Source organism: Natrix helvetica (assembly GCF_964273705.1).
Source record: "Natrix helvetica genome assembly, chromosome: 2".
Classification (NCBI taxonomy): Eukaryota; Metazoa; Chordata; class Lepidosauria; order Squamata; family Natricidae; genus Natrix; species Natrix helvetica.
The window spans coordinates 139474451-139617902 of record NC_138552.1 but is presented as its reverse complement, the minus strand read 5'-3'; the positions used below and the strand labels follow the sequence as shown (position 1 = coordinate 139617902).

Sequence of the window (143452 nt, the reverse complement as noted above, 5' to 3'; positions counted from 1 at the left end):
TTAAATCAATCCAATATTAACACAAATTTCATATAAGGGTACATCCAGTACATTTGAACTCGGCTTATTAGCAGCCAATGATATGGCCTCAAAATCAGTGTTATTCTACTGTGTCAGACACTACATTCTGTATCTCCTGTTGCTTCTGTGTTGTCTTCAAAGGTAGATAGTTCTTCAGATAGGGCTGAAAATTTGCACCAGCCAAAACTGGTTAAAGCCTCTTTTTTCCATTGACTCCCCTTAGTGTTGAAGCTAGAGCTGCCAGTCAAAGAGACCATGTCTTTAAATTTCCTGTAAGTAATTTACTTGGATTTTGTGACTGCAGGATCAGGACTGGAATTTTAGGATAAACACAGAAATATATTTTGATGACTACTTTTTGGAGAGTATTTTTTACCAAGTTGTTTCAAATTTTCATTGGTGCACATGCTACTTTAAAATCAGAAAACAAGAGTTGTGCCTTTTCTTTTGTATGCAAAGTTGAAATAGAAAATGGCATTCTTGGTTGAGAAAGAATGAAAGAACCACAGTATTACAGCAATCTGTTCTATGTCTTCTATAGGAATTGTTGAATGTATGGCAGCTGGCACAATTATTCTTGCTCACAATTCTGGAGGCCCAAAATTAGATATTGTGGTACCGTATGAAAGAAATATAACTGGATTTCTAGCAGAAGATGAAGATGGCTATGCAGACTCTATGGCTCACATCTTTTCATTATCTCCTGCAAAAAAGCTGCAGATCAGACAAAGTGCTCGTGAATCTGTGAAGAGGTTTGCTGATCAAGAATTTGAGGAAACATTCTTATTATCTGTAGAGCGGCTATTTAAATAAAATATTTTGCTTATAAATATAATGACATACTTGAGTTATTATGGAACTACAAATACATGTTCTACATTTCTATTTATAGTGCAACAAAGATTTTACTCTTTAAATGCTAAAGATATCTTGATAAAGCATATTTGACAGATTTTTATTTTATGTCAAGTAGTATTTAAGGTCCTACTTCCAAAAATTATCACAAAATTATCCAGCATTCAATAATGATTATCTAATTCTTGTCATAATAGCATTGAGCATATATTTTAATGATTTAATTGTATTAGGGCTTAAATCTATTCCATTGTTTTAATTCTTCCCATATCTATTCTTTAGTTAACTAAAAGCTATAGAATTTATCCAAGATTGAATGCCTAGAACTTTACATTACAGACCAATAAAATGTTTACTGGAAAATGTCATCTGTTTTCATCCAAAAACTGAGACATGGTAATGAGTAGTGAAGCTCTATATTTATTGTGGTTATAAATTTGAGTTGAGGTGCATCTGTGAAAGTATCACTACATTAACTGTTTTTTAATGGCAAAGAGGTATACGCAATCCAAGAGAGAGAAGAATTCCAGATTTTTACTTTGCTATACTAGACAACTGTAAAATTTACAATGAAAAGATGAAGCACTCACAACTCAGGTCTTAACATGCATACAATTTATTATTAATTCTTAAGTATTTATTACCCAAGAATGTGTTAACTGATTGCATTTTGTTTTTCTCCAGTCAAGCAATTATTATCTTCCAAGCTGTCATTAGATTTGCTAAGTTTGCTATTGGCCATAGATTGTTTTTGTTGTTCTGTGTTTGCTGATTCAATTGGACTTTTTGAAATCTCCTCCTGTAGAGATGTTACCACATTTTTCAAAGATTCCACTAGCTCATCTCTTAGTTCATCTTCAGATTCTTCAAAGTTTCTGTACAAGAACAAAAAATGGTGTTATGTTTTTACTAAATTATCAAAATGCTATGTTTACAAAAAGGGTAACACTTCTGAGCACTAGATGGTAGCAGTGGTGATATGTACTGTATTTTTCAGAGTATAAGACGAACCAAGATTTTGAAGAGGCAAATTAAAAAAAAGTTTTTGCACTCTGCAGACCCCCCAAAATGGCCCATTTTTTGTCAAAAAAGGCATGCATAGCCTTTAGGAGGCTTATAGAGTGCTCCTGGGTGCTGAGGGGGGGGGGGCAAAAAGTGACATGTTTTTTGCACATTTCTGTCCTCCCGAGCCCCCAGGAGCACTCTGGAAGCCTCCTAAATGCTCTGCACAGCCATTTTTACAAAGTGGGCAGGGTTTCAGGAGGCCAAACATGCTGTATTCAGTGTATAAGACATATTTTCAGCCTCTTTTTTGAGGGAAAAGGGTGCGTCTTATACTCCGAAAAATACGGTACATAACATCTATATAACAGGCTTGGTTGAATGCAGAATCTGAATCAGGATTATGATTTGGGCAGAACTGTCAAAATGATATTTATAGAAAGACATGCTCTTATAGATCCATTAAATAAACAATATCACATCTCTAGCAATCTCCATACTATTGGTGTAGTATATATTTGAATCCATTATAAATAGAAAACTAGAGTGATACAGTATCATCATGAGGGCCTTTGGTTACACAAATTCACAGCTCCACACAATTCCAGCCAGCTAAAAAACTCAACAAGGCATGTAAGCTCCTTGTTATCTCAGTGGATTTTATTATATAGATACAATTAACTTTAAATGCAATTGGGAATTGATCAGATAACTGCAAAATTTAACTCATCACAACAATTTTGCTGATCTTATAATGACTCATATTCAATCAATTTATATGTCATCAGTTAAACTTATGTTAGAACATGAGTTCAGTTGTGTATGGTCTGATGGACCTTTCCATTACTTTTGAGACATGCAGAGCAAAATGGTTTCTGATTGGCAGTATTTAATTTATTGTTTTGTTGCAATGCATGTATTTGATGTGGTTGTCATTCTCAGCTTTGCATACTTGTACATATATTAAAATCTAGACTATTATAAATTTAAAAAGTGTGCTGAAGAAAGTTTGTATGAACCAGCTTTTCAAAGGGCCAAGTTACGCATCCAGCAGTTGTAATGACTTACGTATCATCATCATCAGATCTTGGATCAAGTTTACTTTCATCTTGGTTAGCAGCTAAATTAATTTCTGGAGCATCTTTAATAGATTCTGGAATCTGGTGATTTATTGTTTCTTCTGAAAGAATAGTATTTTCATTTCATGGTGATTTAATATACCAAGTTTCACGTACCATTTGATGAAATGAACTAAGATAGCTTGAAGTAATACCAACAATATATTATTTACAAATAAAAGTTCTATAGATGGAGGATGGAGGACTTCTTTCATATTCACAACAGGTCTATACTAATTTTGCATAAATATATTCCTTACTTGATCTGATTTTGCATTGCATGAAAGTATGTGCTTAAATCTGATTTGTTGAATATCCCACAACCGACTAAACAATAAATCGTGGCTTATATGATTTACAAGTTACAGTGGCAGGGATCACACTAGACTTAAGTCAAAGCCAAACATGGCTTAAGTTGACAATTTATGTGTAAGTTAATAATAATAATAATAATATATTTATTTCTTAGCCGCACCCTCTCCCGAAGGACTCGGGGCGGCGTACAATGAAACATATGAAATAAATATGTGGACAAAACAAACATATAACAGAGACATATACTGAGACACACACAAGGAGGAGGTCGGCTGATCAATAAAAACAATTAAAATACAGTATTTAAAAACCCCTAGAAATTAAATATAATTAAGATACCCAGTTAAAAACCCGTCAGGAGCGATATGGTTAGATCAAAGTTGAGCCAGGCCAGCTGCTTGGAATAGGTGGGTCTTAAGCTTAATACGAAAGGAGCGGAGGTCAGAGGTATTCCTAATATCCGGAGGGAGGTCATTCCACAGGGCTGGGCCCGCCACAGAGAAGGCTCTACTCCTAGGCGCCGCCCCACGACACTGTCTAGTGGACGGCACCTGGAGGAGGCCCTCTCTGCGAGCGAATTGGTCGCAGGGATGTATGGGGCAGAATACGATCCCGCAAGTAACTAGGCCCTAAGCCATGGAGCGCTTTAAAGATAGTTATCAAAACCTTGAAACGAAAGTTGGGGATTTTATCTTTAATGTTGAATGTAATATTTTCATTGCTGACCTTTCAGGACTGACTGCTCAATCTTAATTAAAACTTGTTTTTTTCTAAGCAAAAGGCCTTAGTTTTTAACTTTTGAGAAAATATTTGTTATATGGACTCAAAATATTCATATCTTAATGTTTCAACATCTCTCCAAGTTGTATTTAGTAAGCTATTAGAATTGTTTGTCAAAATATTATACACATTAGGTTCTGTTTTGTGTCATTTGGTATCACCCAAAAATTGTGAAAGTGATTGTGTTGCTCATTGGGGAATATCTTCAGGACAAAATCGATCAGATCCGGAGCGGGTGGACCTCCGTCAGTGGACCAGACGAGCCGCCAACAGCGAGTCTTGAGAGACCATTCTGGGAGGAGTTTGACTCTGTTGCCCCCGAGGATTTGGACAGGTTGCGTGGACGGCTGCGACCCTCCACATGTTTAATGGACCCGTGCCCCTCCTGGCTGGTACTGGCAGCCTGGGAGGTGACACGAGGCTGGCTCCTGGGCCTGGTGAACGCCTCACTGGGTGAGGGATACTTACCAACCACCTTGAAAGAGGCGGTGGTGAGACCCTTGCTCAAGAGGCCTTCACTCGACCCAATGGAGCTAGCTAATTATCGTCCAGTCTCCAACCTCCCCTTCTTGGCGAAGGTTGTTGAGAATGTGGTGGCGCAGCAATTTCCACGACACCTGGACGAATCCGACTATCTAGACCCACGCCAGTCCGGCTTCCGACCCGGGCACAGCACTGAGACAGCCTTGGTCGCGTTGGTTGATGATCTCTGGAGGGCCAGAGATAGGGGTTGTTCCTCTATCCTGGTCCTATTAGACCTCTCGGCGGCTTTTGATACCATCGACCATGGTATCCTATTGCGCCGTTGGAGGGGATGGGAGTCGGAGGCACCGTTTTGCGGTGGTTCGGCTCCTACCTCTCCGACCGGAAGCAATGTGTGTTGACGGGGGCAGAGGTCGTCCCTGAGGCCACTCACTTGTGGGGTGCCACAGGGGTCGGTCCTCTCGCCTCTCCTGTTCAACGCATATGTGAAGCCGCTGGGTGAGATCATCCGTGGTTTGGGGGTTGAGTACCACCTGTACGCTGATGATACTCAGCTGTACATTTCAACCCCAAACCACTCCAATGAGGCTGTTGAAGTGATGTCCCGGTGTTTGGAAGCCGTCGGGGTCTGGATGGGGGACAACAGACTCAAACTCAACCCCTCCAAGACCGAGTGGCTGTGGGTACCGGCATCTCGGTTCAGCCAGCTGACTCCATCGCTGGCCATAGGGGGCGAACAACTGTCCCCTGTGGAGCGGGCGCGCAATTTGGGCGTCCTCCTTGATGCCCGGCTGTCAATGGAGGACCATGTGGCAGCCGTGGCAAGGGGGGCGTTCCACCAGGTTCGCCTGGTGCGCCAATTGCACCCCCTACTGGAGCGGAGTGCCCTGCGCACGGTCACTCATGCGCTGGTGACGTCTCGCCTGGACTACTGCAATGCCCTCTACATGGGGCTTCTCTTGGGACGCAACCGGAGACTGCAGCTAGTTCAGAACGCAGCCGCGCGGGTTATTATGGGGAGTACACGTTACTCCCACGTAACACCTCTCCTGCGCGAGCTGCACTGGCTACCTGTGGCCTTTCGGGTGCGTTTCAAGGTATTGATCACCATCTTTAAAGCGCTCCATGGCATAGGACCTAGTTATCTGCAGGATCGCATCCTACCACACACGTCCCTCCGACCTATCCGCTCACACAGGGAGGGGCTCCTCCTGGTGCCGTCCGCTAGGCAATGCCAGCGGGCGACACCTAGGAGTAGGTCCTTCTCTGTGATGGGCCCAACCCTCTGGAATGACCTCCCCCCTGACATTCGAACTACCACCGACCTCCGTTCCTTCCGTCAAAAGTTAAAGACTCACCTATTTCAATCAGCTGGCCTGGCACTTTCTTAGTTTTACCTCCCGGGGATTTATTTTAATTGGGTTTGGGGTTTTAATTGGGATGTTTTTAGGTATTTATTTCTTGTACAGTCTATCTCCCCCTCTAAATGTATTTTAAATGTATTTTATTGTTATGACGGTATTTTATTTGCATTGACTGTACACCGCCCCGAGTCCCTTTTTGGGAGAGGGGGCGGTCTAAAAATCTAAGAAATAAAATAAAATAAATTAGTTATGTAAGAATCTGAAATTCCTAACCAGTTTTAATTATTCATCCATTTATTCGTAATATGACTATCTATTTACTTAGAAACTAGAATCAGTAGCTTCCATGGAACTTAACTCCAGAAAAAGTGAGATGAAAAATTAAAAAGATGTTATGAATAAAATATCTTTTCACTAAAAAGTAAATGTTTTAAGTAAATTAATTATATGGCTTAATGATTAGAGGATCACTCTCTTGCATATATAAAAAATTCCCATTATGAAAAATTGATCATTCTAATAGAACTGCAAAAATATATTTAAAAAATCAGGCTGCCTCATGTAAAAACCCAAGTAAATATTGCTGCTTTAAAGTTACGTCATCTTTGTAATTAATATAATTGTACATATATGTATGACTTGTGGGGTATGTTGTTGTGAAACTTTGCAACATTATCATTTGTTGCTTACAAGCAAGCAAATGATTTTGATTTCATTTTTCTAAGGTGACTTTTATATTCTTTCCATGCATATGACATTCAGAAATTACGTTTACAAAATGTAGATACCTTCCTGTCATATTTTTAATTAATTTAATTTTTCAAATTTATTCCTCTTATCCTGGTAGAATAACCTCTCTTAGGATGAGGGTTAAGCACACTTACTTCCTTGTGCACAATTTTCCCCTTTCCTTCATGGAGCATTCCAAATATATTCTACCCCAGGGGTATCAAACACAAAGTCAACCACAGTCTTGATGCCGCCCTCAGTGAAATTGAGTTTGACATCCCTTTTCTACACAATCCCCTACTCTAGGACACTGCAGCAGAAATTGGGTGAATGAGGAAATGATGGAAGAAGTATCTATCCCACTCTTCTACCTGTACGCGGACACCAGCGGATACAAACCTTAGATGCTATTCTAGTTCTACTCAAGTTCAACCTGTTATGTAGAGATATCCTTAACTTCAAATAATAAAAAATGCAAAAGAACAACTTACTAGGTTCTTCAGTTTGGCATAATGTGTCACTGGTGCATTCTGCTTCTGCTAACATATTCATTAGAGTACTTGGTAATTTTGGGCTCCATTTTTTCCTGGTGTCAGGTGACTCGGTATGTATTTCATTTATCTGGCCAGCTGAGGAAAAAATGTTTCATTGTTTATACAGGTAGTCCATGACAGGTAAACCATTTGTTTAGTGACTGTTCAAAATTATGACACTGAAAAAAGTTACTTATGACTGTTTTCACACTTACAATCATTATAATATCTCTGGTACCGTAATAAAAATTCGGACGCTTAGCAATTGGCATATATTTATGATGGTTGCAGTGTTCTGGTGTCACATGAGCGCAAGCAAAGTCAATGAAGTAGCCAGATTGACTTTACAACCATGTTACTAACTTAACTGCAGTGATTTATTTAACAACTGTGAGAAGTAGGGTCACATCATGGGACAGAATTCATTGAACAGCTGGTTTGCCTAGCAATGGAAATTTTGGGCTCAGTTGTCATAGGTCAAGGACTACCTGTATTTTGAAAAAAATTATATAGATTTGATCCTCTTTGTGATACATTTCTATTTTTCTTCATCCCTCCTTTTTCTTTTGCTCCTGAAAATTAACTGAATTATCCTCCAACCAAGATTATATGTCCTAGATTAATGACTGACCGTTTAGTTATGTTATGACAGATTCAAACTTACATATGATCCATCCTTGAAGTTATAACTGTCGTAATCCTCCCTTATGGCCACATGATTGCATTTCGGATGCTTGGCAACCAGCTTGTATTTATAACCGGTTGCAGTGTCCCACAGACATCTGTAATATTTTGCTGGATTTGCTTAATGATCAAGTTCACTTCACCATTTGATTCATTTAAAGGCCACAGTGATTTGCTTTAGGACCATTGTAAAAACAGACAAGAGTCTGGTGACATGATGACCTGCTTAATGACCACAATGATATACAACCAAAATTCTGGACTCAATTGTGGTCATTGATAATTACTAGTAGTAGACATTAATTTGTTGATGAGACAAAATCAATTATCTAGGCTATGGAAAACCACAGCGATAGTTCATGAGATTACCTCAAGAAGCCGTGTGTAATGTATGACAACATGGGAGACAGAAGTACTCCTGAAGTCATCATTTCATGTTATGCAGAATTGTTGGGCCCTGGACCAGATTCAGTGTCTCCTTGCACCAGGAGGAAGACTCTCAATCATAGAAATGTTCTCCCTAGTAGAACAATTTGTAATAACTTTCTCTCATTGGAACTCTTAGTCATCCTTCCCATATTGTTCTATAGAATTCCACAAATCTTTGCAACAGATTTTTGGGAGAGCAAAAATGCCCATGGGAAAACAGGAGGTAGATAAATTGTTTGATTTCTCCTCTTTTGCAAGTGAGAAAAGGATACTTTTATCACTGAGTGACAAATTTCATACTTCTACTCCTGTTCTCCTTGGTACTCTACCACAAATGTTACCAAACTATTTTTCTTAAATTAGTATGTATCATTATTAGACTGTATTAACTGGTTTTGTGCTTCAGTTTGAGGTAAAGTGGACAGAATATGATGTAATAAAATATTGTTTTATACTTCTCTGGATAGTATTTTTGAAGCAAAAGAATTGAAAAAGCAAACATATTGAGTTGGGAATAATTAGGAAAACAATGAACATGTTAATGTTGCCAACATCTTATTTAAAGGATGAATACTTCATAGCAAAAGCACTTAAGACTTCACAGTCCTTTATTTTCTGAGCAGTTTACAGAGTCAGCCTATTGCCCCCAACAATCTGGGTCCTCATCTTATCAAACTCAGAAGGATGGAAGGCTGAGTCAACCTTGAGCCGGTCAGAATCAAACTACTGGCAGAATTAGCCTGCAATGCTGCATTCTAACCACTGCGCCACTATGGCTCTTATATCTTGAAAACTACTGAAATAATAGTTCAGATCAGAACAGAAAGCTAAGGTCTATCGCACTGCATTTCTGAAGATATAATGAACACATTTTATTTAAAACAAAATAAAATATTTCAGAAAGGTCACCTTCATCCATAGTATTCCATACAGATGTGATATCTGCATTTTCTAAGAGATTCAGTAGTGTCTGTGGAGTTGAAATTTGCCAATGTTTTCTTTCGTTTATCACATCTTCATTGTCAACTTCTAAGGAGAAAAATCTTTATTATTTTTTTTCTGAAAGGAGACAATAGTGATGATAACTATAGCTTATTCATGCATTATCTACAGGTAATCCTTAACTTATAACAGTTCATTTAGTATCCATTCAAAGTTGCAATGGCACTAAAAGTGACATGACTTTTTCACATTTATGACTGTTGCAGCATCCCCATGGTCACAAGATCAAAATTCAGACTGTTAGTAACTGACTCATATTTTATAATGGTCATGTGATCATCTTTTGCGACCTTCTGACAACCAAAGCAGAGGTGCTATTCAGCCAGTTCTGACCAGTTCTGGTGAACTGGTAGCAGAAATTTTGAGTAGTTCGGAGAACCAGCAAATACCACCTCTGGCTAGCCCCGCCCCTGATCTATTCGCTGCCTCCCAAGTCCCAGCTGATCGGCTGGATCTTCTTTTGTTGCCCTGCATAGGGGAACGAAGCTGGAAAGCAGGTAAATGGGGTGGGGAGGAAATGGGGATTTTGCAGTATCCTTCACTCAGGAGTGGGGAGGGAATGGGGATTTTGCCGTATCCTTCCCCTGCCATGTCCACCACACCACACCCACAGAACTGGTAGTAAACAAATTTGAATCCCACCACTGCAGCAAAGTCCATGGCAAGGTCACATTCATTTAACAATTGCATTACTAACTTAACAACTGCAGTGATTCTTAGCAACTGTGGCAAGAAAGGTCATAAAATGGAGCAAAACTCACTTAACAAATGTCTCTCTTAGCAACATAAATTTTGCACTCAGTTGGGGTCATAAGTCGAGGACTATCTGTATTTCATCTAGGTTGTGTTTTTTTTTTTTTGAAGAAGTCTTATGATAAAATTTTGTTTAAAAGCTATTACAGTTATGGACTAAATAATTGCCCTAAAAGTAACACACATTTTTCTCAACACATTATGAAGATGATCAAATACAGATTGCAGTTTCTGTATGACCAACCTAGATGTGACATTCTGCAGTAGGAAAGTGAGTCAGTTCTCAAAAATGTATATTTATTAAGAAATAGAAATCTGATATGGAGAAATGCAACTATTTAATAATAAGAACATGATTATTTATTGACAGGTTAATCAACTTTCTATGTCGGTCCATCTGTCCAAAAAACTGGCTAGCAAGCCTAAGAGAAATTACTATTAAAAACACAAACAAAACCTAAGTTGCAGCCCCTGTAAAAATAAGAGTTTCCCCTGTAGCCTACATGCACCAAAGCTTCATTAATTATCATCTGAGCTTGAAGAAAGAGCCAGGCCTTCATAGGCTTTCAAAAGCCAAGTAAGGTTAGGATTGTCCATAGCTCTGGGGTGAGGGGAGCTGTTCCAAAGGACAGGCATCATGGCAGACAAAGCATATTTTCTAAGATCTGTTAGGTGACTTTTTTTTTCACTAAGGGAACCCAGAACATGGGAATGGAGGCAGAAACCATGAGGTACTTGGTAGTCCCACAAGTAACCTGGTTCCATGGCATGCAGGCTTTTAAGGTCACCACCAGGCCAATCACGTTCCCAGCAACTTTCCCCCCAAAACTGTCCAATACTGCTGGGTCAAGCAATGGCTTCTTAAGGAATAGATAGACCACAGCCTCCTTCAAGGCCAGAAGAATCACACCCTCCTGCAAAGAGGTATTTGCCACTGCTTGAAACCAGCTACATATAACTTCCTGGGTAGCTAAGACCTACCAGGAGAGACACGAATCTAACATACAGATGGAAAGATGCAACATCCTCTTCGTCAGAAAATAGAGTGGGGGGGGGGTTATTGAATTTATCTCCCCCCCTTTTTTGTTACTGTTTGTAAGCTGCCTAGAGATGCTATGAGTGAGTAGGAAGCTATATAAATGTTCTAAAATAAATACCAGTACATACATACATACATGCATACGCAAACCAAGCCCAAGTAATCAAAAAAGACTGGGCCGCAGTCATCTACTGAAAATCAACATAGTTGGAGCCTAACTGCGAGTAGATCCCAATGATTTTATCGGACCGATAACAATGTTAATAATTTCAAGCAGCATACCCATCCTCCAATGCCATAATTCCTTCTCCAGTTTTTTCTTAAGGTTTTCTCCATGTTCAAAAGTCAGTGTTTCATTAAGTTCATCATGCGGCTGAAATCAAACATACACAAAAATCTGTTTTGAAAAAATTAACTTACATTCTTGGGGGGGGGGGGGGGGAGATGTTGAAGCAAAAGCACTGAAATAGTATCAGAACCAGACAAATCAAGTTACCAAATAAGGGAAAGGTTCCCCCTGCACATGGTGCTAGTTATTCCTGACTCTAGTGGGCGGTGTTCATCTCTTTCAAAGCTAAAGAGCCAGCGCTGTCCGAAGGCATCTCGGTGGTCATGTGGCCGGCATGACTAAATGCCGAAGGCACATGCGATGCTGTTACCTTCCCACCAAAGGTGGTTCCTAGTTTTCTATTTGCATTTTTACATGCTTTCGAACTGTTAGATTCGCAGAAGCTGGGACAAGTAACGGGAGCTCATTCCATTACGCAGCCCTAGGGATTCGACCTGCCGATCTTTCTGATCAACAAGCTCAGCATCTTAGCCACTGAGCCACCTTATCATGTATTATATATCAATTAAATTATAATATCATCTATTATATGCTTTTCACTGAGACATTAACTGAAATAGCACATAATCTCTCTTCAAATTTTTATGAGAAGAAAGAAATTTCATAGAATGTCATATTTTCTGTCAATCATTTTGAGAATCTCTTTTTGATAGAAATCATAACGACCCAAAAGTTTATATGTGCCAATCTGCACATTTTCTGCACAGAAATCATAATGGAAATATATGGCGTAACTAAAAAAGTCTATGTAGTAATACTTTCTATTTTATTATATGTGGAGTTTTTTAATATTCGGTGAGTGTCGTCCAGGGGATTATAAAGCAACTAATTGGGTTGTGCATCAATCTAGACTCCAAAAGGAAAACGTGATTCATAATGAAATATGACTAGATGGATATAGATGGACTAATAGATCCCCCATCACAACCTGTGCTTCCTTCCCATCCCATCTTTTAATTATAATTATGTATACTTTCAATTATAAAGTTGTATTCTTATTGTTATGGTTTTATGGCTTTTAATGTTGTAAGCTGCCCAGGACTGATAGGCGGAGAAAGAAAGAAAGAAAGAAAGAAAGAGAAAGAATGGAAGGAAGGAAGGAAGGAAGGAAGGAAGGAAGGAAGAGGGAGGGAGGGATGGAGGGAGGAAAATTTTCCTCCTTAAATCACACACGTTTCCTGTAGTCAGAGCAGAGCAATGGTGGGTTTCAATTTATTTTACTACCTGTTCACTCGTGCGCGCTCGCCTGACGCTTCTGCGCATGCAGAGCCTCCTGCCATCACCATTACCGGTTCATCCGATCCAGGGCGAACTGGCAGAAACCCACCCCTAGAGCAGAGCCCTAATAACTCCATAGTTGTTGTTTTTTTACATTTTGTATTGAAATATCAATCGGTTATGCTTGCTTTAACTAAAATTGCTACGGCAGAGATGTTTCAAATGAAAATTAAATACCAGGAGTTCAGTTCTGTCGGCAATTTTGCGCCCGCGTGAGTGAAGCAAGCACAGGTGCTGTCACTCACCTGTGTGCATTTGCACTTAAATAGGTCTGTGCATGCACAACACACTAAAAAAAGAAAATAAATGCAATTTATGCAATGAAAATTGTTCTGCGCATGCGCAGAACCAAAAATCAAGATGGCGTCGTAGGAGAACCGGTTCAGGGGTGTGGCAGGCCATCAAACTACTACCAGTTTGGCAGAACCAGTCCGAACCGGTAGGAACCCATCATTGGCCATGATGAAAGGTTATACAAAGCTATACATAAAGAGCAGAACCAGGAGTCAAGCATAAGTCAGGCCAGAGGGAAATTTCAATAATTAGCCCTTGAAATATACCTTTCCTAAAAGTAAGATGCAACAATAAGAGATTGTGACAGAGGAATATTGATGGTAATATCTTCTCCTATTGGAATATAAAAAATTGGTAGGAAGATTAGAAGATCTGGACCAAGAGAAAAAAAATACTGACAGAGGCACGGCGGCTGATCCTTTGTTATTTTCAGGCTGGCCCCATGGGCCAAATTTAAGCACACACCCCCAGGCCAGATCTAGCCCACGGGCCTTGAGTTTGACACCCCTGCTGTATAACCTCAATTTCTTTAAAAAGAGAACACTGTAATTATCACATAATTTTTACATAGGCAGGAAATCTTCATGCACAGAGTGATCGTCATTAACAATCTTATCATTACATGCAAATACAGGTAAGCCTTGACTTACAACAGTTCATTTAGTAACCACTGAAAATTATAACAGCACCGAAAAATGAGAGTTATGACTGTTTTTCACAGTTACAACCTTTGCATCATCTCCAAGATCATGTGTGATCAAAATTCAGATGCTAGACAACTGGTTCATATTTATGACCGTTGCTGTGTCCCAAGGTCATGAGATCACCTTTTGCGACCTTCTGACAAAGTCAATGGAAAATCCAGATTCACTTAACGACTGGGTTACAAACTTATCAACTACAGTGATTCACTTAACAATTGTGGCAGGAAAGGTTGTAAAAGGAGGCAAAGCTCACTTAAATGTCTCATTTAACTACAAATGTTAAGTGAACTTTGGGCTTAATTGTGGTCGTAAATTGAGGACTACCTGTATAATTATAGGTAATTATAATTATACCTCATTTTCTTCCTGGATGTTTTTCTCATCTGCTGCATCATCTGTTAAATCAACCTGAAACTTTACACCTCCCTGAAAAATAAAATGCAGAAACATATAACTGAGAGAAATGATCATTCCTCTTATACTATTGAGCATAGCAACATAAAAAATGCAGTCATTTTTTCCTCTGGGAAGATGGAAGAAGAAAATTAAGTAAAAAGAACAACAAACAAGGGATTCCTTTACTTTGCTGAGATGTCCATGATAGCAAAATGAAAGAAAAAGATCCCTTGTTCTTCATTCTTTTATGTTTAAAGATTCTGATACTAATATTCCAGTTGAAATGATATACGTAATACAAAGGTGGCATTATTATTATATATAGATATGCAGAGGTGGTATTCAACAGGTTCTGACCAGTTCTGGAGAGCCAGTAGCAGAAATTTTGAGTAGTTCGGAGAACCGGTAAATGCCACCTCTGACTGCCCCTGCCCCCATCTACTCTCTGCCTCCCAAGTTCCAGCTGATCAGGAAGGAATGGGGATTTTTCAGTAACCTTCCCCTGGAGTGGGGACGGAATGGAGATTTTACAGTATCCTTCCCCTGCCACGCCCACCAAGCCACACCCACCAAGCCACCCCACGCCGACAAAACTGGTAGTAAAAATGGTTGAATCCCACTACTGTAGATATGTATAAATTGAACCTTTGCTTTCTGTTGTACTTCTGGGTTGTTCTTCTCCTGCCATCTCTGCAGTCCAATTTGTTTCAAGTTTTGTTCCATGTCCTGGGGAAAAAAAAAGAGGGGAAAAAAGCAAATTGTACACAACTATTTTCACTAAAAAGATACATTAATAGGCAACCAAAAACAATAACAAGACTCATAGATGGGCAGAAGGGATCTTTTCTAATGCTAAACTGTTCTACAGAATCATTTAATAATACTTTAGTACAGGGTGGCAGAGCATAAATCAGGATTTATTATTACAAGAATGGGCAGTGTGATAGATGTGATGACCTAATATTACAGGCATGGCATCAGAAACCTCCCAAACTCAAGACTCAATATTTTTTACTTGTTTCAGCTGATGAGATGTTTAAGGGATAAAACATGTGCCTTTAGCTTTTCCATTGCTTAATCAAATCACAGCAATCCTAAAAACCTGAACTCTTCTCCCCAATTTTGAAAGGTTTAAACAAACAGAGTGGATCTTTTTACAAGGAGCATGAAATTAATTTTACTCTTTAACCTCCAAACTTGAAAGTAGCAAAAAAGAATCCAAGATTCTTAGTCTGCCCAGTCTTGTGATATCATGTCATCTGGCCATGTGCCCAAAGTCCTAAACAGGAGCCAAGGTCACCCCTCCAGAAAGACACAACTCTATCCTAGTAGATTTCTGATTATTTGCTGTAGATGGAAGGGGTTGTTTTCAACCACCAGTTTTTTAACAATTATTTCCGAATCTGTTAGCAGTCTTAATCTGTGTTAATTTTGATGTAAATTTGTATTTTCAAGTTATCCCAGTATATGCCACATGCAATATTTTTATAATAGCTTGGATGGGTGGATGGACAGACAGACAAAAAGGTACAACTAACTTAAATGTACACTTTTCAATTTAAAAAAAATTAAACAAGTATACGTATATCTGGTGGAAATTACAATAAAATCATTTATTTGTACTTTTATTTTATTCAAACAAAAATAGAGCTCGTCCCGTTAATGAAGACACTACAATAAACTGGGGAAAAAAGATTGTACCAAATCCAAAAGTGCTGATACCTGGCCTGGTTCATTTCTTTCTTCATAATTAGTATCAGGAACAGACTGGTCCTCACTCTTTCCCTGTTTCACAATATAGGTTTTTTCCCTTAGGATTTTATTTTCCTTTAAGACAACAGTCATAAACATAACATGTTTTAGGTTCAGCAGATGGATCTTAAGTATAATCATTAAAACTTTCTTCTATATGAAAATACTGCCAATGAAGTTTTACTGTGTCATAACAAAAAATAAATAAATGATTACAGAAAACAGCATTAAAATATGGATTTCCACCCAAATAATATTCAAATATATTTCTAAACTTGTGGAGTATTTGCATTAAAGCAATCTACACTTAGGACTATGTAAAGTAACTTTAACTCTGGAACTTCTAAGGAAGAAATGGTAAACAGAAGATGGTTCCGCTGAGGGCAGAAAGGACTACCCCAGTGGATGAAGAACCAGTGAATGAACTGACTTTTCACAATTTCTTTCTGGAGAAGGAGTGGATTTGGATCACCCATAAGTGCTCCAGACACTTGCTTCTCAGGAGGAGACACAAAATAGTGGTCTCCAGTGGGTTTAAAACTCTGGGAGATGAGGTAATACCATCATAGCTCAAGCCATGGTTTGGAACCTACAAAAGGACACAAGATTTGTATATTTCCTTTCTTAATCACTTTTGGAAATTGGTTGTTTAACTGCTTTTAAGATATTAGGAACTTTAAAAAGGAGGTTTTGTGTGGGGGAGGTTATGAAAAAGAGAATTCTTAGAAGCTGGATAAGTTTACCCATGCAACCCAGAAACAAAGCTTCCATAAATATGATAGGGTAAAAAAGTTGAGATCCCTCCCTCTATATGAATGTAAGATGAAAAATTATTTTGTTTTTTTTCCCCCAAGAAACTTTCAGTCTTTTTCAACTTAAGAAGACAACTTTTTAATTTATTACGTTAAAGATTCTTATGATCACAGAAAAACAAGTATAACAATCGTATACCAGTAGCACCTGTTACTAACCATAATGATACCCAAATCACATAAACACAATGATAAAGCATATAAATGCAATAATATCCAAATATCCTGGCACGAGTAATTAAGTTACAGCATTTATATGAATGACATCATATGCATATTTTGTCATCTGATACGCTTGACCCTTCCTCAGCCAATCATGAGGTACACATTAGCCCTGCATTTGAAAGAAGTGTTTCAAATTATATGTTAGTCTGAATAAATCTTCTTTGGAGCTTTGAAATAGCCACATCTTTTGCAAGGCTTGAACAGTTGCTCCAAGAACTGTTCCTGGCTCTCTCAACAAGGGTATGTGTTCTGACCCCCCCTCTTTCTCCACACCAAAACACTCCGAGCCAAAGATATTTTACAAGATTTATTGACAGACAGACAGGTCCTTGGCAGTAAACCAACACAGATAAGCCTTAATAACAACCTGGCACTGATAAGCAGTAGCAGCAATCCAGCCTGCCACGCTCACAAGACTGTACTCCCACATTAGTTGATGCGTTGACTTCTGCAAAAGGCGTGTGCACAAGCAGTCCTTTTATAGTCTGGAGAGGAGTCTAATTACCATCAGCCGAGTGCAATTACCTCCTGTAACTGCGCAATTGTTCCTGACGCCTATTAGCTCGTCGGTAACGAGCATCCAACAACAACTTACTGCTGACATCTGACTCACTGTCCCTTGTCTCCTCCCCACTGCTCCAAGGCATGACACCAGGAGCACACTCCCTTTGGCTTTCACCACTGCTCCATGCCTCAGGCGCCTCCTGGTGGCCAACCAGCCTCTCTGATCCCTGCTCGGAGTCGGAACCCTGTCCAGGGTCCTCCACATCCTCCAGAGCTGACTCATAGGGACCCTCGCTGTCGGAGTCTGGTGGCAGCTCCAACGGCTCCTGCTGGGCCACAACAGATATGCATACACAGCGACTCTGTTTTGTACAGTCTTATCACAGTTGTTGTTGTCTATGGATGCACACCCATATTCAAAACAGCAGGAACAGCTTTTGAAACATCTATGCTAAGTCTTGCAACTTTTTTTAATGCTTTGAAGAAAAATCTGCTGTTTGGGCTAATATGCTTTGAAAATCATCAGATTCCAATGCTTTCCACAGCCCATCAAGCAACCATTTTGTGTAAAGAATTTCACGGTACCTTAAGTGCTTTAACACGAATTTCATTTACTTCACTCTGGTACTGTTGGCGAATTTCATGCAGCTGCTTCAGATACTCCTGCATAAAGTTATTGGACTTGAACAAAATGTATCTTTAGAAACAATTCTTAATATAAAAGAAAATATGCATTAAAAAGGCTATCTTATGGAAGTTAATTCAAAACTAAGTCCCACAAAGAATTAGCTTCCCAGAAGTGTAAGAATTGAACTACAACTTTATGGAGACATGTAGGAAATGAATATCGGTATTATAGAGGCATACTTGTTTTTTACATTTTCTACTGTGAGCACACTATAATCTGGTTTGTACCATTTTTAAAATCCCTGTAACATTTCAAATTATAAATAGCTGTATAGTTTTTGTACGATTTTCTCATTTAACAATGGAATTGTATTTTGTTATGGATTAAGAGAAGTTGAATATAAATTATATTTTAATGTTTTAAAAATGAGGGAACCATTTTTAATTGATTACAGGAGTTGTACAGTTGCCCATCTCATAAAATATCAGCTAGCTCACAACAATCCATATAAACAAAGTTAAAAAAAATCCTCTTCCCCTAAGAACCAAAGCAAACAGGTTGTTTCTTTATTCCAATAGCCCTTTTAAAGATATTTTGAATTTAATTTGAGATGTATCTTTGTAATGCATGTTTAGTCTAATTCAATCTTCCATCTAAGACTGTAAAAAATACAGACACTATATGTGTATAAAACACTATTACCCTCTTGCCTGTGGGCTAGATCTTGAGAATTTAAAAGCCTATATGCTGTTTTGTTGCCTAACAAAAAATTGCTTTACTATGGATTGTATAATTTTTCTTATGGCGAATTTTTCTTATGGCTAGAACTGGCTGCCCGCAAAGGAACTCCCCAGACTTGTTTTGATGAGCGCAAGGCGACTGACGGTAGTTTGCGCCGGCCGCACCCGCTCAAACTATTGTCAGTCGCCCCGTGTTCAGCAAAGCAAGCCTGGGGAGGTCCTTTGTGGGCAGCCAGTCCTAGCCGCTTGCGCCTGGCGCTGCGCGTGAAGTGAACCCCCAAAGCCCCCGCCGTCACTAGAATAACTGCTGCTGCCGCCTCCTCTTCCTCCTCCAACAGCACCACCACATTTGCTGTCCGGTGCTGTGGTTAAAGTGAACCCCCAAAGCCCCCGCCGCCACTAGAATAACTGCTGCCGCCGCCTCCTCCTCCAACAGCACCAGTACATTTGCTGCTTGACGCTGCGGCGGAGGTGAAGCCACCAAAGCTCCCGCTGGTGCCCCTGCCCATGGCAGCGGCGCCTCCCCCTCCACTCGGAGCACCTGAGCTTGGCCCCGCATTACCCCTGCCACCTCCTCTTCCGCCATGAGACCGCGGGAGCCAGTAGGAAGGCGGGGGAGGGGGCAGGAGCAGGAAAAAAAGGCCTCATGGCTTCTCAAAAGCACGGAAGAGGAAGGGGCGGTGGCAGGGGTAATGCGGAGCCCAGCTCAGGTGCTCCAAGCAGAGGGGGAGGCGCCGCCACCGCTGCCACGGACGGAGGTGTCAGCGGGAGCTTTGGCAGCTTCACCTCAGCCGCAGCGCCGGGCAGCAAATGTGGTGCTGTTGGAGGAGGAGGCGGCAGCAGTTATTCTAGTGGCGGCAGGGGCTTTGGGGGTTCACTTCAGCCACAGCAGCGGGGAGCAAATGTGGTGGTGCTGTTGGAGGAGGAGGAGGCAGCAGTTATTCTGGTGGCGGCCGGGGCTCGTCGCCGCAACATGACTGGAGGAGGAATTCTGGGAGTTGAAGTCCACAAGTCTTAAAGCTGTCAGGTTTGAAGACACCTGGTTTTTTTTTCCCTAAAGGGTTAGGGGTGCAAGGATCTTGTAACTTGACAGCTTTAAGACTTGCACACTTCAACGCCAGAGTTCCTGAGCCAACATTTTGGTTGCTAAGCAGGAGCATTGTTAAGTGATACTGATATTATATAACACTTTTAGTTAAGCGGGTACCTTGAATAAACATAACTGAGTTTCAAATAATACTGATTTAGTTGTTGTCTTAAGTGACACCTGTGAAAAAAATTCAGGTGCTCAGGCATGAAAACGTGCTGCTCAAACACTACACTTTTCTGCTCACACTGAAAAAAAATTAGAGGGAACATTGCTCATGTGATCCCCCTCTTGCAACCTTCTGACAAGCAAAGTCAATGAGGATGACCGTTGTCTTACCTGAACGGTCGTTCTCGGGGCGCTGCGGGAGAGTCCAAGGAAGGGTTAACACAGCCTATCTGCCCAAAGGACTGAGTTGATTTTTTCCCCTGGTCACGCCTCCTTTGCCTCCACAGGTTCAGTTTTAAAAACGAAGTCTTGACCGTCGAGGGAGTTCAATGCTCCTGCAAATTCACGGAAATTGTCACATATTTAGTTAAGAACCCTGGGCGGGTCTTGGACTCTCCCGCAGCGCCCCGAGAATGACCGTTCAGGTAAGACAACGGTCATTCTCCATGGCGCTGCTTGGAGAGTCCAAGGAAGGGACATGCCCAAGCTATTTTGTCCCAGGGAGGGAAATGTCACCACTGGCCGGAGCCTCGACCACTTGTTGCAATACTCTTCTCCCAAATGAGGCTTCGGCGGAGGCAAAGGAGTCCACTTTGTAATTTCTGATGAAGGCCGTTGGAGATGCCCACGTAGCAGCTCTGCAAATGTCCAGGATGGACGCCTGGGTCGCCCATGCTGCAGTCGTGGCCGCGCTTCTCGTGGAGTGGGCCGTCACACGGGCTGGAACTGTCTTGCCTTGGTGTTCATAAGACATTTTAATGCAGGCCCGGAGCCAACGCCCAATAGTTGATGAGGAAACCTTGCGCCCCAACGACCCCGGTTGAAAGGATACAAAGAAGGCCTCAGAACGTCTGAGGTCCTTAGTTCTCTTCAGATAGATTCGAACAGCACGCCTCACATCCAGTTTGTGCCAACCGCGCTCCCTGGGGTGCTGCGGTTTGGGACAGAAGTTCGGGAGTATCACCTCCTGCGCTCTGTGGAAAGGAGAATTTACCTTTGGCAAAAAGGTGGGGTCCAGACGTAAGATGACACGGTCTGGGTGGATGATACAAAGTTCTTCTCTGACAGAGAAGGCCGCAATCTCCGACACCCGTCTGGCCGAGGTGATAGCTATCAGGAAGGCAGTTTTTAAAGACAGGTGCTGAAGGGAAAACTTTCTCAACGGTTCAAAGGGCGCAGAGGTTAAAGCCTGTAAAATAAATGGTAGGTTCCAGGTTGGGTATCTATGCACCACCTGGGGTCGCAAATTGGAGGCCCCCTTTAGGAAGCTCCTGATCTGGGGGTGATGACTCAATGTCTGAGGCTGGTGCCTCGCCAGAATGGTAGACAAAGCCGCGACCTGTCTCCGAAGTGTAGCTGGTGCCAAACCTTTGTCCAGCCCAGCTTGAAGAAAGTCCAGTAACTGAGGCACAGAAGCCTCAGCGCTCACAATGTTCCGCTGTTCGCACCAAGTGGAGAACGCAGACCAAGTTGCTTCGTAAATTCGAGTCGTGGCCGGTCGTCTGGAAGCCTGTATGGTCTGAATGACCTTGTCCGAGAGGTGTAGGTCCCTCAGGAGCTGCCCCTCAAGCGCCAGACGGCTAGCTGGAGCCACTGGGGCTCTGGGTGAGTGATTGCCCCCTGTGTCAGTACCACCTTCTGTGGAGGGATTCTCCATGGTCTCTCCACTGAGAGGTCGGTCAGATCCGCAAACCAGGATCTCCTGGGCCAATATGGAGCTACCAGGATGAGCTCCGCCCTCTCCCTCAGGAGTTTGGAGATTACCTGTGGAATCAGAGGTAGAGGCGGGAATGCATATAACAGTCCGGGAGGCCATTGGGACCTCAGGGCGTCCGTCCCCTCCGCCTGATGAGACCGGTACCGAGAGAAGAATCTCTGCAGGTGAGTGTTCTTTGCCGTGGCGAAGAGGTCGACTTGTGGCAGGCCAAACCGTTGCACAATCTGGTCGAACAGGTCCGGATGCAGCCTCCACTCGGAGCTGTCGAGTGTCTGACGACTCAGCCAATCTGCACTTACGTTGCTGGTGCCTGAGATGTGATCTGCTCTCAGCGACGCTAAGTGAAGCTCTGCCCAACGACCCAGGGCCTCTGCTTCCGCCATGAGTCTCTTGGAATGAGTGCCACCCTGCCTGTTCATGTGTGCTTTTGTGGCAATGTTGTCCGTCAGCAGAAGCACGTGGTGGCCCCGGAGTTGTTTCCAAAACCGTCACAGACCGAGTCTGGCAGCTCTCAGCTCCAGCCAGTTGATGTTTCGAGCCGCTTCCGCGCGAGACCATCTGCCCTGTGCCAGCTGACCTTGGCAATGCGCTCCCCAACCGAAGAGGCTTGCATCTGTAGTGACAACTATCCTGTCGGGCTCTTTGAACAGACAGCCCTTTTCCACTGCCCGTGACTGCCACCATTTCAGGGAGCGGGACACCTTCAATGGGAGTCGAACTTTCCTGGGCGAGTTGCTTGCCTTTGCCCTCTGCATCGGCAGGAGAAACCATTGCAATTCCCTGGCATGAAGACGCGCCCAGGGAACCACATTGATGCAAGATATCATTATTCCCAGTAACTGGGATAGATGGACGATTGGCATTGTGGTAGTCTTGCGACACTGACGGATTTTGGCTCTGAGATTGCATAGTCTGTCTGGAGACAGGAAAACATGGCACGAGGCCGAGTCTATGATGGTGCCCAGGTGCTGTATGCGAGTGGCAGGGACCAGGTGGCTCTTCTCTAAGTTCACAGAGAACCCGTGATCCTGCAAGGTGCGAATGGTGACACTTATGTCCCTTGCTGCTTGTGATTGGCTCCTCGAGTGAATGATGATGTCGTCGAGGTAGCACTCCAGACGGATGGGAAGCTTGCGCAGGTGGGCCGCCACAGCTGCAAGCAGCTTTGTAAACGTTCATGGAGCTGAAGAGAGTCCGAACGGCAGTGCCTTGTATTGATAATGCTTGCCGTTGTAGAACAGCCGAAGGAACTTCCTGTGAGCCGGGTGAATGGGCACATGCAGATACGCCTCCTTGAGATCGATGGAGGTGAGCAGGTCGTCTCGCCGAATGCAGTTGAGAATGGACTGGAGGGACTGCATTTTGAAGCGCTTGTAGGCCAGATGCCGGTTCAGGCGCTTTAGGTCTAATATGGCCCTCCACCCCCCCGAGCTCTTGGGGACCAGGAATAGAATGGAGTAAAATCCCTGCCCTTCCTGCTCTGGGGGAACGGGCTCTATTGCCCTTATCGAGAGAAGATGATCGATCTCTGCTTGCATGAGGGATCTTTTTATGGGATTTCTGGCTACAGGACAACGAATGAATGTCCGGGGCGGGAATGATAGAAATTCTAGAGTCAGCCCCTTCCTGACAGTGTTTAGGATCCACGAATCCGTGGTAATCTCCTCCCACCGATCTGCATAAAGTTGCAGGCGGCCGCCGATGGGAGCAATCCCTTGGTGGTCACTTGCCACGCCTGAACTGACGGTTGTTGCCTCCCCCTCGAAAGGGCTTACGAAAGGAGCCCTGGTTTTGCTGCCTACCCCTGGGGTTAAAACTACCCCTGTCCTGTGCCCTGTCAGTGGACTGGTTGTAGGGCCTCTGATAGGAATAGGAAGAGGTGGAGGCCTGGGCGGAATCCTGATTACGAAAAGGCTGCTTCCTGAAGGATCCAGAACCTTTTCTGTCATTCTTTTTGAAAGTAGACGGAAGGATTTTGCGTTTGTCCTTCGTCTCTATTATGAATTTGTCTAAAGCATCCCCGAAGAGGAACCCCCCCTTGAAGGGAGCTGAGGCCAGCTTCCATTTGGCTTTCATGTCGGCTTGCCAGTGCCGGAGCCATAGCAAGCGACGTGAGGTCACGTTGGAGGCGAGCATCCTGGATGCGAATTTTGCTGCTGTTAGGGAAGCGTCGGCAGAATATTCTACAGCTGTAATTATTTTGTCCAGATCATGACGCCAGCGAGATGCCTCGGAGGGAGGCTTGGATCTCAATTGGCGCAGCCATAACAAGGAAGCCCTCGTGAAGAAGGAAGAGGAGGTGGAGGCCTTGATCGCCCAGGCAGCCGCCTGGTGTGTCTTAAGGCAGGCCTTTTCCGACCTCTTATCCTCTGCCTTCAAGCCCTCCAGCAGGTCAGCTGGGAGGGAAGAAGGGGAGGTCAGAGAGACCACTGGAGCATCCACTTCAGGCATTTTAAGCACATCCTCCAACTTTTGTTCTAGGGGGAACAGAGTTTTGTCTGCGCCACTGGGGTTGGCCAGGGTCCCCGGCTGCACCCATTGACGCTGCACCACGTCCATAAACATGTCAGGAACTGGGATAAGTTCCGGATCTGGAGTGGTCTCACTGAATAGGCCTGCTTTAAGGTCCTGAGGAATGGGGATAGAGGCCTTATCCTTAGGCTTAGTCCCTAGCTCTGTGGATGTTCTAGCCTTGTGCAGAATGGCCTTAAACAGAGAAGGCTTGAACAAACCAGTGAAGGCAGGTTTGTCCGGGGGCATATCCTCGTCCTCCGAAAGCTGGAACTCATCTGCAGTCTCATCTTCCCATGTGGACACCTCTGTGGTGACAGAGGTGCCTGGGGAACCAGATTCACGGCCCCTGCCCGCTGCTAGAGAGGAGGTAGGCCTTGAGGCCTTACCCCTTTTGCTCTCCATGTGGCGCAAGGCCTCAACCACGCCCTGAGAGATGGCCTGAGTAATTATTTCCTGCATTTCTGGCGAAATAGCTGGGCCCTTGTCCTCAACAGGCCTGGGCCTAGAAGAGCCTGAACCCCTTGCATAATGAGTGGGAGCTAAAGGCCCCTCCATGTGGGAACAGCCAGGGAAAGGCCCCAAATCGTCCCTTACCGAGGAACTGGGGGAGTCTGGGTAACCCAGAGATGCAGCAGGAGAAACAGATCTGGAATCCCTACCACTAATGGAAGGAGATTGATCCCCTTGGTTAGAGAGAGAGTCCTCTCTCTCACGTCTGCTCAGGGCAGGGCCAAGCTCAGCCTCACAGGATTGAGGAAGATAAGGGGCCTGGGCCTTGTCAGGCTGCTCTCTGGAGCCCTCAAGTCTCCTATCTCCTAGGTGCTTGGGGCCCTTGTTTCCTGAGGAGTTATGGAGGGTTTTTCCCCCAGCCCCTTTTCCACCCTTTCTCCCTTGGCCCGAGGGATCTGGCCTACTGCGCTTAGCGGATGGCCCAGCCAGCTCGTCCCTCTGCTCCAAACCTTCGTCTGCCATGGCTGCACGGGTGTTGGATCAATTCAAAGTGCAGGAGAAGGGTAAGTGACACTGGCCAGCCGGCTCCAAAGCGTCTGCAGATCTTCAAATTTTCTGGAGGCTGGAAGAAGGCACCAGGACACTCCACAGCCGCTCCTTCAGCCGAAGGGACACTCAAGAGGCTCCGGTACTGCTGGAGACCCAGGCAGGACACTCCAAGCTCTCCGCGGCGATCTGCTGAGAGGCAGAGAGGTGCGGAGAATCCAAGCGCTTTCCCTGCTGCTATCAGTTAAAGTGAGCAGAGAAAATGGCCGCCGCCAGTTTCGCGCGCTTTAAAAGCGCGCCCAGAATGCAGCCAGACGTTTAAAACGGCCGTTGGAAAGCGCGCCAACACGCAGCTTCCAAAATGGCCGCCGCAACCTCCGGAGCCAGCCAGGACGCCGCCGAGGGCGAAATTCAGCTGAAAATCCCCTTAGCAAGCAGCCGGGGGCGAGCCAACTCCAGGATCGTCCCCGCACTCGCCGGCAGACGCTGGACTAGTGGCCACAGCTGAGTACGTTGCTAGGGCAACCGGTGGGCTCCTTCAATGCCTCTGTTTTTAATTTAGTCCATTTTAAGCAAAGCCAATAATAAAAAGGTCGAATTGGAATGGGAAAAAAATCCTGATAAGTATTATGCTATCTAAAAAATAGTTTTCCTTTTTGGGGAACCCAGCCTATTTGTCCAAAGACCGGGAACTCCCCAGAGTACGTCCTATAGGGCGGACTGAGTTTTTAAAACTGAACCTGTGGAGGCAAAGGAGGTGTGACCAGGGGAAAAAATCAACTCAGTCCTTTGGGCAGATAGGCTGTGTTAACCCTTCCTTGGACTCTCCAAGCAGCGCCATGGAGAATGCCAGTTTCATTTAACAACCATGTCGTTAACTTAACAACTGCAGCAATTCACTTAACAACTGTGGCAACAAAGGGCAAATTTCACTTAACAAATGTCCCGCCTAACAAATATTTGGGGCTCAGTTGTGGTCGTAAGTTAAGGACTACCTGTAAAGACAATATGTATATTCTTTACAACCAAGTAATAAAAAAGTAGAAAGGTCTATTATTCCAATTATAGATTCTTCAGCCCATATCCAAATGCTCTGGCCAGGCTCTCCTACCTGTTCTTTCATTTCATTGTTTTGAGGAAGAGCATTATTACAGACTTTGAGCTGTTCTTCCTTCATTTCTTGATTCTGCAGCTGACAAAACTCAGCAGAAGATGGCCGTAGCCCCTATTGAAATGCAAAATAATTTACTATTGCTAAGAGCAGTGTCTAGAAAAAGCTCTTATTTCATTTTTATGAGTTCATTACACTGAACAAATAATAAACTAGCATTTCATGTTAGTACCAGTAAATAAGAATAGGATTTCCAAAGTTCATTTCCTCCCATCTGTTTTTCTTTGATTATAGAAATTGCTCACCAGTTGCTTCTCTACTTTTAACTTATTTTGCCGAGCATTAAATCGTCTCTGAAGATACTCGGAAGGTCTGAAAAACATAACAGTCATGGAAAACTCTAAACAGAAAAGAAAAGGGGCATGTCAAAAATCAATAGATGTTTCTATATATAAGGGAAAAAATACAACCCATGAGGTGGAGGAAGAGGTGGTTCTTGTCCTTTCTGCTTATAATATTGTTCCATTCTCTGGCCAATACAGGGATCGTCATCTTGGACCAAAGCTCTCTTCTGCAAGCTTGCCAGTTTTACGTAATAATGGTCATAATGTCCACACATTCTAATGACTTCTGGCTTCTCACATATTTTAAACGCAGGACCCAAGGGCTGAAAATATTAAATATTTAATTTTATTTAATTAAAATCCAAAATATTGGAATATTGATTAAAGCTGAACTGTTACCTCTTGTGACATTCATTTTATGAAAACAGGTTCATTCTGAGCCCACTGGAAATCAATTTTACATAAAATAGTGTGGCCTGACTATTGTCATGATACAAAGAAACTGAGCTCTTCAATAAAAATGCTGTTTCCTGCTCAGCAAAAGCAGAATGTAACAACAAAACAAGCAAATTGTTTTTCTGTATCCTCCTTTGCTAAGCTTTAAGCATTAATCCTTCAGCTAAATATTTGAGCACTGATCCTTTATAATGATTGCAGCTATTTGGCCAGGACCATACCATCCTTAGGTGAGGACCTCATATTTCCCCTATTTTGCTGCATTCATCCCCACTTCAATCTCCCATCCCCCATCTCTGTCATTTTGGCTACTCTGCACCCCACCCCACCTGTTGTCCACTGCTGCCCCAGCTGATTTTTGCCATCTTCTTTTTCTTGCTGCTTGATGAGGTATGCCAAGCCTCACCCTTCGTAGGAGCAGTGGGAGAAAAAATACATTGAAGTTTACTTGGGCACAGCAGGCAGCACTTGGGGTCAACAGAGCAGTGTTGGGCAGCAGAGAAATAGGGTAGAGAGGCCAAAAGCAAAGAGATGGTGGGAAGAAAAAAAGGTGGAAGGAGTTGAAAAACACCCTGCCACCATAAATGTAGACAGGCTGCCAGGCATTTGAATTGTGATTATGTGAGCATGGGAGCATAGCAGTGGCTGTAATTTTGAGGACCAATCAAATACAATTCATTCAGTGCTGATGTAATTTTAAACCACCACTGACTGAATAGAACTTGAATAGAATACTTTATTGACCAAGTGTGATTAGACCAGGGATGGGTTCTGGCTGCTGCTACTGCCGGTTCGCTCAGGGACGCGTGCATGCGCAGTACTAAAAAAATGCTTCTGTGCATGTGCAGAAGTCAAAAACAAGATGGCAGTGCCTACGGCGCCACCAAGAGAACCAGTTCGGGGGCATGGCAGACCTGGGTTGCTGCCAGTTCCAGAGATGCAGGCCACCAAGTTACTACCTATTCGGCTGAACCAGTCCAAACCTGTAGGAACCCACCTCTGGATTAGACACACAAGGAATTTGTCTCTGGTGCCTAAGCTCTCAGTTTACATGCAAAGCAACGAAGTAATAATCATCATCATAATGATACCAATAAGAGAAAGTAGTGGAACAATTGAGAAGGATAAAAGTAATATATATTAAATATTGGTTTTAATAATGACTGTACACCGCCCCGAGTCCTGCTTAGGAAAGGGTGCGGTGTAGAAATAAAGCTGCTGCTTCTTCTTCTTCTTCTTCTTCTTCTTCTTCTTCTTCTTCTTCTTCTTCTTCTTCTTCTTCTTCTTCTTCTTCTTCTTCTTCTTCTTCTTCTTATTATTATTATTATTATTATTATTATTATTATTATTATTATTAATAATAATAATAATAATAATAATAATAATAATAATATAGCCATACTATATGGCTAAATACATTTAGACATGACAGTATTGTGGGAATTAGGTATTCAGCAGAATGATGTCACGAGGTCTTTGTGTCTAGTTGTTTTTGCATGCAACGCTCTGTAAAGCTCTCCCAAGGGAAGGAGTTGAAACAGTTATGTCCAGAATAGTCATTAAGAAATGACTACCAGAAAAAGATTAGCAATATATAATTCTTATCTTAACAAAAGGTAACTTTTACCTTAATAATTGGATCCTGAATCCTTGAAGGAGAATAGCATTCATTTTTATGCAATAATTTTCTAGGAAGCATTTCCATCTTGATTTTTGGACAGCGATAATCATGGAGTCTTCGTTTCTGACCTTTAGGAGTTTAGGTAACAATAAGCTAAATAATGATTGGCTAATTAATTCTACATTTAATAACTATTAAGAAAGGGACTGATAGACTTGTAGGTTATCTCTATGCTTTGCAATTGAAAAAAGCACCGTTCCCTTGAAAATCAGCAGCATATACTGAGTTGAGAATCACTGGGTTACCATAATGTACCCAGGTTTCTTCTAAATAATTTTTTCCCCATAATATACAAAGTTAGGAAGTTAATATATAGCTATTCTATTCTATTCACCAATTTATCAAATTCCAGTTATGTTCAATGGCTCAGTTTAAAGTTATAAGGAAGTCTTTAGTTATGTGTCAGCACAATATTTATCTGAGCCAAATTCATCTTTAGGCCAAACTTCTACAACAACAAGGGATTTGACTGTATATAAGATGTAAAGTTCCAGGCTGCCAACATCCAACGTAAAAGTTGGTTCAACTGGTTTTCTTCCTGCCACCCCAACTTTGTAGAGCCATTGTCATCAACTGCTTTCTGGAAGGATCCCTGAACAGAAACAAAAGGGATACAACCACCACAACAGATACTGTTGGATACACCAAATCAACTTCTCTGTAGAATGAAAAGAAAAAAAAAACTGCTCAGTGGGATTTTTTCCCTTCTTTCTCTCTAACCTCACTATTATAACCAACTTATTGCAGTAACAACTGCAGATTGGTACTTGCTTGTTTTTAAATAATATTTATTTACTAAGCATGGACCTGGATTTATTTTAATAAAATTTTCTTGAAGAAAGAGTCATCCCTGACTAAAGCAATCCCAAGTTTCTTCAGTGTCCCTCATCTCTCCTATAAATCAGAAGAACCTATTAATTTTACCTTGCACAATGGAACATATCTGGAAAATACAGCTTTGAAGTTATAATCCATATTTGCTCAATTTCTTCTGCCATATTTTCCTTAATGAAAAGAGGCATGCCGTAGTGGTGCAGTGGTTAGAATGCAGCATTGCAGGTTAACTCTGCCCACTGCCAGGAGTTTGATCCTGACTGGCTCAAGGTTGTCTCAGCCTTCCATCCTTTTGAGGTTGGCGAAATTAGAACCCAGATTGTTAGGGGCAATAGATTCTGTAAATTGCTCAGAGAGAACTGTAAAGCATTATGGAGCGGTATATAAGTACTAATGCTATTGCTATTGTTATTTTACAACTTCTTTGTTTCTTGAAAGTGGCCATCTTAAAATCAATCTCAGTGTAAAACAAATTTCATACATATGGTCAAGTATAATGTTCTTATTTTTAATATAAACAATCACTTGCCTGATGATGAAGGTGATAATTTTTTCCTGTGAATAATAGTATGACTAAATTCTGCCTCAATGATCTAGGAAAGAATATAACAGAATGCAATTATTTATTTCTATGCTACCTCAAGTGTGTTTCAAGTAAATGTACCAAAAGTTAATTTATTCTAACTCAATGAAGGGAGAAACAAACATATCTCCTTGCCATTTTTTGTCCTGGGGAAACCTAGCAATACCAACTATTTTTATTTTGTAACTGAATATATGTGGAATTTATCTATGTATTTGGGGGAATTATAATGCCAACTATCTTGCATATATAACCCTGGTCAGCTGGCAATCAACAAAAAAAAGTTATATAGAAAATAAACCTATAATTGTAAAATATAAAATGAAGTTAAAATAACCAGCCAACAATAACCAAGACTCCATAACAGATTTACGTCAAAATTACGTTTATTTTGGGCGCAACTAATATCCTGGCCCAGTGCTTGGAGCAAGTATTACTCTTCACAGTCTTCTGGAAAGTCAGCATGCTTGTAGCCCTCCAAATATCAGGAGGAAGCCTGTTTTATAATGAAAAGAGAAAAAAAACCCAACCCTTCTTCCACAGAAGAATAGATAAAGAACAACACCAACTAGCAGATAAAGGGGTTTTGAGTGGACTAACCAATTTTGTTTTTCTAAGCCACAAAGAGATACTCACCTCAGGTGGCAAATAATTCTTTATCTGCTTCTCCAAAAAGGCTTTTTTAAAAATAGAGTTAATAGAAGGGCGATCTCTTGGAGATGTTCTAAGCAACTGGGATATTAACAATCTCAGATCGGAAGAATACTTCACAGACACAGGAATGAAATGGCCTCTGCAGATCTTCAATATAAGTTGGGGCAAATTGTTGCCTTCAAACTACCACATGAAAATAAAGTCAATATATTACATCGAAACTTGATTTAAACAGAAATACACAAAAGTACTTACATAAAATAAAGGACAAATGAGGGCAGAATAATCTTAGTCTTTTTTGTAATAGCACTGCCCAATTTATTGGAATCATTTCAGATCTACTATTTCTCATTTATGATACCTTTTGTTTCACTTATTTATGAACTACCATCCTGCTTATCAAAAAGAACTATTGTAACAGCAGTCAAAGTATGTTCTTCTCTATTTTATACCCAGAAGGTCCATTAAAACATCTAAAATATTGAGCCCATGTGATTATTTCACAAATGGTCACTGAAAAGGATTTACCCATTCCTATTTATTTAACATGTCATATCATATGGACTAGCAATACATTTAGATTAGTAAAACACAATAAAATATAAATGTTAAAACGATCTATGTTCAAATGTCAATGTCCAGGCCATCTACCATTGAAGAGCAGCATCATTTATATAAAAAAAATCAGATACTGGACCGGTATATGCTCTTAGGTTACAGTCAGTCATGATGTGATCACAGTCACAATAGGTGGGGGAGGATACTATGCCCCATTTATACAGGGATTCCCAGCAGTCGCCATGTGAGGTGTGAATCCTATTCAAAATTATCCATTGCTGACATGATAGTTCAAAGCCTGGCACCTTTTGTGTGGGGCAATTTACTGTATATGTCAGTGACGTGCAGTCAGGTGAGGCAAGTGAGGCACAGCCTCACCACTCTCATGATGAAAAAAAAAGTAAAAGGAAAAAGCTGAGCTAGTTGCTGCCTCACTGTGGATGACTCTGCTTAACCTCACTGGTGCTCTCCCTCCCCAAGTGTAGTGACTTCCTCCCCAGGCCCCCATTCATTTCTCTCTCACACACACACAGCTGGATAAAACTATATAAAAATCTAGCCCAGCTTCACTGATTACAAGTTTGAAAAGGCAACGTGGCTCCACCTGCAATCAAACTACACTTGGGGAGGAAGAGCCCAAGTGAGCACTGAGGAGACCACACGAGGAGGCAGGAAGCCAGGCAAAGAGCTATGCTGTAGTACACCCCAGCCTCTTTCTTTTGGAAGGCTCGGCTCGGCTCCCCTCCGGCTTCTCTGCCTCTCCTCTCACCCCAGCCTGCCAGCAGGAGGTGGTGGGTGGGCTTTATTGTGTTCCAGGCATTTCCCACCCAGACAGCAGGCTGCATTTGCAATGGTGGAGGTGTTTCGGAAAGGCAGCAGGGGAATGGGGGGGGGGGGATGGCAGAGGAGCTGCTTTCAAGCCACTGGAAAAGATATCCAATCCAACTTTTGTATGTGTGGGGGTTTGTTTGAGAGTGAGTGAGAGAGGGAAGGGGTAGGAGATATAGTCCAATCCAACTTGTGTGTGTGTGTGTGTGTGTGTGTGTGTGTGTGTGTGTGTATTTGAGAGAGAGGGAGGAAGGAGGGGAAGGAGAAGAAAAAGAAAGAAGGAGCAAAGGAGAAAAACAAATGCTGTCGCTTTAAATTGGAACTGAGCATGCCTGGCTGTGGAATTCTGGGAGTTGAAGTCCACAAGTCTAAAAATATTTGAAACTCAGCACTGTGTCAGTGCCTCACCAGTCATAAACCTCACCGCACGTCACTGGTATATGTCTACCTATGTCTGGGAGCTCAGCAACCTATTTGGCTTTCCATAGGGAATCAATGTGACAGTTGTTCAGCAAATGTTGGGCAATTGTCTACCATGGACCTCACCCTATTCCTAAAAGGTCTGCAAGGGGGCTGGCATAAGTGTACCAGCGTGCCTACCATCCCTGTCCTACTGTCCCCATTTATTTGTACCCATTTCCTGTGTTCATGTCTATACACAGTGTATACGTGTTTATACTTATACCTGTTATCTCGTACAAGTTTGACAAACTAAATAAATAAATAAAATAAAAGTTGTGCAAGTGCCAGTTGGGGTTTCCTGAATTTGAGTCTTCCAGCTGATAAATGAGAAAGGTTGGCATGCAGCAAGTAGCCAGTAGGAGTATTTCTCCTCGGTAGCAGTAATAAAACAATAATTTACCCAAAGGAAAGCGAAAAAGAATCTTCCCTGCTATCCCTTTTAACTTTCCAAGATGTCCCCTATTATCTCCAATCTATCTTGCCCTGTCAAAATCTTGCTATTTTCTTTTCAATGATGAGGATGATATTTTTATCTTGCCTTTTAAATATATATCATATCAGCTTCCCAATTAATTATACTTATTTTTTTAAAAAAATGAAAAAGTTAAGGGGTAGGTATTTGGCTAACGCACAAACTGTCCCGAGTTTCTTGTCTTTCATTTTTTATACTGCTCATATGCCAGCCTCTGTTTATTGTTTCAATTGCCTCAAGTTCATGCAGAACACTGATAAAATATTATTACCTTGCCTGTCCAGGATTTCATTTGTGCTATCAAAACATAATTTCAACAACATCTGAGTTTTCAAAACCTATTAATTTTCTGATTTTACTGGGAATTAAGGGCAGAGTCATTCATATGGCTTCACAGAGAATCACTTAAATTCATTTTTGCTCTAGAGGTGAACTGTAGGCCAACATCAGCCCCAGCAAGAAAATCTGACCAGATAATGTTCCTTCTCCATCATAGTTTCCCTTTAAGTTTTCTTAATTAATTCTCTAACCTTAACTCAGAAGAATTTGCTATATCGAAAGACTAACACCTCCCAAACAAATTAACATAAAAATGAGTAAGAATATGCCCAGCTTTTTAAACAATGTTTGAAATTACCAGTGGTAAAATGACAGCTAACATTAAAAAAGTCAGAACTGGAAACTAGGAACAGAATATGCACGAAATGCAAGTTGGAATATATTTTTTTAAAAAAAAACCATGAACAATGCTGAAATTTATGTTGTACCCACCTCAAGACCCACCTATTTCAAGTTGCTGGCCTGGCTCTACTCTGATCTAATTTTATCGCTCCTGACGGGTTTTTTATCTGGGATATTTTAATTGCATCCAATTTACTTAGGGGTTTTTAAACATTGTGTTTTTACTTGTTTTTATCTACCAATTCACCTCCTCCTAGTATATGTTTTGTATATGTCTCGGTATATGTTTTTGGTATATGTATGTTTGTCTGTATATTTATTTCCTATGTTTTGTTGTACGCTGCCCCGAGTCCTTCGGGAGAGGGTGCGGCTAAGAAATAAATATTTTATTATTATTATTATTATTATTATTATTATTATTATTATTATTATTATTATTATTATTATTATTATTATTATTTTACCAATGAAATCATAAGACTATACAAGCCATTCTTGATCAGCCCAAATCCCATCTAACTCCACTATTTTATTCTACGGAGCTAACGAAGTGCTAAAAGAATCTTTGAGCAAGATAAAAATATCACAGCACAGTTCTGTTCCTAACATTTTACGTCAAGACACATATTCTTTCAATAAAACCTATGTAGTCAGTATGTCTAATAGAAATTATTGGCCTTATCATTTGTGAATTTGTCTATTTCTCTTCTGAAATTTAGACATTTAAAGAAACTTTTTTGATAGAGTATTCATTTCAAAAGGAAAATTCAAGTCGGTCTTAGTACTATAAAACTGATAATTTTCTACACTGTTCAAAATGTTAAAGGCTGTATTTAAGTTATGGTTCTAATAGCTGTCACTAAATGATCTTGATAAATATTTGGTTATGACAGTATAAACATTTACTTACAGGATGCTTTAAAGTACACAACTCATATAACACACAGCCAAGAGACCATATATCTCTATAAAAGAAAGTAAGATAATTAGAGGAATTGAAACAATATTTAGTAATCCAGCAAAAAAACATCTATCCCAACTATATGGTTATGCAAAAAGTTAATTCTTAGTATTCTCTTTAGTATTGTTTATAATATACTATTTATTATTTTAACACATTGTTATTATAGATCATCCTTGCTTAACAAACAGTTGCTCTGATTTTGAAGTTCTGATGATTGCATCCTCTCCATGATCATGTTGCATTTTGGGTACTTGTCAATTGGCTTGCATTTATAGCCTTTTGCAGCGTGCCACAGTCACCTGACCACAACTTTCAGCAGTTTTTGTTAGTATCCAGTACTTACTTCCAATTTCTGACCCACCAAGTATAATGATTTCATTTAATAACTGCCACAGAAAAGATAGTGAAATAGGGTTCAGACAGGTGATGACCTGCTTAATAACCACCATGACTTACAACCAAAATTTTGGGTTCAAAAATGGATATAAGTCAAAGACTACCTGCTTTTGGTTATGAAAGACTACCTGCTTTTGGTAACTTCTTCAAAGGTTATAATTAAGCCAGTTATGGCTGCAAAGACAATATTATTAAAGCAGCTATTAGGGCCAATAAATAGGGTATTTTAGAGCTGCAAAAAATTAATGTGTGCTTCACAAGAAAACTGACCTTTTAAGAGTAGATTCTATAGAGAATTGTTCAAAGGTCTGAAGGCAAAGACAGCTTGCAATACTATTGCTTATATTTATTGCTATTTTTCATTTCAAGAAGACCTTCAAGAACTACAAGTCAATTGCCACTTGGAAAGCAGTATAATGAATTATCTATCAAAAATGATCCTTGGCTTGTGAGGAGTTATACAGTGAACTGTATGCTCCAAAATAAGGCTTATTAAATAAAGTTGGAAGAAACAAATAATTGCATAAAAACAGGATTATTTATTAAATGTAGAAGATTTTTTAACAATTTCTGAAAAAAGAGTCACCATCAAATTTGCACATTTTTTAAAACTCATTTTTTTCAATTCTACCATCTCTCCACAAAGATAGAGGTATATTCTGAAACTTACGTTTTATTGTTATATGGTTTATTTTCACAGATTTCAGGTGATAGGTAATATGGTGTTCCTACATAGGTATTAGCAAATTCCATCGTGCTAAAGAAAATAGCAAACGAAAGAGGATTTTTTTTCTTTGAAAATAATTTGATTACTGAAGCTATCTAGAGAAATTACAAAAAATTCATAACTCAATCCATCATTTAGAATGCCCTATATGTGGATTCATTCAAGGCTTGGTTGAGATAGCAAGGCCTAAACAATTTACAAGTATCATTTTTTTTAAAAAAAAATCAGATTCAAACCATGATTTCAATTTCTGATTTAGAGCATATTAAAGAGTTTCCTGATTTCAAATATACAAGCATGGGAAAATTATTGTTTGAAAATGCACTGTTTCTACTTCCTTTTCTCATGTACAAAGGGAGCAAAAGGAACTCATAGATGAAATCCCACGTTTTACTGCACTTCTTTTCAATAAGGCTAAGACATTTTGCAAAGTTAAGATCTGACCAATTCTATGCCCTTTTCACTGGAATTTTAAAGCATCTGCAGAATAAACTCATCCATTTTTGACCTAATACTAAGGGAATAACATTGTCCATAAAAATATGCTTACTTGTTCAACATCCTTGCAATTCCAAAATCTCCCAGTTTTGCTGTTATTCCATTACTGCTAAGAAAAATGTTCTGTAAACAAAATACACCGTAATTAAAACTGGATGCGTGTTTTATGTCTCAGTGATGAGGCTAAAATTATCTCCCAAACTTACCTGTGTTTTTATGTCTCTGTGCAAAATCTTTCTGTCATGTATATGCTTCAGGCCTAAGGCAATTTGCACGAACCAACCCACGATCTAAAGATAAAGATAAAATATCAGTATTTCATACAACACATTAAAATTTCTTCAAGAATGCAGTCTTGGGGATGAAAAAACTGTTTATTATTTAAAACAGAAGTATGACAAAATAAGTCACAGAGATGTTCAGATCTCAAGGTTAGAACATATTCTCTCTGTGTGTATGTGTATGTAGAGAAAGAGGGAGAATTTTTATTGTTGAGTTTTTTTGAGATTGCTAAACTTGAATACATCAAAAGATTTTAAGCAAGCTCTCACTCAGTGGTATTGTTCTGTTTTTCCAAGCTAGCCATTTTGAAGTTTGTCCCTAGAGACTAAAATGCTGCTATATTAGTTTGTCCTGGCTTTGAGTCTTGCCTTAAATCCATTAATTCTTTTGCACAAAACATGGTATTATAAATCACATTAGGCAAAGCACCTGTGAAGATACTTCTAATCTTGATACCTCCACATGCTCTTCCTATAATGTGATATTGGCTAATCAGAATTGGTTTCAGATGGAGCTGGTAATCCTACTGGAGAGCATCTGGTTGGGCAAGACTGCCTTACCCTTTCATCAGCATTATTTTATTACAAATGAAACACATGTTGAAAGTATGCAATCTTGGGAGCTGACAAGGTTAGAATTACCCACCATTGCCCAAGATTTTATCTACTGTATTTGTATCATTTTCTTCTATTGATTGTGAATCTAAATTTTGGCTTATCTAAATATATTGTGCCAAATACTAACTTATTAAAACATAATTACATGGTACAATAAATAAATAAAACACAATATAAGCCAGGATCTCCACTTTGAATGCTTTGCTGTGATGAACAGTGAAGGGAATAGAAGTAAAGTGAAAATATTCCTAAAATTACAAACTTACCTTATCCTCATCAAACAGCACTCCATATTGCATATTTATTCTCTTCATTAGGTCCCCTCCATCACAATATTCCATCATAATATACAAGTTATTTTTCTCTAAAAACATAATAGGTTTTGAGTCACTTAAAAAAAGAATACAATATAAAACAAAGGGAGAATCCTGTTGGATTAGATCAAAAGTCCATCTTGTCTAGTATTTTGTGTCCCATCCTGGCTGATATGCAACTGAAAAGCTCACAGGGAGGATATGAAGGCAAAGCCTGCTGCTAATACTAACAGCATATTTTGCATTTGAGGCATGCAACTTTGATTCTGCAATATACATGCTCACAGAGCTATTTAGTATTTCCCCAAGATTTCAAATATATTGATCTAAAAGAAACTCAGATCCTTAAGCTAACCACCATCAAGTGAGAGATCTAGAGAGGTCTTTGGAATGTTACTTAGTCAATAGAACTGCCCTGTGATCTCTAAAGTTCTTCTTGAACTTCTTGACCTCAGCACATCCCTGAGGGAACAGGCAGTAGTGGCAGCCGGAACCCATCCCTGATGCATGCATACATACATAGATACATACATACATACATGAAACATAAAGTAAGAGGGTATTAGAGATCAAAGAAACAATCTCCAAAATCTGTTTTTTAAAAAAGCTTTTGGCAGAAAGTACTTGTGTGCCTTTCAAAAGAGGAAAATTTAGAAGGAGGTTCTTATTGTTCTATTTTAAGAGTTAGCCAAAGTACAGGTAGTCCTTGACTTATGGCTACAATTGAGCCCAAAATTTCTGTTGCTAAGTGAGACATTTGTTAGGTGAATTTTGCCCCATTTTACAATCTTTCTTGTCACATTTGTCACATAAGTTAGGAACGTGGTTGTTAAATGAATCTGGCTTCCTCAATGACTTTGCTTGTCAGAAGGTCACAAAAGATGACCCCGTCATAAATTGCAACTGTCATAAATATGAGAGTTGCTAAGAGTTTGAATTTTGATCACATGATCATGGGAAAAACGGTCATAAGACATTTTTAGTGCCCTTGTAACTTAGAATGGTCACTAAATGAACTGTTGTAAGTAGAGGACTACCTATAACTATAGATCAAAATAATACCTTGAAGGGAAGCATAGAAAGCTACAATATTGGGATGCTTCATCTTGGCTAGAAGAGTTGCTTCTTTTTGAGATGATTCTTTTTCCTTCCTTGGCATCTTTATTTAAAAAGAATGCAACACAAGTTGTTATTATTTATGTGACTTTATAGGAATACCACAAAGATAGTTAAAGGATTCTGAACCCTGCTTAGTGCAATTTTCCCTAAATTGATGACCTCTGAACAAATCTTATATTTCCAATAAAAGTTCTTGTTGCTTGGGAATTAATGTGAACTGTTTTTTTTGTTATATTAACATTGTTTCACAATTAAAAATTACTAAAAGTTACTTTAACACATTTCATCACTTTTTTTCAACATCCTTTAAGAAACAGACTACTTCCCTAAAGGGCTACATATAATATTTTTAGAACTTTAAATTGTCATGGAAACTTAAAAACAGCAATAGCGTTTGGACTAAATAACACACTGAATTCATTATCATAAACACTCACAAACAGTCTGGCAGACATTAAAAATGCTTCTTCAGAACTTAACTTTAATCTATGTCAAATATTTAAACAAATTCTAAGCTGTCTAAAATATTGCTAATGGTACTGTTGCTGCCATTAGAGAGATCTTTCTATCCAATTGCCATCTTCAACTTGGACCAAACATTAACATGCTACATAAAAATATTATAAAAGATATTACCTTAGTTAAATTGATCTCCTTGATAACACATTGTTGATTGTCCTCTTTTTTTCTGGCTAAGAATATTTTGCCAAATGCTCCTTCTCCAATCATTTTAATTATTACATAATTATCCATGATTCTGAGTTTTCCAGAAACATCAAAAATAAAAAGAATATAGTACTTAATATTTAAACACCAAACTTTATTTCAAATTGTAACCTTTAATTTTCCTTTGTAGATTTTTTTCTTTTAAATTTTTTAATAGTATCTATTTTTCTTGGTCAGATACTCACAACCGAAAGAGCAGTATCCCTATCCTTTTAAGTGAAGCAGTCTCAAAACAAGGGCAATTATAATCATTTCAGATGAATTATTATGAAATGTGGCTGCATGAAATAACAGAATTCTTGGACTTAAGAGGATGAAAGTGTGTTATACGTGAAAATCACCCTGTTTGTAGCCTATGGCTTATTCTAAGTCAGCCTTTCCCAATCTTGTATCATAGAGATGTTCTTCTATCATCTTCTCTTCTGGGGAAATGGAAGCTACATTCTAATTAATCTGACAGCACCAGATTGGAAAAGGCCTGCTTAACAGATCCCTGGTTAGTGGCTGGATCCAAATGGAAGAGAGTTTAGGATCTGCATGCAAGTCCCATGACAGAAAAAAAAAAGCTACAGGTGGCAAACATATTGTATAACAGATCATAACAAGACCTTTGACTGGTTATTTAAATTGTCCTTGATTCCTTCCCAAGCAGATTCAGAATATCTTTAGAAAGTGGATCCCTTGATCTATTTTCCCTCGAAGTGAGGATCCTAAGCAATCCGCCCATTCATATAGAATTGCAGATGTGAATTCGAGATGAGTGGCAGTTCTAGCCAACTGATAAATACTAAGCAATTCTCTTACTCTTGAGGCACCTTAAAAATGGATACAGACTCCACAACTTTCCACACACTTTACTCAGGAGTAAGCCCGTTATCTAGTGAGGCTGACTTCTGAGCAAACCTATGTCAGTTTGAATAGACAACCTCATTAAGAGTGAAGCTCATTTTCCTCTGCGGGGAGGCGGGGAATTTCCCCGCCTTTCTCAGCCCTTCTGCTTCTCTGTTGCCAAGGAAACAGAACCGACGCGCGCGCAGATTCTCTGCCTGCTTGGCGCTCCGCAGCGCTATTTTCTCCGTTATTCACCCACCGGCTTTCCTGCGCCATTGAGAAATGGGAAAACGGAACAATCTCCCAGAATCGAAAATATCACTTATTACGCCTAGACTACCTTAAGTTCCGCAGACGGTGGAAGCAGCAGCTTCTTCAGCGCCCGCGGAGGCGTGTTCTCTTTACACCCCGCCCTATTGTCCGGGTCATGAATCGGTTTCCATAGCCTTCGCAATCTGACGCCTTTCAGTGTGTTAAAAGTACAGCTCCCATCATCCCTCTAAAATAATTCTATTATTATAGTAATCGAAAAGAACTACTAGTAGTATCAGGCTGAAGGACACGTAGAAAATAGTATTTCTAGGTTGCACATCAGACTATTACTACACATTACTGTCTATTGTCGACCTCACACCATCCATGAGACATCTGTATAAGGGGCGTGCATAAGTGCACCAATGTGCCTACCGTCCCTGTCCTAATGTTGCTTTTTATTCATATCCATTTCATGTATTTAAAATCATATTTATGCTTATGTTATCCAATACATGCTTGATGAAACAAAATAAAAAAATCACCTCGTTGATTCCTCCCCCCCTTTCCAATTACTTCATAATTTCATACAAGAATTTTAAAAAGCAAAGGGCAGAATGTTGCTTTAGCCAAGCTACGCTGTGAATATCTATTAAAAGTTTGATTGGTTTAATGTGAATTTATTCCCAGATAATTGAAGGTCTTATTTCAAACTGTGTGAACTTCAATTGACAGAATTCTAATCAATGCTCCACTTGCCAAGCAACTTCATGCTTTGGAAGTCACCAAAGCTAGGGAAACACTTTAAAAATTTCATCAGAATATATTTCTTTTAACATCTCAGTAGGGATCCTGGGGGCGGGAGCAGTGCTGAGTTCCTAATCGGTTTACTACCCATTCGTTCGTGCTCATGTGCGCGTGCAAAGCTTCTGCGCATGCGCAGAAGTGTCCAGGCGGGTGGGTGGAGCCTCCCACCACTGCCACTATCAGTTTGGCCGAACCAGAAGCATTCCACCTCTGGGTGGGAGCCTCTTGCACCAAAACATTTTTCAAAAGCTGTAACATTTATTGGAGTACTTTTTACTAGTACAGCCTCTTCAAGTAATATAAAATGAATATAATCCCTAAAGTATAATATTCTGTATGAAAAAGTATGTATTTAAATGTATGTTAAATACATAATGTGGTACCTCCTCCATCTAAGTAACTATTCATGTATTTAAATATTTGAATATCGATTTATTTATGTATTTTTTATGTATTGACTGTACACCGCCCCGAGTCCCTTTTGGGAGAGGGGGCGGTCTATAAATATGAATAAAGTAAAGTAAGTAAGTAAGTACATGAAAGCCCCCCCCCAAAGAGATTTTTAGTTTTGTGTCCTTTTTATTGACATCTTTTTAGCAGATAACAACCAGTACACTTCAGTCGAAAATCTCAATAAACATATGAACTTTCATAGGCAAGATAACGGAGATTCAGATTTTGGGATCACCTGTAAAATAATTTATACTGAATCTTTTATGTGTCGCATGCTTGAGTCTCTCAGAGATTTTTATCAATTAGGTAGCATCTTAACAAAAACAATCCTTCTCCATAACCATCACTAAAATATAAATTAAAACACATAGAGTAGCTTACCAATTGTGTAAAATAATGATTTGAAAGTATTGTTATAACATTTTCAGACTTCACCACACGTTTTTATACTAAGGGACAATGTCTAAGCATGAGCATCTATGGGAGGGGACAAATGATAACATAGGTACAATTACATGAAGCTACTTTTTTATGTACATTAAACAAATAAACAAATTTAGTCACATTCTATTTACCTAACAGACATATGTAATTTTGACATTATGGCTTATAGATCGTTTCTAAAGTTAACACATCTATTCCAATTCTCTTCCATAATTTATACCCAGCATGATCAACTAGGCTGCCTAAGATGGAAAGAAATTTAACACATCTACTGACATCCTGCTCAGGGAAACTGTATTAAGAGTCTGAAAGAGTATGATTTTTACTAGATTAAATTTAGCACATACATTTGACAATCAGCACCAATTGTGGATGTTTTAAGATAACTATATATAGTAAATTAAATAATGTATTATTAAATATATGTAAAACTACATGCTAATTATAGTAAAATTACATACTCATTTTATTATATATTTAATAATTATTTATTTAACAACCGTAAGCTGCTCAGAATTTAGTACAAGATGGGAAGCTATATAAATGTTTGAAATAAACAAAGGCAAAAATCCTGATAGGACACCAGTGTAGTGGCAGGGTTGTTTGTTTGGTGATTATGCTGCCAATATCTATCCTGCTGAGGACCAACTGTTCAAGTCCTTGGGTTTCCTGTTTAGGATAAGTAGGGCTCTCAAAGCACCAGCTCCCTAACTGCATTCAATGAATTAAGTTTATATAACTGAAGAATAAGAAGCAGAAATACTTGAAATACTTGGCTCCTGAAATCATAGTAATGAAAGACAAGTTTCCAGAAGATATCATTTTGGAAATGAGGAAGAATTGAAATGAATAGGTTTATTAACAATTTCAAAACACACAATCAAATAAAAAATGAGATATAATGTTAATATTGATCTAGATTCTGAACTCCAGACTCAATCTTCCCTGAAGCCTAGTCACCGTAAATCCAGCACTCCCAAAGGCCTAGGAATATGAAATGACAGAGAGGGACAACATGAAATATTCTGCTATCTATATCTCAGATTGTGCTAATTCTAGTCTGTCCTCTAATATAGTACACTTCTGATTTTGACATATTTCCAATTTTGACAGAATATGTCTATACTTAGTAAAGAATTCTGTGTTAAAATGCTTATTTTAGTATCTTGAAGAAGAAAGTAATTGCTATACCTTTTTTACATTAAAAATAACTTAAATTAAATTTGCTTTCTCAAAGAAATATATCTGAAACCATTATGTGTCAATTAGTTTGTTACTGCTAGTTTCAGAAATGGTTCAGCAATATTTTTGCACTGATACTGGACTATCTAATGGTACTTCTTTCTTCAGTTCCATGGGTTTGATCATCTTTTGCAATTCAGAAATCCAGTCTGGATCATCATCTGCTTCAAAATCCCTATGAAAATATAAAGAACAATTAAGAAAGGAAAGGGAGATTATCATTTAAAGAAATCCATAACTACTAAATACATATATTTTCTGATTAGAAACCCTCAGGACTCCAAGGAAGTATTTTTACCATTAAAATTATTCTATAAATTCTTTTGTACAATCTATTCTGTTGTCTATAACAGTCAAAATGCATATATAATATGTGCTTGAAAGAGATTATTTTTCTCTGAGGAAAGTTTGGAATGTCTAAAGCAAATATTTATATATTTATGTTCTCTTTAATTTTGCCTATCTGCTTTTTGGAGAACTTTCATTGGTCATACAGCAGCTTTAGGATTCTGTTCTTAATAATTTCAATATTTCTTTTGTACACAAAAACTGCAAGGTATAAATCAAATACTTCTCTGTGCTAGTGGGCTCCTTAAAAATATAGAATAATAAATTTGTAACAACCACTATGTTCTTACATAAAAGGCAGATTGAGTTCAAATGTCATGTTCTGGTGATAACATAATACACGGTATGACAGATCACTCATGAAGACTTCCCATTTTTCATGTTTTAAGAGAGACTATAATTCCATGGGGTTATAATGAAATTCATGTATCATAAAATTTATGATTCAAAATTTGTTCCACATATTACTTGTTATAGTATACCTGCTCCTAAATCAAATTAGGAATTTATCACATTGAGGGACAAGACTTCTGCCGATTGAAACAGAATTGGGGGGGCACAGGGGGAAGAGGTAGAGTTGGGGGGATCTGAATTAAAACTAGATAAATACAACCCACAGTTGAAAAATGGCATGAAGCTACAATTGGATTTTTTATGAGACATGTTTACATTGAAGAAGAATAGAAAAGAATCCCAACAATTAGTTTTTCAAACTGTATTTCAACATACGTGTCCTCTTCATCTGATCTAGGTTCAAGTCTCTCTGCATCCTCCATAAAAGTTTCACCATCTGGTTCATCAGATGCGTTGTTCTCTCCTGTGAGTGGTCCTCTCAGTAGATCATCTGAGGCTTTGATATTTAAAAATCAGTGCAAATATTCATGGTTATTCTATTCCGGTATTTTAAAAATCAGTAAGAAAATCAATAAAACTGTGTCTTGTTCCTTATTTTTTTACATAGCACTTAAGCGCAACTTGCCGATTCCCACTGTCTCCTCATCCACCATCTCTATTCTCATCAGGAGAAATCAATGACCTCATGAAAAGAAACAACCAAACAAGTACTCTATAACTAAGATAACCCTCCCCCACCTGCTCTTTATGTCTTCCATCCAGAGCATCTATGATCCCCATTGCCTGCAAACCATACTAAAACCACCAGCTAACTCTAGCTCCCCCTGAGACTCAGCACCAAGGTTTGATCACATCTTATCCTAAAAACCTCAGAAGGTAGTGAGAGCAAGTAGACCAGTTCATTCTGGAACAGCAGGCAAAAGATTGATCATCGTTGCTGCAGCCAAGAGAGTGGTCTTCTGAAGCTCTGCTATCATTGACACATGATCAACAACAAATCTCTGGGCATTCAGCAATAGCTGATATGTGGCTGTCCTGCTGCTCCACGGTGGGCACATTCACTATTTCCATCACTTTCGCTGCCAACACTATAATCTCTATTTGCCATTTTGGAGAATAGCATCCAGTGCAGTTATAAGGCCAACCACTAGTTCAGCTGAAATGTCAAAAGATGGTTCCACCTTCCCACTGAAAGTGCCATCCAGAAAATTCAAAGCTGGAATTCTTACTATGATGAGAAAAAAAAAGATTTACCTGCTTTGTAGATAGTGTATGTCTTAAAAGCTAAGTTAACATCGGCATTGTGAAGAATATTCATCAAAGTCTGTGAAGGTTCCTTATCCCACTGTTTACGTTTGACATTTTCATCATATTTTCTCACACAGCCACCTAATTAAAAGAACAGAAATATAGTATTACTGGAGAAATTATCCTTTTTCCTATCTCAAACTATAGAACTTAAAATAAACAAATTATTGCTAAAAACCTTCCAGAAAGAATGTTGTAATGTTGTACATACATACCATAAATAAACTTAAGGCCACAAAAAATGAAACTCTTTTATTTAAACCAGTAATTCCCATTTTGGTGGTGGACAAGCAGAAATATATTCAATTTATTTAGCTATTATATGTTTAATGAACCCATGCCAAGGTACAGCTTTGTAGCATGCTCATCTTTTGAAAGAAAGTACACTGAAGCTGACCCATTATGGGTACAATTAATTCACTATCCTAAATTCATTGTTCTAAATCATATGCTTTAGCATCTTTAAAATTAAGTACACATCAGTGTTGTGGCCCAGCAGGAGCCGTTGCAGCTCCCACCAGACTCCGAGAGTGAGGGTCCCTATGAGTCAGCTCTGGAGAATGAGGAGAATCTTGGGCAGGGTTCTGACTCTGAGCAAAGATCGGAGAGTCTGGTTGGCCACCAGGAGGCGCCTGAGGCATGGAGCAGCGGTGAGAGCCAAAGGAGGGGGGCTCCTGATGCTATGCCTTGGAGCAGTGGGGAGGAGTCACGGGACAGTGAATCAGAGATCAGCAGGGAGTTCTTGGACGCTCGTTATCGCCACGCCCACAGACGCAGGGAGCAAGGGCGCAGTTATAAATGTACAACAAAGATGTTGAAACTGCAGTTATAAATGTACAATTACAGTATGTAACAACTTTTTTTCTTACTATTTGCTTTCAATCACAAATGTTTGAAAAGCGTTAATGGGCTCTTGGATAATGTACATTATTCAAGCAGACTCACCTTTTAATGGTTAGTGATGACCCACTAAGAGACTACTTATGGCCGGTGGTGAGATAGTCAATCTAAATAATCATTAAGATCTTGTTTGTAACACATCTCTCAGTGAAGCCAAGTTCAAGATTTTTACACACAGAGAATGACCTGTGTCTGCCCTATCTACTATCCACAGTATATATCGCCAAAAAGGGTAACAACCATCAACCTCAGTTTAGAATGAACCCAATCTTTCTGAACTCTTTGAGAATTACCATCTCTACCCTACTCTTGGTTTCTGCCCTCCCCAAAAGATGCCAAAAGTAGCAGAGAAGTTGGAAACAAATGACACTAAAGCAGGCAAATCATAAACCCACCTAGATTTGAGAAGACAGCATTAATTTAAAACTGACATTGTTTTCTGGAGTCAATTTCTAGTACCATTCCCACCACTCTGATGTCTGGCATCATTCTCCCAGATCAGGGCAAAACCTGTTTCCAGATAAATTAGTGAAATATTATGGATAACCTAAATGCAGAATTATCTAATTAATCAAACAGAACTTTTTTCTCCCTCTGGTTTCCCCTCACACCCTTAAAATAGTATTCTTTTGTCCCAGCTTTTTAAATAATTTGTAGATTTAACAGGTTTGGGGAACCTATTTCTCTTTCCTGCGCACTGACATAAAAATATGCAAGCCAAAAATGGTAATTCCAGTAGCGCTTGGCTGAAGATGTCTGCAATTTTACCTATGGGGGAAACTCACCCACGATTTCATCTGTATTCTCACTCTGTGCTGAAAATGGAGTCCTGAAAGTTTCTCATTCAACATCTGAGTGGTTCTTCTTACACCTCATTGTCTCTTACACAAGCTGAGATTATTGGGGCAGGCGTGGGACAGAATACCATCTTTAAACGTGTCTCTAATGGCAAATAATATAAAATATGCAAATAAAGATGCACATTATCTTACCTGTGTCCTCCATGGTTGCAATACTGGAAGAAAGTAAAGGTGCATTTTCTAAAATTTTGATCACTGTACTGCATCTTCCTTTTTCCCATTTTTGTCTATGATGTTCTGGAAAAAAACAATACAGTCTTTGGAAAAATCTTTTAAAGAAACGCTTTAGGAAAATTTGATAGAATCCTCAAATATTCCCTAACTCTAACAGTATAGTATTTTGTATGGCTGAAATGTGGTTAAACCCTTGAAAAAGAATAATTTTGTAGAAACAACAGTGATTTTTTTTTCATATTAATCTTTATTTCCTACCAATCTGCTTCTAAGGCAGAGGTACCTCCAGCATCCTATTTGTGGACCCCCAGGATCCAGTATCTTGCCATTGACTGGAAACACAAATGACCAAATTTTGTGGTGTAATTTTAGGCATAATGATAATGATAGTGCTGTCTCCCTCTCCTATTTCTGCCTTTAAAATCTAAAATCTAAAAATATGCAAGCCAAAAATGGTAATTCCAGTAGCGCTTGGCTGAAGATGACAATTTGTGATGGCATCCAGGACATCCCTAACCCAACCCTAATATCGTAGAAGTTGTTCTTATCTGTACTAAATGTTTCAGACTTTCAAGAATATATTGGAGAAGCACAAATATCTTCAGGAAGTAGAGAAAAAAATTCCCGTTGAATAATCTTTGGCTCACACAATTCAGATTTTATCTTCTATAACCCTGCCCCATAATTTTAAAAAAAGTTTTAAGCATTAAAATATAAGAAAGTAAAGAAAATTGTAGGATCCAATCAGTGGGACCAGAGTTTTAGTCTTTCGAGCTTTCGGATTAGTGCTCGAGCCTATCCTCAGGGAACTTCTCTCTAGCAGAAGCTGAAGAGTCTGGGTCTGGTCCCAATGACTGACCCAAACTGGATTCTGTAACATCATCCTATGGACACATATATTTGTCTTCATTCATAAACAAAGACTACATTTGGAACTTTAAGGAAAAGGTGTTTGAAAAAAATCTCCACTATGATATACATACCAATCTTCTTTATTGTTTGAAAGTGCAATCCTGTTCAGAAACAAGTCTCACTGAATTGTCAGAAAAGCTTTAATCATCTACATTGGTGGTGTAGGCCACACACTTTTATGAAAACTAATCTCAGACCATGGTCTCCAAACAGATCATTTCTGAATTCAACATATACGGTACCTTTTTGATCCACACTTGTTTTCTTCAATTCCATTTCACTGAAGTTCTTGGAGACGACTTCTGTCACTGAATTCTTGCTTCCTGCACACGTACCAACCTCCTTCTTAAGATTAAGATATCATTATTAACTAAACAACCTAAATAAAGTTGAGAGTCATACTATACTCTATATTATATGAGTAAGCATTCATTTACATAAAAAGACTTTCCTGTGCTCTTATGCTCACTCCACATATGGTCAATATATTTGCTCAGGCTGATCCTTAAAACTCTTTAGCAGATGTAAAAACTGAATATGAGTAAGACAAGGAGGGGGGAAGTATCTACTCTCAGGAGAATCAGGAAAGAAAAATATGTTCTGTGGGAAAAGTCATTTAAATACATCCCTTTTTATCAGGGGAAAAAATTAAACACATTTCTGAATACCAACTATTTAGTAATTAAACGGTATGCTGTCAAAGACAAAAAAGAGTCTTGATCTCAAATGCCAAGTGACATTCACTGTAAAAAAGAATGATTTGGTTTAAGGAAGCGAAGTGCCAGAATAGATTCCTGAAGTACTGTTCGAGAAAGACAAAGCCTGATTGAACATAAAAGTCCATATTCAGGATTATGCTGTGATGATTAGAATGGTAAACAATTATCCACCAGCCCAGTTTAAGATGCTATGATCTTGCTGGAGAGGGATGGGTTACAGAAATATCGGCAGGGACATTGTGAAGAGTGCTCCAATTATCAAGTCTGCTCAGAGTTGAAGTCTGAATGGGCTAGTCCATTTAAAGTGCCTGGGTCATGGTCTTGTGAAATTATCTAGGATGAAATAGTGTGTGACTCTGATGTCATACACTATTTGACATCAAATAGTGATGTGGCAGGATCCTCTAAGCAACGAGGACCGCTACCTGCTTGATAGACCTAGGCCCCTCTTGCACTACTAAAGGTATTTGGGAGGTAACCTATTGCCAAGTTCACACAGTTGTGCAAGCTTCTTTCAGAGAAAAGTGTTTCTTTCAATCTTGTAGATGCTGGTAGTGTACCCCCTCCTCAAAAAGCCATCTTTCGCCTTGGTGATTTGGGATAATTATCAATCCTTTTAAGGAAGTTTTTGAGAAGTGGTTAGAAGGGAGCCAATTATCTAGGTGTATTTCACCCTAGTTTTAGGGTGGATTCAGTATGGAGATGGCATTAGTCACATAGCTGATAGCATCTGATGATGCCAGAATGGTGGTATGTCCATCCTTGTGATTTCTCAGTGGCTTTCAATATGCTCAATCACAGTATCCTGCATCAGCTGCATGGTTTAGGAATTATGGGCAGCATAATTCCTAAACCAAGTTGGTGGTGAATTGGTGGTGAATTCCAGTTGGTGGTGAATTCCAGTCAGTGTAAGCAAGGGGGAGAAGTCTCATAATGAGCCCCTCATCTGTGGGATGCCTCAAAGCTTGATGCACTCTCGCCTCCTATTAACTTCTACAGGAAAACCCTCAATCTTGTGAAAACAAAATGACTGGATTTTTGTCCTCCTCCTCCTCCCAAATCTGGGAATGGAGACTTTTCATTTTTAGATTGGGATTGAGTTGCACTTCCCCATTTAAAACTGCTTCCCAATATGGAGTTATCTCACAGTTCCTGCTCAAAGATCAGGTGGTAGCTGTAGCCAATAGGGCCTCAGCCCAACTACATCCAGTGCATCACATATGCTTGTTTCTAGATTGGGAGGCTTTTCAAATCGTAACCCATACACTAGTCATCTCACAGTTACACCAATGTAATACACTCCATGTGGGACTGTCCTTGGAGACTTCATGGAAACTACAGCTGGTCCAGTTTGCAGTGGAATGGGTAATTTGGGCATGCTTTGATATGCTGATGTGGTACCTTTGGAGAAGAAACTTGGAGAGAGGAACTCATACAAAGACAGCGCTTCCTTAACTCACATTTTTGTGAATGACTGTGGCAACTGTTTCTGCCAAGGAAAAGCTGTAACTTTCTAAAGAGCTGTCACTAGGTACAGCAAGTGTGCCCACATGGGGCATGAAGCACCGTTCCTACCTCTGACCCAAATACAATATTCATTTATATGCTATTACCTCTGGTAATGACGATTGTCCAATACATTTTGACAGGCACTTTCTTGCAAGAATTGTACTAGCTGATGGGCGGTACTTGGGATTCATCTTGAACATCTGCTTTATCAAATAGTGAAGCTCATAGCTATAGTGTGATGGAAGTGGATTGTAGTATCCTTTACATGTCTTAAGTATAAGATGTTTCCAACTCTTAGCCTGAAACTAAATTTAACAAATACAGGAAAAACATACAGTTTAGTAGTACTAACATTTTTAGTTTATTAAAAACTCTACAAAAATTTATTCATATCATTTTTGCACAATTCTAACAGTGCATGATATATTGGAAATAAGAATTATATTGTCAGGAATAAAGGCAGTGCGACAGAAACCAGTGATTCCTAAGCTTGGGAAAACTTGGCAGATATTTTCTGTTATTTGATTTCATTCTTCTCAAAAATAAAAAAATAATCTAGGTGTTTCAGATCAATGAGATTTCTGCTCATAAACATTCTGAATGTGGGATTTAGTCTCTGGGGAGTTAAGATTTGTTTTCGTCTCTGATATGAAACCTGACACTTAAGATATGCTGTATTTTTTGCTTTTCAATCTCACTTATTTCTTTGCATGTTTATTATGTGGCCTACAGGGCTAATTATTAGTGTCATTAGATCAAGCTACATTATGTTGTTCTATACACATTCCAGTATGTATATGTTACAAAATTAAGTGTTGCTCACTGTGGGGAAAACACATAGAAACTGCATATTTTCCTGGAAATAAAACATAAAAAAAGAATACTCACTGGATGTTTTAAGGTACACAGCTCATATAAAACACAGCCCAGAGACCAAATATCACTAGAAAAGCAAGATTTAAATATGTTAGCTTGAGATCACAATTAGTGTGAATAAAAATTCTGCTAAAAGTTTGCTAAAATTTTATTTTATATATTTATTTTGCTAAAAATAAGTTATGAGGTTTTTTTTCTTTTTTCTTTCTAAAGTGCTGCATGAGGAATTAAAAATAGCCATGTCAGATAGAATGTTGGGTACTGCAAAAACATGTATTGTAATGTGAGGCAGTTCTTCCTAATTGTTGTAATCACAAGAGTTTAATATAACAAAATAAAGAATTATAGAAAACAGGGGTTGCTGAACTTTCCCCCCTCTAAACACTAATGAGGAGAAACTAGAAGAGAGAAGCAATAAAGCATTGAAGCAGAAAATAGAAGGAAATCTTAAATAGGCTCTTGAACCCTACCAAAATGTTGTTTTTCTCCCATAGCAAATCAACATGTTAGATGTTGAAATTAAAATGCAACTAGACACGATGACAAATGAGCTCAATTCTGATCCTGCCAATAGAACAAGATTGATGTAATTTAAAGGACAGCATGGAGAAGGTGAAGAGAAAATCTTCTCTTACTCAGTTTCTTACTAGAACATGTTTCCTTTGATTACTATTAATGCTACTATTTTCAATATCAGAATTCTTCCTGAATGAGACTGAGTTTATTTTTTTCAGAAGCAGCATATTCCTACTAAGTTTATTTGGGAGGGATGAGTAAGTATAATTTTAATATCTTCCTGCCAACATTTGAGATAGTAACTTTTGAGTTGTTGTACTGTATTATAGTTTTCTCCTGTGCTATTGATTCTTTTATTGGCAGCCTAGCCTCTTAAATGTAGGAAAGGAAGGTTGCAATTGATTGATTAATTGATTGATTAATTCTCTTATTTAGAGGATCACTTGATTATGATCACTTGGTGGTATCAAATCAAACGTGTTATTATCGTCACCGATTAAAAAATTATACAGTAACGTAACAAAAGTTAATAGATGGAGAGAAAAAGTCAAACTACTAAATGGTTTCTCCAAAGAGGAGTTTCTATTTATGGGCTGTAAACATGCACTTAGTAATTTAAACACCATATTAAAAAATCAGTCCAATAGGATCTGTTTGCTCCACCCAAGAATGTTTTCTTGAGCAGTCAGGCTCCATGTCACATAACCAAGATACTTATATAATTGTTTCTAAATTTGGGGGGGACATTAACTCTAACATGCTATAAGGATCCCCCTCAGATTTGAGGTTATTAAAACTTCCTTATGAAGTTATCTTTTGTATAGAATACATTCCCCCCTACTTACATTATTTAAAAATATTTTAAAGAAAATTCATTTTTTAAGTTCTATCTGTTATTCCTTGCCACAAATGCATAAAAATATTTAATTTGGAATTATGTTTGTAAATTGAGTAATCTTCTCAAATTGTGAGCACTTTATACAATTTTTCCATTAGTTCTCCAATATTAGAGAGTTTTAAAATCAAGAACCTTATAGATTTTGATTAATTCTTACCTTTTATTGTTGTATGGCAAATTCTCCCAAATTTCTGGAGGCACATAATAAGGGGTCCCTACATATGAACAAGCATATGCCATGGGGCTAGTCCAAAAACAAATATAAATGTTAGTGATGAACTGATGAATATTCCAACAGCAACCAGCTATTAGATTTTTTTTAAGTCAAAACAAATTTCTAGGCACAATTTAACATATACTTGCCTTTTAAGAAGAACTGCAGATCCAAAGTCTCCCAGTTTTATTTTTCCATTTTGTGTGAGAAATACATTCTATATTATGAAACAGAAATAAGATGGATTTCATTCTCTGTACAGTGTATTACCATTTGTATTTATAGCATCAGCCCTATTTTATGACCCTATTAATAGTACGGTATATACTGTTTAATTCCATGTTCTAGATTAAGGTTCATTAATAAATATAATTAATGCTTTTCATTATTATGGTTCATCACACAGAATGAATCAATCAGATATTTAGCCTGGATCTCACATTTTTATCCACCCATTGAGTCCTTGGGTAGGCAGTTGATGTTGTTTGATGGTGTTAAAGATATTGTTGCAGAATGGAAGCTGTTCCCAATGAAACTGCCTTTTGCAATTGACTGACTCATTTTGCCAATGCCAATGGCTCCAGATGTTTTGGGATTGAAGTTGAACCCAAGATGCCCTTGCTTTCTTCTTCCTCTTACTACTATTATTTCCAAATATTAATCACGATGTCCCAACTCATCTTAAATTGAAAACTCCCTTAGTAAATCACATTAAAAAGAATTAACTTATTTCAGATGATGAACCTCACACAAATGGACTTCAAATAATCTCTATACTTATCTCATTGGACAAAGCACATACCTCTATTTGACTGTGAACTTGGACTCAAACAAGAGAGACAGGCCATTCTGGAGGCAGGGGACACATTTGGAATTTTGAGACCATGTTCAGGGAGCACGGTCAATGAATAAGTTCCCTATTTTAGAATATCTGTCAAAGTGGATATTACCAGTAATAACTCATTCATTTATCAGAAAGTAACCAGCTCTCTGCATTACGATACCAATTAGAAATTTATGGAGCATGGATCACCCTGATATTAAAGGCTTGTGCCTTGATATGCAGTATGAAAACTATTGATTTATTTCAATTAACATAATATTTTATTTAATTTAAGTCAATAAGGAATCCAGTGAGCATGAACAGAGATGCCTTGGAAAATACTGGTACCCTTTGTTATAGGTATGTGTGTGGTTTGATAAAAAAGGGAATACATATAAATATTTGTACATAATTAAAGCAATAATAAACTGACATTTATAGTAAAGATGGTTTTATAGTTTTCAACTTTCTAAACAGGAAATGCCTGGTAGTAATTTTATAGTAAAACCTACTGAGGAAATTCAAATTACCTTTGATTTGATATCTCTGTGCAATATATGTTTCTCATGAATATAATTTACACCCAAACAAATTTGTGCAAACCATTTAAGTATCTGTGAGAGAGACAAAATACAGCAAATGAAAAGGAACTGAACTATAAAAGCAAGTACTCTACAATGATATTGGTCAGTAGCCATACAATTTGATACAATATGTGAAATCAAGCAACTACTTCAAAATATTCTACTGCTAATCTGCATTGGTACTGTGGATACTACTAATTCAGTCCTTAGTTTATATATGAACCTGGTTAATCTCCAAGAAGTTTTAAATTGGATTCTATGGTGGAACATTGAAACATGTTCCACCATAGAAATGATACTTTACTGCATCTAAAAATGTTTCATTAAACCCTTATTCAAACCTGAAATCAAAAGAAGTGTATATGGATACCATCTACAGTAGGGTGTCCCCGTCCCCCCGTCCCGTCTGTGGACTGGTACAGGGCCACAGCATGCCAGAAACCAGTCTGCGCAACAAGCGAACCTCCATCCGTGGGATACAGGCAGCACATGAAACCATGCCCCTTCCGGTGTATGGAAAAACCTTTCTCCATGGAACCGGTCCCTGGTGCCCAAAAGGTTGAGGGCCACTGATCTACATTTCCAGATTCTAAAAGATGAAAACAGTCCTTTATCTTTTACAAATACAGCCATGCAAAATATGTACAAAAAACAAAATATAATTTTGAAGTGATTTATTCTTTAAAATATTTACTTTTCAAAATGAAAAGTTATAAATTCTGCCTGATCTGCCATGCTGATATAAAAGATTGTGTAATATTGTATAAAGAAACTTTCTACAGGGACACTAAAGTATTAGTGTCCCTGTAGAAAGAGAACTGTGTTTAGCTGCAGAAGCTAAAATGCAGGAGTTTGGAGCATCTTTCCAGACTAACAAATTTTACCTGATTAAGGGACATGTGGCTCTCAAAAATGGATGCCATTTCATAACACTGGTTAATTGGAAAAGCTGATACCAATTTCCTGGTTTTGGGCTGTAAGTGGCATAATCATGAAAATATTATCCCTTTTACTTTGTACTTTATATTCTTTGTATTTAGTTCTACCTTAAAACATTTTTGGTCTACTACTATGATTACAACTATAAATCAAGGGGTGTTAATAAAGGAGAGACTATTTCTCTACAGCCTATGAACACCTACCCCAACATTCATCAAAGTTTCCCATTTCAATTATTTAAAAATTTAAATATATTTGGATTCTTACCATATCTTCAGGAAACAATTTCCCCTTCTGAAATTTAATCTTTTGTAAGAGATCTCCGCCATCACAATATTCCATCACTATATGCAAATGTCCATCGGCTAATTTTTAAATAATTTTAAAATTCATTAGTATTACATCAAGTGAAATGTAACGAAGAGTAAACATCAACAAGATGAAAAGACATTTGCAATTCAGCAAATTGAATCATGCAATTATAACATGTAATATTAATTATTAAAATGCGCATATTTACCTTCAAAAGAGTCTGCATACATTACAATATTTGGATGATTCATTTTAGCCAATATTATAGATTCATTCCAGGACTTTTCTATATGGAAGACAGACTAAAAATATATTACTTGTAAGTTTTAAAAAATCATTATTTTATACTTTCCTTATTGTATTTTTTGCTTTTGCTCATCAAGGTGGCTTTATATTTATGAATATACTAAAATAATATTTTTAAACCAATTTAAAAGCATCCTTCAAAAGAAATTTACAGCAGCGAGAGAAAAAATCACAAAGAACCAACCATTTAGCAAAGGGAATCAGTATATAAAATTAAGCAAAAATTTGATAAAAAGCAAATGAAAAAGGTTATTTAACAAGACATTGCCACCAGAACAAAGAAAGTTAGAGAGCAGAGCAATTTCTTGAGATAACAAGGTCCTCGTTCAGGGCACCAGTAATGCAAAAGTTGTCTTATTATTTATTATCAATCAAATATCTGAAGGCAATGGTAGTTGTTAAATGGGGATCAGCTACGGTAATTATAAATGTTTCATCTCAGATGAAACTGAGAACTCACGAGACAAAAGTTTTAACCATAATCTCTTGGTATCCTGGGCTTGGTTTGGGCACAATCTTATACCAGAAATTATTAAACTAGCTTGCTTCCATGATCCTTGAAGGTAGCATTCTTTAAGCAAAGGTACCTGGATGGAAATTATTCTTGTTGGACAAGCAATATACTCTTAGTAATAGGTGGTTCCACAGATATCTTTCTTGAACCATAAAGAGTTTTAAGGGTAACAACAAACACTTTGAATTGTACATGAAAGCCAATTGACAAGTATTGCAATGCTCTAACTAGTGGGATTATATGGGTAAAAGAGAAGAATTTAGGGAAGGAAGTAGTTACCTTGGGAAGTCTTATCTCTTTCATTGCATACTTCTGTCTTGTGCTTTTATGCTGGACTAAGAGGACTCTACCAAATGATCCTTCCCCAAGTTCCATTAGTACATTGTAATTCTCCATGATAATCAAACTGCTTCAGTTTTTGTCTTCAGAAAGCTCAGCAGGTTCAATGTTTCCTTTCACCAAAATTTCCTAGTAACAAGTATCAAAATAATAAAAGACATGGTTATCAATTCATCTTTATGCTATACTCCATTTCTCTCTCTCCAACTTCAAAACTAAAAGCTTTGCAAATTATTAAAGTATTTATATACCGTATTTTTCAGAGTATAAGACGCACCTTTTTTCCTCAAAAAAGAGGCTGAAAATCTGGGTGCATCTTATACATCGAATATAGCATTTTTTTGCCTCCCGAAGCCCCGTCCCCTTCGCAAAAATCGCAGTGCATACCCTTATGGAGGCTTTCAGAGAGCTCCTGGGGGCTGGGGAGGGCAGAAATGAGCAAAAAATGGTTTTGCCACCCCAGTCTCCCAGCAGTACTCTATAGGTCTTCACAAGGCTATGCATGCAATTTTTTTGACAAAAAACGGGCCTGTTTTCGTGAAAAACGGGCCATTTTTTGCTCGTTTTTGCACCCCCCAGGAGCACTATGCAAGCCCCCCCCCAAGGCTATTCGTGCCTTTTATTTGAAAAAAAAAGGACCCATTTTGGGGAGGTTGTTTTTTAGGTTTTTTTAGTTTAGTTTTTTCCTTTCGGAAAGCTCTTTAGAGTGATTGATGAGAATTAGATTGATTAAGTGCTGTACCGGCAGAAACAAATCTTAGGTGCTGCAGGTTGTCAGCGGTTTTCTTCTCCAGCACACGGATAAATAGACCTGGAAGCATCTACCTACCTACCTACTCTCTCTCTCTACCTACCTACTGTATTTCTCTCTCTCTCTCTCTCTCCCTACTCTCTCTCTCTCTCCCTACCTACCTACTGTATTTCTCTCTCTCTCTATCCCTCTATGTACCTACCTACCTACCTACCTATTCTCTCCCTACCTACTGTATTTCTCTCTCTCTCTCTCTCTCTCTCTCCTTCTACCTACCTACCTACCTACTCTCTCTCTACCTACCTACTGTATTTCTCTCTCTCTCTCTACCTACCTACCTACTCTCTTTCTCTCTCCCTACCTACCTACTGTATTTCTCTCTCTCTCTCTCCCTCTACCTACCTACCTACCTACCTACCTACCTACTCTCTACCTACCTATTTCTCTCTCTCTCCCTCTACCTACCTACCTACCTACTCTCTCTCTACCTACCTACTGTATTTCTCTCTCTCTCTACCTACCTACCTACTCTCTCTCTCTCTCCCTACCTACCTACTGTATTTCTCTTCTCTCTCCCTCCCTCTACCTACCTACCTACCCTCTCTCTACCTACCTACTGTATTTCTCTATCTACCTACCTACCTACTCTCTCTCTCTCACCTACCTTTCTTTCTCTCTCTCTAACCCTCTACCTACCTACCTACCTACCTACCTACCTACCTACTCTCTCTCCCTACCTACCTACCTACTGTATTTCTCTCTCTCCCGCTCTCTTCCTCTATCTACCTACTTTTTTTTTTAATTTGCCTCTTCAAACCCTTGGTGAGTCTTATACTCCTCTGTGTCTTATGCTCTGAAAAATACGGTACTTATATGTATAACCAGTAATTATCCAATTTAGCTATTTTTCCAATCTGCTAACTGAAGACCTCTGGATAATGCAGATCTCTTTATTTAACCCTACACTCTTTGGTTTCCCTTGATGGAAGTGATTTTTCCAAAAATATATAAATGAAATATAATAGGAATAACTCCTACACCACCAAGCAGAATAATCTCAAGACATCAGATTTCCAAGAGATGCATAGACAGCTATTACAAGCTGCAGTGTCATCAAAATCATGAGATTATTATGTAAAAAATACATTATTTTTATCAATCATGTCCCAATATGTGATGCAAATACCTGGTGACATCACGTCACCATTTTCCTGCTTTATACTCTTATCTCTGTAAAGAAATTTAAATATTAGTCAACTTCAATGAGTGAACCCAATTAATCCTTTTCTTGGGCAACATTCAATCTACTTCTAAGTATGTCTCTGTTTCTTCATCCAATTCTGATAGATCAAGGAGATAATTTTGGGGCATTGTGCTTGTGTTCAGCCATAATCGTTAAACTGAAACCCATATCAATCATGTCTATAGGTAGTCCTTGACTTATGACCACAACTGGAACTAGCAAGATGGCTGTTAAGTGAGTTGTGCCCAATTTTACCACTTTTTTGCCATGGTTGTTAAGTGAATCACATGGTCATTAAGCGAATCCAATTCCCCGAATTGACTATGTTGTCAAAAGCTGGCTGGAAAGCTCGTAAATGATGATCCTAGGACAATACAACTGGACAATGTAACTGTCATAAATACTTGCTTGGTGGCCAAGCACCCAAGTTGTGATCAACCCCAAAGGCAGCAGTTACACTACTACACCAAGAAAATGAAGGACAGAGTGTTGACCAACATAGGGCATTTTTTCAGCGCCGCACCCCCCCCCCCCAAATCCACACACACACAGGATTTCGGAAGTAGGTGGAATACAAACCCGAAGTGCAGTAGGCTTTATTTCCTTCGCTTTAGCTCTACAAGAGCAAGAAATGTAGAGACTATCATTAATAGCGTTTTTCACTCTCAGTAAGAGACATGCCGGTTCTGAATGCAGTCGCTGGCTCGGGAGGCAAAGGACACGAACTGTTCCAACCCCTCCTTTCAGGCACGCGAGGGCGGAGGCTGAACGTCGTGAAGAAACCTCAAACTCATCCCTGCATTCAGCTAGTAATTCTCACCCTACATTCCCGTTCAGGGAAGCCAGTTCCGCTGATGGGAGAAAAGGGAGCTTTTTTTCCTCTTTTGACTGAGGCAGCCGTAAAGTAGGGATCCTGTTCTTACTAGTATACTTTACATGCACGCAACCGGCTCGCAATGGCCCTCTCTCTGACGACGCCCGCCCGCTCCCCGGTGGCCTACGAGACGCTGCAAATTCTGATCGAGCGATTCTTTGCACCTCTCGGCCCAGCGAGGTCAGCGGCGTAGACAAAGTACAGAGGGTGGAGGCAATGGTCCCGAGGGCGTGGTTTCGATGGAAAGCACAAAGCTTTGTTTTGCAAGAGGGGTAGAAGGTCGCCGACAGAAGCTAGGTTTCCTCCGAGTAGATTTTCTCCCAAGGATCCCTTTAGAACTGATTTTGATCATGAACTTTTTGGTAAACTCATAAACTACTAGCTTGTTGCTGCTCACGGGGTTGTGTTAATGGAGCCCGTTTCAATCATAGGGAGGTCAAGTGCTGGGAATAAAAGAAGGGGTTCTGTCAGTGGTGGGTTTCAAAAAAATTTAAGACCTCTTCTGTAGGTGTGGCTGCTTTGTGGGAGTGGCTTGCTATCCATGTGACCGGGTGAGCATGGCCAACTTGTAAAATGTGGTGAGATTCATTTAACAACGCTCTTGCTTAGCAACCAAAATGCTGGCTCAGAAACTCTGGCATTTGAAGCACGCAAGTCTTAAAGCTGTCAAGTTACAAGACCCTTGCACCCCTAACCCTTTAGAAAAAAAAAACCTAGGGGTGTTCAAACTTGACAGCTTTAAGACTTATGGACTTCAACTCCCAGAATTCCTCCTCTCGCTCTTCATCTTGATGATGTACAGACGGGCTGTGGGTGGGAGTTGGAACCGGTTCTAAACTTCACTGTAGATTTGTGGAACCTCTTCTATAGAAGAGGTTAGAACTGGCAGAACCCAACCCTGGGTTCTGTGTTTGAACTGCCCCCTCCCCCCAATACACACACCCAAACCCTGCTATGCTGCTTCCCCGGGCTGGTGGTGGGAGTTTCCTGAGTCTATGCGAAGACAGTATGGGTCCCATGAAGTCACCCAAGGCATGGTCATCTCCAGCTGCCCACTTGCATTGGGCAGTCATATGGGAAGGAGCTGGAGGCAGAGGGTCACAATGGCAAAATCCCACTTTGCAGAAGCAGTGATTTCTACCCAAAACAAATATGGACAATATGAAGTGACTGAGGAAGAGCTGAAGAACTTTTGGAGCATTATGATAATGAGGCTAACTAATGGCATGAAGAGATTAAAACCCTGAAGATGTCTGCTTGTTGATGTTGCCATACATTAAAAGACCATCAAAGCTGTAAAGGCAAAATTACAATGAGAACATGGGAAAGCTCAACACAATGAATAAAATGAATTGATTACACATTGAATCTTAAGCATCAATAAACTGAAATGGTCTGGAATCAGGTAGTTTCAATTAAGAGGATAGTTTTACTATTCAGGACATGAAAAACAAAGGAATGTCATTGCTTTCATAGTCAAGGCAGTTAATGGACAAATAATACCAATTAACCTTTAATATGAAGGTTACCCTAGTTTATGATGGAAAGGAATGCAATGAATTTTGCGAGTTCAGATGTACTGCTTGTGGATAGAAGCTAGTATGCCAAGATTGAAAATATTGAGGAAAATGTGTGGTCTAAGAAACTGAAATGATACAGGATTATTTACCAATTTACGTCAATCTAACTATTTCAGTGTTAATACAATCTTCAAAAAACCAGACACCTATGCAAAAGGAATGCCACTAGATAGAGGATACAGAAACCAAATTGACTGCTGATACACTTATCCACTTTGACATCAATAGTGATAAGAGCTACTGGTAGAACCCATCCTGCTGAAGTTGTTGGGCAGTTTGGCAAGGGCAAATTGGCAGTGGTTAGAAATCTTTTCTACTTCTAGATGATCTTCCAGGAAGTGCAATTACTGACATCCAATTGTTTTGCAAATATTTAAAATTCATTCCCAGCCTCATTTGCATATATAACCTCTCTGAAAACCTGTTTTGATTTGGCATGGTCAGAAACCTCACTTCAACAGCGAAGAGCAAATAAAACTAAATGGACATGGACTAGAAATGTAGAGAGGATGTGTTATATGTTCCCTTTATAAATATTGTTGATATAAAGAACAAATATTTGCTGAAATATATTTAAAGTAAAACACTGTGCTTGCTTTTTTACATGAGCATCTTTTGTTAAATGCCTGGACTCGTTTCAGTTTGATAAATCTCAAGTAATTGTCAATGTGTAAACTGTTTGGGGCCATAAACATCTGTTCATTTTAAAGTACTCTTGAACCAAACTTCCAGACTATATTGTAGTTGAATATATGAAAGAAGATTGTCATTGCCACCTCCATGGATTTCAGCTGACAAATTGTTACTCCTAATATCCTTAATAGTCACTCAAATGTTTATATAAAATCATTATTAGCATGCCACTTCCAGCCACTGATCAAATCTTTCAAAACAGCATTTATAAAACTGGCAATTTTATTTCCCCAAACTTCTCAAGAGTTGTTAAATGTTCTATTTCAATCTCTTTGCCTACCCAAACATATGTAATAAACATACATATATACACCAACATACATATAATACATATGTATATTATATAATATACATATATATACACACCAAGAGAATATGACAGACAGGTTTTGAAAAAAGGTAAATTTAAAAAGTTTACATCAGCAGTAAAAGTGAATTAACATTCAACACACATTGAAAATTATCAAAAAGGTTAGTGACTATTGTCAATATTTTTAAAGGTTATCTTCAGGTCTACAAATTAGACACAATGTTCTTGTATTCCTTGCCCACAAAGTTCAACTTCATTAAACACTATCATCTCATTATAGAATTACCGTATTTTTCAGAGTATAAGATGCACCAAGGTTTTGAAGAGGCAAATTAAAAAAAAAGTAGGTAGGTAGATAGATAGACTGAGAAAGAGAAATACAGTAGGTAGGTAGGTTGAGAGTGAGTAGTTAGGTAGGTAGGTAGGTAGGTAAAGGGCTAGAGAGAGAAATAGAGTGTAGGTAAGTAGAGGGCTAGAGAGAGACAAATAGAGAGAAAAATGCTGTATTGTATAATATGCACCGATTTTGAGCCTCTTTTTTGAGGAAAAAAGGTGTGTCTTATAATCCGAAAAATACGGTAGTTTAGTGTCATTAATGATAAGATTGTTATAAATTTATCTCTTTTACATGTTAAAGCATAGCAATCCTTCCCATATTAGATATGTTTTGTTTGTTTATTTAGTAACAGTAAAGCTAAATAAAAAGTTAGCTAAACCATGGGTATTTAACACCTGCACTGAGTTAACTTCAGCTTAAATTAAAAACATATGCTTTCATTCTTTGCTTTGCTCCTGTTGACTGATAGTTGCAGTGTTGACAGTTTGCAGTGCATTATTTGGTCTGTAGATGAAACCTGTGCTTTCATCTCCCAATTCTCCAAGCTGTTCAAGCGAAGACACACAAGGACTATGTTCTTTCAGCATACTTGGTAATTTATTTCCTTTTTCCTGAATGCGGCAGGACCGTCTCACAGGTGTTAGGAATTTCAGATTTTTAATTGTAGAATCACCACACTGCAGCCTTTTTTTTGTGCTTGGGGTCAAAAAGAGAAACAATTTATGTATTTACAGGATTAAAATGCAATAATTCAATGTGGCTTGGCAACAGAACAACCTTAGTAAGTGAATAACAGTAATTCAAATATTAATTTGGCTTTGAATATTATTAAAAATACATTGCTTCTCTATGGATAATGCATATACTTCTTATTTCAGCCATGTATGATTTTATGAAGATAAAACCATGCCAGTTTAAAAGACTGATAATTTTGACTTCCAAAGCTGTTTAGAAACTATTTCAGGATTTGGTTTTTGGGCCAAAGTTGCAAGTCTTAGTCATTGTTGCGATATACCTTTTTATAATGATATAAGATCCAGATGGCTTGTTTTATTACTTCTAAAAAGTAAATGGAAACTCCTAAAGAATTGATTCAGTGCTTTTAACTTTATGGAGATCTGATTTATGGAGTTTACATTATAATTTGCAACTCCTAATTTATGACATAGTATCATATGTGAACTCAATCTTTTTGTATTACTGAAATTGAAATACTTTGAAATTCTAAATATGTTATATCAGTACTAAATATAATATTACCGCTGTTACTATTTAAAATATTTATACATGGCTTCTAGACATCTAGTAGCAAGATATTATTTTCCCTGAATGTACTCTATTATTCAGCAAGCCTAAAGGGAGGACAGATATGGTCAATATAATTGAGACACTGGTAGAAATCTTTTTAAAAGTATATCATGTTAAAATCAAATAGATTATTCCCCATGAAATATGTACAATTGTCTTTTTTCCAAGCTCTCCAGATGAATTAGACCCAGTGACTTTCCTGGCTAAAATTGATTGTCCTATTGGTCTTAAAGGAATTTAAGGAGTCCCAGGTAGAGTTTATAGGGTGCCATAGAAGTGGGGCGAGAGCCATGAACTAGTTGAGGTAAGGGATTGCTGCAGTGTGATGCAAACTCAGGAAGGCCAGGGAAAGAGGGTGTGTGGTTTGTGAGCAAAGGGGAGGAGAGGAAGGCAGGCTGTGTGAAAGCAAAACTATAGCTGGAAATGAAGGAGATTTGCCTGAATGACTTGCAACCTTCCCTGCTGGCTTTCCCATTGGCTTTGCTTGTGGGAAGTCAACTGGGATGGTTAAAAATGGTGATCATATGACTGTAGAACATGAAGCTAATGATAAGTGAATCAGTTGCCATGTGTTTGAAATTTGATGAATTTGTGCTTGAAATTTGCTTGGAATTTGTACACATGAATGCTTGTTCAGCACCATGGTAAATTCAATCAGTTGAACAAATACTTGTAACCAGTGGTGGGTTGCTAACCGGTTTACTACCGGTTCGCTCATGTGCGCATGCACAGAAGTGCCTGGGCGGAGCCTCCCGCTGCAGCCACTACCGGTTCAGTCGAACCGGGCCGAACTGGCCGCAATCCACCTCTGCTTGTAACTCAAGGACTACATACAGTGGTATTTAGTTTAAAACACAATACTTCTTTTGAAGATAGGCTATAATTGAGAGCCTGATTCCAATAGGTAAATCTCAACAAGGGATTTTACCTGCCAATTTTCATTAATCAGCACTATAATGCAGGGGGTCCCCAACCCTTGGGCCACGGACTGGTACTGATCCATAGCCTATTAGGAACTGGGCTGCACAGGCAAGCAAAGCTTCATCTGCATATAAGCAGGATCTAGGTAGTGCACAAAACAATCCCCCCTCCCCAAGTCCGTGGAAAAACTGTTTTCCCTGAAATCAATCCCTGGTACAAAAAAGGTTGGGAGCCACCTCTATAATGGTTTCCAGCTATTAACTTTCTTCTCAATCATAACCTTGAAAGTGGAGATTCCCCCTCCCCCCCCAAACAAACTCAAATTGGTCAGGTTCACTTTTCCTACCCAAATTGAGCATGATACCATCCTTTTAAGATTAAGGACAAAATCATATTAAGACTCACCTTTCTAAATGGGAAGTTGTTGACAAATTATATTTTATTAAATATGAGCCTTTTTCATTTTCAGGAGTTTGAATCTCTAGGATTCTATCATTCTCAGCATTCGTAGCAGTTTCTTCATTTTTTAAGTCTTTCTGCATTTGTTCTTTACTTTTGTTCTTTTTTTCCTTAGGAGAGTCTTCTTTGATTTTTGAGCAAATTTCTGTTGATTCTTGAAAAGCTTCATTACTATGCTCTACCTCATTAGTCAAACCGACTTCCTTGAAAGCCTCTTCAATCTCTCTTTCAGCTGGTCCCACAGGATTTCCAGTGTTTTCTTCCTTCACACATTCTGAAAAAATATATTCTGTCACGATATAAGGCAACTCAATATTTAAGACTCTTAAAAAGAAATTCAATGGGTACTAAAAATGGAGGCAAATAAAAATATCTATGTCGCTTATAACAAGTAAAATGCAGAGTGAAGCATCACTCTGCATCATATAGGGTCATGTTTACCAAAACAAAATTGAAGATTTGAGAAACTAATCAATAATATTAAATCTTACCATCAGTTTTTGGCAGATCTCGTCTAGCCTTTATAACATCTGCAAATGTATGACGCAGCTCATCCTTAGGCTGAAAAAACAATTATTAATTTCCAGTTAGATTAGGTAATTATTCTGGAAAATTTATGACTGCCCATCTCACTAACTGTGACTATAGGTGACTTACAAAAGTAAAACCCTAAATACAAAGCCCAATACCCCTTACCCCACACCAGGGGTCTGCAACCTTAAACACTCAAAGAGTCATTTGGACCTGTTTCCCACAGAAAAGAAAATACCAGGAGCTACAAAACCTGGTGGGCATGACCAACCCGACACTCATTCCCACCCAGTCATATGACCCCCTAGCCACAGCGACCCAGCTAGTCATTAGGACAGATAACCTACACCGGGAACCATAAAACCTTTTTGACATCAGCCCCAGCCGCTTCTCCATCACCCGCCATCACCCTTACTTGTCAGGCCAGGCAAGCAGTGACTGGGAGGGTAGGGCGAGGACAGCCAGTGGTGGCATTACGCAACAGAGAGCCACAGCAGAAGACCCAAAGAGCCGAATGCAGTTCCGGAGCTGCGGGTTGCCGAAACCCGCCCCACACACATGACAACAAACAAATCACTTGCTCTTTATCACCCTAAAGTCCTCGGGCTGCTGGCAAAACCATGCCTTGTAATTACTCACAATGTTATGAAAGATCAAATAAAACTGGAGATCCAGGTTCAAATTTCCTCAGATATTTATTTTATTAATCAGATTTATATGTCAACCCACCACACAGAGGGTAACACTGGACAGTGTAAAATAATACACTTAGTGTAATCTTAGACTCGTCACTCCCACATAAAATTGTTGTAACAGAAGAGAATTGGACAACTCACTATACCAGTAATGGCTAACCTTTTTGCCATTGTGTGCCAAAAGTGGGGGGAGAAGGGCAGGGGGGATCGTGTGCGGGCATGCCCACCCATAATTCTATACACGACTCCTTGTGCATGCACAACACCCCCTGCACATGCATGTGCAACCCCCGCCCTCACCCCTGCTTTTGGCACGGGATGGCACAGTGGACCAATTTTTCACCCTCCCCAGGCTCCAGAGGCTTTCTAGAAGCCTGGGGAGGGCAAAAATAGCCTCCCATGCCCCCCACGAGATACAGGCAAATCCAAAGTTTGGGAACGGACTTCCAACTTGCGCGATGGATTGTTTTTCGCCCTCCGGAGGGCAGAAAATGAAGGCCGAAGTTGCACTGGAGCTGACGGCAACGCCTCGGGTGCCCTAACAAATGGTTCCGCGTTCCACTTGTAGTTCGTCATCACAGAACTATACCAACCTGATCTCTTTAAATAAATGGTAGAACGTTTTTAACTTTTTAAAAATTGTAACTTTAAAAACTATTTTAACTAAACAGTTAAAATATTAGAAAATATATAAATATATACATCTCCCATTGGCCAAGCAATTGAAAAGAAATTTAGTGAAACACTGTTAAGGGTATTTACCTGCGCTCCTGCAAGAATTGCGTTTTCATAAATAGTTATTACTTTTTCTGTGGAGCGAAACTGTTCAAGACGCATCTGACACACCCAATACTTCGCAAACTTTTTTGCTTCTGGTATTTTCACTATCAGGTTTTCCAAAATGGAATATACTGTTTCACCTACAAAGCCCTGAAGAGAAATAGCAAGGGGAAAAAATGTACCAAATGTCTTTAAACTGTATAAATTCTAGAGAAATGTTACATTAATATGTTGCATAAGCACAGATTGCAGTTGATGTAACAACTAATTTGAAAAAAAAGTGACTGATGACCTATTTGCCATCTCATCATCCCCACTCATGTGATAGCAATTCAGGTGCTTAGTAACAGGTGTGCATTTGTCGGCAGTATCTTGCAGTCATATGATCCCAATTTGTTATTTTTCCAGGCTGCCTGACAAAGTCTATTGGGAAATTACTTGGTCACTTAATGACCAAGTGATTCACTTAACTGTGTGGTTCGCATGACTGCTATAAAAATTATCATAAAATTGGCTCTGGTCATATAACTCACTTTACAAGTGCACCACCATACATCAGAAATGCCAGTCTCAATTGTGGTTTTAAGCCAAGGACTACCTATAATGCATAAACTTCTGTGAATTAGTTTTATATTTTTATAATCCGGAGAAGAATGACTAGCCTTTCATTCAACACAAAACTTCACAAAGAATCTTCTGTATTGTAGTAATAAACATCTCTGTTATTCTGTACTGGGAAGGAACAGCTTAAGAATGGAAGCGAGATGGAATCATAAGGCTCTTTTATTTCTAACAAATGGTTGCCAACGGGGCAGCTAACAGTGCCCGTTCAGCTGACAGCAACAGCTGACGCCCTATCTGACAGCTCCTTTTATACTCAGCTGTCAGACAGGCAGCCAATCAGGTTTGAGCACAGCGCTCTTTAGGAAGCGGACCAGAGAGACGACTTCGAACACAGCATCTGTGTTCCACAATTCAGTCTTTTTTCCCTATTCAGGACAGATCCGATTGCTAGTTACAATAGAAAATGACATACAAGATTTTGTTATGATGTAGCCTACCAACTCTCTTCACATTGATCCATTATAAGACCAGTTGTCTTGAAAGTCCAGTATGCTTAGTACCTTCAGAATTTATAGCACTGAATAAAGTACAAAAATGTTATAAAAGTTAATTCAACAGTATGGTAGTTTATTTGAACATACCTTTTCAATGAGATTCAAACATTCTGCAAGTGTCTTATTGATCTTATCACTAAGCAGTCTTTGTTCGTCTTCTTCAGCAATGGTAGCCCAAAAGGATTCAGCTGGCTCTTTTATAGTTTGCTGGCCTGTTGTTTTAGGCTGGCTTTTTGCAGGTATGGTGTTATGTACCTTCTTTATCCCTTTTGAAGCCTGCCATTCAGCTAGCTGAACTCTAAAAGATAAACATTTAAGTTGATTAGTACAGCATTTTGCTTTTTAGCTAGAAATAATCATGTAACAGCTACCCAGTTATCTAGCCAGTTAAATGAGAATGTCCTTTAATTCACAGATCCTCATATCTATCTCAAAGAACGTTTACATTACAAGAGATAAAAATCAACTATTAAGCAGTTAATATTCAAAATTGCAATTACAAGTCATGATTGTCAGAAAAATAAGGCAAAGATAGTTGCTGTTTTGCAGCTATCAGAGCTAAGCTGAAAAACCCACAGCTGCCTGTATTTTTGTGCCATCCAGCGGTCAACTGGCAATTGCAGTTCAGATCCGATGGCCTACCAAAACAAAACACTACTTCCAGTGAAAGCACAGAAATAAGCCTGTAAACCTAAATGGCGTCTAAGATTTCGCATGCATAATTATGTTGGATCACAATTATCAGGTATATACATTAGAGCATAAGAAGTATAATTTATCAGACTGGAGGGAGCACACAATTAAGCATTTATCTTCTGTAATAAAATGTGAAAGCATCCTATTTTCAAAACTCAGTATGTGCAATTGCTTTAAACTTGACTATTCAAGGCCAATTTAAGACAAAGTGAATAAAACATTCGAGTCATAAATATGACTATGTGATGGTGAGGCTACAAAGGTTTATTTTCTCTTGTACAATCTGCGTTTTCATAATACGTTTAGTCATAAAGCAGTTTGCTCAATTTTGGTGTATCATATTGATCAAATCCAGCTAAATGAGATTTATTCCATAAAAACTAGCAAGCAAGCCATAGCTTGATATATTATATAAATAGTCTGAAAAATTCCAACTCTTTTTTGATGTTGTATTGTCCCAACACAATTTGATATAAAAAATGTAGGCATTTACATTACCTTCTCACATCTAGAGATGTCTGAGCTTTTGATTTTGAAGCTGACATAGCTTCAGAATGTGGCACTTTTAGGCTTCCACTGACAGTTTTAGATGAAGCAAGTTTCTTTGTCCTCGGGACAGGATCATTAGCATTGATTGGAGCAGTCTTTAATAGTGATTTCCGATTGCTGAAACAGTTCCTTTGGGTTGTCCCAGGATTCTCTGGGCCACCACTAATAGATTGTTTCTCTTGATTCAGAATCGTTTTGGGCTGATAAACAGAAACTCTCACAGTACTGGTCTGAAAAGGGGTGGAATTTAGGACCTTAGGAGCACAAGCGTTGCCAGTGACTTTAGCATCCCTTATGCTTGTATTAGTTGTGGCTGATTTTACTCTTGATTTAGGCAGAGCAGGAGGAGAATTTCTAGGCTCATTTGCTGGAACTTTTCTGAAGGAGTTTACCTTAGAAGAAACTATTTTGCCCCGATATGAGCCAAGTATACGTTTATCTGAAATGCATGGAACAGAATCAGAGACATCTGCTTTTATCTGTTTCTTTATGTTTGCTTTCTGTAGAAAGGTCTGAGTAAATGACACAACCTTGGATTTTATTGCTACAGATTCAGGATCTGCTACTGTCTTCTTGTTTGGAGAATTACTATTTGTATCTGTCTTAATTTGTTTCAATACATGGGAATTTAAGTTTTTAGGGGAAACAAAGGTGTTTTCAAGTATATTGTCTCCTTCGTTCCATATGCTGGTAGATATGCTGGCATTTTCTTTGTCTTCCTGAAAAAAAAATAACATAGCATCAATTAAACACAAACATTTTGTTCTAAAATACTCTTTAGAGTGGTGTGAGGCACATGGTATCTTTACATACATACATGTAGTATTTTTTCACTTTTCATCCATTATAACATACTAGAAAGCTATGCTTGACTTATCACAATTGGGCCAAAATTTATGTTGTTAAGTGAAAAATTTAAGTGATTTTACAACCTTTTTTGCCACAGTTGTTAAGTGAATCACTGCAGTTATTAATACTAAATGAATCTGGCTTCCCCCATTGTTTTTGCTTGTCAGAAGGTTGCAAAAGGTGGTCCCATGACCCCAGAACACTGCAAGGGTCGCCAACTGTGAAAAATGGTCATAAGTCACTTTTTTCAATGCCATTGTAACTTCAAACGGTCACTAAAGGAACTGTTGTAAATCAAAGACTACAAAGATATTCAAAGATTCATTGCATATCCAGAATTTTAAAAACTTTAATGTACAAGAATCCTGCCTGGCTTATACAGTACCCCAAAATCCTTCCTTACATTTCATATATATTTTGATATAGCAGTTATTTTAAAAGGCAGACATTCCCATATCCCATCTTCTCATTATTATATAAATCTGACTTCAGCTCCAGTCTAAAATATCAATGATAGCTTTTAGGACTTACCATTTTTGTTGTTGACAAGAATTCAGTTTTTGAACTTTCCTGGATTTTCTAAAAAGAAAAAACAAAACCATTTCAACTTTTAATATAAAGCCTCACTTACACAATAAAAAAGGTTTTAAACATAGCAATTCTATACATTTTGCTTTCTGGGGTTTTTTCTGAAAAGGCTGCAAAATATGCAAGAAACGGTTGAACCAGAATAAACCCATTCAAGTTGCACTACAGGACGTCACAGGCTGTTTTGTGCTTGAATGAAAGACTGATGCTTAAATCTTAAATCATAACCAACCAAGCCCAAACACTGCCCCATTCCCCAAAAGGAAGAGCTCCTTTTCCCCGCTTCACTTGTTCAGTTAGAATCGAAGACTATTCCATCCAACAAAGTGGAAAACTTGTCCTTCCACTAAATCCAAATTAAACTTGCTTTTGCTCAGGTTTTCTTAACAGCTGCACCCCATCCTACCCCACCTTACGGCGCTTACCCACCCGCTTGTCTTTGCAAAGGAAAGATTCACCCGCAGAAGCGACACAACCGACTCACCGATGTCCCGCACGGCCGTTTGAATTTAATCTCGCGCCTCCCCTTCACGTGGGCGACACGGCCCCTGCCGATTGGTGCAGACGGGGGCTTGAAATTAGCCAACCAGGGAACAAGAAGATGTCATTCGGCTCACTCTTCACTCCAGCGCTCGGCAGCCTGTGTGGTTCTTTTGAAAAATGCATGCCGGCTGTTACCATCCTCCCCCCCCACCCCACCCAACCGTCCACATTGGCTCTTTTATGCATACAAAGTTTTGCGTTTGCCTATACCTCGTCCTACTCGCCTTTTTTCTTCTGTAATTTGTGAGTTCCTTTTTTGGAACGAATGCATGCTGTAACACAACTTTGTGCAATTCGTTTTTCGTCTTTTCATTTTGGGAGAAAGGAAGGAAAAATGGGGTGGGGGGTGGAATTGTTTCACCAGCTTGGAAGGAATTGTTTCCTTTATACGTACAGATTTACAATCCCATTAAAACTTCATGGCTTTTACTTTTAAACATGCTTATTATGTTCAAAGGTTACTCCACACTGGGCAGGTGGGAATAGGGGGAAATATTCTTGAGATATTTTAGAAAAACCCAAAGGGTGTGAGTGGGCAGCAAATAAGAATTTAAATAAGCACACATGCTTACTCAGAGCTATATCCAAATGTACTTCTCAGATTTCGTTTTGGTAGAGATTAATTGAAAATTTGCCACTATATTCCCATCTCTGAAATTTGAAACATCACAGCTGTAGATCATTAATTGAAGGTCTAGGGCAGTGATGGCGAACCTTTTTTGGCTCGCGTGCCAAAAAGGGGGGGAGTGCAGCGGGGGGTTGCGCGCTGGCATGTCACACCCATAATGCAATGCATGATCCCCAGTGCGCATGTGCGCATGACCAGCACTCCCCCTCATTTTTTGTATGCTTTTTTCACCCTCCCCAGGCTCCAAGGCTTTATAGGAGCCTGGGAAAAGCGAAAACAGCCTACCCACCCACCCACCCCGGAGGGCCTCCGGAGGCTTCAGGAGCTTCCCTGAAGCCTTTGGAGCACAAAAAACTGGCCCTATGGGCAAACCAAAAGTTAGCACCAGGACTTGCTCGTAGGGTCAGTTTTAGCCCTCATGGGCCTTCCAGAGGCTTCCCTGAAGGCTCTGGAGGGCAAAAAACACAACCCTATGAGCAAACTGGAGTCACTTCCAGTTTGTCTGTATGGCTGGTTTTTGTCCTCCAGAACCTTCAGGGAAGCCTCCTGAAGGTCCCTGAAGGCTCCAGAGGGCTAAAACCAGCCCTTCGAGCAAACCAGAATCCATTCCCGAATATCTGGTTTGCCCATAGGGCTGGTTTTTTTGCACTCCGGAGACCTCCGGGGGGGGGTGTGACTGTTTTCGCCCCCTCTCCATGCTCCTATTAAAGCCTCTGGAGCCTGGGGAGGGCGAAAAATTGCCTCAAAAAAGGCTGAAGTCAGCTGACCAGCCCGCGCATTAACACTGGCCAGCTGACAGGGCAATGCCACTCGTGCCCTGACAAATGGCTCCGCGTGCCACCTGTGGCACACATGCCAAAGGTTCGCCATTTTGCCAAACCCTAGACCTCAATTCTCAATTCCAGATCATTTATAATTATAATAAAAAGCATTGGTGCTAGGGAAAAAAACCATGGGAGACCTCACTGGTTATAATCCTCCATTGTGATAGATTTTCATTAACTCCTACTCATTTTATGTGGCCTGTTCTGTGGTGGATTTTATGGTCTGGAAATGCTTCTACTTCATGGTACCCAAGAGGCATTTTTGACGAAATCTAATCTTTTCACCCAGGATACATTTGTATGGTATTTTGTTGTTAAATAGACAATAATTGTCCAATACAATATAGCTGCGTCCACCTCCACCTTGAGGAGGTCTCTGCTCATCTCTTCGAGGACAAGGGTATTTCCGTTTCTTGCAGTGGGACATTCATAAAAAGTTAGAACCATCTTCTCACACTTTTCTTTGGAACCAATACATTTGCATCCTTTGAGTTGAGCTGGATTCCTTGTGACTTAAAGGCCCTTTCCAAATAGTTTATTTGCCAAGAATAAGAAAAAGGTTTGTCATTGCCTTTGAGGTATTTTTTTAGTTTCTCAATCTTGTCTCTTGTTTGAAAATTTATTTGTGATTCATTTAGTAACTACATCTATATAACTAGGTTTTTGAGATTAGCCAAATTCCTAATCTAGATACTGAGGAACTAATTTAATAGGACACACTGGTGAGGGGTGATAAACAATGTGATGCAATGGCATTTCATCCCAAATACATATAGCAATGTTTCCTGGAAGTGGAAGGTTTTTAAAAATAAATAGAATACAAGTTTCCACATTTTGTATACCAACACTTCTGTCAAACGAATGGGTTTTTTGAATGTTAACTGAATGTCTACGTAAATTCAGTATAAATGTGCCATCCGTTCTTGTGATTTATTGATGCCATTTGAAAATGCAAAGTCCAATCTGATCTATACAATTCATTTGAAAAAAAAATCCACAGACTGAGTTTAGGGTGGATATCAATCAAATTTGCCCCTTAATTTTCAGGAAAGCCTATTTTCTTCAGCCTCATCTCCTCTTCTTGAACGGGAGAATAACATTTTTCCCGTTCACAATTAAAAAGCCAGACTGATTGCCACAGACTAGAAGTCTTAGAATAACTTTATTGACACTTTGAATATACCTCAATTGGCATACATTAGAATGAAATTTCATTCCATACAGCTCTAAAGTGTCTCCACCTCCAATATACACTACATAAACAAAATGAAATAAATATATATACAAAAGTATGCATATATCCACATATATGACACAGAGAAACAACACAGTCTAAGAATTATCACGGAACAAGTCTGAAGGGAACATCTGCCGGGGTGGTGCATTGCTTAAAAAAAGGGAGTCAAGTTATTCTCCAAAACTCCTGAAAGCAGAAGCAGCAATGATGGAAACTAATGAACGAGAGAAGCAACCTAGAACTAAGAAGAAATTCCCTGACAATTAGAAAATTAATCAGTGGATCGAATTGTCTCCAGAAATTGTGAATGCTCAACACTGGAGATTTTAAAGAAGAGATTGGACAACCATTTGTCTGAAATGGTATAGGGCTTCCTGTCAGAGTAGGGGCTGGACTAGAACAGGGGTCACCAACCTTTCGGACCTCAGGGACCACTAAATTCATAATTTTAAATCCTGCAGACCACTAATATGAATCCAGCGTGCCATCTGCTGAAGCACTTGGACTCCCAGTGAAGAGTAGGGTCCTTCGGGCACTTAGCTTGGCTACCTGTTTCTGCAACCTTAAACACTCAGAGCCATTTGGACCAGTTTCCCACAGACAACAAAACACCAGGATCTCTCACCTCTCTCTCTCCTCCTCCTCTCTTTTCTATCTCTCTCTCCTCTCTTTTCTGACTTTTCTCTCTCCTCTCTTACTCTCTCATCTCTTTCTCTCCTCTTTCCATCTCACTTTTCTGTCTCCTCTCTCTTCTCCTGTCTCCCTCCCTCTTTTCTCTCCTCTCTTACTCTCTCATCTCTTTCTCTCTCCTGACTCTCTTCTCTCTTTTCTGTTCTCCTCTCCCTCCTCTCTCTTCTCCTGTCTCTTTCTCATATCTCTTTCTCTCTCCTGACTCTCTTCTCTCTTTTCTGTTCTCCTCTGTCTCCCTCTCTTTTCTCTCTTCACTCTCTTCTGTCTCTTTTCTCTCTCCCCTCTGTCTCTCATCTTTCTCTTCCTCCTGTCTCTCCTCTCTCTCATCTTTCGTCCTGAGGGAAAGCGTGGACGTGCAGTTGTCGTAGCCGAAGGCGTCGCGCAGCAAAGCTGAGGAGGGAAAGCCGGCTTGTAGCGCTGCTCATACTCATCGTCACCACCACTGCGAAGGGACCAAGAGGAAGAAGCAGCGGCGGGGCTCCCCCCCGCCTCCCCCTCCTCCGTTATTGCCTCCGGTATCGCCTCCCCATGCTCGTCCCTGGAAAGAGGTCCAGTGAGTGAGGGTCTTTGAGGCACAGCGAGCTAGAGGACTCTCCTTTCTTGGCCGGGCTTCCGCAGGAATAGGCGCGGATGCGCTGCTGATAGAAGCCGAAGCAGGAGGGACTGCCCGGCCAGTCTCAGGGCCAGCAGCGCCAACACACACGACTGTCATTGCATGGTCGGAGCAGCCTCAGCACTCTCCTCTCACGCCCATACTTCTCGCGGAAGTTGTGCTCAGAACGCTCCTCCGCCCCTGGGGAAGCGTGGGCGGGGCCCCGGAAGGGAAGCTCCGGAATAGAGCTCTTCAAACTTGGCAACTTTAAGACTTGTGAACTTCAACTCCCAGAATTCTCCAGCTGGAGAATTCTGGGAGTTGAAGTCCACAAGTCTTAAAGTTGCCAAGTTTGGGGACCCTTGCTCTGGAATATGGAGCGAATCTCCATTCACCCGGGTGCGCCGCGGACCACCAAAATTTTCTCGCGGACCACCGGTCGGTGACCTAGGGGCTAGAAGACCTCCATGGTCCCTTCCAATTGTCGTCCTGCCCTGTTAAACGACGCCTATAAGGCCTGCCTCCGGTGATGACATTCTGCCGTCATTCTCGTCACCACGAGGACTCACCCGAAGGGGGAGGCGCCATGGGCGGGGCGAGCCGTCTGTATTGCCGGGAAAGGGAAGCGTTCGTGCGCGGCGGAGGTTCCATGGATCGCTTCGCCTGGGCTACTGGCCTCTTGGAGATCCACGAGAACCTCGTCACGCAGCAGCGCGGGGTCCGCCTGTACGATGGGGAGGAAAAGGTCAGGGCGGCTGGTGGAAGCTGCGCCAGGAGGGAGGGAAGCCGGCGGGGAGGGCGGAGGGGCCCCGGCCTCTCCTAAAGGCAGCTAGCAAAGAGGGGAATGGGGATTGAGGAGCCCACCAGGTCGTTCTTCGACCGGAGAAAGCCGCGGGTGCGCTACTGAGAGACGGGGAGTCGCCTAAACAGGAATCCACTTCCATCCTGGATTTCAGGCCCCAGCGAATCATGCGTATGGTAGATCCGGTTCCTCGAATGTCCTTTTCCTTTTGTTTTAATTAGCTTTGCCTTCTTTATTCGTTACTCAAAAGTGGCAGTTATACTCAAGTCCAATTCTCCATGTCCTTTTGCACTAATGTCAGTGGTCCCATGTTTATTTTTATACATATGGAAAGCTGTTATAGTGCCCAATCTGTTAGGAAATTTGTGCATCTTGTTTGCGCTGCTGTGTTGCCTCTTAGATCATATGTGAAGTTGTTTAAGTATTATAGTCCATCTCTTGGGCATAGACATCTTAAAACGGTGTGCAAATACAATGAAAACATAATAAAATTACAGTGTTAAAATATGGGAATGAAAATGTCTCCAAATCTATCTTACAGGGCAGTTGCTATTGTTTCCTATTTGAACTGAACTGATTACTTTATTTGGCCAGGTGTAATTAGACATAGGAGTTTGCCTCTGGTGTAGAAGCTCAGAGTGTACATACAAAATAATAGAATCATATTCATAATCCCAATAAGATGGGGTAGTAAAGAAGATGAAGGATTAATAATATTGCAGCCATACTACATGAGTAAATATACATAGACATTAGACAACACTGAAAATTAGGAGTTCATCAGTGTGAAAGCACAAAAGAAGAAACTGGCCTGTGTCTAGTTGTTTGGGCATGCAATGCCCTATAATGCCTCCCAAGGGGAGGATTTGAAACCGTTTATATCCAGGTTGTGAAGAGTCTGTAGATAACTTCTCAGTCCTCTTTCTCACCCATCCAACATTCAGATCCTCTCTGGTAAGCAGGCTGTTGCAATTGTTCTTTCTGCAGCCTAGCTAAGATTCCTGTCTGTAATCTGTAGTGGAGTCTGTAATTGTAATTTCTCATGTGTTTTCCATACATTCCTTCACCATTTACCAGCAAAAAGGAGAAAAAATCCAAACCCTTAAAGATAAAAGGCTTGGTTGAGAAACTTTAAATACTCAGCTTGCCTACCAATTTTTCATGGGTAGAATTAATAGTTTTGAAACAAGAGACATATAACTTTGTTCTTGGATGATACACGATAAAGCATTAAAGCATTCTCTATTTAAAAGAAATATTCCCTCCTTCACTTTGTCTTCTGTGAACCCAACGACTATATTTTACAATCAATGGTCTATGAACACAAACTTGTGGTTTATTAATAAATCATAATGAAACAGAATATTGCTTATCACAATATGTGAATCAATTCAGTAGCAGTGTCTTCACATCTGCTGCTTAATTATTTTCCTTACCGTTAACGGTGAACATGTCTTAAAAGGGAAGTAAAAAAAATATTGTTTGTAGCAGTTATTGCTCAGAGTTCTTTTCTGTACATATCTACATTGCCTTGGTGATGGGCATCCTTAGAAGAGATTCATGTATTCTCGGATTAAACTTTCACTTCAGCAATGCTTGGCTTAGTTCATGGAGTTTCATTGGAATACAGTTGTCATGGACTTTCATTCTAGCCACTTACATTTTTCAAGTCTTTTTCAAGTTCCTGGAAGGAAGGAAAGTTAAATAGTGGGTTTGAATGCTCCTACTGGGCCATTCAATTAAAAAACTCTACAATTGGGATCATATATAATACATTAATAAGGCAGAGTAATTGGGTTCATGCTAGCCAAATTAAATAAATAAAGGAATCATAAAACAGGCTAGTGTACTGTGTGAACTCATATATTTTTACTAAGGGGGTCCCATAGATAGGTAGATAGAAGTAGTTAAGAAAATACCTTGAGGAAGACATACAACATTAATTAAAATGACTTAGTTTTGGTGACAAGCAAATATTTCTCTTGCGTAAGTCTGCTGCAAAACATAAAAGGCTTAGCTATCATTTGTTATTAGCTCTTTACATCTTGAATTCTTGCATGACGTTTTCTTTTGATTTATTTTTCAATTTGTCACCTTGTACTTTATTGTTTTTCCTATGAAAGTGGATGCACATCTTTAAATTACAGTCTAATTTTGAAATTTTTATTAAACACAATATGTTCACAAAATATTTTCCTAATGCAACATGTATGATTCTACAAAAAATAGCATATTGAAGGAAGCAAAGTTTCTTAATATCTTAAAATCTACTCTTTTTTTCTCTAGTTGAAGTTTGAAACTGGAGTATTGCTCCTTAGTACACACAGACTGATCTGGAGAGATCAGAAAAATCATGTAAGTAGATTTATTCTAGCATATTTAACTTTCTTGTAATATATGATAAAGTTTGATTGATAATTATATGTCTTTATGTTCAACTTCATATTCTTCATTTTGTTAAATTAAAAAAAAAACAGTTTTATGGCAAGCAGAGAAAACTCAAAATTTAGTGACTGTGATTTATTTGGACCATTCAACAAGTTCTCCAAACAGCTGTGAGTTATCCTACATACAAGCTCTTGTCTGAGGGATTAGGACTAGAAAACCAAAAACATTTCTAGCAAAGAAAGACCAGCCTACCGCCAGGCATTCTCCAAAAGACCAATAGTTTTTACTATTGGTTTACATCAGATTCTATTGGGAGATTCTGCTTCAATTACCTGGTAGGTACAGAAGCCATTGAGAGGAGAGTTAGGTCTTGGTCCTTCATAGCTCAAAGACTAAAGAATACAAAAGCCTCCAAAAGGCCATATTTGCTTATCCCCAAGAAGATTGTATAGATCAATATTGCTAAGGATTATTAGCTCAGGAATTCCATGCAAAATTTGGAGAAGCCATATTATTGTATAACTTCTGTGACATAAGTCATCTATTTCTGTGAATTGGTTTCTATTTATGGAATGAAGGGGAGTAATTCCTTTCTTACAGTTCCTGTGCATTCTCTTGTTTTTTAATAAAATTTTTATTTTCAAACAAACACAAACACACAAGACCTCTAACATAAAAACCTCTTCAACTGCATACAGTGTGTCGATTGTTTACAAGGTCTTTCTGCATCCTTTCCATAGTCATCACTTGAGCTTTATCAAAATTCACATATTGTCAATCAAATATCTTTGTATACATTATTATTATACTTCATTTGTTTGCTTATCACTATTGTTTCTCCATTTTAAACTAGGTATTCTAAATATGTATCCATTTATATTATAATGATTCATTATATCATCTTCAATATATCCAATAATAAAGAATTTTTTACATCCTATTCTAAATCATTCTATTATTTTAGCATTGATAACATTCTCTAATAATTTTCAATTCCATGTTTTTTCCATTATTAGTATCATCAATTCAATATACATGTATACAAATTGTTATAATTGTTAAACATCCATTAAGCATAGCTATTATTATATCCTTTTCATATGAAACATGTTAAATTTGAAGTAAATTTATATTATGGCATTTCATTACATCATCCTGAAATCATCCAATGATATTACATCTTTATATTCTATTCTATATACAATTATTTATCTTTTATAAAAATGTTTTTCAACATCATCTCCATCATCCTCACTTACAGTTTGTATAAAATTTCATATTATCAATCTAGTATATGTAAATGCTTTATTATCATTATTAATCATTTATTTGGCTATAGCTATTATTACTTTGTCTTATACATAGTACTCAAAATTTAAATAAATTTTAAATATTGTGACATTTCATTTCAATATCTTGTATCCTTCCAGAAATAGTGCAGTCCAATATCTCTTGTCCTTTGTAGAATGCTTCAATAGTGGCCTTCAGCTCTTCTGCATTGTTCGGTCTCATCTCTTTCATCTTTCTCTTGGCAATGCCCCATAGATTCTTTAAGGGGTTCAGGTCAGGCGAGTTTGCTGGCCAATCAAGCACAGTAATCCCACAGTCATTGAACCAGGTTTTGGTGCTTTTGGCAGTGTGGGCAGCTGGAAAATGAAGTCAGCATCCCCATAAAGCTCGTCTGCGGAAGGAAGCATGAAGTGCTCCAAAATCTCCTGGTAGACGGCTGCGTTGACCCTGGTCTTAATGAAGCACAGTGGTCCAAAGTCCTGTTGCTAAGTGATTCAAAGTCCTTTTTTCTGATGAGAGCAACTTTTGCATCTCATTTGGAAACCAAGGACCCAGAGTATGATGGAGTATGATGGAAGAATGGAGAGGCCAATCAAGCACAGTAATCCCACGGTCATTGAACCAGTTTTTGGTGCTTTTGGCAAAAGCGGTATGCCATAATCATCACAATGGTGACACATCACGGCTTGAACTATCTTGCTTTGCATGTAATGAGTCTTATCTCCTATATTAGTTTCACCTTTTAAGTTGCATTACTGAAATAAATGAACTTTTGCACGATATTCTAATTTTTCGAGTTTCACCTGTATTCTCTCCCATGCTCTAGACCAGTCAGCAAGTGCTCCTCTATTATTTAAGCTGCTATCCTTCTTTCCATGTTATTGGATAATGATTACATTTATAAATTTATTGCTGCCTATTGTCCTCTTCAACAAATAGATAAATGGAAATCAGAAATCAAATGTTTTTTTTCTTCTGTGTATGCTATTGCTATTATCATATCCCAGATGTTTGCCATATAATTTGTCGTTCCATCTTATTCAGGACTACTCAGTTGTAAGCCCAATGAGTTCAAGGGTCTTATTCTGCATTGCAGCAGGTAGTAGCAACAATAAGCATATTCTCTTATAATTTATTTATTGAAGGGCCTTTTAACTTCAATTAACAGATTATATATTTACTACATTTATATCTTCACTGTCCTTTTAAGATCACCCTTTAATCTGTGAAGAACATTTCAGGATGTCTATAAGTATGGATTGTCCTTGACTTATGACCAGAATTGAGCACAAAATTTCTGTTGCTAAGTGAAACATTTGTTAAGTGAATTTTGCTCCATTTTACATCCTTGCCCAAGTTGTTAAGTGAATCACTTAGTAATATGGTTGTTAAGTGAATCTGGCTTCGCCATTGACTTTGCTTGTCAGAAAGTCACAAAAAGTGATCATATGACACTGGGACACTGCAACCATAAATATGAGTCAGTTGCCAAGTGCCTCAATTTTGATCACCTGACCATAGAGAAATTGCAACGATTATCAGTGTGAAAAACCATCATAAGTCACTTTTTTCAATGCTGTGTAACTTTGAACGATTACTAAATGAACTTTTGTAAGTCGAGGATTACCTGTAAAATATGTCAGTATTGCTACTGAATATCACAAGGCATCAGATGAACAAATAAAAGGAGGAGGGATCTGCTAGAGTATGTTTTCCCCAATGTATTGCTTTCTAGATCTGCTGAGATCCACACTCCCCAATTTCTCAGGCAACATGGAAGAAAATGAGAAGATAGAGCTTGCAGATGTTCTTTGGGTTGACAAATGGGCTCTTATAAGCTTTCTTTAAAAATGCCAAGGAAAAAATAATAGATTTTATTGGATATTAGTCTTATGCTATTGATTAATATTTTTTGCATAATGATACCATGTAATTTAATATATATTTGATGACAGACCCTGTTGTGGGATCAGTGTTAGCTATTTACAGTTTATTAGAAGAAATACTGTGCTCCACCAGATACATCTTCACTTTACCTTTGTGTCTTATTGCAGGACTGCTGTATGGCTATTCCTCTTTCCCAAATTATCTTCATTGAAGAGCAAGCAGCGGGGATAGGAAAAAGGTAAAATATCATCAACAAAAATCTTCAAAGGGCATTAAAGATTTTTTGGGCATTGTTGTATCTTCCAATGCTAATAGCTATTCAGCCATTTTCCCCACCAGAACAGGAATATTGTAGGGAAAAGTGGAAAGAATATGTCACCTTGACCTTTGAACTCAAGACAGGATGTAAATTAAATATCAACCTTATAACTATTTTACAGGAACTTTATACTTGATACCATCTGATAATTGGCATAATTTCAGAAGTTCATTTGTGCCTTATTTTGACCAAGAATTATATATCTGTCCCAAATGTTCCAGTAAATATATTCAAAGTGTAGAATGTTTAATTGATGTTTAAAATGCAAAATGATTTAAAGCTTATGGAAACTTTGTTTCCCCACTTATTTTTTTGACTTGTTTTAAATGAAAGATAATCTGAATGAAAATTTTAAAATAATGCTTCTTGATTTTAGGAATTTATTCTTTAATAACAAAAATACATTTTCTCCCTTTCTCCTTTTTTTGTTTTTTGTTCTGTTTTGTATCTTTAGTGCCAAAATAGTTGTACATCTTCATCCAGTAGGTTCCAATAAGGATCCTGGTCCATTCCAGACTAGTAAATACTCATATATCAAGCTTTCTTTCAAAGAACATGGTCAGATTGAGGTAGGCATGCTTTCTAAATGACTGTTATATAAAAATAATAGAAATAATTTTTAGTGTAATTGAAATACTCTTTTAAGGAGAGAAAAGGAAATTTATCATACAGAATTCCAAGATTATTATTATAATCGTTTGTTGTGCAGTAAGCCAGATTGTTCAGACTGGATTTGACATTTTTATTCACCTATCAAGTTTTTTTCCAAAGTCCTGAGATAGGCAGGTGTTGATGTTTGATGGTGTTAGAAGTATCATTAAAGAATGTAAGCTTTCTGAGTAAAGCTGCCTTTTGTGATTGTTCATTTTTGGAAATTATTGCCACATAGTTCTTCAGGAGGCTTACGGAAGAAATGTCTCAGCGCAGATGGGAGAACATGCCAGCTTCTCAAACCATAGACGTTGATAAGTCTTCACAGGTATGTATGCAGTTTCTAATGTTTGGATACCTGATTTCTAAGTAAGAATGATATTTAACACATGATGATAGAGAAAACATCAAAGTGGAGGAGGCTGCCTGGGATCGTAGGATTTGATGTGTTGTCAAGCAACTATCTTAGATTAATACAATATAATTGCAAGTGAACCTCTTTCAAAATAGTATCAAATATATAACTGGATCTTTGTTTCATAAAGAGGTACACATTGCATAGGTGATAACTTTTATTAGATGAAAGGGAAAATATAATAATTTAGAATGCCAGTATAATTTGGTATGCTGAAAAAGATTTTAGGAAATGATACCCTGACTTTATTTAGTGAATTATGATTACCATGAAACTTGGTTTAGCAGGCTTTGAATGCAACCGACAGATCTCCACTGTACTTCTGCCACTTTGCAAAATTGCATAATGGATCACACTAATAACCATTTTAATGTAACAAACAATCAGGAATGATGGACATCCATTTTGCCCAGGTGTTCTGTTAAATCAAGGTTTCACGTGTACCTGTGACATGTGAACCTTAACCTCACCAGTTCCTCTTTCTTTCTCTAGCACAGCCACAAGGAAACAGGGAAATATGGCTCCCCTTTTTAACTACCAAGAATTTACCTTTATCTCTGAACACTGCAATTTGTGCTTTTTCTTAACAGTGATTTCCTGAACTTTAGAATATAGTTTATGCAGTTTATATCAATAATGTACACATGCAATTAACCCCCTTTGACATTAAAGGGAAGACGTCTAATCTGCATTGGATAATGAATGGGAGGTGACAAGTCCACAGCCTGTACACATTCACTGTATTCATTTATTGCTCAAAGAGCCAGTATAATCGAGTCTAGTGGATAAGGCATCAGGCTAGAAAGCAGGAGACCATGAGTTCAAGTCCCCCCTTGGCGATGGAAGCTAGTTACATGACCTTGGGCCATTCCCTCTCTCTTAGCCAACTCACCTCAGAATGTGAAAAAAAAGCCATGTTTTGCCCTAGAGCAGAACTGTCGAACTCATAGCCCACGGGGCAAATGCATCACGCGCTGGCCATGCCCAGTTTAGTGAAGGGGAAAAAGGTCCCGATATGTCATGACGATGCGAGTTTGACACCCTTGCCCTAGAGCAAAAACAATTGTATTGATTTAATTATTTATTTATAAGTAACAAATCACCATGTAGCAAACCTGATTTGTTGGTTTATTTTCTCTAATATTACTGGTGTGAGCACTTTTCTTTTCCTATATTTTTGCACCCTACCTAGTTCACAGATACAAGATAAAGAAGGCAGAAAGAAGGCAAAACAAACTAGGGAACTGTTAATATTATTTTCTTACGTGTCAGCAAAAGACTGTTAGTTTTTTTTTCTGTCTTCTTCAAAGCAGCTTTTTGTTGGATACAAAAGCAAGTCACTGTGTAATACTGCTTCTGAATGCAGCTATCAGTGTTTGTTGCATCTTTCCTTGTATTGCTTTTCCATCATAATTTGTTTATCGTATGTTATTCAGGGTGGAAGAATAAGAGCTGCTGGAATTGTTGGCATTGAGAGGAAACTAGAAGAAAGAAGAAAAGAGATGGATAAAAATATTTCTGAGGCAAGTAATTTTCTTCAGACCTAATATAACTGTAATCATTTATACTTTATGATTTTAAGTGGACCAAATTGCATTCATGTTTTGGAGAGGGGGACCTTTCCCAATACCAAATGTTTTGTCAAGGTTAGGGAAACCAAGGGCTATCCCTATTTGGGGCACACAAAAAGAACAGAAATAGAGAATTCTATAAACCTGAGGATTTCCTATTGTGAAAAGCTTTTTTTTCTTTTTTTAATGTGTACCTTATGTAACTACGTCTTTTTTCTTCTGTACTTTTGGTTATCTTATTTTGGGATGTTCAATTTGGGGATAATAAATCTTTTGTGGAAAATAGTTATCGCTGGAAAATCTTTATTGGATATATTTCTAGTCATGATTCAGGATTATGTACATGTTTTGTGGATTATGTTCTTTACTCAGTTAAAATGCAGATGTTCCCTTTAGTGTAGGCCAAACTGGCTGAACACATAAACAAAAATCACAACTAGCCCCTTGCTCACACTTGCTCATTCAAGAGGGGAAACTGTTTATTGTTGCTTTTGTTAAACCATAGCCTCTTCTTTTGTCTGAACTAAGGATCCTAGTTCAGCACTTCCCTGGTCATTTCTAATATAAGCCAACTTTTAATCATATGTTTTGACACTATAGGGATGTGATGGCTCAGTGGTTAAGATGCTGAACTTGTCAATCAGAAGGTCGGCAGTTCAGTGGTTCAAATCCCTAGCGCCGCATAACGGAGTGAGCTCCCGTTACTTGTCCCAGCTTCTGCCAAGTCTCTGATTCAGGTGATAAAATGAAAGCAAATACAATTGAAATTCATTTCCTGGCCATTCAGAGATGAAGGCAAACAAAGGGCTTTCTGTAGCTGGTAGATGCCAAGTTGAATTAACTTAAGCATCCTGCAGCTCTATTCATGTGTGTGTGTCTCTCTGGCTAATTTTCTGTTCAGCTTGTGAACTGCCAGCGCAAAGGAGGCTCATTTAGCAGATTTACAAAAATATACCAATATTGCATTTTTCATATGACCATGAGCCACATGTAACTCTGCTGCCTCTTTCCTCCTCTGTTTATTGGAGGATACAAGGAATGGATGTTAGCTGAGGGAAACCATTGTGAAGTAATGCTAATTTCAGATCATTTAGTTTTAAAACTGGTTCCCTGAATTTTAGAATAGACTTCCTGCGTCTGCTAGTTATTCTTATTTTTTTAAGTGATTCTGTTAGTTATTTGTCTCAGGAAGTTCCTTTCAGGTGTGTATACATTTTTCTTTGTACAGCCTGAGTCACTTGGTAGAAAGATTATTTAAAACACACTGTCTGTTGACCTAGATTTTTTTTCTTTTATTGTTGCGTAAGAAATTTGTTTATGTTGCTGAAAGCAAGGCTAAATATGAAATTTTAATTAGAATGGTGAGTTTTGCAAATATATATGTAAAAAAAACCCTGCATAGCATCGTGCCCTATTAAATTCTTCCAGATTTTCCTAGTGTTAATTTACTTTCAGGTTGTAAAATTATGTATAATTACAGGTCAGATGAGAATATTTAGAGTAACTATTTACTTTCAAACCATGTTGAAAATGAGTTGCTAGAAAATAGGCTTTTTAAAGCTAAGTCTCTAGTATGCTCTTCTAGTCAGAAATAAATCTATTTAGATTACAAAGCAGAATCATGTATATAATTATTTATGTATTAGAATTATTGATACTTGAACTCCAAAAATGGCAACAGATTGTTTTTTTTAATTTGGAAGGAAGGTTAATGGTTTAAGTTACAGGTGTGATGCAATTGCATTTTTTTGCAATAGGAAGAAATTATGTATTACTAAATCAATTTATTATTTCAGGCTTTTGAAGACCTCAGCAAGCTGATGGAAAAGGTAATACCTCCACTTTATTAATAAGCATGCTGATTAACTGGAGACTGGAGAAACTAGTTTTATTCAATAGAATAAAATAGGGGAGGGAGGTTCTGGGACTTGATTCTACAGAAGTATAACTTGTATCATTCTATATCTTTACATATATCTATACATACATGCACAGATTATAAATATACTGTGCATTATTTCAATTGTCATAACTTAATGATTACTTGTGAAGTTATTATCATATAAACTAAATAAATAAAGTGAGAAATTATTGACAGTATGTCTAGATGGTAGATGTTTGTCTATACAGTGAGCCACAGTTGACTCCAACTCAATGACACCTAACTGGATTGTGAAGGAAGGGAAATGCCAGCCAAACCTAATCTAAGAATTCTCTTTTCTAGCTTTGACCTGCTGAACAGCTCAGCAACTCAAACTTATTCCATGAAGAGTGATCTCACAATAAAGGAGCAAGGTTGTGTCCCATCATGATTTTGTGTTTCATTTTGTCTTACAGGCAAAGGAAATGGTGGAATTGTCCAAATCAATTGCTAGCAAGATTAGAGAAAAGCAGGGTGACATCACTGAAGATGAGGTCAGCTAATATTCTGCTAAATTATGATTCTTTCATCATTCTAAGTTGTAAAACAGCTCCTTTTCCGGTAAATTAGGTCAATGTGATTTTTTTTCCAGTGAATATTGGTAAACGAGTGTTAAGGTAAACAAGATTAGTGTTATGTAAATAGAGCCAATATAGTCCAGTGCCATGTCGTCCACAATATGGTTGCATGATATTACAACCATAAATTCCATTTCATTCCATTTCTATACTTTATCTTACCCTTGAGTTGAAATCTCCTTCCCGCCATCCCAAGCTGAGATTCCCATATCATTAAGGGAAGCTTCTCAAAATAGAATATCCTCATGGAAAATCTACCAATCCACTGTGGATTAGTAAACTTCCTCAAATTTGTTTATCAGAAAGTAAGTGACAAAATAATGATGAGATCCTGCTACATTTTTTTCAAATATGCCAGGTGTACATCATGACCATGTGAGATTTTTTTTTTCTTCCTTCCTTCCTTCCTTCCTTCCTTCCTTCCTTCCTTCCTTCCTTCCTTCCTTCTATTATTCTTCTGTATAGGGACATCATTCTTTTGTTTTGAATTTTCCCTCTTTTGTGTGTGTGTGTGTTAGGATCTTCCAAGTTCACGTAGTCTATTTTAATTAATTATTGTTTGATAAAGAATCTGATATTCTCAATTTTAATTTGTCATTTTTTTAGACAATAAGGTTCAAATCCTACTTGTTGAGCATGGGCATTGCCAATCCAGTAACCCGGGAAACCCATGGATCTGGTACTCATTACCATATGCAACTGGCAAAACAATTAGCTGGAATTTTACAGGCACCTTTAGAGGTAAAGTACTTAACTGTCTTTTTTTTATGTGCAGCTTTATATACCAGCACATACCAGCACATTGTGACTTTAGCCAAACTTAAAAGGCCAAGGAAGTCAGATCTACTTAGCACATGGATCAAAGAACATTAGGAAATACTGAGGTTGTCATTTAGATACAGAGTTTGAAAAAGGAAATCTTGGAAAATCACTACTGAACTGTTGTCAAAAAAATTAACATATTTGATACCAAGGGAGTCTTTATTTTATACCTTATCCATACATCATCCTGAATCTACGGATCTCAGTTCCTCCACTATAATTCTGTTTTCTTTTCTTATAATAGAGAAAAAAAAATTAACAGCATGCCTAATGAAGTAAATATACTGCTTTATAAAATCAGAACTGTTTATAAATAAATCCATTAAAATAAACAGTCCTCATTTAGCCACCACAATTGAATTAACAACTTGGTCACTAAGTGATATGGTCATTAAGTGGAACACCACTTGACTGTGACCACGCTTCCAATTTTCCTTCAGCTTTCCTTTTCCCCCACTCCTGCGTCCTTTGGGATGCTCATCCCAATGCTGGAATAATCGACAAGAAGAGAAGTAATGTTTGTATTTACACTCATTTGAGGAAAAGGCATTACAAGATAGGAAGCAAGCACCCAATGGGAAAGAAATATGCTAGGACTAGCTGTTTGCCTGGTGGCGCTCCTGGCTCCCCAACCTTGAGCCATTTAGGAGGCAAACAAAAACCAAGGTGTGAAAATAATTAAAATCTTTTCAATTCCAAGCAGCATCTGCAAGCCAGCTAATTAAGACCATAGAACTGAGCTTCTTAACTTAGGGTGAGCACTTTGGGGGGAACACTGTAAATAAAAGCTCTGCACTGAAAAACAACTGCAAAAGAGATTTCTTATTTAGGCAATTTCTCCATTCTATGAGAGGGTGGGAGTGGGGAGAAAAAAACCAGGATCAGGCCTAGGACAAAAAGCTGACTTACTATAAAGATAAGCAAATCACTGAGAATGACACTTTAAAGATAGCACAAAGAGTAGGATTTAAAAAAATTAAAACCAGGCAGCTAGAAGCTAAAACTCAGTAAAATACATGAAAAATAAAATGTTTGATAGTTTGGATGTTGTTTAAAGAGAAGACCAAAAGTATCCAGAGAGATTTCTTCAACTTGAACATCACACAGAATATTGAATTAAATTGCACGGAACTGAACTTTATTTGGCCAAGTGTGATTCGACATACGAGGAATTTGTGTCAGGTACAGAAGTGCTCAATAAAATCTATTTTAGCATAGATGTTATATTTGGATGCCATAGAATAAAGAGACATTCTGAAAGATGATTTTTTTTATTACTAAAACTCGATTCCTATAATCTTAAAAAGACGAAATGTAGTTATCCACATCCATGCGTGCTAAGAGGAGAGATATTTGAATGCATGGCAAATAAAATAATACAATTCAATTTAATTCAGAGGCATTTCAGAATAAATATAGATCATGTTTCTATTTTTTTTTTTTGCTTTACTTTTTTTTATTACTAAAACTCGATTCCTATAATCTTAAAAAGGGTGAAATAGTGCACCATAGGGCAAAATGTTTTGCACCAAATTACCTCAAATGAGCTAACTTGGAGAATGTGTCCAAAATCCAGGATCTATGATTCCCATAAAATTGAAATTTGGCAAATTTTATGAACATTTTATGACATAAAAATTACTGTATTTTTCGGAGCATAAGACACACTTTTTCCCCCTCAAAAAAGAGGCTGAAAATCTGGGTGCTTCTTATACACTGAATACAGGATTTTTTTGCCTCCCAAACCCAGCCCCCTTCACCAAAATGGCCATGCATAGCCTTTAGGAGGCTTTCAGAGTGCTCCTGGGGGCTGGGGAGGGCAGAAATGAGCAAAAAACGGGCCGTGTTTTGCTCAATTTTGCCCCAGCCCCCAGGAGCACTCTATAAGCCTCCAAAAGGCTATGCATACTCCTTTTTTTGGCAAAAAACGGACCCTTTTTTTGCTCATTTTTGAGGGGCCCTATCCCCCCAGGAGCACTCTACAAGCCTCCTAAATTCTATTCATGCCCTTTTTTAAAAAACAAATGGGCCCGTTTTTGCGAAAAACGGGCCATTTTTGGGAGGTCTGCAGAATGCAAAAACTTTTTTTTAAATTTGCCTCTTCAAAATCTTGGTGTGTCTTATACTCCGGTGCGTCTTATACGCCGAAAAATACGGTACTATAAAAGAGTTTATGGCATAATTCAAAATGTCATAAAACATATCCTGTGCTGATGTTTGACTGCGCTATACTGTTCAATGTGGGCTATTTTCAAAAAGGGGTTTTATCACCATCAGCTTTCCATATCTCTACTGGTGATAGAAAGAGACTGTTGATTTGAGGTATATTTTTGGCAACGTTAAGTACCACTAGCAAAAAAATGACTGGAAGGATTTGACACATTTATGCCTCTGTTGAATGTTCTGTACCACTGTCCAGCACCTGTTGGTTTTGGCACCAGGTATGTTGCTGCTGTGAAGCTACATCTGCTCGGGTTCTAACTTCAGCACCATTTTTAATTTTCCAGTCCCCCCTCTGGAAATATTAATATTGTCAGACTGCCAGATTTGCTTTGAGATAGCAGAATTTGTATTTTAAGAGCTATTCTTAAATCAACAGGAACGGGGAGGAATAATGTCCCTCACAGAAGTTTATTGTCTAGTGAATCGTGCTCGTGGCCTAGAGGTAAGGAATGCATTGTCTTCTGCACTTCAATGAAACTATTTGCGCTTCACTAAGTATGCCAGGGAACTTTTCTGGAGTAATGGCTGATGGCAGATACTGGAACTTAACCGTTATTTCTGCTATTGGTGAACGGCATAAAGATTGTCCTAGCACAGCGATGGTTAACCTTTTTTGGCTCACGTGCCATAAGTGGGAGGAGCGCAGGGGGGTCGTGTGCAGGCGTGCCACACCCATAATGCATTGCGCGACACCCCCCCCCCCAGTGCGCATCGCACACTACAGGCACAACCCCCACATTTGTGCATGCTTTTTTCGCCCTCCCCAGGCTCCAGAGGCTTTGTAGGAGCAGGGAAGGGCAAAAACAGCCTCCCCTGCCCCCCCCGGAAGCCCTCCAGAGGCTTCAGGGACCTTCAAGAGGCTTCCCTGAAACCTCCGGAGCAGTCCAAACGACCCTCCAAGCAAACAGGAAGTCCGTTCCTGAACTTCTGGTTTGCCCATAGGGCCATTTTTTTTGCTCTCCGGAGGCTTCAGGGAAGCTCATGAAGCCTCCGGAGGGCCTCCGGGGGGGGGGGGGGCTCTTTTCGCCCTATAAAGCCTCTGGAGCCTGGGGAGGGCGAAAAATGGCTTTAAAAAAGGGTGAACTCAGCTGGCCAGCAGGCACATGCGCGCTGGCCAGCTAACACGGCAGCCCCTCGCATGCCCTGACAAATGGCTCCGGGTGCCACCTGTGGCACGCGTGCCATAGGTTCGCCATCACTGTCCTAGCACGATAAGTCATCTGGCAATGCATTAGAAATCAGTAGAATGTAAACAAGCGTGTAGCTTGCCATTTTTAAGGCTACCACTCTGTTCAAATTTACCTGAAATGGAATTCCATGGAACTCACTAGGATTATTATTAAGAAACAGGTAAGCATATTTACTGTTAGGAAGACCATAGGAGGATCCTATGGTTAAAAAAAAAGCTCAGTTTTGTAAAATGAAAGCCAGGAAAAGGTGAGTCTGCCAATTGTTAACGTGTTTCTGTATCTGTTTGCATTATGCACGCACTGCTGCTTTGAGAGCCTAGGACTGTTGATAGAGTAAAATAGCTAAAGGATGTGCACAAACTTGGTTAGAAGATGTAAACATCTCACAGAACTTTAGTAGAAACTAGAATATCTGCAAGGTTTTCTGCTACAAATCAGCTAGCGACCCAAGGGAAGTTCCATTGCCAGCATCTTGCTGTGGAATTGCCAGAAGCGCAGGAGGAGAGATGGATTCCATCTATTATGCATTTTGAGGCTAGAATGTTTGAAATAAAGAAGTAGATGGTGGCAACTTCTGTTCTCCACTATTCTTTCCAGAGGCCTAGTGACATGGAGACAAGGTAGGACAGGCTTCCCTGATCTGGTGCTGGCCAACTGCATCAGTTTTTAATGCCTATTATCACAGCTAGCTGATACTAAAGACTGTAAGACTGTAGGTTATGTAATCCAACACATCACATTAAAGAATGACAGTGAAGCATTCCAAAAGTCTTCAGCTAGTATGAATGTATGCTATTCCCCATTCTTTAAGTGTTACACACTCACATTTTTTAAAGAAAGAATGGGATTTATAATATATGTCAACATTACTCAGTTGCAATCATTGTCCCTTAATTGCTCTTTAAATCTCATAAAGGAATGCAAAAGCCTTGTAAGGATATATAGAAGTGTGATTATTACTGTATAAGATTAATCTTATGTATGTTTTCTCATTAGTTGCTTTCCCCTGAAGATCTAGTAAATGCTTGTAAGATGTTGGAATCGCTGAAGTTACCTCTAAGGTAAGAAGTCTTCAAATTCTAAAGGGGTGCAGGGGAAACCTCTCAAAGGGTAGGATGGGGCTCAGTCCTTTCCCTTCCTTGTATTTAGCAATAACAGACATACACTGCTTCATAGTGCTTTAAAGCCCTCTTTAAGCAGTTTACAGAGTCAGCATATTGCCCCCAACACTCTGGGTCCTGACCTCGGACAGATGGAAGGCTGAGTCAACCTTGAGCTGGTCAGGATTGAACTGCTGGCAGTGGGCAGAATTAACCTGCAATACTGCATTCTAACCATTGCGCCACTACGGCTCTATTTATTTGTTTGTTAGATTTACGTCCTGTCCTTTGTTCAGGATCCCCAGATGTGCACATAGAATCTTTATGTGTTTTTCAGATCCTTATAAAACCTATGTGGAGAAAAACGGGATTCAGAATTAGAAAGTGGCAAAAAACAAAAAGCAAAACCCAAATCTATGGGTGGAGTTTTCTCATCATATGAAAATGCCCATATTACAGTCAGATATCATTCTCATAAGGTTGGCCATGCTGCTTTCTCATGCATTTATGGAGTGTAGAAATCATACTGGACTAAACTTTTCAGTTCTTCATCCACCCTGCAATGTCTTTCACAGTACTCTGATATTTGCAATTAAGTTATATCACTTTGTCCCCATATGTAGAAAAAGCTTTGCTAACAGAAATTTATTTGTCAGGCTATTAAAAGCACAGGAATACAGATGATTTTAAAAAGTTGGCAACTGTGTTTCAGACTAATGGAATGGAAATACTACAAAGAGATTTGATTTGATTTCTTTGCCAAACACACAGCTATTTATCCTACTAAATGGAAATTTTTATTTTTATTTATTTATTTACACACACACACACACACCCCTTCCAAATAGAACTGTAGTCCTCCAGTTCAAGAGGACTAATATTTCATAGACCAATAATTATATGGGAGATATGTTTAAAATGAATAGTTTTATAGGTTTTTTTAAAATAGAGAACTTAGCTATTAACAGTGTAAATGCACGAGGAAAGAGTTATGTGACATTTGGATTGAGACAAAAGCTTACACATGGGGAGGTTGTAAATCAAGCAGAGTGTGCAAGTCAAGGCGATGTTACGGATGTGCAGTGTGGAAAAGACATTGGAAAGGTGGATAAATAAAAAACAATATTACAGGAACAGGAAAGAGGAAGTGTGGAATTGTGAAGAAGGACCTAGTAGATGAGCAGGGGCTCTGGGAAAAACCCTCAATGTTCTTCAGATCAAAGCAGGCTGCATACAATGAGGAAGCAGGAGGAGTTTGGAGAAGGCTAATTAAAATGGCTAAAGAAAGAAAGCCAAAATAACCCATGGTAGGAAAACAGGAACTTGAGGAAACCATGGGTGATGGAGATATGAGAAAAAGCACAGCAAAGAAAAAAAATCTAGTAGGGGCACTGCCCATTTGCAAGAAAAGAGCTCAGCAGGCATCAGTACATGGACAGCAACTAACTTTAAGCTGTGTTCATACAAGTTCAGTTACAAACCTGGGCACTGCCTTTATGCAACATGCTAAACTTGATCAATTGTATTAATGTGGAATCATCTTACAGTTCTATTTAAACCAAGAAGACAGGTTAATTTGGTATCCAGGTTGAACCTATTGTGTAACTGAAGCCATAGAACTGCTGGGAGTTCTGCCTCTAAATCCTCATCTGGAAGTATTCTATTTCATTGTATCCTTTTAAGCGCAAAGGTGAAGTAGAGGGTACCAAAGCAGAGAAGAGCTGTGGTGGCATAGTGGTTATAGAAGGCAGTATTGTAGGCTACCTCTGCTCACTGCCAGCAGTTTGATCCTAATGTTCAAGGTTGACTCAACTTTCCATCCTTCCGAGGTCGGTAAAATGAGGACCCAGATTGTTGGGAGCTATACACTGACACTGAAAACCACTTAGAGAGGGCTGTAAAGCACTGCTAAGCGTTGTATAAATCTACGTGCTACTGCTATTAGCATTGGACATCATATTTGTGGTAGTCCAACTCTTTGGTGACAGATTAGAGTTCAGATTTGTTTTTTTCTTTTTGGGATTTAGGTTACGTATATTCGACAGTGGCGTTATGGTAATTGAACTCCTATCACATAACGAAGAAGAAATGGTGGCTTCTGCTTTAGAGACAGTATGTATTTTAAGGGAACAGTCATATTGTTATTGCCTAGCCTGGCATCTAGATGGGCTTCTTCCTTTTGCCTATTATCTTTTGTTAAGCACACATCCGTAGAGACCTGCACATTTAAACCTGCCAGGAGAAAAGACATCTATCTGCTTTAGGCTCAGTATATTTAACTTTAATGTTGACAGATTCCCCTCTATCTGCATATATTATTTCCTATCTTTATTGAAACAGGTTTCTTATACTGCAAATACAAACAATGTTTTAACTCTTGTTTCCACCTAGACTATTCATCATGGAAATACTTGTTTGGAAAAATTTAAAATTAATTCTAAACCCTGTTTTTAAACATTGGACGTTTTTGTTTTTACCTTACTTTTTGAAATAATAAATGAATTTGTTAAATTAAATTGCAAAGCAGGAAAGGCCTGGTAATTGACCCAAAGTTTAGGGGCATAGGCCTAGCTTCAAAAGGTTTCCTGTTTCTGGGAGTAGGAATAAGCTTTATGTGAAAAAAGGGTTGGTCGTTTCACATGTATTGAAGATAAGCTAGATATTTATCAAATTTATTACCTTTTTGTTACCCCTTCTTCTGCCAAGAACTTGATTGTATATGGGCTCATAGAATCTCTCTCTGATAAATAGTACTGCTTTGAGCCACAAAGTGTATTCCTTTGGGGTGCTCACGTTGCATTGCATCACATATATGTAGTCTTTGACTTATGACCACAATTGAACCCAAAATTTCTGTTGCTAAGTGAGACATTTGTTAGGTGAGTTTTGCCACATTTTATGACTTTTCTTGCTATAGTTGTTAAGTGAACTTAACTTAGTAACATAGTTAAGTGAATCTGGCTTCCCCACTGACTTTGCTTGTCAGAAGGTCACAAAAGATTAACACATGACCCCAGGAGATTGCAGCTGTCATAAATATCATTTAGTTGCCTCTGAATTTTGATCATGTGACCATGGGGTTATTGCAGTGGTCAAAAGTGTGAAAAATTGTCATTTTTCAGTGCTATTATAACTTCAGTCGCTAAATGAACTGTTGTACATCGAGGACTACCTGTACAGAAAAGAGGCGATGCTTGCATCAGAACATTGCAATTCTGATCTCTTCAGTCTGAGTCCTTTCCCTCCCCATAGAAGATACTCCTGATATGGGATTATCACATTGGCTCACCACATTCTTGGGGAAGAGGACAAGGGAGAATTGTTTTCCCAGAACTCTCGGGATTTCTCAAGGCCAGACAAGGATTGTGTTTCTCAAACAACTTCTATATGGGGAAAGCCCAACATATAAACTTTAAAAATGTTCCACATTTCCTTAATCCACAACATGCTCTTCCTCTTAGATTTATAGCCTGAGTTCCATTGAACAGGCCAGTTTGCATGTCACGTTAAGTTCTTCAGAGTCGAATCCATCTGGGAAAAGATGGGTGGCTGATAATATATTAGCTTGATTAAGCAAGTTTAGCATGACATATGGTAAGCAAAATTCTGACTTTGCCCAGAGCAAGCTAGTCAACACAATGAATAATAAACTTATTAACCTGTTATTAAAAATTATCAGATTATAATGTTTACATGGGGGAGGGGTGTTAGATGGAACTAGAGTCCTGTGTTTTCATATAATAATAAGTTTTACTAAGCAAGCCATTAATGACTTGTGAGCCTTAATCATTCAAAGGTGGAATCCATATGTCTCCTGTTGGGAATGTTTACAAAGTCAGCTTCAGTATTATTCATAATTGCAATTACATACTCATGTGCAAGATTCACTCTTGACTTTGTAAATGTGCTAGTATCACTGTGGCCAACAGAAGCATGCAATCTTCTTCAGAAGGACCACTGGATTATGGGAGTTCTCATTGCCTTACTCTCTCCTCATTTTATTAACCACTCCTAGGGCTTCGGTTAGTGGGAGACTAGCTTTTGGATTGATTGATTTCCCACCAGTCATCTATGGCTTACGGGTACAATCATAACATGACAGTGTCTTATATCTCTAAAATCAGTGGTACTTATTTCTAGTAGGTTTATTTTGGGAAACTATTGATATAAAGTTTGCATGAAAAAAATAGGTGGAAGTTGCTCAGAATGGTAAAGCTGTTGAATCAAGGATAGTAGAAAAATAGATACTCACTATATAATAGACAAAAGCTGATAAGATGGTCGAAAAGCATTGTAACATACAAATATTTATTCAGCTCCGAACCTTTTCTTCCCTCTTAGGTTTCTGAGAAGGGATCTCTTACCGCTGAAGAGTTTGCAAAGCTTGTAGGAATGTCTGTGCTTTTAGCCAAAGAAAGGTAAAACCCCTCCATATATTCTGATTTTAATGACAGAAGAAATTATAATTAATAAATTAATTGACTTGTTTATAATTCAAACATCTTTTACTCTTTTTTGCAGGTTGCTGTTAGCTGAAAAGATGGGTCAGCTTTGCAGAGATGATTCTGTAGAAGGCTTGCGATTCTATCCAAATTTATTTCTTACCCAAAGTTGATTATTCATATTGTCTATTTTTCTCTTATTTAAATATGTTTACTAGATGCAATCTGAAGAAAACAGTGTCAAGAGATATATCCATTTATATCATGGTTTTGCTAAATTGTAATGATGCACCAGTAATGCACCAGGCAGGGAAGAAGGGATTAACTATGTGTAGAAAGAGAATAAAACTCCTAAGAGAATAAAACTCCTACAGATATCATGAAACTGCAGCTATTTCAGATCTTGAGAGCAAATTGGCCATGAAGGTCCATTTAATGACTTTTTCAAGAAGGAAGGAAGGAAGAGAAGTAATTTTAAAAAACATGGAGGGGAGGTGAACTCTAAGCTATTTGCAAGGCTAGACAAATCAACAAGCAGTCTATTCGTTAAATGTAGTCTATTCCATCTTTTGCCATGATTTGCATCTGCAACTTGAAATCAATAAAATATTAACAGGAGTAAAATAATATTTCTAGAGCAGTCTAATGCAAAATGTTAAAAATGTAATTTATTTTAGCAATGTCCATATTTTAGGAACAAAACTTCTTATCTACATTTGCTTGTAATTATTTTCAAAGGAAGAATGGATCAAAAATTTGTTTGTGTATGGCTTCATGCTGAATGTTAAGACAAGGAGCGCTGTGAACTCAAATTTCCTTCCTTCCATTCTTCGATTGTTGATTCTACAAATTTTCTATTTTTGTCTTTTCTTTGGCATAGCTGTGAAGGACATTCGCCATGGGTCCTTCTAAACCAGACGGTGTTTTTTGTTTCATCTTTATATTAAAAAATAAAGATGAAAGATTTACTCATTCTTTATCTTGGAAACATTTGCTGGTACTGTATCGGTTTTTATATGAAACAAGAAGAGAACTTTGGTTTCGCAAGTTATCTGTTATTTTTTTACTAAGATTATATCCTATTAAATACCAATAATCTCATTGCTGTTATTCTGTTTCCCCACCAGATGCACAATTCACACTTGGATAGCCAATAGAGTTTTAGCATCAAGCATGTCTAAAACATACATTATTACCAAAATAGGGTATTAAAGTTGTCAGTGTAGCTATTTGTATTCATAGAAATCATTTGAATATTTATTCTGACAATAAAATTCAATTTAATTTTAAATGTGTAAACTAAAATACAAATACAAGGATTGTAGTTTGTTACATTACATTTCTGACTCTATATTTGTATTTTCAGTTGAATTCACTGAAATTTTAAAACCTAGAGAATAACAGTCATTTTGCCAGTGCAATCTTTTTAAAAGTTGCTGTCATCTCCCATTTTGATTATTTGATGAAACTATATTTTTGTTGTGCAATATAACAGCTGATTTTATACTTCTAATATTTTGCTACTTTCAGATATTAAAGTGTATGTGAGGCATTCCTGCTAAGAAGGAACACACAGTATTTTTCTGTGACTATAGTTGGCAGCAGTTTCTGTCTATTTCAATAAATCTGTTTAAAGCAACCAGTGTTTATATTTTAAGTGGTGTGCTTCTCATGGAGTCTTCTGAATAAAATTTAGCTGGGTGGGCTCATTTGGAGATTGGTTGTCCATAACGGGGAAAATGCATTAAGTTTGTTAATTGTTCATGTCTTAATTTGCAAACAGAATCAGTGCCTTAGTTCTTGACATTTTTCTTTTCAAGAAAATATATAAAGAAGTAGACCACCCTCCATTTCCTTGTGTGATTACTTTGAGGGGAGGGTACCAGTGGTGGGATTCAATTTTTTTTGCTACCGGTTCTGTGGGCATGCTTGGAGGGCATGGCGTGGCTTGGTGGGCGTGGCAGGGGAAGAATATTATAAAATCTCCATTCTCACTCCACTCCAGGGGAAGGATACTGCAAAATCTCCATTCCCTCATGATCAGCTGGGACTCAGGAGGCAGAGAATAGATGGGGGCAGGGCCAGACAGAGGTGGTATTTACCAGTTCTCTGAACTACTCAAAATTTCCACTACTGATTCTCCAGAACTGGTCAGAACCTGCTGAATACCACTCTGAAGGGTACCAATTATATATCCTTTTGTTGAGACAGCATTTTTTGTGATTTTTTTTTGTACATTCGGTTAAATAAATTAAGAAATAGTGCTTGAACATTGTTCTGATCATTAGAAAATTGGGAACATCTCTTTTTAAATTTCTCAATTAAAGTGTAGTGAAAAGTAAACCCACCACTTTCCATTCTGAAAGAAAACATAATAGGGAGAAGAAACTGCCAAAGAGCCATCAGTAAACAGCCCAACCAAAGAATCTCTTAAGACCGCCTCCACCCACACCGACAGGCAAGACACCAGAATAAAAATTGCAAGGAAACAAGCAAGCTCAGAGAGCACCAAGAACCCCCCTCAGGAAGAAGATGGCATAGGTGACCTTCCTTACTGCTGGGAATCTCATCACCTACTGGTATATATTGTGTTTGGCTGCTACTTCAAGGCTGCTGTGAAATGACATTAACTATGCTCCTCTCAGCCAGTGCAATTTTGTCATCTCAATCTGGGCGGTAAGGGACATGAAAACTCCATTGCAACACTTGAGGGGTGGCTAATCGAGCAGAATTATTATTGTTTAACTGAACCCACAAAATTCAGTTCATAAAACAGCTGTGGGGAGAATAAAAGAACAAAAACTACTCCCCCCCCCCCCCGTCCCCAGCCCGGGGCAGTCATTTTGCTGGTGTGTCCCTATGTATTTGTTTTCCTTGGACAAATGTCATCTTGGTGGAGAGGTGCAAAAATGTATTAAAATGGTAGCAAATTTTAATACAAGGAGGGTCCTGGTGACTGGGACCCTTGAGGTTACAGATCTATAAACTCTTGTAACCTATTTTAGAATGACTAAACAGACTCTTACACAAAGCACAGAAACCACTAGTACCTCCTGTTCATGTTGCCCATCAGATAAACATACAGCTATTATAAGTAGGAGTCATTGTTTGTCTCAACCTACATTAATTTGACTAATCCCATCTTGAAAGCATCTTAAGTTGGTAGCAACAATAGCTTTTATGATCAGCCCTTGCATGTATGATCTTTGCAGATCTGTATACTTCAGCAAAGGATAGCTGAAGGAAGAGCGTAAGCACAGTTGTGGTTTCACTTAGCAACTCCTTTGCTTAATGACTGAATTGCCTGTCTCCATTGTGATCTGTAAACAAGGAGTGTCTCTCTAGCTCTCTCATTCTATTTCATTCACCATTTTTGACAAATTTTCAATAGGTCTGTTCATTTATCACAGGGAGTGCCTTCATTCCTGAAAAAAATGATCAAGTTCTCTGGCAACTGGTTACAGATGGCAGGGCCCATTTCCTCCTCTAGTCTAGTTTATAACATTTTCCAGCTGAATAGGCTCTTGCAAACATTATTCAGCCCTTTCCAATAGTTTATTTAATATTTCACCCATTTTCGGATCAACTGAATGGTCCTTCAATTAGAATTCATTAACAAATCATCATTCGTCCTGTCAATTGTCAAAAGCCCAGATCCAATGGAGAAATCTTGCTGGCTACTATCATGCTTAGCTTTAAGGAAGTGAGTGTGATCAATGGTGTGTGTTTCTATGCAGAAGTAAGGAAATGCGCGCATCCTGTTTCTAGCTTAAAGGAAAAAAGTCAATGCCCGGACAGCGAAAACGTTTTCGCCCGTCAGGCTTCCTCGCAGATAAATACGTCCCTCGCACCTTCCAATCGAGGCACCCACTTAAAAAAAAAATCCTTGAAAACTACACGGGGGAAAAACCCCCACCCAAATCTCTTCTCCGCCCTGCGCGCCAAACCTCCACCTGTCTCAAAGCATTCTGCCCGCAGCGCGCGGGACCCCCGGGCTCTTCCACCGCGCTTCTTTCCCGCCTAAGAGGCGCGCGGAGGTTTTCAGGGAAACGAGGCGAGCGCAGGGCACTTGCAGGGGATTCTCACCTCGCCGAGAGCGCGGCGATGAACCCCATTCTCTGGGTTCCCACGAGACGGGCCGCGTGTTTTTAACCACGGGCAAACTTCGGGGGCGCCATCGCACTCTCTCCACAACGCGCTGGTCTGGGGGGGGGAGGAGTCCTGCCCCGCCTCACAAACTAATCCCGCAATTCTGATCAGGGTAGGGTGAGGGGGGGCTTTTCCCGCAGAAGGGCGCGGTGAGAGGCCGCGGAACGTGCTTCTTTCCCGACCCGGCGGCTGCGCCAGCGCTTTCCAGTGGGGCGGGCCAGCCAGCCTGGCCGCTTCCCGTCTCTCTCTCTTTTTGCACCACGCCCGAGGCCAGAGGCGCATCTCTCTCTCTCTCTCTCTCTCTCTCTCTTTCCAGCTCGGGCGCGTCTCCTCCGGTAGCCAAGGAGGAGAAGTCTCCGCGGTGCTCCCGCTCCAGACATGAGCCCCCAACGCGGGGAGAAACGGGCGAGAGGTCGGCGGCGAGGCCGTCTGTTGGCGCCCCCGCGGCTTTTGCTCCTCAACTTCTTCACCTGACGCCCCGCGGAAGAGCTCCTTCCCTGAGCAAACTGGAGAGATCCCCCTTCGAGGATCAAGTTCGGACTGGATCGCTTGCGCTGCCAGGACGCGCAGCCGAGGATACGGCGCCCGCACTCCTTCGCCTCTTTTCCTCCCGCTCCGCCTGTTACTCCTCTTGTCTCGCAGTTGCCCAGCGCGCTTTTGAAGCAATAGGTAGGCACTTAAGTTATTGGTCGGCGAAGAAGGAAAATGCACTATATATTTGTGGGACGGTGGGGGGTTATTTTTCTTACTGGCTGGGTTGCTTTGGGAATGCGGGTAGTCCTCGACACACCATCACAATGGGGCAATTGTAGTGATTCACTTAACAAGAAAATGAGGCAAAATTCACTTAACAACTGCCTCACTGAGCAACAGAAATCTTGGGGTCCACTGTGGTCATAGGTTGAGGACCGCCATGTGGCTTGCAATAAAGACTTTATTTTTGAAAACTCTGTAAATGCTGCTTTTTCTTTGTAAAATGAATTCAAGGATGCTGGCACACATAGAACATTTTTTTTGTTCATGCGTATTCAAAAGTACAGGTAGTCTTTGATTTACAGCCACAATTGAGCCCAAAATTTATGTTGTTAAGTGAGACCTTTGCTAACTGAGTTTTGCCTCATTTTATGACTTTTCTTGCCACAGTTGTTAAGTCAATCATTGCAGTTGATAAGTTACTAAACCGGTTGTTAAGTGAATCTGGCTACCCCATTGACTTTGCTTGTCAGAAGGTCGCGAAAAGTGATCGCATGACCCTGGGACACGGCAACTGTCATAAATATGAACCAGTTGCCAGGCATCTGAATTTTGATCACGTGATTGTGCGGATGCACAAGTTGCACCTTTGAAAAATGGTCGTCACTTTTCAGTGCCGTTGTAACTTTGAAAGGTCACTAAATGAACTGTTGTAAATTGAAGACCACCTGTATGGTTTTTAAAAGGTTTGTGATTCTTTTGTGCACTGATCTGTTTCTGCTCTGGAGTTGATCAGTTCAGTAAAATCTGGCCATGTACAGTTGAACATGAACTCATTATTTCTTGTCCCAACATGATTTTTGGATTTCTCTCTTAGTGTTTCATTGATTGCTCTAATACTCTCTCCACTTTTTCTCTCTCTTCTTTCACTGAATTTCTGGCCCAGTAATTTCTGTGCAAACTAATGAAGTATGTAATTGAAATCCAGATCCCCCAGGCTAATAGCAGAAAACATTAGAAAGAATCAAGACGGGAGCAAGTCTGCAATGGGAAAATAAACTGATCATAAAAAGTTAAAATAACTTTAAAGGATTGTCATAAATACAGAGAGTAATGTGTTATTGTCAGTTCTGAAAGTATGTTAAAGGGCCTAGCTCAGCTTTGTGTCCTGAAGTGGAATTCCATTGTGCATGCACATATTTAACAATTTTGCAGTGACACAGAACCTTTGGTTAAATACACTGGCAAGGTCCAGTCTGCTAGAGGCAGTGGTGGGTTCCCAATTTTTTTACTACTATTTCGGGTGTGTGTGCAATACTTCTGCGCATGCCCAGAAGCTTCTGTACATGCTCAGAAGCTTCTGTGCATGCACAGAAATGTCTGGGCGGATGGGCAGAGCCTCCTGCCGCTGCTATTACTGGTTTGCTCAATCCGGGCTGAACTGGGAGCAACCCACCTCTGGCTAGAGGCAGGGATTGTTCATAGACAGCGGGACTTCTCATGGGATAAAGAAACCACTTTTTTGCAGGTGTATTTCCATTCTAAAACAATGGCATTTCATGCAGCGTAAGAGCATTTTGAATTGCTTATGATGCCAAAGCAGCTTGGCATCATAAACACAATCTATATCTAATCCAGAATACATAATCTGTATCTAGTCCAGGATATGCAATCTGTATCTAGTCCAGGCTAGCCCAACCTACATATTCAGGTGTACTGTTGCTGAGATCCTGAATTCATTTAGTTAGCTTTTGCACAACTTAATTATGTATAGAGAAGCACCAGTTCCAAATGTCTGGTTCCCTTTGCAGTTCTTAGTTTCTTATTTGCATAAAAGTCTCAATGATAGCTACATGGTGGAGGCTGATGCTCAGCCACTAAGACCACAGTGATACTGGACAAAGATGATGTTCATTAGATTGAAAATACAATTTCAAGGGAAGGTGATACCTTGGAAAGTCTACGAATTAGGACTGCAAGTCCTCCAAGAGCTAATAGCATCGTATTTTGATTTTTATTTCCATGGCTTTTGATTTCAGAGAAATGTATAAGAACTGAAGTTTGTTTTGGGCTGGAATAGGACATGAAGAATAAAAGGAGTTGGGAGATCACCAAATCAGGATGAAACAGAGGCTGAACATTTTCCCAAACCTACTTCTAGTTGTGCTCTGTGACTATGGTGAGTATGTGGAAACATTAGATGGAAATTACATCACTATTGTCATTTTTAAATGTCATATCGAGATGGATGGACTGGAAAATCCCATCATTTCTTGATGTCTATTAAAAAGCACTAAGTTGGAAGAACTACAGTAGGTGACTTGAGGAAACTTGAGTTATTCTCCTTTCCTATAACTCTGCACATCTGGAGGAAGACTGGGGCAAGCAGACTAGCCTATTGTCCTCTCTGTTTTCTCTGCCCTCCATATATGAAGGGTGAACTTTCTGTAAAAAAAGACCCTCCTTCAATGGTGGTTTTGGATGTTGGGGAAGCAGGCAATGTCATGGATCCAAAAATCACATTTCTTAATGAATTTTAGATTTAACAGCAACAACATCGGCCACAATTGAATTGAACCAAGCAGAAGATAGGGTCTCTCCCCTTGGTGTATACAGTACAAAACAGTTTTAAGTGTTTTCTTTGGCAAATATCAAGGGAACTATTTAAAATTTTAGCTAGTAGCTTTAATTTTAGCTAGTTAATGGTTTCAAATGTGTAACTTTCTAGAAAAACAGATGTTCTTTTAAAAAAATTGAAATCCAGTATGGGACAGGGAATCAAAAGTAGTGAAGATAGGTTTGGCCAATGTAGTTGCTCTCTGTTACATTGTATGATGTAGCCGCTTTAAAATTATTTGTTTGCAAGAATGATAAAGGAGAGAAGATTTAGGAGGGAGGAGTGGAGACAGTGGGGGTTTCTTGCTTGTGGTTAAGAGATGTACTTACTTTTATTAAAAACAGCTAAGAATGAGAGAATTAATGGACCTAGCACATTCTAAATGCAAGTTCATTACTGCATCTGAATTGTTGTATAACTCAGCAATTGCACATATGCACATAGTTTGGACAGAATTACTATTTTGAAAAACAGAATTGGGCTTTTTGAATCTTTCACCTGTTCTGCATAAGAACATTGGTATTAAATTACATTAAATTGAGATTAAAACAAAATAACAGAATGATAGAGTAGGGAGGGACCTTCGAGGTCTTCTAGTCCAACCCAGTTAAATTAAATTGGGATTGTAAATTAAACAGATAATAGGTTGTGAGCCACGTGTTATGTAGATTAAGTTAGCTAGCAGCAACCTTTAGAGAGATAATTCTAGCATTCCTTCCTATAGTTTTCAGGGATGTTGAGAATTATTATGCCTTAGGTGGAATGCTATATTATACTTGGTTACATTTCCTAAAAAGCATGTAAGCTCTTCATGCTCTTCTCATTAATTACACTATCAAATTCCTTTTTTTCTCCAGTTCTCGGAGCAATCAAACTTCTCTTGGACCAACAGACTCATATAGCTTTAAGCAATGTTACAGTATCTGTTAGTTTTCAGAATTATTATGATGCTAACGACACACTGAAAAACACTTCTGTTCTACTCATGGAGGCTAGTAGAAACCAAATTGTTGCCAAAAAACAGCTTCCGGAAGACCTGCGTCAAGGTGTGGTTGGTTTTGAGTGTTCCTATTTTAAGAATGCTGGGAATTACTGGTTGAAGCTGGCTTCTGAAAACATCGGAGGGCTTAATTCCCAACAGAATGGAGAAAGTCTTCTACTCAACGTGGAATGGCCTATATTTGACTTTGATTTGAGGAGGACGTCAGGTGGTCATGGAAATTCCCTTCAGCTCGGGCTGTTTACTAACGCATATTTATGTCCCATCAATAAAACAGTGATTTCTCTGGATGTAATTCTAACCAGCAACCTATACGAACTAGGGACATTGATCTCAAATGAGACACTGGGCCTGAGAACAAGGAAAAGCCTTTCTCTCTTTGAATCGCAGTGGGTGAAATTGGACTGCCATGGGATTAGCTCAGAAGCATACATCACTACATTATTGAAATCAGCAGAGAAGGGCTCAATCATTGCTTCATTGGGACCTATAGATCTTGTGCGCAAATTTGGATACAAGCTAACCATATCAGAAGAAGTGCGATGTGAGTCATCGGTTGTGGCTTCTGTTATTTCTCCTCCATGCACATCTTCTGCTGGACGCATTGCTGTGTTTAAGTATAACCCTTTGGGTGAAATGGGGTCAAAGGTATATGAAAGCACCCTGAATCCAGAGGACCATCAGATAGAACTCAGTTGCACATTGTTTGACAGTGGCACAAATAAATACTGTTTTGAATTTAGCTCTCCCAACCAAGTGAATTCCACACCATGGGCAAAAGAATGTGTACTAATCCAAAGGAATGTTGGTTTGTATTACTTTTCCAAAATGTCTCATTTGAAACTGAAGGATTTCAGGGTCTTCTTGGATACATATTCCTTCTGGAAACTAAAGTATAATACAAAAGCATAATCCATCAACTTTTGCAAGTGCTGAGCTGCATATACAGGCTAAGATTCCTGCTAAATATGGTAACATTTTTGCCTTGATAGTGTGCTAGATGGATGAAAGTACAAGGGGAAAAGATGGTATTGTATGTTCTCATACCTATTAAAGGAATAAATAGCTTACTAATTTTTAAAACATCTAGATAAACTGTATATTCTATATACAAGCTCTCCTATGTATGCAGTTCTGTAGATGGTGCTGGATTACGCCATTGAAATCTTGCCTTTAAAAAGGAAGAAATTTACTTGTACATTTTTTCCCTGTGGCTTCTAAAGTAGAGGCACCAGATGTGAGCTGCAAAAATCCACAAAACCACAAGATAGCTGTGAAGAAAAATACAGATAGTCCTCAACTTATGGTCACAATTCAGCCCAAAATTTCCATTGCTAAGTGAAACATTTGTTAAGTGAGTTTAGCCCTGTGAAAAATGTCGTAAGTCACTTTTTCAGTGCTGTTATAACTTCGAATGGTCACCAAATGAACTGTTGTAAATCGAGGACTACCTGTATATTTTCTTCTTGTCATCTAATAATTGTCCAGATCGTTACAACCCAGATCTCATCACCATCTAATTTGCGTCCTTTGCCTCATTTCAACTTATACATCTTCTCTTATTTTATCTAAATGTTTTTTTAAAATATTCCCCATTCTAGGAGATACATATTGTATGATGATGAGGCAAATCAAGTAAATTTAAATAATGCAGAAATCTGAATGTGTGAGCATTGGCTTCAGATCCAGATTAGTGTTCCAGGTTGCCTTGGGCAAGGCATGGCAAACCACTTTGATTTTCTACCAGACTTTATGGTGCAAACCTCAGCAAGAAAAAGAAAGGAGTATCCAGTCACTTACAGAAACATGCCAAGTTGTTCTGGTGAGATACAAGTGGTTTGCTCAACCAACTGGGAAAATACCTCTCTTTTGTGCAATTAATTATAGCAAATATCCAAAGAAATGTCATGACCGTGACTACTTTGTGACATGCAACACAGGTCGGGTTTTTTGCAATGTAGCCTTACACAGTCTTAGAAAGAAATGAACCAACAGCCATTTTGAATCTCTTCACATAGAAATAGATTAACCTTAAACAAGATTATTGTGATCATAGATCATACATGGTGTCTTGCAAAATGTGTTGGGATTACAACTGCCAAGATTCACAGACCAACATATCTGTAAAGTGCCAGATTATGACAGTGCGATATGAGGATATTATGGCATTCTGTGATAGGGTTCTGCAACCAAACTCCTACACAGTACCATATGTTCCAGGTTCCATTGCCCACCAATACAACTTGTGTGTTGGGGCTAATTTGGACAGATTCTTCAAGCTATACATGAATGAGTTCAAACTAGAAGATTGTGGGCTGTTGCTTGGCATTATTAGAAATTCCTTTTCAGGGAGGGAGGGCGCAAGGCAGTTTCACCATGGCAATAATTCTGGCAGTTGAATAGGTAGCTGCTGGACCTTCTACTTTGTGAGAGAAGCCTTCTGGGGTAAGCCATTGAAAATCATAATGGTGTCATTTCTGAGGTAAATTGTCTTATTTATTAAATGTTCTACGATTATGAAGTAGTTCTAGTCTCTAATTGCCCGGGTTTTTAAAAAAAATTACTGGTAGTTCTGTTCCTTTTCTTCTCAGCAGCCCAACATACAAAAATTTAACATTACTTCTCTGCCAGGAAATGAATCACCTATTTCTCTGTTTGAAATTGTTAATAAAGGCTTAGAACTAGGACTGCCAGTATAAACCCTCTGGTAATTCCAGTAGACCTGCATGTTCTCTCTGACTCAGTCATCACTGATCCAAGCTCTGCTCTTATCTGTTGTGTAGGGAAATGAGGATTAAGTATAGTGGACAAAGGGGGGGAATTATGTCATAAACAAGAGAACTCTCACAAAGCAGCGTGATCAATATATCGGTATAGCTGCCTTTATTTTGAGGTGGCCTAATTATAAAAACTTTCTCAACCAACTATTTCAAATCACTTGCAAGAATGAATTCTCCCATCCCAGTAGCTCATTGATCAGGAAGGAAAGAAGGAGGAAGGAAGTGGTTCAAAGGAAGACATTCATGACCCAAGAGAAATGAAAGGGACCTTTGACAGCATTCTTGAGTTTTGATATAGAGGAATTTGCTAATCTAGGTTCTTCTATTATGGTAATCAGTGTGACTAACCTGAGATCTTTTAATCTGGAGAACTTTGATGCAATTGACAAACTGAGGTTTCTGAAAGTTGGCTGAAGCATTTAACTTATTCCTAGCAGTCCCAGAAGATAGGGTTCATTGTTGCTTTTCATTTCTTGGATTGTTTCTATGGAATTTTTTTTAGGGGAAGGGTGAGAAACCTGTATCCCAGTAGTATGTAGATAATACATGTGACCACAGTAAGTGGGAGTAATAGAGGTTGGAATCTAACTCTGTGGATGACTATAAAGTTTTGAACACTTCTTTGAAGTGTCATTCCTGCAGTTTTGAAGTTTAGTGGATGAAATTTTGAGCTCAGCCTTATCTTCTCCCATCTTGGATTCTTATCTATTTTGACATAATCTGCTTTATTTAAATGAAATTGGATCTGAATCTAGGCAGATCTGTTCTTTTTACCAAGTATTCAAGGTTTTTTCCCCCCTTGTTTATAGAGGAGTTATTTGGCGATATAGGGCAGAATTAGCATATTACAGGTATTTGCTTAATGGTAATTGTTATAATCAAGAAGTATTATGTTTGAACAGATTTTGAGCAGCACAATTGTTCATATCATGTTTGTCTACATTAAGTGTTTCTAATGTCAAGTTTTAAAATTTATATAACATCAAATTATTTATTGGGCTCACTGCCCAGGATTGCCTATTTTGGATGGCCAACAAGTCTAGTCTCTCTTGCCACTTCTTATAGGTACCTTCTTTAACTGGAGGTGCTGAGGGACTGAATCTAGAAGCATTGCATAGAAAAAGGTTTGCTCCATCACCACATGTGACTCCTCCATCATTGTCACTCAGTGATAATCACTTAATGCTTCAGTAATATGACATATCACCTATTAGGAATTGGGTGTCAGAGCAAAGAAAGAAATTGCAGTGTTGGATCACCACAAAATGCAGACTTTTTCCCAGGTCAGTTATTCTACATGTTGGTTTCACCTATGCAGAATGTTGAAAGCCATCCAGAAACAAGATGGCATGAAAATGACCAAATTCTTGCTTGTAGAATTAGACCATATTATGCTGTGGCTAAAAGTGTTTTTGGATCTCTGTTTTTAGATTTATGTAAAATGTATCTACTAATACCCAGTTAGTAACACTTTTAATCTTTCAAGCATAAGCGGTGAGGGCAGGAATGCTCCTTAAGGAACAAAAGTTAGTGTACAGATGAGATAGAAGTAAGGATGGTTTGCAAGGATAAAAAGGGATGGAGTGGCTTGCGGAAGAAAGTAGAAGCTCAATTTATATATTTTTATCTTACTCTTCCCATTGGTTTGACTTATTATTATTTTCTTGCTGCATTTTGCGTAAAGTTTTTTACCCTAAGAGTGGGTATCTATACATATGTATATAAGGCTACTAATCAGCCTTGGGTTATTTTCTGGTCAGTGGAAAAGCAAGTTCACCACAAAAACGCACTTTCTTGAAGGGTCATCAGCTTTAACTGTGTTACCTTGCTGTACTGCATTTATATATCCCAGGTCTTCTGCTACCATTTGCAGTCTGGTGAATTTCCCAGATTTTTTGTATATCCCATAACAACTGAAGTTACTAATGGTCTATGGGTAGCCCTCGACTTACAACAGCTGATTTAATGACTGTTCAAAGTTACAACAGCACCGAAAAAGGAGACCGATGACCGTTTTTCACACTTACAACTGTTGTTGTATCCCCATGGTCACATGATAAAAATTTGGATGCTTGGCAACCGATTCATATTTATGACAGTTGCAATAGCCCAGGGTCACATGATCTTTTGCAACCTTCTGACAAACTAAGTCAATGGGGAAGCCAGATTCACTTAACAACTGTTACTAACTTAACAACTAATCACTAACAACTAGTGATTCCTTAACAATTGAGGAAAGAAAGGTCATAAAAATGGGGCAAAACCCACTTATGTCTCGCTTAGCAACATAAATTTTGGACTCAACTGAGATCATATTTTTTGGGAAGGGATAATTTCAGTTTCCACAAGGAATTTGAATCCATCTGCTCTTTAGAAGTAATAAATTAATCTATCTTGCTTTTTGTGCAGGATGGTTGATAGCTTTCAGAGAACAGTTCCCTACAGTAACATAATTTATGTTCTCCTAGGAGGATCCTGGAGCACTTGGCAAGCCTGGAGTTCGTGTAGTGCTACTTGTGGAGGTGGCATTCGTGAGCGTTTTCGGGAATGTCTCATGCCCTTCCCAGTCCACATGATGCAAGGTTGCCCAGGAAGGCAACAAGAAACTTCTCCGTGTTCTTTGGAGGAATGTCCCAGTATGTAAGCTTGATGTTTCAAAAACACTATAGTCCATATAACTTTGCATTATTTTTGTGTGTGTTCAAGAGATCGCTCTGCTCAATATATTGTTTGGGACAACAGTCAGCATGGAAGTCTAAGGCAGGCAGCTTTGAAGGAAGGAAACCCAAGTGTAGAGCTGTGTCTGACTGGCACACTTGAATATACTCATGTAATCAACATTTCCCAGGGTACTGCCATTTAAGGCCACCTAGAGCCCAGTGGAAATGTGGTATAATATTTATCCTTGCACTGGAAATGTTACAAGTTGCAAGCCCATACATCTAAAGCTGGGGTGTCAAACTTGTGGTATCATGTTGCCATCACATGATGTATTGCGATGTATTTTCCTTCGCAGAGCTGGGGTGGGTATGGCCGGCATGTGATGCATCCGGCCCATGGGCCGCCAGTTTGACACCCCTGATCTAGAGAGCATCAGGTTGGGAAAGGCTGCCATATATTGTTTACATATTGAGATATATATCCTTACAACAGGTTGACGCATTGATGTCATAAAATTATTCTTGACTGACAGCTATGCAAATGCATGGTCTTTAACAGTTTTTAACCTTACCTGCAGGATTACAAAGAAACCCAGGATAAGCCCTATTTGGAATTGCTGCCCACAGCACGCCAAGCTAAAAGATTTAGGTTGATACAGAGCTTGCTCTGTCCCAAAACAAGGTTGACTGCAAGACAAGTCCTACTTTAAAGAGAATATTTCTGTGTTTGGTGTTGACCACTTCCTGGTCAACAGAGCATTGTGTGGGCACAAATACCTGATTAAGTTGAGATGGCAAGCTTATTTCTTCTGCTCAGTCTTAATTTACATATCTCAACAATGTTTCACAAAATCATGAACACGAAGAGCAGCTCCAAAATGTCCCAGTAAAGTAGATTTTTTTACAATAAATGCCTTGTTTCTTGAATAGCTAGATTAGCCATTCCGAATGAGGCTGTCACTTCTGCACAAACAGTGCACATTTGTATTATGTTTCAAGTGTGCAATAAATTTTAGTTATGAAAGAAAGAAAATTGGCTCCAAACTTATTTTGGGCCAGCTCCAACATCACATCTAAGTAAAAAGCAATAACTACAAAGCTATATATCGCCAATCATCGGAAATCAGTCTGTTAAAAAATTGCATTTCAACTAGTGAAGTACTGGAATACAGTGATATCAGGAAGCCAATGCTGAAGTAGTTTACAAAGTGCTTTAAGCCATACAGTGAGAAACAGTAAGCATTTTAATTTGTTGGGTTGATTGGCACTTATAAACTGTTTGTTATCTGATGTCTTTGCTCTGTGTTTCAGTCACTACAACTGGCCTCTTTACACCAATGTCTCCTGAAATGGAAGGAGAAAGAGCTGCCAATAATCTAATAACTGTCACTGGGATATCATTATGCTTATCAATTATCTTTGCAACCATCCTTATCACCTTATGGCGAAAGCTTTGCAGAACCCCAAAGTGCAGCAGTCCAGTTAACTGTGACTCCCCTCAATCATCTGGCTTCCGAAAGAATTCTGATGAAGACGATATTTGCCCAGACAGAGGTCAACAAGAAAGCTTTTCTGAGGGAGAAACTTCTTGTTTTTCCCCAGGAGAAGCTTCTGACATAACCTTGAATTTCAGGAGAAGTCTTCATTCGGTCCCTGAAGATGGAGGAGGATTAGTTCACGAGAATTTGCAGTCCAGCGCTCAAAAAATCATCCCTCCCATTTACAGCTATCGCCTTGCCCAGAAGCAGTTGAAAGAAATGAAGAAAAAGGGACTTACAGAAACAACCAAACTTTATCATGTGGCTCAGAACTCTCTCCTGGACACAGTGAAAACAGAAAACCAGGAAGTAGCTGCGGCAAGTAAGTTTAGAATCAAATCTCCATTTCCAGAACAGCCACCCGATTACCTAAAGTTGTCAGGGGACAGGCCCTGTTCTAGAATGGATAGTGCATTTTTGCAGACCGATTCCGTGTGGAGCCCCCATCATTCCTCAATGAGGAGAAGCCATCCCAGATATTTCGATAACAAAGGAGAGGCAACCGAAAGAGGATACCAAAAAAGTTCGCAGTTCAGAAGAACAGCAAGTTTTCATGAAACTCGAAAAACAAAGCCATTTCGGAAAAGAAGCATGTCCACCCTTACGCCAAGTCAGCCTTCGTTCAACCACTGCAGAGCCAAAGTGTGGGATCATGTTATGGAAAAACAACATTGCGTTACATCTAAAAATATAGCACAGAACACTACGGAACTTGAACTGTATCACAGCATTCCGTTGACCGCAGAGTCATTGAGACATATTGCTTACAAACAGAAGCTTCCAGAGAAGAAACCCGATCTGGTTCACAATCGTCCACTGGGACCTTTTGTATCTTGCATTGATAACTCAGAGTATAAGAGAACAAGAAGTGGACGTTTTTTAAACCCTGCTAGTACTTGGAGGAAAGAATCTACTTTCCTAACTCTCAAGGATGATCACCAGAAAGCAGAGACCCTGAGTCCCTCACAGTATAGAAAGAGCAAATGCCAAAGCTTTCCATTTGATACTGGATGCCACTTCTATGACAACACTTCCTTTGCTCTGATTGACTCGGAACAACAAATGTATGACCTGCCTGGATATTTTGAGTTAAATGAAGGTGAAATAAGTACTTTGACTGCTGAAAATTTGGTGATCTGAATTTCTTGTGGGGGAAAAAGGGAAGCTGCAACATTAGCAACTGCAAGAGCTCTTAAACTTTCAAAGTGTACTTTAACAGAAAACTCCTTAAGACAGGAAGGAGACCTCATTATCATTCCATTGAAGCAGGCCAAAACTGGGAAAAGTAAATGATACCCTAACACAAAAATAATGACTAAATATGTACTTGTGCAGAGTCTCTCTCTAAACTGTCTCAGAAATAGACCCTTTAAGGCCAAAGTTAGCCTGTATGCTTACATACAGTTTTGAACAATGGTATTGGAGCATATAATACATTTTAAATTAGTTACTCTTACTATCCTCAGAATTCCTCGTCAATGGCTGCTAAGTGACTGTGAAAATGTCTATGACATTCTACACCGTGGCATTTGGTGGCCTATAAAATCAGACTTGGAGGTCTGCATGTGGTATTAGTTAAGAAGTTAGTGTGGTTAGAGGCACAGCTGGAATATAGCCGGTCTATTCATTTCTATTGGACAAGCACTGGATGCTTCTTTAACCACTGTTTGCATCACAGCAACTCCAATTACAAACTTGCCAAGCCTGTTAGATATATTCAGTCGAAAGCAATATTCTGCTTCAGAAGAATCCACCTTAAAAAAGATTATTCCCCCCTCAAGGAAACATATCTTTTGCAAACTTCAATAAATTTCAATTGAAGAAACTGTTTAAAATTAAGCAGTTTGGGCTTGGTTCTCTCACTGGCATATAGTTATAGAAAGTTTTTGTTTCAGAAAATGTAAGTGAAAAAATGTAATGTGAAACAAGAAATGTTATTAGTGTTTTGTAATGGACAAATTCTAGACATTGATAAACAATGAACTAATGTTTATTTTTATGCTGTTTAAAAGATAATGATATAATTGTGATTACGTCTTTTTGCAATTGCTGCTGGTTTAATTGCATTAAATATGGCTGATGTAAATGTACTAGATAACTTCTCACACATTAGGAATTAATATAATTGTTCACATTTTACCAGAAGGCTGAGAGAACATCCATCCCAAAGCTACACTTAGCCCATCATGGCGTTGTAATATTTCAAACATTATAAATTGAAAAGTGACAGCTTTAAACACATGGTGCTTATTCAGAATAATTTGAAAAAGCCTCTTATGAAAATGCACATCTATCTTTATACTTAATTAGGCAGCTGTCAAGATTTTCACTTTTCTTTCCTCTTTTTCAATTTAAGAAAGTTTTGAAAATACAAATTTAGAAAGGAAAAGGAGATGCCAGGTAAACCTGCCTTCCCGATCTAACATTCTTTTGATCTGTTACAGCAACTAGAAACTGCTTCCTTTCCTTAGAAGGGCTGTGATGGGATTCACCCAAAACCAATTTCATTCTCCCTTTATGTACCATAAAACCCTTTCTTCCCAATGACTTACAACATTTTCTTTCTCTGCATTTCCCTGAAAGGTGGTTATTTTTTGGAAGAGGGGGAACAAAATGAATTCCAAAAACAAATTTAAAAATACCAGTTTATGCAAAGCGATATTCAACAACTGAATATTTTTTGTAAAGGAAAAGTAAATAATAAGCAGGATTGTCCTTTGTGCCTTCAATAAAGTTGAGGGTCCCCCCCCCCCCCCGGTCCATTTTTGAGGGTAGGTTCTATATATACGAAAAGCCATCTTTTTAATTGTCAGCTGATATACAGGGATAATACAATGATTGACAAACCAAAGCAAACTTTAATTTAACTCTAAGATTTTTTTTCAGTGTGCTGGGTCTCAAGCCAAGGTCTACATATACAGTAATTTTGACATGCCTGCTTCTCTTTCTCAAATGTGCATGGGAAAAAAAACCCTCAATTGATTTCACCATTTCCACTCTCTCCATCCAGGAAGGACTGGAACCTGATTTTCATAGCTGTATATTTCAGGGAATACCACAGGCCTCGCCAGGTTGACCAAACCACTCCATTATCAAAGGGACTGGAGTACGTCCCTTTCTTGTAATACCGTCCATTAAGATTTGCTGCATGGCACCTTGTGGAAATGCCAGAGGAAAAAACAAAACAAAAAAGATGTTAATGAAAGGTCAGGGAATGGCTCAAATGCAAATTAGTAGAGAAAATGATATAAATCTTAATTATCAGCAGCTATTACATTATGACCAATTGGTGTTAGAATTGTCTTTCAACCAGGTGACCTTTAGTTGCACTGGAGCAGAACCAGCGATTGAGGGAGGGAAATGTTCTAACCCAGCTGAAGGGCACCAGATCAACAAAGTAGCATACACATTTTGTTTAATATGAAAAATTACAGTTTTAACTAGTTGCTCTTAAATAAAATTGATCATTTTCTATCATAAAACCACATGAACTGCTTTACACTGCCACTTGGCCTATTGCCTGATACGTATTCTCTTGAATCCATGCTATTTCCATTTGGGTCCCTTCAATAAATGGTAATCTTTTAAATGGAAGGTACTGTAGATGGGAAGAAAAGATGGATGAAGGGTTGCAGGATTGGAAAAGGAACATATAAAATGGTCCTTAGTTTGTTGTAAGCATTTCTGAATTTTCAGTATTTCTATATAGATACGACTTAAAATGTGATCTTCTCTTCCAACAACATTAAAACTAGAAAGACAGAGAACCCATTTAAACTAAATGAGTCAAAAACATTGGGAAGTCTTACCTGATTTAAAGAATAGAATTCTGGCTATTCACTATCGAAGTCTGATCTTCACAATATGTGGAGGTATGTGGAAGGGTGTCAAACAAAGGAGATTTCTGAGGCTATCTAAAAGGTAGTTGGTGCTCACCAGATTGGAAAAGCTTACAAAACTATTTCCAAAGAGTTTGGACTCTACCAATCAACTGCCAGGCAGACTGTGTAGAAATGGAGGCAATTCATCACCACAGTTACCCTTCCCAGGAGTGGTTGACCAACCAAGATCATAACCAAGGGGAAGATATGTAACACTCCAGTAAATCTTAAAAGATCCTAGGGTAATGTAAGGAAATAAAATCCTCCCTTGCATTGGTGAATGAGTCACCATCAGGAAAACACTGAAGAACAATGGTATACATCAGTGGTGGGATTCAATTTTTTTTACTATCAGTTCTGTGGGGGTGGCTTGGTGGGGGTGGTGTGGTGTGGCTTGGTGGGCATGGCTTAGCAGGTGTGGCAGGGGAAGGACACTGTAAAATCCCCATTTCTTCCCCACTCCAGGGAAAGGTTACTGTAAAATCCCCATTTCCTCCCAATCAACTGGAACTCGGGCGGCAAAGAATAGATGAGGGTGGGGCTAGTCAGAGGTGGTATTTACCAGTTCTCTGAAGTACTCAAAATTTCCGCTACCAGAACTGGTCAGAACCTGCTGAATACCACCTCTGGTATACGTTGACAGGATTGTAAGAAGAAATCTATTGCTCTGCCCTCCTCCCCCCAAAAAAACATTTACAGTTTGCAAAAGAGCACATAGATAAACCAGGATGCTATTGGGGGGAAAATGTTCAGTGGACAGATAAGACCAAAGCAATCCTTTCCACTTGATCATATTTGGTAAAAGATAAACACTGCATTCCAGCATAAGAACCTTATCCAATCTATGAAACGTAAGCCTCAGAGGCCTGAGATTCCTCAAAACTCCATTTTATTAGAGATGTCATATTGGCACATCTGGGAGAACCCAAATATTAAAGTTTCCAGGTTTTCCCTACCTAAACGAAAGTTCAAGTTGCTGCCCAGCACCCACATGTCCATCCCATGGCCCAATCAGGCACCATACCAACTGGAGATTCCTCCCAGTCATGCCACTCTAGGTGCAGGGCAAGATGTCCTTGACTCTGAGATTAGAATGTTATTTTGAGTCTATCTATCCCACTCCATATACGTAATTCCCCCTCCCAGCTTCCCACAGCAATAAATGTGGCAGGCCTGAAGGCCCAACGCAAAAGATGGCTTCCAGGCCTGCCAGTAGTATCATGTTTGGGCCTGCTTTGCTGCCTCTGGACCAAGACAGCTTACCATCATTGGTGATGAAACCATGAGTCCCTCTGAATTATATCAGCAAATTAAGTAGGAAAGTGTTGGGGTACCCACATGAACTGAGGTTCAACAGAAACTGAGGTCCTAAAGCAAGACAATAACAATCACAAGTTGTGCGATAATGTTCAGCACGGCTAAGTCAAAGGCCTAATCTTAAGCCTATAGAAATGTGGAAGGACCTGACGTGGACAGTTCATGAGAGGAAGCCCAACATATCCGTGACTTAAAACGATTTTTCAAGGAGGAATGAACAAATGGGCATAAATTTCTCCAAGCCAATGTGCAGAGTTGATTAACAGTTTTCAGAAACTTTTAGTTGCTGGCAGAGACAGTTATTGCTGCCACATGAGGATACACCAGCTACTGAAAGCAAAAATTGACCTACTTTTGACACGCAGCAACTCGTAGCTTTGGATCATTTTACTTCACAAATCAATGAATAAGTATTATGTTTTTTATTTGGGTTCTCTTTATCTAGTTTTAGGACGTGTGGAGAACTGATCTGTTTTAAGTCATATTGTGCAAAAGCACTACATAATTTGACCAACAAAGAGAACCAATGTACTTTTGTTCTCTACATTGCAATTCTCCTTGTTTGCCTTTTGCCACGTGAAATTGTGTTAATAATGGTTTTTTTTTTTCTAAACCTGCTTGCATTTGAGCATATAGCAGCGATGGAAAGGATGGAAGCTCTTCTGCTCCCATCCTGAAAACATTGGAGATGATGCTAGTGCTTGCAAACTGATTTGTGTTCATCTCTTTTTGAAGTCCACTTTCCCTTGAGGGAAGCTGAAGACGGCTCCCTTTTCATCCTGTCCCCTGTCCTGAGGGATGAATTAGGCTAGGCCAGGGGTGTCCAAACTTGGGAACTTTAAGACTTGTGGACTTCAATTCCCAGAATTCCCCAGCCAGCATGGCTGGCTGGGGAATTCTGGGAGTTGAAGTCCACAAGTCTTAAAGTTCCCAAGTTTGGACACCCCTGGGCTAGGCCAAGGTGCCTGGTCTCAGATAACTCAGTGAAGCTTCCTAGCTGTGGAGAAGGAGGAAACCTGGACTTCCTCGCCTATCTCGGTATCACATTTATTTTTCTCTAGAACTGGCAATAGGTATATTTGAGTATGACAACACAAAATCACAAACCTCCCCAAATTCAGACCTTCAGAAGGAAGATAAGCTCAATTGCCTACTCTTTTGACTTCAAAAGGGTTGCTGCAGTGGTGGATTCCTACCGGTTCAGCTGAACCGGTAGTGGTTTGGCAGCCTGAGTCGCTGGAACCGGCAGTGACCCAGGCCTGCCACACCCCTGAACTGGTTCTCCTAGTGCCATCACAGACATGGCCATCTTGTTTTTGGCTTCTGCGCATGAGCAGAAGCATTTTTATAGTACTGCGCATGCGCGTGCTCTGCATGACCACAAGCAAACCAGCAGTCGCAGCTGCCGTAATCCACCCCTGGTTTGCTGCCAATTAACTTACCTGTTAAACCACCAGCCGCATTTGTTCTCTTCTGCGCAGTTGCCTGTTAGGAACCTGTCATGGTCCTGATCAGGAGCAGAGAAGGGCATGCCGTTGAGTGATGCAGACCATTGGCTCTCAAAGTTGCTCCCCCCAGACAAAGCATTCCCAGCAGTCCCAGAATAAATGCCAAACCATAGCCTGTAATTGTTCTGAAGGAAAGCCACAGGACCTCATGTTACTGAGTTTCAAGATTAAGGAGCGAGTCGTATGTCACCGACTGCTGCCACCACAAAGTATCACAAAACCTCAGAGCCTAATCACATGAAAGCCAGCTACGCTTAGTCTTGATTAGCGCCCAGTTAAAGCTTTTCATGGATTAGGCTGAAATCGGAGCGTTCCAATTCCAACCCAACAATGCCACTGGTTAAATATGGAGCCCCACAGATGGAGACAGCACGCAGACATTCCCTGCCTCGCATGCAACCACCTCTCCCAAGCCCCAACATTGCTCTTTTGACCTTCTCAGGATTTGGAAACATAGCTTCCTAAATGCCAAGTCCTTCTTTGACATTTCTGCATTTGAATGGAGGAAGGGATGGCAAGTGGTAATTCAATTCAATTTCAATTTCAATTTATTAGCGCTTATAGACCGCCCCCTCTCCCGAAAGGGACTCGGGGCGGTGTACAGTCCATGTCAAAGAACAAAATTAAAACAATTAAAATTACTAAATGGACAGTATACATATACAAATATAAAATAGATGGATAAGAGGAGGATAAAAGATGTGCAGGACTGTATTGCTAATAAATAATTAAAATAAACAGACATTAAAATCCCAATACCCAATAAAATTAAGTCTACAGAATAATCCCCTTAAAAACCAGTAAAAATATAAATGCCAGGAGATAGGCGTTGAAATTATGCCAGGCCAGCCAGTCGGAACAGGTGAGTCTTTAGTTTCTGCCGGAAGGAGCGGAAGTCGGTGGTGGTTCTAATGTCGGGGGGGAGGTCATTCCAGAGGGTTGGGCCCATCACAGAGAAGGCCCTACTCCTTGGCGTCGCCCGCTGGCATTGCCTAGCGGATGGCACCAGGAGAAGCCCCTCCCTGTGAGAGCGAATTGGCCGCTGGGATGTATGTGGGAGGATGCGATCCCGCAGATAACTGGGCCCTATGCCATGGAGCGCTTTAAAGATGGTGGTCAAAACCTTGAAACGCACCCGAAAGACCACAGGCAGCCAGTGCAGCTCGCGCAGGAGCGGTGTTACATGGGAGTACCTGGTACTCCCCATGACTGCCCGCGCGGCTGCGTTCTGGACTAGCTGCAGTCTTCGGGCGCGTCCCAAGGGAAGCCCCATGTAGAGAGCATTACAGTAGTCCAGGCGAGACGTCACCAGTGCATGAGTGACCGTGCGTAGGGCATCTCGGTCCAGGAGGGGGCGCAATTGGCACACCAGGCGAACCTGGTGGAACGCCCCCCTTGCCACGGCTGCCACATGGTCATCCATTGACAGCTGGGCATCTAGGAGGACGCCCAAATTGCGCGCCCATTCCACAGGGGGCAGCTGCTCGCCCCCTATGGCCAGCGTTGGGATTAGCTGACTGAACCGAGGTGCCGGTAGCCACAGCCACTCAGTCTTGGAGGGGTTGAGTTTGAGTCTGTTGTCCCCCATCCAGACCCCGACGGCTTCCAAACACTGGGACATCACTTCGACAGCCTCACTGGAGTGGTTTGGGGTTGAAACGTACAGCTGAGTATCATCAGCGTACAGATGGTATTCAACCCCAAAACCACGGATGATCTCCCCCAGCGGCTTCACATATGCGTTGAACAGGAGGGGCGAAAGGACCGATCCCTGCGGCACCCCACAAGTGAGTGACCTCAGGGTCGACCTCTGCCCCCCCGTCAACACACATTGCGACCGGTCGGAGAGGTAGGAGCCGAACCACCATAAAACGGTGCCTCCGACTCCCATCCCCTCCAGCCGGCGCAATAGGATACCATGGTCGATGGTATCAAAAGCCGCTGAGAGATCTAATAGGACCAGGATAGAGGAGCAACCTCTATCTCTGGCCCTCCAGAGATCATCAACCAGCGCGACCAAGGCTGTCTCTGTGCTGTGTCCGGGTCGGAAGCCGGACTGGCGTGGGTCTAGATATTCGGATTCGTCAAGGTGTCGTGGAAATTGCTGTGCCACCACATTCTCATGTAATCATGGAGGGAAGGGGAACTGTTTCCCTGGTGAAGCAGAATGCTTCCATGAGAGTTCCCAAATTGTGATATGATTTCATCTCTCTTCTGGGGATCCTAGCGGGTTCCTTAGAATCATTGCTACAATTTTCTGGACTTCTATTCTAGAAGCTGTCGATTTACCAATAAGACGTTTTTCCCCCATGATTTTCAGCTCAAATTGAGTGAAGATTGTTTCAGTTTTTTGTTTGTATAGGTCTTTGGTCATATATTTCATTTACTATATTAGCTAATGGGGATGCTGATGAGATAGTGTTCGGTTGTCTGTCAGCTCTCTTATGACAGGTCTATAGGAACAATTGTTCATTTGCATAGGTCAGACTACTCACTGTCTCATTCCTGATCTGGAAATCATCATAAATTGCATATCGTCTCTCTCCTTGCCAGTCCATTAGATCGATTTTCAGTGAAATTCCTCCTAAAATATATATATTTTTAAAAAACAAACCTTTGGCTAATAAGGGGCATAGCAAACCATTCACTGCAATTTTTGCAAGAGTGAGCAATCTTTCATTTGAGGACCACATTTTAAAAATATTATTTTTGGTGGATTAGAACTGGAGAGCAGGGATGATATTAAGGTGTCATGTAAACCAACAAGACTTTTTTAAAAAATTGAGTTGTTGATGATAAACATTTAAAATGTGTAAAGCATGGTTAAAGGCTTTGTTCTCTCTTTTCCCCCTTGAACTTGATGGAAAACTATACAATTAGTGGTTTTCTACTAATTTGGGGTGGGAAAATCCTGCCAGAGTTACAATTCTAGTCCCCTGTATGGCCAGCAAGGCAATGGTTGTTGCTTCAATATTTTTGTAACCATGTTATATGTAGAAGGAAAAAAAGCAAATATTACATCAAGAACAGAAAAGCAACACAAGGAGAAAGGGTTAGCCATTCCTGTCCTACTGACCCCACTTATTTGTATCCATTTCCTGTATTCATAATCATGTTTATACTTATATCTGTTATCTTATGCATGCTTGACAAAATAAATAAATAATGTATCTTAAAGAAAATCTAGTCCAGCCTGCTGCTCAGTGCAGGAATTCAATCAATTCCAACAAGCAGCCATCTAGGTGCCAAATGGAAAACTTCCAACAAAGGGCAAATGGGCACCTACAATATGCCTAAATGAACTATAGATGCTCAACAACTGTTGTTGCCCTCAAAAATTCTTTTTAATATTCCACCTAAATCTCTTTTCATTGCAACTTATTAGTCTTTTCCTGCCCTTGGTTTCAACAAAAAACAGGCCTATCCTACCTCGCAGATAACATTATATTAAATATTTGTAGTATACAAATTGCATACTATTGTATCCATCCATAATCTTCTATTTTGCAAACTGAACATGCCCTTATTTTAAAAAGCGAAATATTTATAATGCTTGGTTTCCAGACCCACTGACATCCTGGTAGCTTTCATGTGTAATGCGAACTGAGATCCTACCGGCCTTTTTAACTGCTGCATCCCATTGCTTTTTTTTTTTTAGGCAGAGAAGAATACACTGCAGCCCTAAGGAGATATTAATAGTCTTCTTTAATAACAGAACGTAGACCTGTTCTGGCCACTTTCATCATAAATAAGATTATCTGGAATCACAAAAAACAAGCATGGGCAATGTGACCCATGGAAGTCTGCACTGGATTTTGAATAAAGTTTTGGAGTCATGTAATTGCCATGTATGACCCATACCAGGTCAAGTCTTGGTAATACCTTCAGGGGTGGGCTGCTGGGGGTTCGGGAGAACCTCTAGCTAAGATTCTGTGCAGTTCGGAGAACCTCTAAATCCCACTCCTGGCTGGCCATGCCCACCCCACCCCGTCCCTCTCAGGAGTCTCCACACGGCCCGTTTTGGATGCAGGGTGCGCGTGGCGGAGGCTCGGGGAGGGCAAAAAACGGGCCTACCAGAATTCCGGAAAGACTGGAAACAGGCCCATTTCCGGCTTTCAGAGGGCCTCCAGAGCCTGGGGAGGCCGTTTTCATGCTCCCGCAGGCTCAATAAAAGCCTCCAAAGCCCGGGGAAGGCAAAAACGCCCCCCCCCCATTGTGGTGCAGGAGGCCGACTAGACCACACCTACCATGCTCATGCCCACCCAACAATCGGGCAGAGAGCCCCTTGCTAAAAAATTTAAAGCCCGCCCCTGAATACATTATACTCCTGTTCTCAACACCTCCACACTTAAATATGCCTAGATTCGTGCCTGTCCTTGATATTCGCCAGCGCTGTATTCCTTGCTATTTTGTGGCGAGGGAAGAAGAAACTATGGGGCCAAACATATTTCTACTACTATACATAATTTATCCTTTATAGACTCTTCCAGAATTTATTATAAGAGAAATGAAGATCTAAAGGCCTGCATTCACTAATGGGCTAATTTATCTGTGTTTAAATTAATTGGTAGATATCCTTACCATTGACAAGAAGATCATAAATCTTATCATTACCAAGCCAATATTCATCATCCTTGCCCTGTAATTGTCCAAAACCTTCTTTGTAATCAAGCCATTCTCTGCAACAAAGAGATGTACACATATTAGCCTCAGTAGACAACTTAGTGCTAATTAATATGTGATTATAATATTTTAATGATTATTACATTTACATCACATTCATGATAGAATTCAAGACAGCGTACATGAGATTTTTTTTAGGAATATTACTTAGGATTTGCTGTAAAAATGGCAGTTATCATATGTATTCAGGCTATTCCCTCTAATTACCAGCCAATTGTTTGTAAGCCTCCAATTGGGTTTTTTTTTTTTTGATTAATTATTAATTAATATCTCAGCTGTATTATTTTTACAAATAACTCAGGGTGGTGAATATAAACCAACACACTTCCCTCTGCCTCTTTCTCCATAACAACAACCCTCTGAGGTGAGTTGGGCTGAGAGTGAGTGACTGGTCGAAGGTCATCTGGCTCAGGGATCTCCAACCTTTGCAAAGAGCGAAGCTGGCTAAGGAACTCTGGGAGTTGAAGTCCACAAGTCTTAAACTTGTCAAGGTTGGAGACCCCTGACCTAGCTGGCTTTCATGGCTAAAGTGGAACTAGAACTCATGGTCCCCCACTTTCTAGCCTGGTGCTTTAACCACTAGACCAGTGATGGAGAACTTTTTTTGGCTCGCGTGCCACAAGTGGGGGGAGCGCAGGGGGGTCGAGTGCGGGCGTGCCGCACCCATAATGCAACGCGCGACCCCCCCAGTGCGCATGCGCGCACAACGCATGACCCCCCCCATTTTTACATTTTTTTTTTGCCCTCCCCAGGCTCCAAGGGCTTTATAGGAGCCTGGGGAGGACAAAAAGAGCCTCCCCCGACCCCCTGGAAGCCCGCCGGAGGCTTCAGGGACCGTCCGGAGGCTTCCCTGAAGCCTTCGGAGCGCTTAAAACCACCCTCCGAGCAAACTGGAAGTGACTTCCGGGTTGCTCGGAGGGTCGTTTTAAGCGCTCCGAAGGCATCAGGGAAGCCTCGGATGGTCCCTGAAGCCTTTGGAACGCTTAAAACGACCCTCCAAGCAACCCGGAAGTCACTTCCGGTTTGCTCAGAGGGTGGTTTTAAGCGTTCCAAAGGCTTCAGGAACGGTCCCTGAAGCCTCCGGGGGGGGGGGAGGCTCTTTTCGCCCTCCCCAGGCTCCTATAAAGTCTCTGGAGCCTGGGGAAGGCGAAAAATAGCTTTTAAAAAGGTAAACTCAGCTGGCCAGCGTGCGCATGCGCGCTGGCCAGCTGACAGGGCAGCGCCTCGCGTGCCCTGACAAATGGCTCCGCATGCCACTTGTGGCACACGTGCCATAGGTTTGCCATCACGGCACTAGACCAAACTGGCTCTCAAGTACAAGTCTCAAATAAAAAGGTAAAGGTTCCCCTCGCACCTATGTGCTAGTTGTTCCCAACTCTAGGGGGTGGTGCTCATCTCCGTTTCAAAGCCAAAGAGCCAGCACTGTCCGAAGACGTCTCAGTGGTCATGTGGCCAGCATGACTAAACACTGAAGGCGCATGGAAAACTGTTACCTTCCCACCAAAGGTGGTCCCTATTTTTCTACTTGCATTTTACATGCTTTCGAACTGCTAGGTTGGCAGAAGCTGGGACAAGTAACAGGAGCTCACTCTGTTACGCCGCGCTAGGGATTTGAACCGCCGAACTGCTGATCTTTCTGATCGACAAGCTCAGCATCTTAGCCACTGAGCCACCGCGTCTCTGTCTCAAATACAAGTGGATTGTTATATTTCCCCCCTTCTTATATGGCAAGAGATAGTCAGACATAGAAGTTCAAGAAAAAAATCCATATTCTCAGTTAACCGGAGGTGGAACAAAGGTCATTCTCCTCTGGCTCACTTTTTCCTTTCTTTTCATATTTACTGTATGAAACACTGTAAAAGAGCTTTGCATTTGGACCTGCCTGACTTTGTACTGTTGGCGGTGCTCGGTAGCCAAGTCAAATTATTTTTGGTCCAGCTCCAATGTATTTGAAATCATAGCAAAAATAGACATTGTTTGTGTTGTTAACAGCTGTAGGAAGTTAGCAACCCCCTCTCCTAGAAAAATGAAATAGCCTAGGAAATATTAACAAGGCAGAATATTATGTTTCCCTGGCTGTGAAAAGGGGGAAATGTGTTTTTAAAGACAAAGTAGCTCCCTGTAGTTTCCTGCCTCCCCCCACTTTGCAAATGAACCATTAAAGGCTGAGCTACATAATAAAGGTAGGATTAGCTTTCTACAGAAACTCACCACATGGCATCTGGGAACTCAACCAAACCTGGACTCAAAACACAGCCTAGAGAGTTGCCCCTGTGGCCCCATGGAAGACTGACAACCAATCAGAATACATTTCTTACACAGGAACAGGAAACAGAGAGGAGGGGCCGAATAGAGAGTATAAAAAAGCCCAGCAAGCCCTTTCTTCTTTCTCTTTCTTCTTCACCCAACATCTGGAAGCATGTGATCCACCTTTTCTGTTCAGGACCTCAAACCATGTGGTCCTGTCCACCATTAAACCATCTTTCCAAGCAGCCTCCATGTCTCCAGTGTCTTTTTCCCTACTTGGTGCTGAACCCAGAACAGTTTCTTCCAACATAGCCCTGTAGAAATTAGGGAGTGAGCTGCTTTCCTATCTTTTGCATCACTGTCTCTTTTTCATGGGCATTTTTCAGTATACTAAGGTGTTGGAAGAAATGTCCTTCTGGGTTCGGCTCCAAGTGGGGAAAAAGACACTGGAGACATGGAGGATGCTTGGGAAGGTGGTTTTAATGGTGGACAGGACCACATGGCTTGAGTCCTGAACAGAAAAGGTGATCACATGCTTCAATGTTGGTGGAGAAGAAGAGAAGGGAGGGCTGAGATGCAGAGTCCCTGGTTTTATGCCTTCTCTGGCCTTTGATCTTGAGCTTGTATTCTGATTGGTTATCAGACTCCCATGGGGCCATGCAGGGGCAACTCTCTAGGCTGCGTTTTGAATCCAGGTTTGGTTGAGTTCTCAGATGCCATGTGATGAGTTGGGTAAAGGGTCAATATTATCATGCCTTAATCCCATCCCCCTGGAGCTGAAGAGGAGAACTCTTTATTATGTAAAGTGGACTAGCTTGGCCACCTTAATGGCCTATTGACAAAGTGGTTGGGAGCAGGAAGCTACAGGGAGCTATTCTGTCTTTATAAAACATGTTTCTTCCTTTTCACATCCAGGGAAATATAATATTCTGCCATTTCAATATTTCCTAGGATATTTCATTTTTCTGGGAGAGGGCTGGGTGATAACTTTCCACAGAGGAAAAGCAGCTTATCAGTTCTCCTCAAAGCAGTGCTTCATGCTTGGAGACTGGCAGAAACTAAGATGGCTGAACATATTTCCACAACACCACCATTTTTATTTCCCAGTTCCCCACAAAAAAAGTTTGGATTTAATTTTAATCATCATTTCCTTGATCATTAGCTGTGGAGATAACATACAGTAGAGAGAACACCATGAGACAATCACTGTTCATCCATAGCTGAAAAATAAGACCACCAAAAATGTTGTCCATTGTCCTCCCTCTTGAACTACTGCAGAGATATAGGGACAACAAAATTATCCTTTCTGTGCTTCGTATTCAATAAAATAAAATCCATTTCTAGGGCCTCCCCTTCCACATTTCTATTTTACAATGTTTGCATTTGTTTGTGCCTTGTTGGAAAAAAAATTTAAGTTTCTCTGATAAAAAAAATATATATTTCTAATTGTACAGCTGCCTTCTCCATTTAAAGCCTCCTTGAATATTGTGAAAATAAAGAATGCCATTTTTGTAACCAAATACATAGCTAAAAATCCCCAACTACAGTTGTTTGCTCCTATGGACGCTGAAATAGAGGAAAGTGGGAGAGACAGCACATATAGTACAGTGTATTGGAACCATTATGGTACAGACAGAGAGATACAACACCAAAACTCAGAGCTAGGAACTAAAACAAGAATTTTTGCCACAGGAAAACAGTTGGTCCACAAATCCTATAGAACTACCAAGTTGCAAAAGAAAATATCAGCTTTGCCGGGTCTTCAGATAAACCTGCAACTATAAAGCAACACAATTCGGCTTTTGAATCCCATAATCCTGGAGAAAAACGGAGAACAAGACTTAATTCTAGATGGGGGACATGTATTCTTGCATTTCATTTTGAAATATATTTTCCTAAGTGTGTGTGTGTTTCAAAGCAAACAATGTCTGCAAATTTTATGCACATCTTTGTCTTTCTGGGGGCATTTCTTAATTTGGGATGACACATAAAGAAACCGTAGAGTCTGTCTAGGTGAGCTATTAACTACACTCAAAAACTTACCGGTAGAAATTTTCTTTGCCGTTGCACCGCCGTTGAATTACCGTCCAACCGCCTCCATCTGACATATCACAGTACACAAGGAAAGGTTCTCTGTCCTGTTGTGGTTTAATTCTATAGTACCCGCTTTCTCTTTTTCCTCTGTTAAACAGCATTGCACAATCTAAACAAAGAAGAAGAACAACAATAGCTCCAAATGTTGGAACTACATCCAGCAATCAGGCACAGATCAGGAAAGTGTATCTTTTTTTTTAATCCCTTTATTGCCCCAAATTCATAGGATATTACTATAGATCTAAATCGTGGATGCATTTATTTAATATCCCATTTTCTCTGGAAGAGCTGAAGATGATATGTACTGACTCCCTCCTCCCATTTTATTGATTTATTTATAAAATACATACACTGCCCATTTCACTTTCTGAGTGGGCGATTTATAAGCCATAAAACTACATAAAAAGACAGCATTAGAAACAGAATTAAAAAACAGAATTTAAAGCAAAGTCTAAAAAGGCAGAGAAAGTGCCCTCAAGCCACCACCCATCCCAGGGTTGCCTAACGCTCATAGATCCCCCTGCCAGCTGGCAGAACTAGGTCTCCAAGCTTTTCTGAGGGCCAGAAGAGTGGGTGAGGGCTGCCTTATCTCAGGGTGCAGGATGTTCCATAAGGCAGGGGCAACAGAAGATAAAGGTCTCTTTCTAGACCTCACCAGTTGAAATTCTTTACTGATGGGATCCATAGCAACAACCCTCTGAGGTAAGCTGGGACAGAGTGACTGGCCTTAAATCACCCATTGAGCTTCCATGCCAGAGGATGGACTTGAATTTGGGTCTCCTTGATGCCACACTTGGCCACAACATCCTCTTGACTGGGCGACTCACAGTTTAGGTGATTATAAAGACTCTCTATCTCATCCCTAGTTTTCAGAACATCTGAAAGAAAACCACTGCTTTTCAATGATATCACTTTTCCTTCTTTGGAGCCCAAAGAATGGATGTCATGAATGAGCAAAGCTTGAGATGAAAAGTGTCCAGTCAATTCCTTTGAACCTTCCAATGTGTGCTCAGACCACCCATTGCTCTCCCAGGAAAATAAAACTGAAACATATCCCAGAGGTGCTTTTCAAAAGGCAACTGGAATGTCTTGGCTTTTTCCTTGAAAACATTTTGCTTCTCATCCAAGAAGCTTCTTCAGAACTGAAGAAGCATCTTGGATGGGAAGCAAAATGTTTTCAAGGGAAAAAAATAATCAAGAGAGTCCTATTGCCTTTTGAAAAGCACTTTCGGGACAGCCGTCACCTGGATGATTGAGAATCTACATAAACATTTAAAATTGAAACAGTTTAAAAGTGTAGCTTATGGTCTCAAAAAGATTGATTATATCTTATTAAAAGCTACAAATGAATAATTAGGTTTTGTGGCAGAGGAATCCAAACACTAATTTGTTTTGTATGTCTCATTTGCTCAAATACCAATCTGAATTCTGGTGTAGACACAGATAAATTATAGTTATTTGAATTTATTCATAAGGTTTATATCAGAGACACAGAACTTTTTCAGTCCCATTTTGGGAAAGATTTTAAAAGCCATACTTCCACGATAATAGACCAATGTTAAAGGGCATAGAGCCCTTCTCTGAAAAATGATCCTTCTAAAGCTAAAACAAACAACAATCACATAATCTTTCTCCCAAATTCTCAAGTTATCAAGACATAATTTGAAGAAGCTGCCTTTCTACATGCCTTCTCAGTGGCAGGTTTTGCTAGATTCAGAGCAACCACCAGAATAAACATTTCTTGTGTGATTACATTTCCAGGTAAACAAAATTTTTGCAAAGTAAAAACAAATGTAAGCAAAGAACTATAGCTAAATATAGTTTACATTTAGAGCAGTCACCATATTTTTCTATCCTTATAAACCATTCTTGCTTCTGCCACACCCATACTTCTATACATTGCCTACTGAACTTTCCACTTATCTTTTTTTGAAAGTTTCATCCATTTGACTGAACAACCACTTTACTGAGTGTTTATCTCAATCTATTCATTTTGTCTTCATATACAAGTGAAACTCGAAAAATTAGAACATTGTGCAAAAGTTGATTTATTTCAGTAATGCAACTTAAAAGGTGAAACTAATATATGAGATAAGACCCATTACATGCAAAGCAAGATAATTCAAGCCGTGATTTGTCATAATTGTGATGATTATGGCGTACACCTCATGAAAACCCCAAATCACCATTTCAGAAGATTAGAATATTACATGCAATCAATAAAACAAGGATTGTACGTAGAACAATATCGGACCTCTGAAAAGTATAAGCATGCATTTGTACTCAATACTTGGTTTGGGCCCCTTTTGCAGCAATTACTGCCTCAATGCAGCGTGGCATGGAAGCTATCAGTCTGTGGCACTGCTGAGGTGTTATGGAAGCCCAGGATGCTTCAATAGTGGCCTTCAGCTCTTCTGCATTGTTCGGTCTCATGTCTCTCCTCTTTCTCTTGGCAATGCCCAAAGATTCTCTATGGGGTTCAGGTCAGGCGAGTTTGCTGGCCAATCAAGCACAGTAATCCCACGGTCATTGAACCAGGTTTTGGTGCTTTTGGCAGTGTGGGCAGGTGCAAAGTCCTGCTGGAAAATGAAGTCAGCATCCCTATAAAGCTCGTCTGCGGAAGGAAGCATGAAGTGCTCCAAAATCTCCTGGTAGACGGCTGTGTTGACCCTGGACTTAATGAAGCAAAGTGGACCAACACCAGCAGATAACATGGCTTCCCAAATCAACACAGACTGTGGAAACTTCACACTGGACTTCAAGCATCTTGCAGTGTGTGCCTCTCCATTCTTCCTCCATACTCCGGGTCCTTGGTTTCCAAATGAGATGCAAAAGTTGCTCTTATCAGAAAAGAGGACTTTGGACCACTGAGCAACAGACCAGGTCTGTTTTTCTTTAGCCTAGGTAAGATGCTTCTGACGTTTGTTGTTCAGGAGCGGCTTGACAAGAGGAATACGACATTTGAAGCCCATGTCCAGGATCCGTCTGTGTGTGGTGGCTCTTGATGCACTGACTCCAGCCTCAGTCCACTCCTTGTGAAAGTCCCCAACACTTTTGAATGGCCTTTTCCTGACAATCCTCTCCAGGCTGCGGTCATCCCTGCTGCTTGTGCACCTTTTTCTTCCACACTTTTCCCTTCCACATAATTTTCTATTAATGTGCACTTTGGGAACATCCAACTTCTTTTGCAATTTCCTTTTGAGGTTTTCCCTCCTTAAGGGGGGTGTCAATGATGGTTTTCTGCACAACTGTCAGGTCAGGAGTCTTTCCCATGATTGTGATTCCTACTGAACCAGACTGAGAGACCATTTAAAGGCTCAGGAACCCTTTGCAGGTGTTATGGCTTAATTAGCTGATTAGAGTGGGACACTTTGAGCCTAGAATATTGCACTTTTCCACAATATTCTAATTTTCTGAGATTGTGGATTTGGGGTTTTCATGAGCTATACGTCATAATCATCACAATTACGACAAATCACGGCTTGAACTATCTTGCTTTGCATGTAATGAGTCTATCTCATATATTAGTTTCACCTTTTAAGTTGCATTACTGAAATAAATGAACTTTTGCACGAGATTCTAATTTTTAGATCCTCTTTCATTTTATCAATCAAAACCACTCAACATACTTCTTTCAGATTGGTCACTCTCCCTTTTATACTTGATCCACACTCATTTACCAACTACTCTTGGTCTTATACTTGGCTTCACCACATTTACTTCTTGAACAATCCATTCCTATTTAGTTTGCTTTTATGTTTCTTAAGACCTACCCAACTCTCACGATCTAGGCAGAATATACAAGCTTTTTGCTTCTTTAACAAGCATTATTTTCTTGCAACAGATTACATAGTACTGCTTGCCACCTCTCTATCAAGATTTATACTGCTTAAAATCTCTCATTTTCCCATCCTTAATAAATGATTTGTCAATGATACAAATTAAACTTTTCAGTCATAGAGTGATACCTCGGTCCTCATCAGTAATTCCTTCTGGAAGAGACGTCAAATACTCAGTACTAATGGGTACTGAGAAAACCATGTGACTTACCACATGACCCTGTATTTTGGCTTGAAGAATAGAATAGAATAACAGAGTTGGAAGGGACCTTGGATGGCTTCAAGTCCAATCCCCTGCTTAGAAATAGAGAGTCATGAGGCAGCCAGACATCAGCCAGTTTTTCCTTGCATGTCAACTATCAGGAGAAGGATGAGTACCAGGATACGATTTCTGTTTCAAAATGCATCAAATTTGACAGGTTTGGAAGGAGAGGTATGACTGTTTACTCCATTTTCCTTGTGAACACAACTATATATGCCTTTCTTACATTAATTTCCAAAGCCACACTCCTCATCTGCATCATACAATTTTTCTAATGTTTGCTGCAAATCATTTGGGTTCCCATTGATCAATAGAGACATCCCCAATTAATTGTTCTCGAGGCATTTTGGACTACAAATCCCCACTTCTCCAGGAAATATGGCTCTTGTGACGTTTGAAACAGAATAATACAATAATAGAATAATAGTTGGAAGGAACCTTATAGGTCTTCTGGTCCAACACGCTGCTCAAGCAGGAAACCCCTATACATTTCAGAGAAATGGCTGTCCAGTCTCTTCTTAAAAACCTCCAATGTTGGAGCAGCCACACTTCTGGAGGCAAGTCGTTCCACTAACTCAGGGGTGTCCAAACTTGGGAACTTTAAGACTTGTGGACTTCAACTTCCTGGGAGTTGAAGTCCACAAGTCTTAAAGTTCCCAAGTTTGGACACCCCTGCACTAACTGTTCTAACTGTCATAATATGCCTGAAAATGAAGAATCCAAAGAAGGCTATCCTAACAAGGTAATTCTCCAGAAAGACAGATGTATCCCATAGTGTACCTTGATCATAGACTAAGAGACTTCCGCTAGTTGTGGGGAAAAACATATCCAGAGGTAATGCCTTCCTGGCAGAGAAAACATTGCTTTTTCTTCTGTGATAGTTGTTCCCCAGCAAGTCTTTCAACTGAAATTCACATAACTGGAATAAATCCTGAAGCATTTTCAACTTCTTCTGCAGTTTGCTGTTTTCTAAGAGGCATTCCTCCTTTTTCTGAAAGTAAGGGGAAAAAATATTTTCCTGAAAAAACACATCTATTTTTAACTTTGTATTTAGAGTAAGATAAAGGTTCCTAACATGATCCTCAGCCTTGATTGCATATTTGGTAGTTATGATTATTCAGCAATAGGATGCCAGTAGGGTTAGGCGCGTGTCTGTGTGTGTGTGCGTGCGTGCGTGTGCGTGTGTGTGTAGGTACACGTGTGTGTGCTAGCCCATACCATGCAGGACTTTTTCATATTGAAGGAAGCATGATTGAAAAATGGATCAGGCTGAAGTCTTATAAACCACAACAGAGAATCGCTCATTATTCAACAAGTGAACGACAGGTGTGTTCACTATATATTTAGATTTAAATGTAAATGTTTAGACCAGGGGTGTCCAAACTTGGGAACTTTAAGACTTGTGGACTTCAACTCCCAGAATTCCCCAGCCAGCCATGCTGGCTGGGGAATTCTGGGAGTTGAAGTCCACAAGTCTTAAAGTTCCCAAGTTTGGACACCCCTGGTTTAGACTATTATAATCCTCAGCAATGGCTTCGATGTTGACCAAACCAAAAAAGCTAACTCTCCTTGAATTGAGACCATTTCCAAATATTCAGCAATTTTACAGCCACTCAGGATTTTTTAGTAGAAAACTCATCACACGTATCCAGCTTCTACATACCGAGAGTCGTGGTGCAGGTGAACAAAATGGTCCAAGGAACAGGAACAGCAGCAGAAGCAGCTGAATCATTGGGATATTCATTTGACAGAGCTGGGAGGTGAAAGGGGAGGACAGGGATATCTTGCATTACAATATCCAACAATAACTTATTTTCTAACCCTTTCCTTTTTGACACTGAGAGGGCTGGCCCCATGCTTCCTCTCTTCCCCTTGTTTCTAGTCTAGATGATAACTAATTAAAGCCTGTGTTTTGGGCACAGTTTTATTTCTTTCTATTTTTACATCTTTTATTTTCTATTTATTTGCAGTATTAAAAAAAGAAGGAAGCATTATTAGGTTTGGTTTTGTTGCTGTGCTTTGCCATTAACATTTTGCACTTCCTACACACTTCCCACCAGGTGGCAGCAGAGATGCAAAAAGTCTTTTTTTATTTGCTTTGACAGCAGCATTCTCCAGTATACACCTATAATTCAAATTTCTTGGGTAGTTTATGATAGAAACCAAGCTTGCTGTCATAAGTTATCCTCTGCAGATTTGGATGCCGGATTCTGCTTGGAGATTCTCTAACAGGACACAGTTTAATTTATAGTGTTCATCTGGTGTGCAAGACAACCTCAGATTCGCCTCGCTTTTTATTCATCTACTCAAATCATCTCCAGCTACAGCAGTCCTTAGATTTATAGGCAGACAGTATTGCTATCCTTGATTCTCTTCCAAAGTGATTGAGATATAAAGCATTACAGCCAAAGGAACACAGGGAGAAAAGCAACTTCCTTTTTTATTTGTTATAGCAGCAATGGGACTTTCATTGTGATATGTTGCCATACCGGTTGCTTAGCTGATCTCCAAATATTTGTGTTCACACATTGCACTCAGTGTAAACCTTAATGTGATTTAAGGAGAGTGCATGAACCTAAGCCTTGGAGATGCTGACCACCTGATATCTATCATTTCTGGGCTGGCTTTACTCATCTTGGTGCCAGCTTGCCAGGCAATTGCTCAACTTCCTATCAGCAATCAGTAAAATTTACACAAAATGCAAAATGTTAATCATGCCTCAAACACCACTGAATATGCCCAATGCAACATGAAAACCAACAGGTCATAGTTTATTATTCTCCCCACAAGCTTTGTTTTGTCTGGGGCTTCCTGTTTTATTCATTTAGCTTTGCTAGGGGCAAAAACAACCATCCCATTAGGGTGGAAAACCAACATTGTATGAAAAGGGTGACGAACAGGGTCATGCAACACTCGTAACATTCATGAGACTGGAGGGATACTTTACATACAGGGGGCTTCATTATTTTGACCATCAATTCTACCCTAAACATTGTCCAGTCATTTTTAATTTCTCAGGTTGGTTCTGGAATTAATAGAGGCCCAGTGGCAAAACATAATTTCAAGGAAACATTTTCAGAAGACATAGGTTTATTCTTGGTCTTATGAATGTCTTGAGTGTTGTATAAGGACCTGTTGACTAACTAAAACATTTTTATATACTGATGCAGTGCTAAGTTTATAGAGAATCAAAATGAAAATAAGCATATGGTGTACCATTTTTAAGCATTAGTGCATTAAACTTTACTGCAAAATAAATCTACTTGAGAAACAGATACAAAATCAAAATACGATCGTTAATGTCCACGCATTACAGAAATCAAAAACTTCACAAACCACATTATGGTTTAGCACAATGTACGAATAGCATAGAAATAGCCCTTACTTCTATACCACTTCACAGGGCTTTACAATCCTAAGCGGTTTACAAAGTCAGCCTATTGCCCCCAACAATCTGGGTTCTCATTTTGCCGATCTCAGAAGGACGGAAGGCTGAGTCAACCTTGAGCCGGTCAGGATCAAATTGCTGGCAATTGGCAGAGTTAGCCTGCAATGCTGCATTCTAATCACTGCCCCACCACAGCTCAATAGCCAATGAGGAATTCTGCAGGTTCCACTGCACCTCCCTTATGCTTCCCTATTTCAAGTATACAGTACTCATTATATGGGCAATTACTTGATTGAATCCATTCATCTGACAGCTTACAGCACAAGCCTATGTGTGTAAGTACTTCCCACTGATAAGTGGTTAGATGATTGCAGCCTTCTTGTCTATGAGGCAAATCTATATTTCTGCCAATGCTTTATACATTTTGACTGAAACCATAGACTACTTCAGATATTATGCAAACCACATTTGTACTGAGTATAAGCATATAACTGCAGCCATTTATGGGTTCCCTTGGTAAAGTTTTATATGACATCTTAGAAAATACACACATTTTGTGTTCCTACAAAAATGAAGAGACTGTATCTGAACAGAAAAAAAAAGTATGAGCGGAGTAGACCTAGTATGTACTCTGTGATTAGACCCAAAACATTGGGATCATAACACACTCAGAACATTTTGTTCTTTCCCAAGATAGCCATTTTGAAATTCTGAAAGCTCTTCAAATTGTGCCTGCCAAAGTTACTCCCTTTTCCAGGAACAGGCAAAATTCAGAGTAAACCACTTCTCAGCTAATTACAATAACGACCTAATAATATTAGTTTACTCATGAAACTCTGAATAGCATTTAAACCATTTAAACCAAATAGCATTTGCACCTATTCCTCTGGCAACAATTTAAATTATATAAATTGTGTTTCCTTTTTTTTTTTTAAAAAGATGAAATTTTAACAAATAATATTATCATCAGCCTATTTCATAAACAAGAAAGTTCTCAGAAGGCAGTTGCTTCACTGCGCTCAGTGGTTTTGAGTGCAAAGCGATTGGCCAAGCTCACATATCACGCTGCTTAAAATATGTATAGTTTTAGCTTAGAATATGATGTGTTCAATCAGTAGGGACTTTACATGTGATATATAGTCTGAACCGGACAACCTTTCCTCTCCCTCTCCCTCAACCCTTCTCTTCTACATGAAAACAGACTTAGAATAATATTAATACCATATACTAACACGTAGCATGAATTTATAAAATAAAAATAAGGTCGATGACAGCTTTCAAATAATGCTATGAAGAAAATTAAGCAAATTAACTTCAAATATAAAACTTCTGAGCTTGATTGCTTGCTTGTCAACATTTCAGTCCCCAACTAGGTAATATCAGTAATGTCTGCACGGTGTACAATATTGCAGAAATATCAAAAGTAGCAAGATCATCAAACTATATATAAAACAATACATAAAAATAATCTAACTATATGTACCACTAATAACCACCAAAACCAGGAAAAACTAATTGCCAATAACAATAAGGAAGCTTTAATAAAAATAAAAACCTCTTTGGCGCAAAAATAAAATTGGATACATAGCTAACTTCAAAAGTCGCTATAAAACCCTACGGCAACAGATAAAGGCAGAATGCATCAGTTATCAGAGCAAACAAGAGAAAAACCTACTACGCACGAAATCCACCCGTGCCGTCTATAATTTTGTAAACAATAAACTTAAAAGACTCAAGGTCCATCCTACCACTAAAAGGGCCAAACGGAAAAGGCTGTAATGATGAAACCGTTAAGGCCAACCTCTTCAACACATTCTTCGGTTCAGTCTTCGTAAACAGCAATGGCTCATGCCCCACATTTCCCACATTTTGTACCACAACCAATTACTACAGAAGATGCCATTGAAAAGGGGCTACACAACCTAAAACCATCTCTATCTATTGGCCCTGAGTGATTATGTGCTTATTTCTTTAAAAAGCTCTTAACCACCATAGCAGGACCTCTTAGCATAATCTATGAAATATCCTTCAGAACCAGCTCCTTGCCTAATTTATGATCAGTAGCCGCAGTCATCCCTATCTTTAAAAAAGGTGATCTCAACCTAGTTGAAAATTACAGACCAATCTCATTATGTTGCGTCATCTGCAAAGTCATGGAATCAATTATAAACCAATCCATTGCCCTCTACTTAGAGACGAACAACCTAATCTCTAACAAGCAGTTTGGCTTCAGGAAAAAAATTGTCCTGCAATCTGCAACTCTTACACTGCAAAAACATCTTCACAACTTGACCAGGGCAAAGCAATAGACGCAATTTATATAGACTTCTGTAAAGCCTTTGATTCAGTGGTACACAACAAAGTACTTCATAAACTAAAATCCTATGGCATCTCCGGTTCCCTGCGTTCCTATCAAACAGGCAATAAGTAGTCAAAATAGGAAACACACTGTCAAACCCTGCACCTGTTAACAGCAGTGTCTCCCAAAGTAGCATTTTATGACCCACACTCTTTATACTTTACATAAATGACCTTTGTGATCATATTATTAGCAACTGTGGCCTCTTCGCTGCTGATGTAAAAATATTCAATACCATTGACAATGCTTCTACCCTAAAAAAATACCTTATTTATTTATTTATTTATTTATTTATTTATTTATTTATTTATTTATTTAATTAATTAATTTGACTTCTTAGTTGCCCCCTCTCCCCCCAGGGACTCGGGGCGACGTACAATAACAACAATCACAATAATATAATATGGAGGAGGTAGAAAATAAATAAATAAACTACAGTACTTTGAAACAATTAAAATCCCAATGACAGTTAAAATTTAAATTAAAATTAACAATTAATTTTAATTTAATTTTTAATTAAAAATTAACCTTGACTAGTTGTCAGAATGGTCAAACAATTGACAACTCCAAATCTCTGTCTTACACATTGACAAAAAAATAATCAAAGCACAAAATACAACCAGGGCGAATATGACCTCGTAGACAACCCCGACTCTGTCAAGGACCTCAGAGTACTCATCTCAAATGATCTAAGTGCCAAAGCTCACTGTAACAGCATTGCCAAAAAGGCATTAAGAGCTGTTAACCTAATCCTGCGTAGCTTATTTTCCGGTAATATTGACCTGCAAACTAGGGCATACAAAACTTTTGTTAGACCAATTCTTGAATACAGATCATCTGTCTGGAACCCGCACTGCATATCAGATACAAATACAATGGAACGAGTCCAGAGATATTTTACGAGGAGAATCCTCCGCTCCTCCGCTCGCAACAGAATACCTTATGCCACCAGACTTGAAATTTTGGTCTTAGACAACTTAGAACTTCGTCATCTCCGATCCAACCTAAGCGTAGTACATACAATATATGCTACAATGTCCTACCTGTCAATGAATACTTCAACAAAAACACACAAGCTCACAATAGATACAAACTTATGGTAAACTACTCCAAACTCGATTGCAGAAAATATGATTTCAGCAGCAGAGTGGTCAATGCCTGGAAAGCACTACCTGACTCTGTGGTTTCTTCCCCAAACCCCCAAAACTTTAACTTTAGACTGTCTACTGTCAACCTCACCCCATTCCTAAGAAATCTTTAAGGGGTGTGCATAAGCGCGCCAGTGTGCCTACCATCCCTGTCCTAATATTCCCCTGTATTTGTATCCATTTCATGCATTCATAATCATGTTTATACATATATCTGTTATCTAATTCATGCTTGATGAAATAAATAAATAAATAAATAAATAAATAAATAAATAAATATGCCAGGTAGGGAGTCACAATTCAAGCCCTTCCTCCTTGGGCCATACTTTTGACGTTGCTGCACATACAAAAGGGGCAGGCCTCGGATCAGGGTGACACATTCACCATTTTGTTAGTTTTGACACCCTCTCTTGCTCCCTTCTTCACTGCATAACACTATTCCCACTAGAAAGAGGTTGAGCATTGGACTTTGATGATACTCTTCATTAAAGCTAGGCAATATTTTAATTCCCTCCAAAAGTACTTTGGGGGCTACTATATGTCTTTTCTCAAAATCAGCAGGAGGTAGCTGCATGATCTTAGGAAAAGGGCTGCTGTTTTAAAAAGTTGCAGGCAGATGAACTGTAAGGCGTATCATCCCCAACCATTACAATGCTGATCTAACAGACTTAAGTTCTCATTCTGTTGAGAAGATACAGTGGTTTCTCATTTCTTAGTTCTTCAACTTTGTTTTGTTCAAATTACTTTTATTCCAGCAATTAATTTCATACTTCCCAGATACGTTGAACCTCAGCTCCCATGGAAGCCAAAACAAGCGTACAAAATAAGATTAAAATTCTTATTCTGAGCTCCAAACCAGATCATTACATGGAAATACACATGCAATTTTCTTGCAGAAATACATGAGTGATTTGCCACTATCTTCTTCCAAGTTTTTTTTTTTTTTAATTCCTAAATCTGACCTACAGTCCTAGAATTCTTAGTGGTTTCCCATTCAGTACCAACCAGGCCCAGGCCCACTTTTTGGGAAATCAGCCACTGTGTAAAATGAATAGGAGTCTTCATGTTAGTAATTCATCTTCATGTTAGTAACCAATTCCACTAAATCTATGCAGCAACAAGAAGGACAACAACAAGAAGAAAGAATAACGAAACACAAGAGGAAAGCTAATTAGGAAAATTCTATCTCTACCTTTTGAAATATGGCCTAGTTTGTTAGCCATTAATGCTGTAGAATTGCATGCAGCTGATTTGACTGTTTAAATATTATGTGAACATTAATTACATACACTAATATCTTCTCTCTGTCTCTTTTGTCTTTTTTATTTTTCTTATTTCTTCCATCCTGCCAACAACGTGGACAATGGTATTCCTGTGTCTTAGCAGCTGCATGGCAAGCAAAACTTCAGCAGCTCTCAGCTTGGATAGAAATTGGATGCAATAAACATTGTTTATTAACCAAACCCCACCCCAATTCAGAAACTTGGCTTGTTATTGAGAACAGAAATATTTAGCTGGATAGAAGCGTTAAAGTGCGGACCAGCATCTGTTTCAAATCAGTGAATAATAAAAATAGATACTGGATGTTTCTGCAAATTTAGAAAATGGATCTGTACAGCAATTTACTGGTGTTAATCTCCCAGATTGTAAATATGGGATTGCCTACAGCAATATTTACTTTAGGCATTCATTATACTGCACACTTATCAGAGGAAACCCTCCTTAACATAGTAAACATATATAGGATGATGCTATGAATTAATTTAGAGGGCTTATGGTAAACATGAATTCCTGTGGCTTTCCTGTTCACACTTTCCAGCTACTCCTAAATATTGGCTCCACATTCAATAAACATGTATATGGGAGTACGGGATTTCACAGCCTGGACACAGACAATATCTGTACTTTCAGGGAGATCTTTCAAATGATAACACGCTGACAGGCTGTACCTAAGCCATTGGTATGTTTAGCCAGTCTCAACTGATTCAGAAATATCTTGTAGTGAACAGAACAGTAAAACAACTTAATTCTGTTCTAACCAATGCAAATTCCAGTCCACAATGCATATCCTGAGGTAATAAGATAGGGACTTTAATTAAATCAGACCAAACCCCTTAATACAAAGTGCAGTCACTTTTCTCCTGGCATTTCCTTAAGCACCACCCACTATAAATTGTGCTCCCCCCCTACTTTTATATAGGAGTGTAGAAAAGTCGGACCATTGAAGAATATAGAGCAGAGCCTCAAAATTACTATAACCAAGGGAAGATGCTACAATGTGATGACAAAAATACATTTATTTTTTAAAAAGTGATTAAATATCAGATTTTATTTATTTATATTTGCCTTTATTATTTTTACAAATAATTCAAGGTGGTGAACATAACCAACACACATTCCTCCTTCTATTTTCCCCACAACAACTCTTCTATGAGTTGGATTAGGCTGAGAGTCAGTGACTGGCTGAAGGTCACTCAGTTGGTTTTCATGGCTAAAGCGTGATTTTAATTCACAGTCTCCTATTTTTTTAGTCTGGTGTCCTAACCATTAAGTCAAACTAGCTCATTCCCTCAAATTGTATAAACACATATTCACAGGCTGTAAAAATAAGTACTATAAATCTACCTGAGAGCTTTTTTTTACAATTAAAGATAAAATAAGTTGAAAATGAACCTATGCAAATGTGGTGGAAGGATGTAAATGAAAAAAAATCTTACCCTATTTGTCATGGTTTGATGCATTCAAGTGCTTGAGCAACTGAACATGCATGGGTTTTGCTTCTTCTGTAGAGATAGTGTGCATACTTCCCTATCTTCTTCCCTCCCTGCCCTGTCAACAAATATAAATTTATATGTAGAAAAATAAAATAAAAAATAAGACAAAGGTTATATTAGAAATACTTTCAGCTCCCTCTACTGACAGTAAAGGGCACAAACTCTGGAAATTTTAGGAAAGATTCTTAAATGACATAGGTGCTGTAGGAAGTTATCACCCAGCCCTCTCCCAGAAAAATGAAATATCCTAGGAAATATTGAAAAGGCAGAATATTATATTTTCCTGGATGTGAAAAAGGGAGAAACACATTTTAAACACAAAGTAAATTCCTGCAGCTTCCTGCCCATCTCCACTTTGTCAATGGGCCATTAAGAAGGCCAAGCTAGTCCACTTTACATAATAAAGAGTTCTCCTCTTCAGCTCCAGGGGGATGGGATTAAGGCAGGATAATATTGCCTTTTACTCAACTGACCACATGGCATCTGAGAACTCAACCAAACCTGGATTCAAAACTCAGCCTAGAGGGTTGCCCTTGCCCGGGCCCATGGGAGTCTGGCAACCAATCAGAATACATTTCTTACACAGGAACAGGAAACAGATAGGTGGGGCAGAACCAGAGACGTGTGGTCAGGGGAGGCAGGGGAGGCAGAACCTCACCTCTCTTCATGAAATAATAGTATAGAATATTGTATAATATATATATATATATATATATATATATATATATATATATATATATATATATATATATATATATATATATATATATATATATATATATATATATATATATAATAATTATAATATTATATACATCCGTCCGTCCGCACCCGGGAGCTGCAGAGGCAGAAATGTTGTCGGCGTTCCCAGATGATGAAGGCACGAAAGCGACTGGGGAACGACGAGAACCTTCCTGCCTCTGCAATATGCAGTCGCGAGGAGTGCGCAAAGTCCAGGAGAGGCAGGAAGGTTCTCGTCGTTCCCCAGTCGCTTTCGAGGACTGCGGAGCACGAGCCGGCGGAGCACGCTCAGGAAGGCGGGGAATGGGATCACGTGTGCTGGAGGCTGAGGCAGCCTGAGCCTCCAGCACACGTGGTCCCATTCCCC

The 143452-nt window shown here is 39.5% G+C and overlaps 7 protein-coding genes across 25 annotated transcripts in view; 3 read left to right on the top strand and 4 right to left on the bottom strand.

Annotated features, from left to right (window-relative positions):
- ALG11 (ALG11 alpha-1,2-mannosyltransferase) overlaps positions 1-856 on the top strand; it is a 6111-nt gene extending 5255 nt beyond the window's left edge. For all 3 annotated transcript variants that reach the window (XM_081943532.1, XM_081943531.1, XM_081943533.1), the window contains exon 4: positions 563-856. In XM_081943532.1, the coding sequence (XP_081799658.1) occupies positions 563-834 (272 nt within the window). In that variant the 3' untranslated portion in view covers positions 835-856. The remainder of the gene's footprint in view (positions 1-562) is intronic.
- A 2-nt stretch (positions 857-858) lies between these two features.
- NEK5 (NIMA related kinase 5) lies at positions 859-40812 on the bottom strand. Of its 7 annotated transcripts, none has more exons than XM_081943526.1 (23): positions 40750-40812; positions 39489-39609; positions 38796-38892; positions 37686-37783; positions 36727-36810; positions 36573-36643; positions 35966-36052; positions 34846-34900; positions 30917-31117; positions 30227-30290; positions 28810-28931; positions 26853-27049; positions 26688-26754; positions 26383-26496; positions 18007-18084; positions 15851-15955; positions 14774-14854; positions 14087-14158; positions 11390-11480; positions 9223-9342; positions 7159-7296; positions 2947-3058; positions 859-1751 (listed from the first exon to the last, which is right to left on the bottom strand). In XM_081943526.1, the coding sequence occupies exons 2-23, from the start codon at positions 39603-39605 to the stop codon at positions 1532-1534; spliced, it is 2391 nt and encodes a 796-aa protein (XP_081799652.1). In that variant the 5' UTR covers positions 39606-39609; positions 40750-40812; the 3' UTR covers positions 859-1531. The 7 variants fall into 7 exon arrangements, with proteins under 7 accessions (XP_081799652.1, XP_081799650.1, XP_081799651.1 ...); XM_081943524.1 differs by having other exon boundaries at positions 40669-40769; XM_081943525.1 differs by having other exon boundaries at positions 9223-9339; positions 40669-40769.
- Positions 40813-43186: 2374 nt separating this feature from the next.
- Positions 43187-60374, bottom strand: NEK3 (NIMA related kinase 3). Of its 4 annotated transcripts, none has more exons than XM_081945260.1 (14): positions 59586-60374; positions 56953-57141; positions 56062-56155; positions 55809-55906; positions 54549-54632; positions 53345-53412; positions 53139-53225; positions 51580-51634; positions 50796-50996; positions 48706-48808; positions 47510-47614; positions 45564-45698; positions 44685-44805; positions 43187-43782 (listed from the first exon to the last, which is right to left on the bottom strand). In XM_081945260.1, the coding sequence occupies exons 2-14, from the start codon at positions 57067-57069 to the stop codon at positions 43662-43664; spliced, it is 1389 nt and encodes a 462-aa protein (XP_081801386.1). In that variant the 5' UTR covers positions 57070-57141; positions 59586-60374; the 3' UTR covers positions 43187-43661. The 4 variants fall into 4 exon arrangements, with proteins under 4 accessions (XP_081801386.1, XP_081801388.1, XP_081801387.1 ...); XM_081945262.1 differs by having other exon boundaries at positions 48706-48805; XM_081945261.1 differs by having other exon boundaries at positions 56953-57142; positions 60008-60374.
- A 1769-nt stretch (positions 60375-62143) lies between these two features.
- On the bottom strand, positions 62144-71865 carry CKAP2 (cytoskeleton associated protein 2). 4 transcript variants are annotated; one of them, XM_081944993.1, is made up of 8 exons: positions 71779-71865; positions 71238-71285; positions 69807-70576; positions 68700-68910; positions 67477-67644; positions 65980-66049; positions 65435-65777; positions 62144-63496 (listed from the first exon to the last, which is right to left on the bottom strand). In XM_081944993.1, exons 2-8 carry the CDS (start codon positions 71238-71240, stop codon positions 63238-63240), a joined length of 1824 nt encoding a protein of 607 aa, XP_081801119.1. In that variant the 5' UTR covers positions 71241-71285; positions 71779-71865; the 3' UTR covers positions 62144-63237. The 4 variants fall into 4 exon arrangements, with proteins under 4 accessions (XP_081801119.1, XP_081801118.1, XP_081801117.1 ...); XM_081944992.1 differs by having other exon boundaries at positions 71720-71779; XM_081944991.1 differs by having other exon boundaries at positions 62145-63496; positions 71724-71832.
- A 4526-nt stretch (positions 71866-76391) lies between these two features.
- VPS36 (vacuolar protein sorting 36 homolog) lies at positions 76392-98016 on the top strand. The gene is made up of 14 exons (XM_081940597.1): positions 76392-76553; positions 78897-78965; positions 82343-82413; positions 82949-83063; positions 83384-83473; positions 84997-85083; positions 86928-86960; positions 87469-87546; positions 88237-88371; positions 91052-91117; positions 92862-92926; positions 94993-95077; positions 97307-97383; positions 97487-98016. The coding sequence occupies exons 1-14, from the start codon at positions 76395-76397 to the stop codon at positions 97578-97580; spliced, it is 1224 nt and encodes a 407-aa protein (XP_081796723.1). The 5' UTR covers positions 76392-76394; the 3' UTR covers positions 97581-98016.
- Positions 98017-101789: 3773 nt separating this feature from the next.
- Positions 101790-114835, top strand: THSD1 (thrombospondin type 1 domain containing 1). 2 transcript variants are annotated; one of them, XM_081940595.1, is made up of 5 exons: positions 101790-102225; positions 104330-104428; positions 105724-106674; positions 111115-111282; positions 112618-114835. In XM_081940595.1, exons 2-5 carry the CDS (start codon positions 104371-104373, stop codon positions 113982-113984), a joined length of 2544 nt encoding a protein of 847 aa, XP_081796721.1. In that variant the 5' UTR covers positions 101790-102225; positions 104330-104370; the 3' UTR covers positions 113985-114835. The 2 variants fall into 2 exon arrangements, with proteins under 2 accessions (XP_081796721.1, XP_081796720.1); XM_081940594.1 differs by having other exon boundaries at positions 104289-104428.
- Positions 114836-114964: 129 nt separating this feature from the next.
- On the bottom strand, positions 114965-142392 carry LOC309385840 (fibrinogen-like protein 1). 4 transcript variants are annotated; one of them, XM_081940598.1, is made up of 8 exons: positions 142288-142392; positions 134339-134428; positions 133456-133666; positions 128524-128683; positions 124132-124229; positions 122046-122134; positions 119485-119675; positions 114965-115999 (listed from the first exon to the last, which is right to left on the bottom strand). In XM_081940598.1, the coding sequence occupies exons 1-8, from the start codon at positions 142309-142311 to the stop codon at positions 115819-115821; spliced, it is 1044 nt and encodes a 347-aa protein (XP_081796724.1). In that variant the 5' UTR covers positions 142312-142392; the 3' UTR covers positions 114965-115818. The 4 variants fall into 4 exon arrangements, with proteins under 4 accessions (XP_081796724.1, XP_081796727.1, XP_081796725.1 ...); XM_081940601.1 differs by having other exon boundaries at positions 119485-119549; XM_081940599.1 differs by lacking the exon at positions 142288-142392 and adding an exon at positions 140860-140951.
- Between the last annotated feature and the right edge of the window lie 1060 nt (positions 142393-143452).

Excerpts from the sequence above, each read along its gene's own strand:
- NEK5 (XM_081943524.1), bottom strand. Across the intron at positions 14,855-15,850 it reads AAAGAAATGAACCAGGCCAG|GACATGGAACAAAACTTGAA; the intron begins GTATCAGCACTT and ends TTTTTTCCCCAG. Across the intron at positions 1,752-2,946 it reads AGATCTGATGATGATGATAC|AAACTTTGAAGAATCTGAAG; the intron begins GTAAGTCATTAC and ends GTTCTTGTACAG.
- NEK3 (XM_081945260.1), bottom strand. The coding sequence starts at position 57,069 with ATGGAGAATTACAATGTACTAATGGAACTTGGGGAAGGATCATTTGGT. Across the intron at positions 53,413-54,548 it reads ACAGAGATATCAAATCAAAG|AATGTATTTCTCACACAAAA; the intron begins GTAATTTGAATT and ends TTCATAATATAG. Across the intron at positions 43,783-44,684 it reads AGATCAGATGAAGAGGACAC|GGATTTTGAAGCAGATGATG; the intron begins GTATGTTGAAAT and ends ATATTTTCATAG.
- CKAP2 (XM_081944993.1), bottom strand. Across the intron at positions 67,645-68,699 it reads GTTTGAATCTCATTGAAAAG|GGCTTTGTAGGTGAAACAGT; the intron begins GTATGTTCAAAT and ends ATTTCTCTTCAG. Across the intron at positions 66,050-67,476 it reads CAATTCTTGCAGGAGCGCAG|CCTAAGGATGAGCTGCGTCA; the intron begins GTAAATACCCTT and ends TTGTTTTTTCAG.
- VPS36 (XM_081940597.1), top strand. The coding sequence starts at position 76,395 with ATGGGCGGGGCGAGCCGTCTGTATTGCCGGGAAAGGGAAGCGTTCGTG. Across the intron at positions 85,084-86,927 it reads TGGATAAAAATATTTCTGAG|GCTTTTGAAGACCTCAGCAA; the intron begins GCAAGTAATTTT and ends TTATTATTTCAG. Across the intron at positions 92,927-94,992 it reads TCGCTGAAGTTACCTCTAAG|GTTACGTATATTCGACAGTG; the intron begins GTAAGAAGTCTT and ends TTTGGGATTTAG.
- THSD1 (XM_081940595.1), top strand. The coding sequence starts at position 104,371 with ATGAAACAGAGGCTGAACATTTTCCCAAACCTACTTCTAGTTGTGCTC. Across the intron at positions 106,675-111,114 it reads ACTAATCCAAAGGAATGTTG|GAGGATCCTGGAGCACTTGG; the intron begins GTTTGTATTACT and ends ATGTTCTCCTAG. Across the intron at positions 111,283-112,617 it reads TTCTTTGGAGGAATGTCCCA|TCACTACAACTGGCCTCTTT; the intron begins GTATGTAAGCTT and ends TCTGTGTTTCAG.
- LOC309385840 (XM_081940598.1), bottom strand. The coding sequence starts at position 142,311 with ATGCATCAAACCATGACAAATAGG. Across the intron at positions 133,667-134,338 it reads CACCTGCACCACGACTCTCG|AAAAAGGAGGAATGCCTCTT; the intron begins GTATGTAGAAGC and ends CCTTACTTTCAG. Across the intron at positions 122,135-124,131 it reads TTATGATCTTCTTGTCAATG|GAGGAATTTCACTGAAAATC; the intron begins GTAAGGATATCT and ends TATATATTTTAG.